Here is a 137,665-nt window from a genome sequence, read left to right on the forward strand (position 1 = left end):
TCAGAGAGAATAGGATACTAGTATTAGTGCATAGTACAAAGAGAGAAAGTGCAAGTCTTCCCATAACAGGTGCGACCAAGGGGGCATCTCAAAAGTGGTACCATGCATACAAAAACGACAACAGGGTTACTGTAAGATGGTGGAAAACTGTCAACAATCCTTTATATGGTCAAGCGTTAATGGTGATACAAAAAAATGGTGATGCAGGTTCTGTGTTGTTGGAGACTTAGCACCTGAACTTCTCTCAGCCTTTGTCATTTAAGGATAAAATATATAACTGTAGACATCAGAACGAGATGATGAACATCAGAACACAGATGAGCAGTTTGACTGATTGTAGTTGAAGGGCTTCAGGTGGGATATGTTGCCATATCCATATGGTTCATTACTTTGCTTTTTCTTCAAACTGACAAGGAAAGCCACAGCTGTTCAGCTTTATATAGATTTCTACATAGCTGAGTAAGTATGACTTGTCTGAGCCAGCTCACAGTCGGCGCCAAAGTTGTGAATGTGACCAAAATTTCATGGCAGGCAAGCTGAAGTCTCCATGAAAGAGTATATACACAAAGCTTGTGCAAGTGTCCCAGGAAGAAAAGACGGAAAGCTGTTGACATAGAAACTTTTTTTCTGTTCAAAATGATCAGACCATCCAGCTAATAACCTATTTTGAAACCACATTTTTTTTTGTCTGTAGTTGAGTCTCAGGTATGATAATATATATATTTCTTGATTAAAAGAGATATGATGATGTTGTTGCTGGGTTTGAAAGTGATGAGTAGAACTATCCAGCCTACACAGAGCCGTCCATACAAAATTTCACTGCCAAAAACAGAACACACAAGATACTTTCACATACTGTAACATGATAAAATAATATACACAGACATTCAATTCACATACATACAAGCATACATACATAAAATACACAAAAAACCCTTTAAAGTAACTTTATCAAAATAGGCGTGTAATATAAGGCACTAGAAATCTAAAATCAAAATACTTATTAGATGCTGTTGAAGTATGAGTTCGATCATTCGTTGGTTGCCGTGACACACAGAAGGATGACATCATCTACTGGAACTGTGACATGATAAAAGATCTACTTCCTAGAAGGTCAGAGGTCATTCCTCTGTTTGGACACATTAAACGGTGGTGGGAACCATATCTATTGTAACATCCTTGTGTCTGGAAAATGATGCACCACCATCAATATCATCATCATTATAATGGAATATAATTGCAGTTAGTGACTTGACACAAAAATATATCATACATCTACTTATTGCACACTGAATCAGACAGAGAGAAAAGTCAGAGGTGAGCATTCCAGTGAGAAAATTGTTCCTTCCTTTTGCTTCTTGCTTTTCTACATCCCTTTCTCGCTCCCTGCTTGAGAAATCTTTGTGAAGCTTATTTGGACACATAAATATTATTTTGCTTTTTGTGCATACTCTCTATAGTTGTGATCTATGTGGCTTTTGCTCAACTTGCACATGGAACAACTTGGTGGGATTATTCTTGGGACTATCCAGTAGCAGCTGGGTTAATACTGTACCTCTGTGGCCCCTGTAAATTCAAAAAATGGCTGTCCTCAGGTCTCCGACATCGCAGGCCAAATAGAAATGAGGTTGAATGTGCTGTGTGCATGCGGATGTGTTTGTGTTTTCAAGAAACTAGAGTGGGTACAGAATACAGGAGAGTGACACTCAGTGGTGGCGTTTTTCATAGAAATGTGAACATTTCCCACACTAGATTTGATTGTACACTTTAAAACAGTACCGTATCACTTAAAAAAAAATCGCTACAGTTCATTGGATTATTCAAAAAACAAAACAAAAAAACAAAACAAAAAACAAACAAGAACCAACCAACCAAACAAATAAAGAAACCACAACTTTTTGCCTGTGTATGGTCAGTGGAGACAAAGTCAGAAAAAAAAGAGTGAACGTGCCATAAGGAATACCCAGTTTTTAAAAAAAACCAAGATACATAGATACTTTTCTAAAAAACTAAATTAATGTTTACTTTGTGGTATGCATTTTGAGTTCTCTCAAATTTCCCTTATCCTAAATTGTGAAGCATAAGGTTGAACTGGTGGTTTTTATTACTGTATGGTAGAAATATCTTCTTTTTCATTCACAGGAAACGAGAGTCTGTTTCCAAAACAAGACAGAAAAACAACACTTCTTGGTGTCTTTCTTTTTTGAATATGTGTTCTTTGTCTTTAATACTGTGTGCTCTGTGTTCAGTCTCCTGTTGGCAAAATCTCTGGTGCTCAAAAAAGTCCCAGTTCTTTCAGTCCACGACGCTTCCATATGATGGATTTGTAGACTCCTTTCTAGACAGTTTAAAGATAGAAAAAATCAAAATGTCCTGTGACAGCTAAATACTGTAGCCGGGTCCTGTATTTAGGTTGGTGATGCTACACTGGTGGTGGACGAGGTGAGAGTTCCACACCCAAACAATGTAAAGCAATCTGGGTGCTCACAAAAGCACTTAAACAAATAAAATATATTTTTGATCAAGTATTCTGATTGGAACAGTGGTTGAAGTTGCTTCTTCAGACTGACCAATGGGTGTGTTTGGGCTGAGGGTGGAAGGAAACACCCTTGTCAAGCAGATGCTATGGCTCAGTTAGAGGTGCTGTTTCTGGGTACGGGATAAGCCGATGGTCCCCCTTCACTCTGCATGTATGGCGATATCTTCAGAGACACATCACAGCCTAGTGCATTTATTCAGGCTGCATGTGAACCTATGAAAAGTGCACTAGGTAGGATGTGGTGTGAGAGACGGCCACTGGGTTTATGTTGCATAGTGATCAAAGCTTCCCAGGTACTCCAGACTGGCCCGGTAGCAGAACTGGTACTGGTCCTGTTGGGAGGCAGATGAATAACAAAGTGAGAATGGAAAAAGACAAACGTAGACAGAAAATGCATGAGGGGAGTGTTTGTTAAGAGATAGAAAAAGCAAGACTGAAGAGTAACAGTGGGAAAGCTCACCTCTGTTTGAACGGTGGCAGGTCTCTGGGTGCGCAGCATCTTGACAGTCTGGAAGATGTCCACCACTCCCTCGTACCTCATCCTCTCCAGCACGATGCTCAGGGTTATGAACACACCAGTTCTCCCCACTCCAGCACTGGTGGTGGACAAGTGGAAACATATTAGTACTGTAGCACCTTTAGTTATATATCATAAACTGCACTCCTGTAAGGCTGCAACTAAAAAATATTTGTCCTGATCAACAGTCAATAATCCAAAAATATGTTGTATACTATGATAGAAGACTAAAGGAACCAGAAAATATTCACATTTGAAGTGAATTTGAATTGAATTGAAGTAAATGAGGAAGTTGCTGAAAGATCATACCTGCAATGCACAGTAATTGGCCCATCCTGGCCAAACTGTTCTTTAGTTTTGTGCACTTGACCAATGAAATCAATGAATCCTTCCCCTGACTTTGGCACTCCTTGCTCTGGCCAATCAGTGAACTGGAACTGGCGAACTGTCCGTGATTGGCCATCCTGGAGGAAGAGAGTGTGTTATATATTCTTGTAAAAACCCAGAAACAAAACCCAGAGACATCAAAAAGTATGCAAATGATGATGATCAGATTACGTACTCTGGCATCGGTGACTTTGAACTCTCGGAGGATGTATTGGGGCATGTTGTACTCGGCCATGGGATCCACCACAAAGTACTGGTACCTGGCTGAGCGCTCTGCAGGCCAGTACTGGTGACACTTCTCCTGCAGGAGGACAGTACAGGCCTCTGTTCAGAGCTCTACATCACATCGGATAGATTTAATGTGTAAGGAGAATCATTTCTGGCTACTTTGTCATGAAAATGTCTTCCTGACTTGTGAAATCCATTACTCACTCATCAATAGTCTTGTGCCAGATGACACTCATGAAATACAACTCATATCACTCAGTTTCTCTCACTGTCACTGTGTTCAGGTTGTTATCAATGCTCTATCCTTGTCTGAATGATGCTTGACATTGTATTCATTATATTTCCTTTTCAAATTCCCCCCCCCAAAAACATAAATATGCTCTGTTTTTTTGTAAAAGAGGATGCTGTTAATTAGAGTTCATGGTGCATGTTGCTCTCTGCTGTTGAGGACAGCTCAGAATTTGCTTCTATTAACAGAAAGGAGTCCTGGTAGGACTAAAACCAAAAATAACATGTACATTATACCCTATATGGTGTACTTATTTACACTGGTGTGTGTGTGTGTGTGTGTGTGTGTGTGTGTGTGTGCGCGCGCGTGCGTGCGTGTGTGTCCATACCCGTCCCATTTCTCTCAGTTTGGTTAGCATGACAACTATGGTGGAGTTGTGTTCCCATAACATCCTCCAGTAGTCCTCTGTGGTCTCGGCCAGTGGGCCTTGGGTTGCTATGTAGGCCTTCTGCTGCCTACAAACACAAATACATATTTTTTTTCAAATATATATGACATTCTTTCTGAAGACCTAGGGAGCATATTAAAGAGATGTTCATTTCAGTTTTTTCTGACCTGTATCCATCAATGAAGCTGGCGTTGATATAGTCGGATCCCTCCACTCCTCTGATTGGCTGCAGACACACACGAGTAGTCTCGTATGGCATGATATTCACCAGCCGATTCTTGAACTTGTTGCATGGCAGGTTGGCACTCACAAACCGTGATGTGTGGGCCTTGGCACTGGCGAGACGCTGGAATAAGAAAGAAATTCATATTTTACCATGTCGTACTTACTGACATGTTAGGAAACTAAGAGGTAGTGTTAGCGAGAGAAGCCAAAACACAATAAAAACAGACGAAAGAAGGAAGGGGATGGATGGAATAAAGGACAGAAGGAAAATGAAGTTCAGACAGACTCAAGAACCTCATTCAAATGTATTTAGCACAAGGCTTGGTTTTCCTCTGGCATTCTGGACAACTGAAATTAGAAAATCAGTTTGACATGGCAGGCCTGAGGAGATTTAGTCAGACATTTTCACTTGAATAAACAAAAGTAAGGCGATATAGGGGGACAAGGGCAGCGGTAGGGAATGGGAGAGGGAATATAATAAGATGAACGAGAGGAGGAAGAAGTAAATCAAGAGTCGGGGGCCAGGAAACCACAAGGCCCCACACTGTCTCAATACACATATGTGAACCACAGTTGATCCTGCACCGGTGAAAAAACCCCAACAAAAAACCCTGGAACACACACATTCATATGGATATGTGCAGACACAAGCACATGGTCTACAGTTGCTCTCTCACACTTGACCATTGGATGACATGGATTAAAAACAAAAGAGAGAACAACAGAGAATAGGCAGAGGGAAAACCGCAGACTACAGAGAGAAACAATGGGGTCTCATGAACTGAGCCTCGACTATCGGTGGCTACTGGAGTGCTGTGGGAGAAACAGCAGAACTTTATTTTCTTTCAGACAGACCAAGCTGGAAAATCCCACACGCACCACAAGTTCACCATTTCATTTTGGGTACTCAGAGCCTGGTTTCCAGTGTCAACAATGGTAATTCTTTATGTCATTTGGTCTGAATTTGACTCAGTCTTATCAATATAGTCTGGCACACACAGATGACTTTTTATTAGCTTGATACATGCCATTATTTTCACCATCTGTGCTTGGATAACATCACGCCCTGTTGGCAACCCCTTTGAACCCATCCAGTAAACGTACTGTGAAAGGAAACAAAAACAGTACGTCTTAATAGGGTGCTGGATTACCAAAAGCTGCCAGAACAGCTCCTTTTCTCACACACAGGCTTAAGCTTTCTGTGATTTTATTTCAGGGATGCAACGCTGCTCTGGCATGAGAAATTCCATCCTTTCAGTGTTTTGTAGATGAAGGTGGAAAATGCTGTTTCAGATGGCACTCAAAAATGTCCCGCAAGTGTTCAACTGAGACAAAATCTGGTGACTGGGACAACCCTGGCATATGTTTTACATCAATATAAGGCTGAGAAAACAGTTCAGTGAGCGCTTAGTTCATTGTCATTCTGTGGAGAGCGATGCCATTAGGACAGGAATGCCAGAGCACAGGATGAAGGAGATTGCTTAGAGTGGCTTTGTGTTTACTTTGCCCTATGAGCGTCTGAGCAGACATAAACCATTCGAGGAAAAATTTAAGCCACCTGCTTTCAATATATACCCGTATAGGCAAACTGATTCTCTTTTCACCCAGCCAGGCCAGACAGGTCTGCAGAGGACTTGTCTGGCAAGGGGTAAACATCAGAATAAACAAAATAAAAACAGCTAGAAGAAAATGAAAATAGCACTACTCAATAACAAATTCAATCCCTTATGTACTCACGCTTGCTTGTGTTTTTATGTCTATGTTTGGTACCTTTGTATTCTGATCAGATGCCTAAATGCTTGAAAACTTGAATATGAGCTTTTTACAAGAGTTTATAATATGAATAGTGGCCTACATTACTTGGTGTTTCTGCTTATGCCCATAGAACTTCCACATATATGATGCTAAACCCCACAGTAAAACTCTCTTACCTTGGATTCAAAAAGGTGCAATCCCATAATCCCCATCCTGACTATATGAAACTCTCAGCAGGGGGGTGAAACTGTAAGATACTCTAACAGCCCTGGGAAAGACACTCAGTGACTATCAAGGTTCCAGGTTCATATACTGTATATCCTTGTGGAGAAGGTTCTTCCCAAGTTTTGTGAAAGTGAAGCATCTTGCTATGGACCTGGAGGTCAAGAATAAACTCTGAATGTCAAACATTTAACTAAACATGGGTGATAAGTGCTAGAGGAACTGGAATGAGATGAGGTCCTTGACATCACATAGACATTTAGGATACAGAAATGTGACCTGACCCTGACTATGTCAACTAATTTAGAAATTGTTTTTGAGAGTATTTAATTTCTTTCTTTCTTGTCTTTCGCTGAAAAAAGCACTATGAGAGTGGTGAAAGTGAACTGAAACTGTAAAGCCATGGGTCAGACAGCTAAACAATGAGCTGAAACTCTTCATAAAGCTCAATAAAGCAGAGGGGAGTTGGGTGATTATTCTCTCGAGGTTCATCAATACAAGTGACACATCTAAAATTACATACTGACATTTGATATGTTGTATAAGAAAGTATTGATTAAAGCCACTTTAACAGAGTTAGCACTTCAAGACACACTGACAATGGTTTTACAGAATACAGCTCACCTCAATCTCCAGCCTTATGGCTATGATGCATTATACAAACACAAAACCGTACTCTGTACTTTCTATGGGGGCAGGGTGGCGCAGTGGGTTGGGAGTTCATTATACTGATTTATTCTGCTAAAGTGTCTGTGACCAGGCCCTGAATACCTACAGTTCCAACTTCAGGGATGCTATTTTGTAGCTGACCCTGATGTCTGACCTTCTGTGTGACGGAAGGCAAGAAAAATGTAACTCCTTAGAGACCAGCAAAGTGTCACATTACTATACCATCATTAATAGTTTTATGAACCATCATAAATCAGCTGGACCTAATTTTACAACCCGTAGGGACATGGCAAGCAGTCCTCACCTTGAACTCCAGCTCCATGCCGGTGACATTCTCTCCAGGTTCAATCTGCGTCAGCCTCTGGATGTAGGAGTACAGGTTCCTAGCGGGGACCTCTGTGGTCCCACAGGTCACCGCTTCCAGCAGCGCATCGTGAATGAAGATGTACTGGTCCTCCGTTTGGACCATGTAGTTCCTCTGGGAGCGCATCAGCGTGACATGGCCATAGATGTCAAGGGTCTTCTCATGCTTGATTCGCTCCGTCATGGCGTCAATCACAATGAAGCAGCCTGTGCGGCCCACTCCAGCACTAAGCCAAAGATAGGGTGAAAAATGGAAGCAGATGGTGAAGTGGTTTCCTCATTTAACCTGGCGTATGAATTTTTGGAAATGTAATTTTCCTGAGTGCCTGATGGGTCTTCGAACCTGGTCCAAATCTGGCACTGTTGCATATTTGCAAAAGCTCTAACATATTGTGCTTAATCAACTAAGTATCACAAAGATGCCAGCCAGCAATATTTCCAACAAAGGACATAAAAATTGACATCAGTGATGAATCAGCATCACCGTCTCACTGGCATTAGGAAGATATCCTCTCCTATCGACATACAATCCAGAAATATAATACATTTAGCTGCCTACCCAAACACTTCACATTTTTGCTGTGCTAGTACCTAAATGGTGAAACACCCTGACCAAGCAAGTTCCTGCCAGTGAATGAAAACCTCTTTATATGGTTAAATTATTATCAGTGTGTATGTGTGTGTATGAGACACTATTGTGTGTGTGTGTGCTGTTCAGCTGGAATGGGATTTGGTCCATTGTTTGATACAGGGGCTGGTTGATATGTTAAGGAACATTATGATGGAGTCTTGCCGGGATAATTAAATTTGACTGATAATCCTGTTAGATACTCCATCTGACTGCTACAGAAGATTACGAAGAGCTCCTTTCCTGCCAACCTTTTCGCCCCCTCCCACCCTCATCTCTCTGCTGCTTTATCTTCTCTCTAAGTACCCATCGAAACACTCTCACACCAGCCCCACCACTCACATCGGTGTTTTTTTTTTTTTTTTAAGACTCCATTTTCTCTCCACCTTTCCTTTTCTTTAATTCATCATTTCCATTTACTGTGTCCTGGATTTGACCTCACCTTCTCTCTCATTCTGCACATATCTTCTCCTCTAACTCCTAGTCCCTTGCTAACTCTTTCTCTCAATCATTGTCTCAATCCCCTTTTCTTCCCTTCCCTCTCTTCCTTGACATCTATACTTCTCTAATTCTTCACCCCAAGAGCTTCTTCTCCACGTTTCCCTCTGCTACCCTCTATCTTCTACCCTCCCACATTTCCTTCACTCCCTGGTAAGAGCAAATCACAGCTTTATTCCAGCTTTGGAGCTCAAGACTGCGCCAAGACTGTAATGACAAGTTTCCAGAATCATCCACCAACCATCCACCAACCATGAGCCTCCTGCTGCTCAGACAGCAGCTCATTTGAATATAAACTTCTGAACCCAGATCTAACACGAGCTTAAATGGTAAATAGTCAACAGTGAATGCTACTTATGGAAAATAGGGTCAGCATGGTGGCTGCTGTTGTTGTTAAATCTTAAAGGTGATGGAGGTTGTTAAGGGAGGAATGTGGCAGTCTAAGCCAGTGAGAATGGTTTGGGGTTTGCATAATAGCAGGTCAATCTAATTTCAGTTCAGGACCTATGAATGATTTTATACAAGTGCTCTTGGACTCTTGTTGATTTTCACAAACTCTCTGGCTTTTGAAAATGATGTTGCCAAGTAAAACCCAAAATAACACATAAGTGTTTCATGATTGTACACGCACACACGCATGCACACACACGCACACACAAACACACACACACACACTCACACACACACACACACACACACACACACACACACACACACACACACACACACACACACACACACACACACACACACACACACACACACACACATGATCAAGGACCAAACTTGTTTTCTTTTTGGTCAGAGACTCCTGGCTTGCCTTTCTTGGCAATTTTAAGAATAATTTTGGTACATTGGTCTAGGACCTAGACCAATGTACCAAAATAATTAATTCACCTAGACTCTAGGTTAAACCAGCAGAAGACACACACACACCTGCAATGGACAACCATGGGTCCTGCGTCTGGAGGGTTGCAGGCCTTGACCCTGCGTAGGAAGGCCAGGAAGGGTGTGGGGTGTTCTGGTACCCCATGGTCTGGCCAGGCTGTGAACTGGAAGTGACGAACCTCACGCTTCTCATTGGAGCCACTCTGGATGAGCAGACAGAAAGAATGTTAAAGGATGAATCTGGAGTTATTCTATATTTTTTTCTTACTGTCATGAAATTAGAAAATCCCACAAAAAGACCAAAACCAACAATGCGTTAGTTCATCACTCAATACCTTCTGACTTCCATACCCTGCCTGTGGCATTCAGCCCCAAGCCCATTTGTTCTTACTGAAGATGCAAGTCATTACAATAAGTCACATCATATAGTTCATTAAAAAAAAAAGGCAAATTGATTTCCTAAAATGGGTGGTCACTGTAATTTTTAGTGCTCTACAGAGTATTTACAGTAGCAGGATGACTCAAAATAAACGACAGTTCCCATGTTCATGGTAATGAAGGAATGCGTCAGCTAGATAAATGGTGTGTCTCATTGATGTGTTTTTAATAGATTTCTGTGACAGAGCAATAAGATATATCAGGCTTTAGATACACATATTATAAATATTGAATCAACAATCCACAGCTAACACATCCATGTAACTAAACACTATGAGTGTATAGTAGGTTTATTGAACCTAACAGGTGATATATTTTTGATAACTGACAATTCAAAGAAAAGAAAAGTGTATGTGATGTACCACATTAAATCTCACTGGAATCAATCAATCAGTCCATAATGTATGAAAAAGTGAAAAATCTGTGTTTGTGTGGCTTTTTGTTGCATTGTTCACAAGCATGCTGCACAAGCATGTCTCAACTATGAAATGGCAACAGAAACAAGTGCAAATACACAAATTTGTATGTATAAATATTTAAACCGATCAATATACACACACACATATAGTACTTAAGTGCAAGACCCCCTTAAACACTACTGCACACACTCATTTTACCTTGTAAAGAGCGAAGGTCCTGACAGAGTAGGTAGCCAGTTCCACTGTGTCAAGCAGAGTAACCTGGATGAGGCCGTAGGTCTCTGTGCCCCGCGTTGGCCAGTACTGATCACACTTCACCTAAAAGGGAAGAGGGCAGAAGATGTGAGAGATGCAGAGCAGTTTGTAAAGGTGTACACATTCTTGTGAGAGAAGGAGAAAAAAGCTGGCTTGGGTGCATGTGCATGTGTACAGAGCCAAAAATAAAGAAAAAAAGAAGAGGGGAAAGTTGTAGCAGATCAGTGAGAGAGTTTGCATAATTCAAATAGTAATGTACGGAAAAAATGTGCATATGGATACGATTCAGCATGTGAAAGAAGTTTTATTAAGTGTGTGAGGTGAAGAGTGACAGAGAAAGGCAATTTGGGGGCAGAGTGTTCTGCTTTCTGGGGTTTGTGATCCTGCATAAGTTACTTCAAATACCAGAAAACTGTGCAGCATGAAATTATCATAGGTTGGTGGCCTCTCACAACGATCCACCACAGAGGTAGAAAAGCTAAGTGATACCTAAAGTTCAGCTCTCACATATTTCACACTGTACATCGCCCTCCAATCCAACTTCACAAATCCCTACAAAACCACGCCACGCACACCACATCCCAGCCTGCCTAACCACCAAAACACCTTGAATTCCCCTACATCATGCGGTCATATTTGTAGTTCTTCAGCTCAGCATCAGGGAACACAGAGGAGAGGGAAAAATCCCAGAGGAGAGGAGAAAAAAAAGGGGGGAGGGGGCTTGGCAGAATCAGGCCAAACCAAACGTTATGTGCTGATCCCTCCAGTCCTCACATCAAAGACAGCAGGGAGCTCAGCTCAGCTGCTCTGCATTCCACTGCTCCAGACTGGGGATTATACATTTTGGCCTGGGACGTTCAGGCTGTAATTACAGCTTTTCAACTGTTGTTTTCCCACCAGACCTTGAGACACTGTGGGGACAGGAATGGCTGTCCACGTAGGGGGGCCAGATCACTGCCAAAGACTAAACAGGATCGCAGTACTGTACATGCCTTGTGTGAGGAACATATTATCCAATGATATATGGGCTAACAGCATAATTGTGCCTTGTGTGGTTTGATTGGTGCTAAAAGGAAGGATGCTGGCAAGATTCCCACAGTGGGACCATCTGCGATCATCTGTGTTGTTAGCGCGTAAACGCATAATGGCATAATGTTGAGAGGTGTTAAATTACATTAAATCATGTTCTCCAACAAGCCCACTACGCCCTCAAACAGTAATTTCGAAGGAAGTGGGCTGATAATAAAATACACTCAAATTGCATGTTTAAAATTATGTTGTCACTATATTACTGAATTGCGACAATTTAAATCTAAGCAGGTATTCAGAAAATACACATTAATCAACTTTATGAGACAGTTGCAGACTACTGCCTACAATACGATACTCTGCAGTCCTTTGCTCTTAAGTAAAACAGCAGAACTATAATAATAGTTTCTCATAATAGTCCTCGTGATAATGTAGCCAGCATGTAAAAAACGTTTTTCTTTAATGGCTACATCCTGTACCGTATAGCTACTGGAGAGGAAAAGAGAAAAACAGTTGTGGGTGTGATCATGCAAACAGTAGACATTAATGTGCTCTGTTTCTGAACTGCAGTGGTTACAATAAAAAACAATTCAGACCAAGTTAACTATGAGTGCCTTGTGGTGAGTTGAAAAACATTTCAGCATTCTCACTCAAAGCACTGGCACAGAAAAACAGGGGAAAAAAGCAGAAAAAAAAGGCACTGAATAGAGAAAAAAGGGTAAGGAGAAAACCATGTGAGGTGAGGTTGCATTTGAAAAGGGATTAGCAAAGGAGAGAAAGAGAGATCTTGCCTTAGAGAAGAAATAAGAGGGCATCTGAGGGTCAAACAGACACAACAGAGACAGTTGGAAAAAGTTGAAAAGGAAACAGAGCTTTTAACACAAGGCACAGGTTAATAGGAAAAGAAGCACAGATGAGAGGAAAGGATCATTTTCTGAACAGGGCTCCGGACATAATTGGTTAGCACTTAATCATGATTCATACCTCCAGCCATTCTTGTTCATTTTATTCTTACATGACATTCTCATTACATTGGATTTTTACTCAAGCGCAGATTCTGTTAACAACGGCAAAATGCCTTGGAGCAAAATGATTTTCTAATTCATTACCTAACCCAATTTAGGGGGTGCTCGTAACTCCCCCAGGTCCTACTCAGCATTGTACTCGATTTTATTCTACCGTATTCTATTCAGATCAACAACATGCCACTTTAAGCTGTTCTGCATCCTGGCTCTACATTCCCTTATTTGGATCCCCTCACTTAACTATCATCATACTGTCATCATAATGATGTTGGCTGCTTTTTGCTTTATTCTAGAAACTATTTTTGTACTACGTGATGTACTGTATCATGGCTCTTCTTCTTCTGTCCTCTTGTAATCCTTTCTGTCTTGTTGAATCATCTGAACTTTACTGTCTTCTAGTATCCTAAAAAAATAACGTCCTGTACTGCCCTTGAAAGTCCTATATGTTTTCACTGCTGTGAAAACATATAGGACTTTCACTACCCGATCATATACTACCCTTTTTTACTACTTGCCACCTTAGTCAACCTTAATCTCTCACGTCCAATTTACCTCTATCCTAACATTTTTTCACACATCACACTTTATCACACTTAACCTGATCCCTCTAAAGGCGTTTTCACATTATTTCCATAATTTCCAGAAATGTCCAATAACACGTTTGCAGATGCAGCAACCAGGTTTGTAAAAAACACAGTTTGAGTCTCTCAGACAAAGCAGTCTATTGCTAGCAGCAATACCATCGTAGCTAGTGGCCAAGTGGCGCTGTTTAATAACATTACAGCACCACTGGAGTATATAACCCATGTTTTTCTGTTGAAATGTGAATATGCCTTAACACTTCCACGTCCCGTTCTCCCACACCCCTTTTATCTTACCTTTCCCAACCTACATCCATGCTATTTCACCATCCACTTCTTCCCTTAACATACTGCATACAATCCTATGCTACCAACTCAACGCTGTTGTACTGTTTTATTTCCCTGTTCTATTTCCTGTCGGAGAACATCCAGTTGCACTTTACAAGATGTGTCATCGCGGTTCTTTTGAATGCCGCCAAGCTCCACAACATTTCCACAGAAAACACCTAAATTGCATTGAAGGCTGCTAAAACTTAACCAAAGAAATAAAGCAGCATGTTATAGGCTATAGCCTTTGCCAGTAACCCGCTGTCTAATGTACAGTAGCTCAACCCAATGTGTTTGTAGTTCTTAAATAATGTTTTTGGTGCACATTGCAAACACTTTTGCAACCTTTGCTAGTAAACCACGGAAAATGTTTTTACCCCGTATATACTTCTTGTGAATTACTTGACCCTAATTTATGATACCTTACTCTGTCCTACTCATATGTTACCTTACACCACTAATCTTCATGACAGTATGATACCCCCACCATGGATTCCAGTCTGTCCTGAAACCTCTCTAGTTGATCTTATTGCAGGATCTTATTTTGCCCATCTTGATGCTTGTACTTAATACTGACATCCTTATCAATACCTTATACTTGCTCATTCCCAAACTAACCTATTACATCCTTCTACTTCCTCTTTTGTCTGATTGCACTGTATTCCATCCTCCTCTTTTCCTTCTCTTCTTTTGGTCATCACTACTGTGTCAGCTAGGCACTGTGCTACCCTGTCTTTGCTATCCCAAACGTTTTTTCCTCCCCTCTTTCTTACCCGTGACTTCTCTTCCAGCTTGGTCATCATAATAATGTTGGCTGTATGCTGCTCCCAGACCATCCTCCAGAAGTCCCCGAAGGTCTCAGGGAGGGAGCCCTGAGTGGCGATGTAGGCATTCTGACGGCGGTAGCCATCAATATAGTTAGAGTTGATGTAGTCACTGCCGGGGACACCTACATAATAAGAACAGAGTAGAAATTACGGAGGGTGGAGGAGGAGAAGGAATTGTGATGAGCTGTGGTTGTAGGGACAAACAGATGGGAACAGATGGATGAACAGATTGATGCTACTGATGCTGAAATACACTGCATTCTTTCATGTTTGTCCATCATGTGTATGATGAATAGCATTAGAGCTGTATGTCTAAGCACTGATCACACAGGAGCATTTTTGATGAAATTTTCTTTGCAGATGAAGCTGATTCCTATTCTGATTCACTGTGAAATAATCTATATGGATTATTTAAAGTCTACTGCCATGAAAGCAGTTTTATGTCCCAGTAATAAAGGGTGTGGATCATCTGAGGTCATGGCAGGGAGATTAATGTTTTCACAGGGCCCAGCGTCCTTTGGTGTTGGATTGTTCAGCCGTCTTGTTTTATAATACATGCTAAGACGATCATGGGCCTAATCTGAGTATACTCTGGATGTGTCGCTTTGAATGGCAATATGACTGTAAGGCCGTCTCTGTGTAAGACTCGGCTGACACTGCTTGTCCTGGAAGGGATTGTGTGTGTGTGTGCGTGTGTGTGTGTGTGATGTGAGAGACCGTCTGTGTGTGTTTGATTTAGGATCAGTCCTGCTCATCTGAGGCCTAATACCATAATCCCAAAAATCACTGAGTCACAGCTCAAACATGCACACATACACCAAAACGCCAAAGTACACACACATAAACATGCACGCTTACATTCAGCCGTGACCCGATTCTGACGAAGTGGGACACAAAACTCCTTTTGAATCTTTTGATAGCGGTTTACGTTTACAGTAAAAAAGTCAATGAGCAAACAGGAGAATCCTGACAAAAAGAAACTCCTGCAGCTGATTCTCTTCTAGCAGCTTATTTTATGAGCACAGCTACGACTTGGTCCTGTACAGTCATAAAACCCCAAGCCACTATTGCACACACACACACACACCACAGACACACACACAAACACATTTAAATGACAGAGGAATATGGGGTGTTTATACAACGTATTTTAAATGGGATGGGGACAGACGGTAAGAAGAGCTTCTAACATATGTTTATCAACCTCAGTCTTTAAAAGACAGCTTGGCTAAATGCTTTGATGTGCTACAACTTTACTGCAAAGGACTACAGCAGAAGCATTGTGCAGATAAAACAAACACACACACTTCTAGTCACTTGGTGGCTACATTGGCTTGGCTGGGAGTGTGTATGTGTGGGAGCAGAAGTGCATATCTGTAACTGTGCACATCGACTGCTTGTGCTTTAAATCTATAGCAGAGTATATGTGTGTGTGCACTCTGTGTTGCTTGGAAATGCTAAAGTGTATATATGTTAACTAAGCTGAAAGACAGACAGACAGCCACGGCTCCAGGACAGGCGGGGGTGGAAGGGCTGCTCACACATGCACTTCCCAGATAAGGCTCATCTGTTTGGGCTTGGCCTCCCACTGCCTCCCTCTCTGCACATTGGAGCTGCCAGTTTCTCTGCCTCAGGTCTTTCCCGGCTGAGGTGGGTGAGTGTGTTTCAAAATGCACACTGAGAACAGGGCTAAGACTATTTTTTCTTCTATCAAATCAAATGGACGTTATGAAAATATATCAGCAAATGACAGTGAAATGGTCATGTGAGAGACCATATCAATTGCATGATGTGGTTCCAAAAATGTGGTGAAGCTCTATCTGATGCAAGCATCGTGCTTTGTATGTTTTGCTTGAGAACTGGCAATGAAATGCGTCTTCGGACCGTTAATAGGACCGTTAATATCCCATTCTTCCGCAGCTTATCACACACACAAACAAACACACACACACACACACACACACACACACACACACACACACACACACACACACACACACACACACACACACACACACACACACACACACACACACACACACACACACACACACACACCATGTTTCCATCACTTCAGGGGACATTACATTGACTTACATTCATTTACTGGACACTTATCCTAACCGTAACCATAACCACTACATGCCTAATCTTAACCCTTATCCTAAACTTAACATAACCCTAAACTTATATTAACTTTAAATCAAGTCTTCACCCTAAAATAAATCATTTACCTTAAGGGGACTTGCTTTTTGTCCCTTTATGACAGGTGAGTCCCCATAACATAACTGTGTGAACAGATTTAAGTCCCCACAACATTAGGAATACCTAGTACACACACACACACACACACACACACACACACACACACACACACACACACACACACACACACACACACACACACACACACACACACACACACACACACACACACACACACACACACACTGGCAGCTTCTCTTACCCTCAATACTGGAGAGTATAACCCTGGAGTGATCATAGGCAATGACGTTAGCGTAGCGGTTCTTTGGTTTGTTGACCTCCAAGTTAGAGTTCTCCCACGTGAACTGCTGACCGGGGTCGACAGACTAAAGGATAAAGGACACAAAAGTCAAAGGCAGAGTAAAGATCAAAAATCAACAAAAAAATGACTGAGGTACACAGACTTGCCATTATCCACTTTAATCAATTCAAGCTGTTTTGGACAGTGTTAGCATGGAGTTTTTATTTTTCAAAAAGATTTTATTTTAATGTTTTGGATTATCAGTTTTGAAATGGTCATTCATTCATATGGTGTGCCAGTAACATTATATTCTGACATATGGCCATGGCAGGTATGATTTGAAGTTATTAATTGATGGAGTTATTAATTGCATTAAGGGAAATATGTTTTTTATTTGAAATGGTGATATTAAACATGAAGCACAGTCCACGTACCTTAGAAACTGAAAACCAGTGACAGTAAGACATGACTTACTGCTACTGTATTTATAAGTACCATCTTATTTGAGAATGTCATACAGAAAATATAAGCCACTTAAAAATGAGTATTGGCATGGATATTGCTATGGCCCAGAATGTGCCTCAAAATGACATCTAGAGGGGCACAAATTGGACAATGCCATGATTTTGAGCTTACAAACATTGCCCAGCATCACTGAAGCAAAACCACTCCATTATAAACCAAGTACAAATTGAAAATTAACAAGGTATTATTGAACTTGGACAGGAATGGAGGCACATAATGTATTCCATTTCAAGAAACAATAATGATGAAGGGACTTTCCCGCTTTTGACTGAAAAACTAGCTACCAGAGAAAGATGATACAAGCGCAATAAATTCCTCAGGGAGAGAAAGGATGGTTGCTTTAGACCAACACATTAAGTTCCTGGAGGGTAATTACAGTGTAACCATTGCTGTTAGCTGGGAGAGACAGACATGAGGTCATTATGGGGCTGTCAATGGAGAGGGACGAAGAGGAGAAAGAGCCAGAGCAATTTAGCAATTCTGAATATTTTACGACACATAATTATGGTTTGGTTGGGGGGAAAAAATGGACAGGAGTGGTACTGGATGAGTGTATGTGTGCGTGTGAAACTGCTTTCTGTGCACTGCCCAACATCATATGTGTCTGATTATTACACCGCAATCATTTCTGGCCTCTCTCTCTCTCCCTCAATCCCTCCTCCATCCATCTCTCTCGTTCCCTCGTTAAGGGTTCAGTACCGAACAAAGCACACAGTCATGCAGAGAGAATGTGAGGCTCAACAGAGTGGTTCCAACTCACACCACAATTACATACGGCTTCTCCCTCACTGTCTCTTCCACCCTCCTTTATTCTCTCTCCCATTGCTTTTTTCCTTAAACATCCTTGCTCTGTTTTTCTACTTTTTGCATAATGTGTCTTCGTCTTCCTCTATATATGTATCTCTGTCACACACAATTTGTCTCTCTCTTATGGTAGCCAATTAGAGCCTTATGTCTCCTTCTTCACCCAGAGGCTGTTGGTCTAACAGAGGGGGGGCGAGAGAGAAAACATTTTTACCCCTTTAATAGCTCTCTGTGGAGCTCATTGTAATGCTAGTTCTATTTGCTACACAGCCAGCATGTTGGGAAATGTTTAGCTTGGGCAAAATGTTATCTCCAAGCAGTCGCCTTTTTTTTGTTACACATTAACTGTGCTGCAAGTTGAAGGAAACTAATCAAGAAGCGACTGGTTTTTTTTTGTGCAGTGAACACTTGCTTTCTGTATCTCTTGGTGAGTCTGCAGTCTCTTTATGTCTATCTGTTTCTCCACCAGAGCGTAGAAATTAGGGCTTGATAACCATCTGGCTGTAAGCAAACTCTCTTTGAGCTTGCAATTTCAATTTCCCTCTTATATTTGTATAGATGATAACATGACAGTAGAAAGAGGAAAATGTGCTTTATCTTGTATCGTTCTATGAAGACGAATCAAAATGTAACTTGACTGTAGACTATGTGAGGTGCAATCTACAGAACGTGCCATTGAAACTGAGCAAATAATGACGAGTCGACGATAAACATGCGTGCGACTGCATCAAAGCCAGATTAATTTCTCCAGTTGAAGATTTTCAAGCACAGATAATCAGTATTCCTACCTCATACTCTTGAGAGAACTTGAGATTGTCGTTTGCCTTGAGGCGCTCAATGTGATCTGCCAGCTCAGAGATGGGGACGGGTGGGTGACTTGCCATGCCTGTCGAGCACAGAAATAGAAAAAGAGACCATTACGATACGTGTACGACTAAACTCTTTTGGAGGAAAATGTTAAGAGTTAGGATTCTCAGAGGAGGTGTTGTTTAGTGTTCTGTCCATGGTCAGCGGAGGAAGCAAATGGAAGTGTTTTTGTTAAGTGACCATTTTCTCTCCAGGCAGACGGAAAGAACAATGTGCGTGTTCTGAAAGTTACTGAGGCACAATAACATGTCCTCAGAGTATATGCACACTGCTGGTGAAGATAAAAAAAGACTATGACACAGGCGGTTAAAAATTTAGCATGACATTTTTTGGGGGGATTTTTTAAGAAGTCCTCCAGAGGCATTTTGATGAAATGTTGTCAATTCAAGCAGCTTCATCCTATGTGGTATGGAAGGTTAGTGAGCGTGAAAATGGAAAATATAGAAGAGAATAAAAGAGAAAAAAAGGGAAGGAAAACAATGACAGCAGTAAGACAAGATCTATGGCAGACCAACTAACTTGACAAACGCTGATAACCGCGGTACACTGATACACGGTAGGCTGTAAAGGAAACAACAACGAGGTTAATCTTATCAATACAAATACAACTAATCCTTAGGAAATCACCTGCCCTATTACACATGGTGTTTGTGTGTGTTAAGTATGCCCAGTGTACCTGGAGTCTGGAAGTTGATTCTGCGTAGCTCCACAGGATCGGTGGGATGGTGTGACGACATGGCTTTGCTGCAGGGAAAACTGCCCTTCCTGCCCTCTGCCTCAGCCCTTTTCCTGGAACAACATACCAGCACACACCCTTTAGATGGACCTCAACCTGGCATATCTATTGCTGCATGAAAAAAAGCTAAATCCAGAGTAATGCTAGTGTTAAATTTCTGAGAAAATTCATTTATGGGCTTAATTTCTTCTTTCAAATTCTGCCAGAGCTTTGGTTGACTGCTGGTTTAATATTACAGATTTTCACATGTGTATGACTGGCTCATTGTCTGAGTGGTGGTGGGTGTCTGCTCACAATTCTTCAAAGTGACATATAATCTCGGATGTGTTTAGACTTCATTTTCATCCTTTTAAAGCTGTTTTAAAGTCATTGTTCTCTACTCTGAATATTTACATTTTTCTTTTGTCTTTATCCAGAAAATGGGATAACTTGAGCAACTTTCACTACATAATCGATCCACTACACTTTAAGTTACAGTGCAATCATCAGATAAACTTTAGAGTATCCTAAGTCTACTGGGATCTATTATCTAAAGCAATATTTGCAAAGGCTTTTCAAGTAAAATACCCCTGCAGGACAGAAGAAATGGTAATAGGTAGAGGTTGTTTACCTGTCAGGTTTGCTGGATCCAATCAGGGGGAAGAGCAGATAAAGGGACAGACAAGAATGAATAACATTAGTGTCCAATCAAAAAACATCAGGGACTCAAGCAACGCTGAATGCATTATTCTCTTCTTCCCATTGGAACTTATCAGTTTCTTATTACTATGATGGATATATATAATAAGGTCTCCTGTAGGCACAAAGATAAACAGTGACTGTAAATTAAAACCACAAAAACAAATCCTGTTTTCTCACAATCCTCTGTTTTCTGTGACATCTACTACATGTACTACAAAAAACATACTGGAAACATGCCGCAAAATGAAACTCAGACTACAAGTGGGACATGGCTGAAGATAACCACAGGTTACTCTTTTGGGCTTATGAACTTGATATGATTACCATCAATCATAATTTTGTGATGCAACATCAGTCACAGCAGTTATTCATGTGCATTAATAGAGCTCTAGCCAGAAGACCAGATGATTATCTTGATTAATGCTAATTTGTGATAATGTTATCTATCTCTCCATCCGTTGCGTTACAGAGATCACACATTTTAATTTCTATGAGAACTTTTGAGCTAAACTCAGCCATGATTAGTATAACAGACGAACAGATTGGGACGTTAATTATCTCCCCTAAAGCAGTGCAAAAGAGCAATACATATACCATAATGTAAGTTTCTTGTATGCTCCATAAATAATGGAAACACATAATGAACCAACTGGGCTGTTGCTGAGCCTCAGCTGTGCTCTGAGTAATAGACAAAAGGTTTTGGATTTAGTTAAGTGTAGGTCTAATTATACAATAGTCTAGATTAATAATAATAAGAATTATATATTGTGCTTACCTAATCTGAGAGATAAATGACTTTTCTAAAGCAGCACCAACTTATTTTTTACACTTTGCTCTGTCAAAGGTGGTTTGTAGTATAGCTGTTTTATGAGTCTGGGTTGACTTGAATACATGGGAAGACAACCGGCCAAATTAGAGTGAAAACAAATTAATTCCTCTGCAGTATCTTTTGCTTACCCATAAAGCACAAGCTGCCTTTAAATGATTTTTCCTTTATTCATATTCATAAAAACTGTCTTTCACCCCATGTCACCTCATTTGTGCCTATCTTTCTTAAAAATGGTCAAAATGCTATTCTTACCTCTTAAAGAGGAGAATGGCGATCACAATGCAGACGATGAAGATGACAGCTAGCACAGGACCCACCACCCACAGCAGCCCCTCCTCCTCGTCAATGATTGGCTGAGGATCCACATCCGATGAGGTTACGGGATCAGAATAAGGGCTGGTGGCGAACATGGTCTGGAGGAAGGCATTTTTTCATTAGGCATTCACACTCAAACACTAAAAACTTGCATTTGGATGGACAGAATTTGCGGTTTGTGTTTTTACTCACATTCTCAGAGAGGTCTAGCAGTGCAAGCACAAAGAAAACATATTCTTGTCCGTTCTGCAGTGGACGGTTGCGGAAGTCTCCGTAGTTTCGCCCGTCACCGAGGGTGAACTCCAAGGGGAGGAATTTAAAGTGAGCAGTGACATAAGCTTTGGGATCTGATTGGCCAGCTTGTCTGCGGATGCGGAGGGCACGACTGACACTGGTCCTGTTGATCTCTTTCAGGAGCTAAAATGGAAGAAAATGGTGGAAGGATGAACAAAGATAGATAAAATAAATTACAAACAAGGTATCACATAATTTGACAGAAAAGACAGAAAAGGATAAAAAAACATGAACAACAGACAACAATTATTTGTAATTTTGCCAAGTTTAAACATATAACATCAAAGGCCCAAAGTTTACCCATTATATGTTGCAGTGGAACAACTGAGCAACTGTAAAATTATTTTAAATATATATAATTTCCTAAATATTTTAGAGAATGGAATCTTGAGTTTTTGTTGAAGAAAAGAAAAGAAAAGAAGAAAGAAAGACAGTCTTAGCCAATGTAGTTTTGACAGATGAAATTGTCAAAAACACATTTATCCATTGAGACAGTGGAGTGAACACCATAAAAACTCTATTGAAACAAATCTCACACACATGACTGTGCTTTCAGAACTGTGTAATGAGGTGATGAAGTCTTTAGAAAAAGGCAGGAAGTGGAATTAGATGGGAAATGGCACGTGAAAATATTCTTTGGACAGAAGGGGCAAAAGATGGCCGGCTCATCCACCTTCACATAATAAGATATACTGAGCACTTATCTTTGTTTGTGTGACCTGACAATGTTTCCATAGTGTTATTATCATCACTAGGTGTATACCTCTTCATCACCATTACCCTAATGAGCATCACAATTTACTTAACCATCAGTATTATCTTAAAATAAGCTATTGATTAGCTATGATTAGCTAGCTGTCTGCTGTATTCTCACCTCATCCATGTTCATTTGGTCAGGCTCCTCCCAGGGATTCAGGAACTTTCCTCCTCGCTGCTTCTTCAGTGGCACAACCACCACATAGTAACCCCTGAAACACAGCATGCACTGGGTTTAGGCTTAAAGAAACACAAACTATTACTGTAATTTTTTTTCATAATTTCAGCCTCTGAAGAAAGAAACAATGCTGCTGCGACGTTGCACGATTAATACAGTGTATTGCTGCAGCAGCTGTGACACTGTGGCACTGTAAATCTAAAGTTTTGTGGTTTTTGGTGGAGAAGGTCGTGTCTGAAGTCACGTGTGAGAACAAAAACAAAAAAAGGGGGAGTTTTTCAGTAGCAGTTAGACCATAAGGATCCGCCAAGCGATGAGGACACAGAGACCAAAATCATCCATGTGTCCTCCAGTAGATGAGTCACTTCAGTGCTCCACACTTGCACTTAAGCATACACAGTGCTGAGGGATACAGTAGAAAGTTGCTCTAAAGCTGAAATAGCAAGCAAAATAAATCTGAGAAGAGAGAAAGAGATAAGTTTATCAAAGTAGAAATCTCCAAAGAGCAAATCAAGTTTTAAAATTGCTTATTGTGTGTTTTATTATTATCATCACTAAGTAAATTCAACATCCAGCCAGTCACAATTATGTTACTATCGCTGATCAAGCTGGGATAGATAGTGTTTGTAGACATTAAAAGAGCAAAACACTGTGTGGGACTCAAAAACCCAAAGTAACAGGAAGAAACAAAAGAAAAAGGATTCTCTGAGGATGTGAGTAGCGCTGGAATGATTCATACTGTGCTTTACGGATGAACACTAACGACTGCATCCACTCAGTATCTATATTTGTTCTTGGTTACAAAAAGCAGATGAGATTATGAGCTTTGTGCTTTCATTTGGCCTAGTGTGGGAGTTCTCAGATTTGCTTTACTGCCAATTCAGAGACAGTGGAATCCCTCCTGATAGACCAATATTGAAAAGCAGTAGCAAGAGGGAAAGAAGTGAAATTATCTCACAGGGTCTGTAGAACAATTCATTTGACAGGAACTGAATTAGAGAAAATTCTGCACAGGTTACCATTAAAACACTCCCATCTATTTATTAACATCAACAAACTCTTCAACATTACATTGCAAACACCCCTCAGTCTAAGTTCCTTCACTACCTGACTTTAGCTGTGGTCTGCACAGTCGGTAGCTGCACAGTCACCATGCCATCAGCATTGGTCTTTCCCACCACAGTGGGCTTAGTTTTCAGGATGTCTGGAGCAGTGGTGGCGGTGACACGGTGCTGCAGGCCCCCAGCACTGTTGGCCCGGTTGGTAAGCAGAAAGGAGTACTGGGTGTCGGGCTCCAAGCCAGTGATCAGCTTCTGAGTCTGCTTTCCATCCACTTCCACAGACAGGCCCTTTCCATACAGGATCTGGACATGGGGATGGGTCACAATGTTTGAGAGCTGAATTGCAGACATGGGCTGAAACCCAAAATACATACAGTACTGCCTTTATTTACTTCAACAGGGGAATCAGACATATTTGAGAAGGGCTATTATTAAAAAATCTGTCTTTATTTTTTATTTCAAAAGCCTCTCAGCAAAGGGGAATAAAACAGCCTTTATCAGCCCTTATACAGTAGTAAAGGAATACAGTGCTGTGCTTTTATTTGGTTATACAGACTGCGCTATGGGCTGCTATTTGAGATCTGGACATATTTTGAATATGGTAATTATCAAATCTACTTACAGTGAAAGGCTGGGCAGGGTTTTTGTCTCGGATCTCCCAGGACAGCAGGACAGAGTTCTTCATGGCAGCCTTTACTCTGAAGTTGGTGGCAAAAACTGAGGTGCAAAAAAAAAAGAAAGAAAGAAAAGAAAGAAATTTGATTCTACAGCCTAAATTGATCTCTCTACTGAACCAAACGTAATGGCCTTACCTGCGTATCATTCTCAAGTACCAGTCTCAAGCTAGTTATCTGCTCTAATCAAGACATAGTCAGTGTGACCGGACAGGGATACTAGACAAGACCCAAGACTCTTACCTTGCTTTGGGATAAGGACGTTGGGTCTAAGACTACAGTGACAAGACAACGAAAAATGACACTTAGGATGTTGTCACCAGATGTTGTGTGTCTGAGCGTGTGTGTGTGCATGTGGGAGTTAGTGTGCACGATATATGCACAAATGTGCTGTATGAAGGTGCATTTTGCATCCTGAGCAATGAAGATGGATTGTTAGAAAGTGAGTGTGAGTCCTACCTTGGTCTAGCCTCTGCGTCCTAAACTGGACACTGGGGCTGTACGGCCCAGGGCTAACAGCTGTGAACGCGCACACCCTGACATCATACACAGTATCGGCACTCAGACCCTCCAACAAAACACTTGACCCTGGAGTGGGTACCACAACTTCCGAGGCATTTCCCCGACTGTTTATATCCTTGTACAGCACTGAGTACTTCACAATTTTCCCATTTTGCTCAATTAGTGGGACTGATTTCCATGCCAGCCGGAGGGAGTTGGCAGAAGCCTCCTCTGAGATAATATTTTCTGGGTATCCAGTTGGGGCATCTTCTGGAGTAGTCACCTCCTTCACTGCCTCCTCTCCATAGCCCATTTTGTTACGGGAAGAGAGTCTGAATACGTAGTTGGCTCCCTTGTGGATGTCCTGGGCTGTGTACCGATTCTCCTTGGTGGGGAACTCCACCACTGTAAAGGGCAGGACGTCAACGCGGCCGAAGGTGAGGCGGTAACCCAGGAGTGGGGTGGGTGGGTTAGGAGGCGGGTACCACTGAAGCAGAGCTGTGCCTGAGTCCGTTGCACTCACCATCAGTTTGGGCTTCTCAGGCACTAGAAAGACAGAAATAGAGAGAGCAGGAGAGGAAGAGTGTGAAAGAAAATGATAATTAGACAATAATGGCAAAGCAGATTATTCATAACCTCTAGCAAAATAGCAAAATATGATAAATATGGCACCAAGTGACTGGCTTTTAACTGGCATAGCAAGGTGTGGTAGAGTGAGACATAAACCAATTCAGTGATTTAATAGCTTCTAATGATCATTACGCTAGTAGTCTCAAAGATCATTATTGGTTATGTGAGTATGTGTGTGCGCTTGTAGTTCTATGTTTTTTCTGTATGTTTTTATTAATGGATGTCTTTTTACTTACATGGCAGGGCAGTGCAGACAGTTACAGCTTTACTGCGAGCACCATCGCCCTTGGCAGTGTAAGCCCCTACTGATACAGAGTAGGAAGTGTCTGCCTTCAGATCTCCAAGAACCACCTCCTGCAGAAAAACACAAAGCATGGTCAACTGCAAAGCTCTGCTAAGGCAACTACACTTATGCCCCCTTAGGGCAATGAGTAAGGCTTCAGTTTAATGAAAAAGTCTGGGTCAAATAGGTCAAAACCGATCAAGGAAAAGCCCCAGTGACCAAAAGTTTAAGTGTCTTTTTATCTGATATTGTTTAAGTACTGATTATTATTCAGTTTTTTTGCTACACCTACAATCACTTTCTCAGACCAGAAAAATAGCGTTGAAGTTATTTTTCCTTCTTTCATCATTCACCTAGCTCGTGCTCTTGGGAAATGGAGAGTGGATACATTTTGTGATAATCTCTACAAAATTCAGAACCACTACAACAAATGATCTCATTATAGTTCAAAATGTGGTTCACTTGCAACACAAATACGATGCAGAAAACTCTTCAACTTTTAATTTCATCTAAACACAGCATACATTTCTTTCATTTCTTTGCCTGCAGATAGCATAAATAATCACAATATTTTTGGCAATACCTACAAATGACTCATATAATCAGTTATCTGTGTGTTTTTCCAGGGTCTTTTATTAAAAATCCTGGAGAACATGCAATTCAGAGATGAAAAAGGGACCTCTTGCTAGGTTTTAAGCCCTCACTGGTCCTAAGAGATTTTAAAGCTACAATCTCATAACTCATCTACTCTCCATGCTGTGTTATTATCATTATTAAATAAAAGGCTTAAAGACAGGTTTACTCACATATTCAGTTGAATCTCCATATTCCCACTGAACGATGGAACAGGGTAGAGAAAAAGAAGAGAGAAACACACAATTCTTAATATTTTGGATATGATTTAAAAAACTTTTCTACACTCAAGTAGCACGTTCAATCTAGTATGTGCCATCTTTTAATTAGAGGTACTGCTTTTGATTCATCAGAGATAGTAGGTTTACATAGATAGGGTCTTCATTTATATTGAAATTGAAAATAAATAAATAATTAAAATAAACTAAATTAAAACTATGAACTTTATGTGATTATTGACCATAAAGTTCACTGTAAAATGATGCTTGTGGTTGTTATTGCACATCATAAAACAGTTGATTATCAGGTATGGTAGTTTTACCTGTGAGTCCTCTATGAGGATGTCCTTGATGAAAGGCTGACCCTGAGGCTCGCCGTAGTTCATCCTCACATAGTGGACTTGGTAGCCTCGGATCTGACCGTGCTGCCGTTCAGGTGCCGGTGCTCGCCATTTCACCCTAATGGACGAGGCGTTCACAGTCTCTGCCTCCACCCCTCGCGGAGGACCACTTGGAACTAAAAATGCATTTTGGGATAGAGGTCAAGGGTCACAGATGATGGGCACTCAAACCTCTCAAGTAAAGGCCTTCACTTTAAGTGAAAGTTTAAGATTTTTTTTCATTCAAAAATTGATTAAGTTTCAGGGGCAGATAAAAAACTAATCAAAAGCTGAAAAATGTAAAAATACAACTCTCCAAAAAGTCTAAAACTTGTCTGATGTCTGGGAAAAAAGTCAAAATAGTAAAAAATGAGAGTGCTTGAGGAAAAACATGGAGGAAAAAAGCAGTGGAGGATAAGAAGCAAATGTAGAGAAAGATAAGAATGGCAGATAGAAAAGGATTTGTTGCCAGGGGCAGATAAACAGTGGCAGGCAGTCAAAAAGAAAATACTGTTATCAAGAAAAACCTCCCTTGTGCTGCCAAGAACTACACTTCTCCCAAAAAGAAAAGAAAAAAAAAAAACAACAAAAAACCTCCAGCCACCTCTTGCTATACGACTGACCCACACATAGGCACTCTGCTGTAGATCTCAGTGGGAGTATAGAATATAGAGCATTAATATATTACATATTACTGTAGACACAACAAATTACATTGATAAAAGTGGGCTAAAAGATATTCGAATAGTTGTCTAGGAGGTGGAGAGGAGGTGGGAGGGCAGACAGTCAGAAAGAAAGGCCAAGATGAGGAAAGGCCGAGGTGCAGCTACAGCCAGGGGGTTTGTCTTGTTATTGTTAGTGAGGAACATTGTTATTCTAAGACAGGGAAATCCCTTATCCCAAAAAAGAGGGGATTTTAGAAGAAGGGGGAAAATACGGAAAAAAAGAGGCTGGTAAAAAAGTGAATAAAAGGCTGCTGGAGAAAAAAGGGGTTGCTGTTGACAAGAGAAAGCAGCGGTGAGGGAATAGCAGGAGAAGATTTCTGGATCTGGTGGTTGTAAAGGAATAAAGGAGAGGTTTTCAAAACTGGAGGGTTTGACAGCAACTCTTAAATGCATCATCCGTTTAGCTTGCAGCTCAAAGACAGACAAAATGCCTTTACTGGCCAGTGGAAGAAACTCGCTGTAAGTTTAGGCTGCTTTGAGCTCATTAGTACTATGTTAGTGAGATAGAGGTAGCCATTGTTAGTGGGGCGGATCATCCTAAGACAGGCATGGGGTTTGATTGGGAACATACCATCTTCCTCGGTGCGGATAAGCAGCTGTAAACTTTCAGGTCCGTCCCCAGCTTCCGTCTGCGCTCGTACCGTTACGCCATATTCAGTCCATTTCTCTAGGTTTTCCAAGAGATACGGAGAACTTTCCAGATGAATTCCATCAATTCTTTTTGATGTTTTGTTGCCCTCGGTGGTGGAGTACTGGATGGAGTATCCTGTAATGATGCCATTCTGAAACTCCAGAGGAGGTGGTGCCCAACTTACCAGGATGCTGGTAGAACTGGGACTGGTGCACGTGATGTCCTGGGGAGGTGCTGAAGGAACTGATTGGCCAGTTTTGAGGAAGTACAGTAGGGATTGTTTGGGTAAATGTAATTTGGTCATGTGTGCGAGTTGTTATTGGTGGGTGGAGAGGTGAGGAAGTGAGGTTTGCCGTGGAGGAATGGGGATGAGATTGAGCAGACGAGAGACAGAGAACAAAAGACAAAGAAACATAAAATGAAAACAAAACACTGCAGAACAGAGGCTCTTAAAAAGAATGACCCTGTGACTAGAAAGCAAGATGACTGAACAAAGATATTGAATGATGGGTGCCAACGTCTGTTTGATAGAAATGTTTGATTAATGAAAACAAGTGAATGACTTAAAAGAGATGCAACACAAAAACACTGACTACAGCTTTAACACACAAACATACCTGCCCATAACTTACTTGTCCTTACAGCCTATCCAAGCCTGTGTGCTTGATCCATGAAAGAGTTCACACCTCTATCTATAAACCTCTGCTTCTTACCTTGTTTTTACTTAATCTCTTACTGACCTCAGATTGATAGCCAACAATTTAAGTATTTTTATTGTGCTGTCAATAATCAATGACCTGCTTGCTACTAGGCCTACATTTATTCTGGAAATCACAATTGAGTTATTTGGTGCTGTGTTTGTTGAAATATCTAAACTGAGGTCAGTTTAAGTCTGAATTAAGCATGGCGACTTTGTGACAATGCAAAAAAGACTGTGGAATATTATCAAATACCGTTTTTTTACTGTTTTTGTGTATTTTCTTATTTTTGCATTGTCAAAATTGAAACATGTTTCTCTCTCTCGCTCTCTCTCTCACAAATGCACACATACTCATACACACACATTCACATACAGCAGTACATGCGGTTGGACCTACGCGTCTGTGGCGTGTCGATGGACACTTCGTTGGTATATGCACCAATTCCATGTTTGCTTCTGGCAGCAAGCTGGAAGGTGTACGTGGAGAAAGGCTTCAGGTTCTTCAACAGGTAGGAAGTGGTTGGCTCAAAGCTCACTTTCTTCTGAGGGGACATGAAGACAACAAGACAGCTGAAGACATCATGTAGTGAGAAGGCATAAAAAAAGCTCATACTACAGTTTTACTTATGTTTTCTGCATTATATTATGAAAAAACACCTTTTATAGATAAACTTTGGGTACTGCTATTAATCTGTGTTCCTTAGATATCACCTATTCATCTGACCACTATTTGAGCAAATCTCAGCTCTGTCCCTCTCTTCGTCCTTACCTCCTCTGTGTCATCAGCTCGTCGGTAAACCAGCTCATATCCTGTGATCTGGTTGTCGGGGCCGCCCTGGGGTGGTGCTACCCAGGACAACAGGATACTGGTCTCAGACTTTGCCTCCCCCTTAAATTCTGAAGGTTGGGATGGAACTATAGAGATGAGAACGAACAGGATTAGTAAAAACAAGGTAAGAAATTTCCTTTCTTTGATTTTACACAAACCATTTGGTGCCAGAAGCTGACATCCTTTCTTCACTTCCTTTGTCTTACCTCCAGTCTTGGCTATGATCTGCAGGTCCTGGGACAGAGGTCCGTCCCCTACAGAGGTGAAGGCTAGCACCCTGATATAATAGGTCTTATTAGGGGTCAAACCCTGGATAGTGATGAAGTTGGCGCTGCGCACCATCTGCTTCTCCCACTGCATAATGATAATACACAACACAATGCATGAATGCAAGTAGACACACAGACACTCATTAGTCATCTCATTAGTTTTCAGTCACCTGTGATCAATAAAAAGCAAAGTAAGCAAAACCATGCGGCTGCACACCTGGTTGACTGGCAGTGTGTTGTCTGAGGTGTAGTAGACTCTGTAACCAACAACTTGTCCATTAGGTTCCTCTGGTTCATCCCAGTGGATGATTGCTGTTGTGGTGCTCAGCATACGACCTCTGACCTGTAGGGCAGACATGTAGCAACACTGTGCTGAGATAAGATCGAATGTAATTTCACTGGACATTGTTGAATTTGGGGTTGAAGAATGTAAGTTTACTTCATTGAGAACTAGAGATAAATTGGAGACTTCTTTTTGAAAATAACACAATTGTGAAAAACTCTGCTATGTCAGAGTAACAATAATCATACCATACAATGATCAAGGTATAGGTAGGGGTATTTTAAAATAACTATTATACTGAGTTAAAATGTCTTTCATAATAGATCAAAATCGCATCCTTGAATACATTTTTACTTCTAGGCCTACATAAAAGATATAAAATCACAATGAAGCGTCTTTAAACCATAGCTTAGTAAAAAGGAAAGATGAAAGTCCACACACTGTAGCTTCTTTTGCTGCTATTTAATGAGACATCCAACAGTAACTTAGGTTTGCCCTTTCGAGGCATTAACCTGACCTGTCGTGGAGGGGAGGAGGGGGCCTGCTCAGCTGTCCGAGCCTCAACCACCTCGCTGGAGGGGCCCTGGCCAATGGTGTTAACGCCTGCCACCCGGAAGTCATAGTGGGAGTAAGGGCTGAGGCCGCCCACACTGTAGCGCGTCGTGGCAATGCCATCAATCTCTTTATATGGGTCCTCGGAGCCTTTGGCACGGTGCTGGAGGTAGCAAGAGAGGAAGAATGTATAGATTTAAAGCTGTGTTAGTCAACTTTGTACTGAGGCAGCTCTATAGCTCTTTCTATACACATTAATACACAGCAAAACCATGAGACACACCAAGTTTCTAATGAAAATGTCCTTTATTCTGTGAATGAAGCATTCAGTCACTGCTGTTTAAGCAGTTTGTGTTTCATTCTTGCTTTATAATTCATTGCTCCTTGTGGGCAGAGAGAGCTCAGAAGACACCAGATTTCATTTAAGCAATTTAGCAATTTTATTGCTATCGAGAGAGATAGGAAGCTCTTTCCTTTTGCAGCCCTACTTACTGATTAAGGCTGTTCATAAGATTTTATGTTTATATAAAAATCCAGTACTTTAGCCATCTTACAGTCTATATCTCAGAAACAAGTGCGCACATGCTTGGGTTAGTACAAAATGTGTGCTTGTGTGTCTGTTGCTAACCTGTATGATATAGTAGGAGACAGGTTCAGGGTTGCCAGAATCCCAGGTGAGAGTAATGCTTGTTGCAGTTCTCTCCGTCACCACAGGGGTGCCAGGAGCCTTTGGAAGAGCTGAAGTAGAAATAATAAAAAATAAATAAATAAATAAATAAAACAAAACAATCCAATAGACTCAAATTCATACCATCACTCTGCACTCATAATTTAAATAATGAGACCAGCTTAATATCCTACACTGACACCATTAGCATAATCTCAAAAATTATAAACTAAATTCTTTCAGCCACTGGACAAAACAAATCCAGTCAGTTCAATAACATTAATATATCAGTCACATCAAAGATAGTTTCAACGAGCCCTACATTTAATCCAAATTAAAATCTATATATACAAACAAATTTGAACTGAATGGAAACTTACTTATAATCAATTACTTATTCAAACAGATTCACATTGGAAACTGTGGCTAAACACACACTAAATATCCTTTGCTAAGTATGAAAATGAGGAGAGCAAACCAATGTCTTAAGACTACCCAAAATATGAACAAAAGACTTTAATTTAAATTTTAAAAATCCAGTCTTCCCTTACAAGAGAAGTTATTTCTGATCATACTACATACATCATAGATCATACTACAGCTGGCTGTCATAAAACAAGATATGCTTTCGTGTAGGATATTTTCTTCTTTTTAAAATATATTTTAACAACCAAAATATTCTTTATTTCTTGCTCTTAATCTGATGATTTTATTTAAGTGCTATCTGTAATTATTTGATTCCAAATAGTGGACATCCTTGTCCTAAGTCATAAAATAACTTACAAGTATTACTCAATATTTTCTTTTTCTCTTTTGTCATGGACATTTTTAAGCGTGTCACACATTAAGTGCCCATTCACAAAGAAGAGCCACTTTGAATAAAGTCAAAAGTATTACTCGAGGAAAGGTCAAACCTCTGCTTCCACTCTTACACACATGCGCTCCTCTGCTCACCAATATGCCTCCTTATGTGCATGCATATGAACCAACCTTTCACAATGATCTGTGCCACTGCCTCAATCACACCAAGCGTTGACATGGCAACACAAGTGTAATTGTTGGACTGGCGCACATCAGTCAGTTCGAGGACATTGCGGCCAATGGGCATGTCATCCTCGGGCGTCAGGTCTTCCGCTCCCAGCATCCACTTCACATATGGCATGGGGGAGCCAACAGCCACACAGGTGATGTTGACGTTCCCCCCTGGCATGATCTCGCTGTCCGCTGGGGGTATGGAGAAGCGAGGGGGGACACGACGTACTGCACCAGATAGCAATAAAAGCAGGAAGGCAAGAGAAGAGAGACGATTAGAAATTCATGACTGTGTTGTTTCGTAAAGTGCAGTACTGTGGACAACAATCAGGGAATATACACTGTAGGATGATTTTTTTTTGTGTCCTGTGCTCTCATATGAAGTTTTATGGCATACAGAGAAGACTGCAAGCATTCAGACAGTCTGGTACATCACCACTAGGACGCATGTGATATCAAAATGTTTTATTCATGATGTTTATAGGTGTGCTATATTAAATATTTTATGAACTGAAACACAAAAGATACTCACACTCACACACACACACACACACACACACACACACACACACACACACACACACACACACACACACACACACACACACACACACACACACACACACACACAAACACAGCAAACACACATGCACTCACAGGGGAAAAAAAGATAAAAAGAACGCAGGGTACAGTATATCTCAAAGGAGTAAACTGTACAGGCAGGTTTAAACCTTCAGTACAGCACATAAAACAGCAGAGACACACAAACACAAATGGCAGTTTAATGGAAGAAATGAAATACTTGGTAGAGACTCAAAAGAGCCACACAGTTGTTACTGTACCAACCTTCTCGCAGCTCTGCAGAGGGAGGTGGGACAGAGCATGGCAGGAGGAGGAGGAGAAAAAAAGAGAGGAAAATGGAAAATATCAGAGAAGAGACAGGAGACAGGGAGAGAAAACAAGTTAGACAAAGGAGCTTGGCAAGGTGGCAACAAACAGAGGAGAAAGCTTAAGAGAAAAAGGAAGAAAGAGAAAGAAATGAGGAGAGAAAAAAACAGAAGCCATAGACGGCCAGCGTATTGGTGAAAGCCTTCCTGTTCAAGGCGAGCTCCACTGCTGGCTGTCTCTATAGACCGCCTGTCAAACACTCACTGAGCAGCACAGCAAGATTTTACTGGCCCTGCAAGCACTGTTAGATGCACATCACTGACTCTGTGCTGTTCGTGTGTTCATGTGTGTGTGTATGTGCACATGTGTTTATATATATATTTTTTAGTGTATGACATGGAAGTGTGTTTATATGTGGGCATCCACTTGTGTGTGTATGTGACTGTTACGTATCCCCTGGAGCCTTGTTGGAGTCAGAAAAGCATGCTATGCTGTTTAAATCCTTTTTTGGGGAGAAGAGAAGGTGGGGGGGGGGGAGTGGGCAGACAACAGAGCAAAAGGCTCCGGGAATAAAAATGTCTCCAAGATTTAAACATTTGGTGTGTATGTGTGTGTGTGTGTGCATGTGAGTGTTGAAGGAGTGGAGTGAGAGACAGTGCCTGAGGAGGTGAGATGCCTGTCAGATTTGGGGAGAAACACAAGTCTTAACCAGACAATGATTTGGTTTTTCTCTGGGGTCTAAAGGCTAAGAAGTGAGGGCAGAGAGATTAATAGCCTGAGTGAAACATTCAGCGCCGCCTTAACTGATGTGAAGAAGCTCTCATTTTTTAGAACCACCCTGTTTTACAGCTCTACGACAAAGAATAATATAACACGGCAGGTTTAATAGCATGGTATCACATCAATATGATAAACCATTCCCAACAGAAGATGTAAAAAACATATGAATATCTTCTTGGAATAGATGTCCCAATCTGCACAGCCATTATCAGTGGGATCCTTAAAGGTATACTATGCAGGATTTTACCTAAAAAGAATGTATAGACTCATACCAAAGTAATCCCTCTCAATCATTATTTATGACTTACTACAAGTGTGTGGCGGTGTATTTATTTTCAGGGACTCTGCTCTCTGCCTGTATTTTCTTATTATTTTGCTGTCTTCGGGAGGCTTCTGGGCTGCAACCTTTGGACAGATGGTTTGTAGCCCCCAGCCAATAACACCGTGCAGGGTGTCAGGTCGGGACACATAGCGTAGTGACCGGGCTACATTGCTGTGTTTTTATTTGATTCAGTGTTTCCCTGCTTCTCCGTCTCTCTCCTCTGCTGTGTGTTGCCACTCTGCTGTCAGTGTGACTGTTGGACTGACATACATACATCCCGAGCAGAGAGTGGGTGTGTTTATTTGTGCTTTAGAATGTAACTGCTGTGAAACAATCAGAAAAATTATGTTTTATTACTGTGGTTTATGGTTCTCTCCAGCGCTGCTTGCTCTCCTCATTTGCTCTCTAGTTCGCTCGACCACCAGCGCTCTCCCTCTCTCTCGCTTGTTGGGCCAGGGAGGAGGGCCCAACTTTGAATGCTTAGTGTTTACAAACACCAACCAACAATTCCTGTATAGTATACCTTTAAATCTAAGTGCTCTAATTGGATGCTGGCTCTCACAGGACAGGCTGTTTTTTATCCCCCACTTACCTCTGACATACAGGTTAGCTGGGGTGGAGTAGCGTGTCCCATCACTGTTGGTGGCAACACACTCATACTTCCCCTGGTCTGACTCTTCACTCATCTCTATCTGGAGTGCACCTGGATGGATGGAGGGATGGAGAGGAGGAGTAGAAAAAAGAGAGAGGAGGAGGAAAAGGAGGATAGAGAGAGAGAGTCACACAGAAAGATAGAAGAGAGAGTGATCAAACAAAAGAGGTCAGATAATTGGACATAGTGCATACTTTATTAACATAGAAATGGTAAGATCTGCATAAAAGGTAAATGAGTCTGAGGGCATTTTCAGCAAAAGCTAAACTCTGAAGTTCTAAAAACAAAGGAGCCAAATCTATCGGGAGACATTAACAAGTTTCTAACAGTGTCAGCAAAAATCTGCCCAAAACAAGGGCTGGCTTTCTGATTTAGAAATGGAAGGAAAAAAAAAACAAAAAACTGCACTGATACAACGCCTACAAAAACGAATAATGTTCTTCATGCAAAGGCAGAAACAAATAAATCAAGCAGCCAAAATGTTGAGAAATCCAGTCACAAATCCAGTATTTTGAAAACTCTTTGCTGTAAATTGAGATGCAGTTATATTAGGGAGCAAATCATGTTTCACTTTTCAACGATAAAGTGTGACAAAGCTGTTGCCACGGCAATAAGATATCCCCAACCTTTTCGGATCCACCATTGGGATCAGGAGTGTGATGTCATTAAAAAAACACACCCAATAAGGAGGTAAAGACATCAACTGACCTCCATCAAGGCCAACAGATAAAAAAAAAGAACGACATACGCAAAGCCTTGGGAAGGGACCGATGCTTTCTCGCTTCCTGAAAGCAGAAAAACTGTCAAAAAAGTCAACCAGAGGTTCTTTAAAGATGGTGTGGTAAGGCAAAAAAGCGCCCATAAAAACTTTATCAAAAAAGTGGTTGTTTGGGGCTTTTTATCAGTAATGAGAGAGAAAAGAGAAAGTAATGGTGAAAAAGTCATGAGGAAATGTGCGTGTGTGCATGTGCACGTTTGTGTGTGAGCACACTAATGTCTGCAAGTGTGTCTCAGTCTTCGCCATCTGGACTTTTCAGGCTGAGCGAATAACAGCTGGGAGGGAAAACAAAACTGGGACGTTTGATTGGGCAAATATAGACAAGGTAGAAGGAGAGGCAGGGTCAACCTCAGGTCAAGACCCAAAAAAAGACAGAAAAAAGAAAAAAAAGAAAGAAAATCAGGTCACAAAAAAATTAAAGAAGCAAACAAACAGAGGTAAAAGTGATATTATGCTTTGTCACCTCAAACTAAGCAAGAAAGAAACAAACCAAAGCTTTAAACACATCATGCTTTAGACTGAAAATAAAGTAGATGTAAAAAACCTAAATGATGTTAATCTGATGGATACAAAAGAGAGATCACAATATGGTGAGGAGCAAGGCAATGGATTTCTGTATTATAGACTGAACGTTGAGGCTGAGATGGAAAAATGAGTGGATGCAGAGAGGATGAAAGACGAGAAGAGGGAAGGTGATTAAAAGTCGTAGTATAATGAATTGCTTGCTCGATTCCAATCCCCCTCCTCTTGCACCTACTGCAGATATGAAACAGCTGATGAGTATTATCAATATGGCATGAGTCTCGAGTATTAGACTAAACCTATATTGATTAACCCATCCAGAGCTGTTTTTCAGATCTGCGAGGCAAGTAGGAACCAGGGGCTGGAATGGAAACAGGCCACTGTGTCATGTTGGTCCTCCCAGCAGTCTTACCTCGTATGGGCGTGCCACCTGAGTGGGCAATGAATGCACGAGATTAGAGAAGGAGAAGAAGAAGAAAATGTTAGTATACAACAGAAGGGGGAAGGGGATAAGGCAGGGAGGGATACTGAAAGAGGGGAACTGGGGGAGTAACTTGTAAAGTGGAAGAATCAAATTAGAGAGAAGGACTCAAAATATAAATCATTAGAGAGTGAGAGGAAAAGAGGCAAGAAAAGAAAAAGAGAGAATAAATAAAGCCTGAAAAGAGAAATACAGATACTAGATAGATAGAGTGACAGACAGTTAAAGAGCTATAAGGAGATGGGTAATTGATTTGACTTCATTGACTTGCAATAGGGGCAGATGTGGCTGTAGGAGGAGCCTAGTGTCTAAACTGCATTCATTAGGAATGCTCTGAGTCTTAACCTGCACTTGTCTCCCATGTGGATCAAAACCAGGTCTAATCCTGCGAGTAGTATAGTATGTAAATGGATTGCAAACATCTGTTCCTAAAGGAAAAATCAACCCTCCAATACTCCAATACTCCAATACTCTAATACAAAACTGGCATTATCCTTTTTGTCTGTTTTTTTGGTGTTGTACTTTTTTCTTAATCTGCCCAATCAGAGTCACGTCAAATGTCTCCAGCATGACTACAAACGAGCCTGACAGCATAAATACATTTTCAACAATCTCAAACATCTGTAGTAAATATCATGTTAGTGTCTCAGCTCCCAGAATCAAAGAAACAATCATACTGTTAAGACGTCCATCATAGAAGAGGAAGGAGACACCAAGCAATCTACTAATAGCAGCCTCCACAGACCACAACAGAGCCAAGAGAACTGTTGTGTTTTCTGTACGAGGTGTAGAATGATTTTCATTATTAATTAATCTCCAGATTATTTTCTTGATTAATCATCGGGCCTATAATATATGTAAGAAAATGGGCTGTCACAGTGGTATAGAGCTTAAGATGAGAGAAAAAAACAAACACACTGAAAAAATATTTAAGTAATTATTCAGTCATCAAAATAGGTGCTAATTAATTTGATATTGATCAAGGTATAAGTCTGAAAGAGAAGATGTTTTAGCTAGATCACACACAAGGTGTGCATATATATCTCCAAGGCATATTCTCAAGTAGTGGTTGAACAGCGATCTGGGAAATGAAGGAAATCTGACTAAAGTGAAGGTCAAATAGAAATGCCAATACTTCACTGAGAAGTTCCCAAAATTAAATATAACAGTGTAAGAGCGTTGAAGGGTGGATCTTTTCTTTTAATACTGAACTTTACTGATGTAAAAAACTACAAGTTACCACAATTTATCCACTTCTTCTATGCAGTAGTAACCAGGTTAGCGACACACTGTACATACTACACTTTACTGTACAGTCTGTGTCTAGATCCTGAAGCGTGGTAGCCATTGATTTCTTTACAGTGGCTCCACTAGAGGCCTAGCTAACAGCCATCTAGAGTTGACAGCTTATTGACCAGTAACTCTATACAGCAGTGCAAAGAAGAGAGTAAGTGGGTGAGTGAATGAGTGAGGGGAAGAGTAATTGAATAAGTGAAGGAGTGGAAAATTAAATAGGTGAGTGTGAGGAGAAAGTTATTATAATTCTTTGGGTGTGGAGAGGCTACAGGTGCACAGGTGAGGGTGAGGCCAGCTACATCTAGGGTGACAGAGATACGTGAGTGTTTGTATGTGTGTATGCGTGTCCGTGAGTGTACTGTACATTACTTTGTATATTACTTTAACCAAAGCAATGTATGGGTGCCTGCAGGCTTGTTGTCAAATGGCTTGTTTTTAACTCTGTGTGTGCGTCTTTGGTACACTTTATCTGTGTGTTACCAGTGTGGCTGTTAGTAAAATGCATGCCATGCATTTTAATAACACCTCAACATTGTAAAGGTGAGCAGCAGCAGCAGCAGCAACAGTAGCAACATTAGTGAATGCAGTATATAGAAGAGTGGACAGTGAGGGTGTGGGCCTCGGAACAGAAGCACTTACCAAAGGACTCTGTGGTTAAAAAGATACAAAGAGAAAAGAAACAGCATAGACATGGCATTATAATCGGACCATTGGTTACACAGAGGAGTTGTAGACACACCTTGAAAAGCACTGGAACTCCAAAAAAAAAAAGATTCAAGGATAATGAATATCTATTAAACAGAACTTTGTGCTTAAAAGTATCATAAAAGTCAACTACTTTTTATTCATCACATTGAAATAAAAGACTAACATACCAAATGTCTTACAGTTTAAGTATTTATAAATCCTTTTTAATATTTCTTTTTTGTGAAATAAAGATCAAAGACGAAATCTGAGCAGGATGCTGAGGGTTGAGCCAGATAATTAAACAAAACACAAAATAAGTGGGACTGATGCAAATAGATTGTTATCCATAAAGAAGCCAGAGAGTTGGGTGTCCAATCACAAGAAAGGGGTTTGGGTCCAGACTTGGTTCCCAGAAGAAGGAGGGGGACTGAGAGAAGGAGGGAAATAGCTACGACAAGTTACACTACTGTGGCTATCAAAAAAGAAAAAGAAAAAAAAAATTGAGATGGATTGAGTAGAGGAGAATTTATTCTCCTTGTTTCTCTAAGTAATTTGTCTTTGAATTAGACAAATTCTGTCAATGTATTCCCTCAAATAATGTGAATACAATATCCGTGAGTCAATTTCACGCAAAACACATTTTATATAAAATGAGGAAAAACAAAAGGTTATTTGATTATTTAGTCACAGCAGTGAGCTATCTTAGGGAGGCCATTCCCTCAGTGCACGCCACCATCACTTGGGTTTACCCTTCAAGTTATGCCAGCAGAAAAAAATTGTTCAGATATGAATAGACAGGTAGCGCACTGATGCGTGTTTTTACAAATATTTTATAATTATTTTTTTTGTGAGTGAAAAATTAAACCAATTCATAATGGTGATTTGCACGGGAGGACCTCAGAGAGTTTTGGAGAAAGGCGGAGAAAGTTGGGAGGCGCTGAGTTCACTTTTAAAGGCCTTGAAGAGTTTAGAAGGGTTGGCAACCATTCACAGTCAACTCATACCACAGCAGCAGCAGCAGAGAGGGGCATTTAAAACACAGCCAGTAACCACGGCAGGAGGGGTGTGGAACAGAAATAAGGAAGGGGTGAACGAGGGCAAGAATAACAGAAGCTTTGTAGGAAAAGAAATAAAAAATGGGTTGGAGGGGAAAGGACAGAGAGGGGATAACAGGGAGTGGATATTGAAAGAAGGATAAAAGCAAAGTAGGAGGCAAAATCTTAGGGTGGAAATAAAAGCCGGGGTTGAGGGTGAAAGGAAAGAATTGAAGGATAAACTTATTGGTTACCTGAGCGGAGCTGCTTGATTCGTCCATTGTTATTGGATGTGTTGACTGGCAGGAAATCCTTGAACCAGGTAATTTCCGGGTCAGGGTTGCCGCTAGCAGCACAAAGCATGGTGGCAGTCCGAGAACGCTCCACCACTTTCAGCTGGGGACCCATATCTATGGTGGGGAACCCAGAGGGCAGCTGGTCCTCTGTGAGGATTAAATACAAACAGAGGCAGATATTACTCACATCTTTAACTTGGTTGCACCGTGTTTCACTTCTTTGTATGTATTAGGATTAGAAAGAATTGCCTTCGATACAGGATAAAGCTAGATAACATCCTGATGGGAATATTACAATATTCAGCTTCATCCTCCCACACAAAGCCATGCGCACGGAAACATCCCATCAGCTTTCATATTAAAACATATAACACATCACCTTTTCCAGGCTACAATCAGATCTTATATTTACTTTTATAATTTTCACATTGCCAGGTTGTCAGTCACTCTTCATGTCGTTTCAAAGCCTGTTATTTCCACCATCAGTGATTCCCAACTTTGACATCACCTGATACCCACACCTACCAGCACACACACCAGCTCCCCCACATATATACCAGTCACTTTCCCTCGGTTTCACCACAAGGTAATTCATTATACCTCGCATTAATTCATTTAACTTTCCTGCTCCATGGTTTTCCCTGCTAGGTCTGATGATTTTGCTGCCTTTTTGGATTTTTTCCGCCTGGGATTTAATGCACTAGAGCCTGGCTGGCTATCACCACCTGTTTCCAGTTTTTATGCAGGAGACTCCTCTCATCTAGCTCTCATCAAGTGTGAGAAAGAAAGCAAATTACCCGAAATGTCAAACCAATTCATTTAATTTGACCTGTTTGCCTTTGAGTTGAGTTGTGTTTGAGGTGAAACCTAAAACGGACAGTGTGCGCTCAATAAAAGAGATAATTTCATTATGTGTATAAAGAGACAGGCAAAGCACTGAATAGACATCAAGCAGGTTTGGAATGACTCATTCGTCCATTGTGAAAAGGTTGTAAAGAAAAAAATTCAAGAGTCAAATTTAGATTCAATTTAGAGTCAAAACAGTGTTCACATAAACCTTGAGCCCTAAGGCAAGACTTTTGAAGAATCCAATAGTAAGGTCAAATAGAATAAGTAACATTTCATTCTAACTGACAAACTACTTTGCTGAAGCTTTAGGCAACCGTTTTCCAAATGAGAATCAACTGAAAAATCACACACTCTCTATTCTGCTGGGAAATGGTAGCGTAGCAGTTCAGCAACACTTTTTTTTTGTCAACCTCCGTCTATTGCACACATCCCTCTTTTGGAAACTCACCCATTGCATGAATCAAATAAGCGAGTCCAATAAAGACAGACCCACTGGGACTCGCACCCTTTTGGGATGGCAATTCAAATGTGAATTCATAGACATCTCAGGCAATTAAATCAAACATGAAGAGTCATTCCGCTGCGATAGAGGAAATCAAAGGCAGTGGGCCAATTTCATTCAACTGAAGTGGGAGATTTAAGAGAGGGGAGGGGACAATGCTTCGAGGAGGTAGCGGATCAAAGACGCCTGAACTCAGCCAAACTGAAAAGATACTGTATCCTCCGTCTGAATCAAAAAGGAACAGAGAAGAGCACTTTTTGAAACAAACTCTTAACTTTGTTCAAGGCTGCACTTTGAAAGCGTGAAGTAAACCGTTAGATTCAAGAGTCACACATGATGAAATGGATCAAGACAAGCATAAGTCTTCCTGCATTTGTTTGTGCTGTATTTGATCTAAAAGACATTCAATTTTCATTTTTGCCCCCCTCTACCCTCCTTTTCTAAAATTTTACCCAGAATCCCTTGTGACTTTATCCCTTTCAACCACACAGAGCCTCATTAACGGGAAATCCTAGCGCTGAACCTCGCCAAGGAGATGCTAATTCTGGTACCAGCCCATCGAACCGTAGCCAAGGGGTCATGAGACACTAGCTTTGAGAGGGCGTGTGTGGCCTTTTAACAGCTCCGGTTTCAATCAATCACAATGCCGACAAATGGAAACATGGACATAATAAACCAAGAGAACAAGATGAGAAGGTGTTTGCATGAAGGAGCATGTCTGTGTGGGTGGGTGGCGAAAGAGGGCAAAAGTACAAAAAAAAAGAGAGAGCTGAAGTGAATAAAATAAAATAGGAAAGAGTAGAGTGAGACAAAGTGACAGAAAGGAAAACAGAGAGAACAAGGGAGAGACTAAAAGAAAAACAGACAGAAAGGGAGAGAGAGCGCAAGGGACCCATACAGCATAACAATCCCGATTCTCTCCGCTTTCATTATGCAAACGCTTACTTCAAAGCCAGCCCCTCGTAGGCAGGAATAATGCATTCTATTTCATCTACCTGGGGTGGGACACTGCGCTGAACATTGAGGACGCACAGAAAGCTACTCTCTGAGATCATGCATCTCTTTCTGCCCTTCTTCTTCTACAACCACTCACATGTCTGCACATTAAAAGAGTTGCAGATGTGGATGTGTGGGTATGAAGGAACTTGAACACCCAGATATGCATACACAAACCCTTGTATGTGCAAAAAGAAACCCCAGCCTTTTTATTTTAAAGGTGTAAAGTCATATAAGTGAAACTGTTTGAGGGCTGATTGAATGGGCTGATGCACATACCCACAAATGTTAACAGATGCACATAACCAGTCCTCCGTCATCCATTATGGGGACAGGTGTAAGGAACACCGAAGTGTGTTTGAGACAAATCTGCTCCCAGTGTGTGTGTGTGTGTGTGTGTGTGTACGCGCATGTGTGTGAGCGCATGTGTGTGAGCGCATGTGTGTGAGACTGTGCTGCCGAACAGTTAAGAACCCCCTGAGGTCAGAGCAGATGCGTAACCCTACACTCCCTTGTTGACAGGACCTTCCACATATCCCACTGTTTCATTTGGATGGGCTCCCACTTCAGTGTTTCCACTGTGCGAGATCCAGATAATTTCACAGCTCATAGAAAGGCCGGTCTCACAATCATGGGAACTGCTGTGCGAACACTGTCCTCTTTATAGAGGATCCAAAATGAAATTCACACACAGCGCTCCCTGGATTTGTCATCTGTAAAACTGGAAGGCTGCAACTGGAAGACCTACAATCATGGAACTTATGGTTGATATATCCGAAACCCCAAGTGTAATATGTACACCTGCAAGTAAACCTGCTTCTGTCATTCATGACTGACTCAGGGAATAAACAATACAGTAGGTGGATACAATAAAATCAACACCTGTATAATATATTGTAATCCAATACAGCCCTGTGCGACTGCTTTACTATGTCATATAATTCTTTGAGGTTACATTTTTGTCAAGACTGTTCAAAGTTCAAAGTATCTTTACTGTCCCTTACAGGGAACTTGGTTTGCAGCCAGGATATACAAAAAAGTGTCATATGAAAACACACAAAACACTGAAAGACAACAACAAACAACAGTGGGGTGAGTGATTTAAAGGACCTCATTCAGCATCAAGTTCAAAGTGCTGAAGTCAAGTAGGCAGTCTGTGCAAATTACCAACCTCCAGACAACAGTAAAATACTATCTAGCAAGGAAACCTTATAAGTCCTCATAATGGGCACTCTTAACCAACGACCTGAGGGTAACAGTCCAAACTCTGTCTGAAAGGAGTGATTTTAGTACTCCAGAAGGGAAGAAGCCTTTTGGAACACCTGCCTGTTATAAAGGTTGGTAAGCCGGGCTGGGTGTCAAAGAGGTGTTAATTAAACTTTGAGTAACCTAATCTTGTGGTTGTAGACAGATTTGATATCTGTTTATGTTTTTGTGTACAATTTTAACATAGTAAGATATATGCAGTAGAAATATATACTGTAGGAACCCTATCATAAGGAATAATTTAAGGATGGTTTATTACAACGTAGGGCTTATTTTTGTGGTGTTGCTATCATTTCTCTTGCTTATATAAACCTTTTTCAATGTCTAGTTAGTTGCGATTGTGATCTAGGCATACACTATTAAAAAGACATTCTACAAAAAAAAAAAATCAGAGAAAGGTCTTAAACTGGTTAGGCTGCTTGCTATTTTACAAGCTCACTGCTACAATAAAGTCCAATGAAGCTAGAAACATAGGCAGTCGGCTAAGCCCCCAGTTACCATGTTCCCAAATGTTTGCAGGTCCTTTGGCAAGAACAATGTTATCATAACTAAAAGAAATGATGGCCAGAACTACATAAATAAAATGGAATTATCCACAAATTTAAGAATGAAAATATGTTTTACAACTTCATCTTTCCAATTTACAATTTATAATCTTTAAGGCCAAGAGTATTTTGTCTAAGACTCTTTCAGAGAGGCTCAAAAGGACACAAGCTCAACTTTTAGTGAACTATGAATTATACAGTTTCTGACTGTACATGGGATCCTAAAGAATATAATTGCTCTCAAGTTCATTATTATTTCAGCCCTTGCCAATCACAGCTATTTACTGGAAGCCAAGATTTCAATTAGCCTGGCTCTAATCCTCAGTAATTAAGCTGGCTGACCTTATCACCGGATTCCTCCTGTCAGACAGTCAGTCAGTCAGTCACTGGAGCTGTGTCTTTACAGAGCCAGGGGAGACAAGGAGACATGACTGACAAGACTGCGTGCGTGTGTTTGTGTGTGTGTGCCCGTGTGAATGTGTGTGCATTTTTGTGGGTGCACATGTGTGTGTGTACTTTGTAGCTGACATTTGGACTGACAGTCTATCAGGGGCTATTAGCTGCTCCCAGGTGGCCTCTTATTCATCCACAACACAATGACTCCTCAGAGGAGTAGAAAGGGGCTAATCACTACATAAAGACTGACTGTCTTAGATCAAGAATAAATATGTGTGTGTGTGTGTGTGTGTGTGTGTGTGTGTGTGTGTGTGTGTGTGTGTGTGTGTGTGTGTGTGTTTTTGTGCATGAGTGCTTATGTTCTCGATAAAGGCAAATATTGGAGACCGGATACAAGCTTCCATCAAGGGAGGCAGAAAAATCAAAAATACATGCAGAGACACATAAGCGAGAGCACATACAGATGTACACACGCAACTGAGCACACCCACATGCACACACGCACACACACATTCACTCACGGAGACAACCATGTGAGACAGGAAAAATTCTGGATGAATGGAGCGGAACAGCACAGAAGATGCAAAGAGTGGTCTGATGTGAATAATTTAGAGGTTGCTGTGTAGTGGACCTAAGAGCATGTGGAGAGAGAGACAGTGAATAAGAGACTGAGAGAAAACGAGGAAAGTGTATAAAAAAGACAGGGAGAGCATTAGAAATGCAAAAAGGGAATAAACTTGGGAAGACAAAAACTCAGACAGATGAGACAGAAAGAGAGGAGAGTAGACAGGAAGAACTTTAGATTATGTGTATTATCCCTCAGAGAGATGAGAGAGAGAGAGAGAGAGAGAGAGAGAGAGAGAGAGAGAGAGAGAGAGAGAGAGAGAGAGAGAGAGAGAGAGAGAGAGAGAGAGAGAGAGAGAGAGAGAGGGAGGGAGAGATGAGATGGTAGAACAATAGGCTGCACGTCCTTTCCCCACAAGCATGGACTGTAAAGGCAAGCGATGTGATTATCCACACTCGAGCAGCTTCACTCACTAAGACACTCTTGAGCTTCAAACTACCGGTACATAATGTTCTCCTAATGGACTCCACTAACACTAACATCACTATCTGCATTAATGGACTCTAACACAAACAAAACCATCTACAGCAGAGGAAGCAGGCTTACAACAGCAAATACTGTATATCAGCTTATGAAGAAACATTCACCAAGCTGCCAATTTCATCTGCATAAATACTTTTTAAGAAGAAAAACATTGCCAGAAAAATATAGCATATAACTCAACAAGATTTTGATTGTATTATACGTTTAATGGGTTTCAGCTAGTGTTAACATTCCAACCGACAATCTTAAATAAAGGAGAAGCTTCCTATATAAACTTTAAATTTTAAACTTAATCACAATTTCTAAGGAGCCCATAATTATTTGATGTTAAATTATTTCAGTTATGGATGCTTAATTACTGCAGTTATACCTTCATATACAGTATGTTATAGCACAGGGATGCAATAGCATATAGGAAATTTGTACCTTGCTATTTGTGTGTTTATTATTTATATTGAAATATTATGTTTTGTAGTTTTCTTCGTGAAAATTGTGCAAGACAGCTAGGTGGAAACAGAAAGCTTGTGTTTGTGTTCATACTGACCTCGTAGCACGCTTAGTCTGGTGGAAGCAGTAATCTCTCCCGCTGAATTGGAGGCGTGACATTCATAAATAGCCTCGTCTCTGGGGGTCCTCAGCGGCTGGATCCTCAGGACCGAGCCGGACCCATCGTCAAACTCTATTACCTGTTTGAGAGAAGAAAAAGTTAAAACAACCTTCTCTTAACTCAGCAAGACTTACATCACTGCACTGTGCTACAAATACAATAGCAGCAGACGCGTTCAAAGAACTTTTACCTTAACAGTTGTATGCAATTATTGTCAAGAAACAAAAATGTTTTTGATTTAATGAAGGAGGCTTGTGTGACAGGACTTCAGACAGGGAGCTTAGGAAATATGAGAGCAATAGTCAGGTTTAATCCTTAGCCACAAGGCATACCTGGATCCATAATCTAGGATCAATCACATTATCATTTCATGAAGCATAACTTTAGACTGAATTGAAAAAAAACAGAGAGAAGGGATAGTTATGAAGTCTCTCATATCCTTTTTATATTGAGGATATGTAATAGCTTTGTTTTTTTGTTTTGTTTTTTAGAACGACTTGATTAGACATTTGAAATGCTCTTGCATGAGTTTAATACATGTAACAATTCAGGATGCTAAATTCTAAGAAGGTTTCTGCTGACTGAAATCCAATAAAAAGAAATCCTGCACAACAACTCCTGACGGACAGGAAACCAATGAGAAATATACAGCAGGCGGTCTAAGCTTATATAGGGTGGATTAAAAATAAAATATCTCCCCAAGTGATTTAATCACAAACAGGAAGACACCTGAACTTAAACCTGGGAGGAAACTAGACTTATTAAAGTGGAAAAGCACCCTGAGCTCAGGGTGACACTGACTGGGTGTGAGAGAGGCTGGTTCAACATCTCCATCTAGGGATGACTTGTGAGGTGGAGAAATGGATCAAAGGTTAGAGCCTCGGGGAAACTAATAAGGCTGATCATATAAGAATCTCATATACTGTAGCCCAAGGCATCATCTGACATATGAAAGAGTCCGAGCAGATTTCATTCCACACAGTTGTATAACCTTTTGAGTACAAATGAGGAAAAGCATGTAAACTGATCAAATCTCTAATAGTACACTTTTGGCACTATATTCACACTGTTAATAGATGGCATTCATGTACTCCCAGAATAAAGTTCACTATTACGTGTTTGTATAATGATGAAAAGAAAACACAAGCTCATTATTGATTTCAATGCCAATTTTCATTGTATAAATACATGCTATAATACACTTTTCATAGTGAGCACTTTAGTGTGTCATCAAAGAAAAAACAAAAGTGTAACTTATAACACCAGTTAACCATTGAGTCATAATGCACAATAACAGGGTTTATAAAAATACAAAAAAATAGTAAAGATGTCAAATAAAAGTGAAACCAACAATTGCTTACATTATTAATTAATCTGCTGTTCATCACATTGGTTAACTGATCGATTGTTTAATCTCCATGCAATGTTAGAAAATGGATAAAATGTCTCTCACAGTTTCCATCTTCAGATATTTTGTCACACCAACACTCCAAAAGATTTACTTTTTACTACCAAGGAAGATAAAAAAAAAAAAAGCAGAAAAAAGTAACAACTGGAAAGCTTAAATGTCAATAGTTTGACATTTTGGGAAATTAACTTATTTGCTTTCTTGCCGAGAGTTAGATGAGAAGAACAATGTCTGATAAATATGAGGCTAAAGCCTGGAAACCATGGATGGATACAGATAACTGGATACAGGAATTACTATGTCAAACAGCAATTTTGACATAGCGGCAAAACGGTGTAATTACAATGTCATGTGATGCACACGTGCCCAAAAAGACTTTTTCCCATAGACTTACATTGTGAAAGAGACGTCTGTAAATCAGCGGGTACATTTCTTTGAGTCACAAACCCCGCAAAATGACCAGTTTCATTATTAGAAATTGATCCATGAGTTCCAATCATTTTAAAAGTCCAGAAAAGCAATTCCATTTTTTTTATGCCCATTCAAGTTAGCCGGAAGGCTAAACCAGAAGGGGAGTGTGTCTATGTTCCCACAGCTCTATGTTCTGACAGCCCTATGTTCCCACAGTACGGTACTGTACATGGGCTTTGAGCATTGGCATAACCAGGGACTTATGGAGCCGAATTTTTCACAAATTTAAAACATTTAAATGTTGATGGTCTATCCAATCTGCTGATGCCTGACTATCATGCTGGAGACTGGGGTTTGTTTCCCACTTGGGCCGAAAAGATTTTAGTTGTGACACTGAGTGCCGTAGACCCAGACAAGTGTGGAGACATTTTGGGGGGTGAGTGTAATGGATGCAGTTGTAAAATATAACCCTAACCCTAACCATAACCCTAACCCTAACCCTAACCCTAACTCTGTGGGAACATAGGGCCTAATTTTGAAAAAAAAGTTAGAAATGTGGGAACATCGTGCTGTGGGAACATAAGGGCCTAATTTTTTTTTGGGGGGGGGGGAGTCTAAGTAATGTGGGAACATACTGTAAAGCTGTGGGAACATAGGGCTGTGGGAACATAGAGCTAACCCCTAAACGGGAAGCTTAGCTATGACCAATGTGATAATGACAAAATCAAAAATGACAAGTTGTGGTTTTACTCAGGTTATGTCCTGGCTCACTGTTTCTTAATATTATTAACTGCAACATTTTAATGTACAACATATTCTGGGATGAGCAGCAGTATCATAAAAATTATGCAAACTTTTCAGTAATAAGTATCTGTGTCATCTTACCTCAAACCTCTGGTTGCTGACTTTTTTGCCTTTCTTGTTCCAGACAATCTTAGGCTGTGGATCCCCTGTGGCCTGGCACACAAAGGACGCCACTCCCCCCTGGACTCCTGTTTGGTCTTCTGGGGTTCGTGTGAATCTTGGGGGTGCTGTGAGGCGAGAGGCATTCAAAGGTTAAGACTGTTGCTGCAAGTGTGTGTGTGTGCGTGCGTGTATATGCACATGTCTAGTACAGGAGATACAGACGTTTTGATGGACAGTTATGCAATGCTCTTTATAGAAAACAAATCACATCAGCATTACAACTTTAGTAATGAACATTTACACATACATGTTCTCTAATGGATTATTGTGTGTTTTTTTTAAATGCACTTACGCATCATATATCTTCTCCTGATATGCTGCTATAATCTCTCATTTGCACATCTGTAACACTTATGTTTGAGACCTCGGTTATGCTAAATAAAGAGTGTGTGAAAGGGGAGTGCCAGTTCTGTTAGAGCAGTTTATGATAAAGAGAAAGGAGAATGATGCAGTCACGTCACTAGTACGTACACAAATTGTTGAAAAGTACATTGTTGAAAACTGTTTTGAGGTGTGTGTGTGTTGCAGTGTGAACCAATTCTTGGAGTGCGTGTGCCCCTTTATCTGTTTTTTTTTGTGTGTGGAAGGCTTTGTGTTGGTGTGTGTATCTTTTTTTCCGCACACGTGTGTGCACGTTCCACTGTATTTTTCCCTCTGTCCCTGTACCACCAAAGAAGCTTAATATTTCTGTGCCATAAAGGATTTATGAAGACTTACTCCTGACATGACCACTAAAGCCCCTGGTTCCGGGGACGCCAACAATATCATAACCACAGCCTCCACTGGATTGTGACATCACAACATCAAAAAGATTCGGCACGTCAGTCACGGCACGTCACCGCCAGCTCGCCTAATGACATTCCAGCCAAACCAGAAAATCCCTACTTAAGGGCTTACCGCCAACTGCCCTGACAAAGGGAGAGAAATTGCTTTTTGCTGTTTAAAAGGAAGGAGGGAGAGAGGGAGAAAAGCTAAGCTGTTCACAGAAGGAAAGAAAAAGAGAGAGAGTGCGTGTGTTGATAGTGCTGGGAGAGCAGAACGGAACAGGAGAGCAAGCGAGATGAAGGGAAAGACTGAGAGAGACAGATGGAGAGCAGAATGGGTAAGGAAGAGAAAGCATGAACACCAGAAGTGGAGAGAGAGAGGAAGATGAGCAGGAGGTGGACACGAGAAAGGAGAGAGCGAGAGACAGAGAATGAGCCAGATGTACTGGCAAACATGGCCAGAGAGCCCCAAGCTGCCCAATGGCCTCTACACCTCACTGGCCCACAGCCAATTCTACCTCAGTGACTGAATAGAGCTCTGTGTGTGTGTGTGTGTGTGTGTGTGTGTGTGTGTGTGTGTGTGTGTGTGTGTGTGTTTGTGCATACTGTATGTGTCAACTTTCATCCATGTGTATGTCACATGGATGAAAGAAACTGCAGAACAGAAACTGTTCACATATATCTCTCAATTGAAAATAAACCGGCAACAATTTTGATAATCTAATGATCATTTATGTCATTTATCAGCCACTTGTTTTGCATGTCATGTATTACATGTCTGTGTCGCATGTTTTATTAAACTCAGTAGTATACTGTACTGTATGACTTTTTTTTTCTCTGTTCTCTCTTTTATTATTGTTCTGTGTGCTTATAAATGATCTAATTAACTTTGTAATTTTAAATCTTATAATAGAGCGACTTTGTAACATCTGTCCAGGGAATACAGATGAAAAATAACCTCTTGGCTAACTCTTTTACGGTAATGTTTATTAATGTGCAATGTACCTGTTACCAATAAATAAATATATAAGGCAGAAATGACAAACATTCACTGAATCCAGCTTATCAAATGTGAGACTTTGCTGCCTTTCTCTGTTTTATATCATCATATCTAAATATTTTAGAATTTATGATTCTTGGTTGAACAATATAAGCAAGCTCAGTTGTTTGGAATATAAGTCATCCTATTGGCTATACTGCCACCTGTGTCTGCCCAAAATGTCCATGCAAAGCATGGATAAACAATTTTAGTGGAGTGCTGTCCTAGTTTTGAATTTTGATTCTTACCTTTGAGGATTCAGGTTGAGTGTGTTGATTCATTATTTGTAAAATACAAGCAATGTGAAAACATCATGTTGGGCTCACGACCATATTTTACATAATCAATCAATCCAAAAATTAAACAACAGATTGAATATTTAAAAAAAAGATCACCTGCAGCCCTAATATGCATATTGCAGCATGCACACTATTTGCACATGCATGCCATTATATGTGTCCATGATGCATCAGTGCAATGTTCGTGTACCCATCTGAGAGTGAGAGAGTGAGAGAAAGAGCGAGGGAAATGGAAAGAATGAGGAGCAGGAGAATCGCTCTCTTAATCCTCTTGCTAATCTCTCCTCCACAAAACAAATGAAAAGTGTAAAGCCAGCAGAGCCATACTAAAAGGCACGGTAGATCTTTCAAATGCTTTTTTAAATCTTTCCCCCCTACTCTTTATCTCTCTCGGCCCGATCCCTCACTTTATACATCTCATGTTTGATTGTCTGAGGTTCTCTCTTCTCATATGTTCCCCCTTTCTCTCTATACCCCCCTCTTTCTTTGCCACTGAATCACTTCTTTCCCCCCCTCCGCAGCTGCTCTCGTTGCTCCCTCTTTCATCCTCCTCCTTGTTACTCTTTCTCCATCTCCTCCTTCCATCTCTGGGGTGTTACATAAGTCTTCCTGTCACATTGACTGACTTAATGAGGGGGGGTGGGGGTGGGGGGTGCAACCGTATGCTCTACTCTTCTCCCAACTCGATCTCCCCATTCCTCTACACTCTTATTTCTCTCCTCCCCACTCTTTATCTGCTCTCTTCTTTATTCCGTTTTTCCTTGATTTCTCTTCTTCTCTTCCACATTTTCTTCACTGCCACTGTCTGAATCCATCCTCCTTGCTCTCCTCCTTCTTCTGTCCCTGTTTTTTCTCTTTTCTCCCACTTTGTGTCTTGACTGTTCTGTCTTTTGCCAAGACCATCAGGATCTTTTAGTCATGCTGCTTGGGAGGATTAAGGATTGACATTTGGGCCAAATGCTAAAGCTCAAAAGGGCACTCCAATATTTGTAGTTGTTATAGGTGAAGAAAGGGGTGCCTGCAGGTTTATTATGTCATAGATATAAAACAATAACACACAGGAAGTCATTTAAAGTAAGAGAGCAATTTGCAGAAGTCAAAGGCCCAGGTGCTCGTGCATGCCGCCAGCCTTCCCCTTTTTCCTCAGTATGACCCAAGATGGAAGTGAGGAGAAACTACTGAGTGGGACCAAAGAGAGAGATTTAGATGGAATTAGACAGTGCCAATCTTCCCCTCTCGGTGTGTGTGTATGTGTGTGTGTGGGATAGAGGGTGGCCTACATAAAGGTCGCCATACAGTGGGATCTGATTTACACAACAGATGGCAGGGATTACAAAATCAACTCCCCACTTCGGACCACTTTTGTGTCATGGCTGAAGATGTGTGATAAACTTTGATTTCAGGGGGAAAGATCTTCTTCATGTATTGTTGGTGTTCAGTGTGCTTTTAAAATCAAAGATGTAACATAAATGGATTTGGAAAGCACAGAAGGATGATATCCTCAACTAAATATTTTACCACATAAATAATTTTGACTTTTTCATATTGCAAACATGTCAGCTGTCATATAAAAGCTAAACTGATGTCAGGCTGCTGATTTTTTCACTGTTTTTGGATAAACTCTCCTTAAATGAACCTGCATACCGTAAAGGGGTGATGGAGGCTCTGTGGTGTAGCACTTTGAAAAGACAAATAGTACAACTAAATGGAGCTAATGGCGATATAGGAGACTACAGGGACATACTGTAGCTCGCAGATGCTTTCTTAACCTAGGGGGACACAGTGAGAGAGATCGAGTTTGTAAGAACAGATGCTAGCCCAAACCTTCAGGGAGCATGATTTACGAATATAGTCTATTAAGATTGGGAAAATGTATACATTTAAGAATGGAAAGAACATTTTTGGGAGGGAAAACAGATGGAACTGACCAAGAAAGATACATGTCTCAGGTTGTAAAAGGAGAGCGTTAAAAGTGTGATCAATGAGGCCCCCCCATAATATTTTATGACAGAGAATTTCATGGATATGTGTTGAGCAACACAGCATGTGTGAGGTATGTGTTTTATCCCCGGGATCCCACATTTGATGAGAATTTAAAATTTAGAAATGAATCTCATCAACTGATCTAAGAATGATTATGTTCTCTGACTAGATTAATCTGCACTGAATTAAATAATAATGAAACAAGACATCTTTGTAATTTATTTTAAGGAAGTAAGTGATCTAAATCTCTTCATTCCTACAGATCTTTCCAAAACTCTGTAAAATATTGCAATTTATGTGCCCTCAGGCTTCATCTTATGTGCCCTCAATTACTTAGCTGATCTGATGCGAAAAAGCATAAAGCAGACAGGCCTATCCGAAAAAATCAAATCAACAAAAAGCAATGGACTCAGCAGCATAAAACGGACCCACTCCTTCTGATACTGCAGGTATCAAAGTAAAATGGAAATAAGATCTACTTAGATGCTGGATTACCGCTGGTTTATAAAATCAAAGATGAGAACGTAGAGTGACTAAGCTGAGGTTTCATTAGAGAAAGACAAATAGTTAGAGGTGTGAGGAGCAAACAGAGAAGCCTGGACATCCTAATCCTGAGTGTATTTGTGAGTATGTGTGTGCGCTTTTGAGCTGAGTGCTTGGCTATTTCTGCTCACAGGTTGAATAGTGGATCATCCCTCAGAGGAGGAATGGGATACATGGTAATTGAACTTCCTGATTAGACTGATATGAGGTACACCCCCTTTGGACATGTTCACAGACAATCCTCTGTGTGTGGACATGTGTTTATGTGCATGAACAGATTTTGTGAGTATTCATGTCTGTGTTGAAAGTTTTGATCACATCTGAAAAGGCTGCTCTGGATGTCACTATAACTTGCCAAGCATCTGTGCCTGCGCCTCATATTTTCCTGTGTTTGTGTGCATGTGCTCTTGTTGATAGTTAGGCATGTAATGAGTAATTTACAGTCCTTGCCAGGGAAAGATCCAGCTGAATAGTGTTGTACACGGTGGTGGGCGGTTAGCTGATGACTCCCTAAATGAGAACTGAGTCAGGCTTGTCAGACAAGTTGAGGAACGAGGCCAATATTGGGGCCTGAGCCAGGGCCATGATAGTCAGCCTCAAGAGTGGGTGGGCAGCTGGCCAGAACCATAACTTAAAACACATTAACATCAAACCGACACATTAAGAGCAAATTATCAGCTGCTCTCTTTCGTCCTGGAAATGAAATTGGATTGCTGGGGCCAATAAACATAGAGAGACAGCTATCATCCTTTTGCAGCACGAATACATGTTAATTAGAAAACATTTGGCCAAATGGGCTATTTCAACACTGGAAATTGAATTATACACAATTAAATACCGTAACTTTTGATAAAACTTCACAAACAATGTTTCACAAAGTTTAGTTTAGTTTCCATCAATCAGATCTGTGCCTAAAGAAAATCTGGACTATTAGATAATTTTTGGATTCTCTGTATGCCTACAGTTTAGGTCTGCGTTTTTTTTGGACAACTTCCAGCTGACATTACTAAGCATCAACAGTGATGCAGTTACATAGGATAAAATGCCAATTTTATTACAGATAGTAATGCATGTCCAAGTAGCATGCCACTTACCCACCATAGCTTCCCCAGGATCTGGCTAGTATCCGAATTAATCAGGGTTAATTTGATAGAAACACAAGGGGAGGAATTAATCAAATGGGGTTTTTCTTTTATACACAGGTCATCAGAAACACATGGTCTACCCACTGGGTAAACAACTTTACTGGGTCAGAGCTGGCTTCCCATAAAGATGAACAGAGGGTTTTCTCAGTGTTGGTCGCAGACTATTACTCACAGACCAGCGCTCAGCTAAGTTAAAGTTAAACTAATGCTATACCAGGCCTCTTCACAGACGGGTGCACCTGCTAAACTAATGCTAAGCTAACGGAAGTCAGATCCCGTTATTCGCGGATGAGCGCACAGCTATGCTAGCTGCTAATAGTCTGCTTTATGGCAGTGCTGCAGCACACGGGGGGAGGGAGGATGCTTCAGCAGCAGAATGGCTTCATTTTTTCTCTCATCAGCATGGACTGTATGGACTGTCTTCTCTCAGTGTAATCCATGTCACTCATGGGTTGACTTTAATAGATAACGATGGAGAATTTATTGAGGGAGTCCAAAGGGTCACTATGTATTGAGTTTGAGATTACTGATTCAAAAGTATATTTTGTGCCCCAGCTCTACCCTGAATATGAAAAAGAGGCTGCTCCTAAAGCCATTACTGGCTGCTAGCAGTTAAAATCATAACATAACTGTGATTTGCATTTTAATTTTGTGTACATATGACTTCTGAAAATGTTTGTAATGTGACCCATTTCTGTCACCCTGTATGTGGAGATATTTGCAATGCAGTCGATGAAAATAGGTCGTCAAGCATTTAAATGAGGCTTTTTATTTTAAGGTTTAATGTCATATTCTGGATGAGCGCAAACTGGAACATCATTGTTTGAGATGAATTTTAATATAATACAATGAATTATTCCAGAAAATATACCATGAATTATTTAGATAGTGACTGAAATCAGTTAAGTTGATAAGTGGCATGTTAATTAAAAATAAGGGAATTAAAGGACAATTTCAGCATGATTAGAGATCTTGCGTTAATTACTTAACATCAATACAGTCTTTTTTCTGCAGTGTCACAGCAGATTTATTTTTCCTTGTTTTAAATAATCACTGTATGAATGAAAATGACCCTTGGGTGCACAGGGGAGAAACCCCCCTAAATTCAGCTTTTTCAGCAATAAATTTGCTTAGTTTTCACAACCTGATCATACCATAGTCATCTGCTCTTTAAAATATTTTTTTAATGAAAGCTGCATACTATGAAGTAAAAAAAAAAAAAAAGGATTTATACCAACTATAAATTGAATTAAAGGTCACTGGAAGTTTTTTCTAAGCTGCTGTATCTGGAGCCACATTTAAAAACATCTTTGTAATCGTGGTTGATACATGTAATAACTGTCAAGATTAACAATACATTGATGGGAAATTATTTTTAAGGAATTCACCTGTATTTTTTGTTATACTATAGGCCTCTTGGTCATTTGATCACATAGTGCCTCTGTCATGGTTGTAACTGAGCAGATGTTGACGTTTTGACATCTTGTATTGCTGTAATGGGTAATAACGTCAACCAGGGGCCTGCCTTTTCGTGGCACTTTGAGTGAGTCCAGCAATACCAATCAATCACAGAGACAAAGCACAATCCATCTAAGGAAATATCTCACTCAGATTCTCACTTGATTCTGTTTCACACCCTCAACTAATCCCTGGGGCAGAAACCTTTGATCTCTGTGACCCTGCCTCTTCATCTACTTCCAGTGACATCCTGACAGTAACTCATCCATCAGGAACGACGATGTTTGCACGGAACCAGATACTTATCGTGATCTAATCTCTTGTCTGCTCTAAGAGCTACACATGCTTGCATACATATACATATAAAACCGACAACTACAAACATGCTCACAAGGAAACATACACGTGCCTCTAAACACCAACACACAGATCTTTGATTCACATGTATTGCAGGTCCTCTTCCTTAATATGTGCTATAGTTTAACCAAATGGAACAAAATATTGTTTTTTTCTCTCAGAAAATCAAATGCATCAAATATTTTGCAGAATCTATGTTTTGCGTGCAGGTTTAGGGCTTCTCACATGGGTACACTTAATATTTAAATATGCCTGACATGCAATACCCTAAAACCTGAACTAAATATGGGTGATTTTTTGCAAATGACAATAAGCTGACAGAAAATGAAAATCTACATTTAACAACGTTTAAAAAAATAAAAAAACTAGGCTGATGGAATTTACAAAAAAAAGTCTGCAATGTGTTGTGGAAGAACACATTTCTTTTTATAGCAACTCAGACTCCTGAACTTACTGCCCGAGGCAAAGCTGAATGACACACTCAGATGTAACCCTAGAAGGCTCCTGTCTAAGCAGTTGGCGTTTGTTGCCTTGCTCAAGGGCTCCTAAGGTAAGGAAAGCAGTGCTGTCATTGTGGAAAATTGACCCAACCACCTCCTCAGATTCCAGTTAACCTCAAGGCCAGCGAGTGCTAGAAATATGGTTGCATGTTGACAGGTCAATCAGTCAGCACATGAGCAAGTTCTGTGTTTCCAATGTTGTACACAAGCCTCATATGTCAAGTATGAAAAGGTCATATATTCTGAGAAAAATTGTTGAATTTTTATTGGTGCCTCTGTGTTATTTTACATGAAGTTTTGTGGAGAAAAAAAGGGAAATTGGAAATGCACAGCACATAAACGATGTGATGACTAGGAGTAAAGAGTTTCACATTGCCAACAGCCTCCCTAAGCGGAATACTAAACTGCTCTTACTCGGTTTCAAAATGTACAGTCTGCTTACTAAAACATTGGGTTGCAACTCAGTAATGCTTTCCCTACTGTAGCCTCTGAAAAAGGCACAGATTTTGTTGTGTTCTGTCACTTGCACAAGGAGTTGTAATTCAGTTTATTGTTATTGCCAAGCTGCAAGGGGAAGTATGAGAGCTTGTTGGTTTTGGGGCAAACGGGGGTCAGCAGAAACAACCCGGTTGTTGCATTGTTTCCCGTTGCCCTGAATGACACACGGAGAGAAGCAGCTTCTCACACAGGGCATCTCTCTGCGTACATGGAGCAGTGGCCTAGTTTGCGACAGGATCAGGGCATTACTCTTAATCCACCAGATAGATGTCATATACACGCACGCGCACACAAACGCACAGAGAAACAAAAATGGTGGTGAGAGAGAGGCGGGGAGGAATAAGGAGTAAGAGAGAGATATGAATTAAAAAAAAAAAAAAATACAATGCACATTGACACGTAAAGCTCAGTGCGCTGCTTGTATTGTTACACCAGCCCCTGTGTGCAGAGTGCACATATGGTGCAGTGTCATGCAAGGTTTCCAACTATACACATGGGACACTGTTCCATCTGATTACATCTTAATACCCTCAGTCCACTAGTTTGTGTATGAGTGTAACTTGTATATCAAGCATGTGTGTTGATGGGGTTTCTAAACATGAAAAAATAATGATGGTACTGTCCAGACACAAGAAGAGTAAAGCTCAAATATAGCCTCTATTTTGTAAAATGTTATTATAGTGTAAAATCAATTTTTCAGAGTGCATTTAACATTTCAACACATGCGGACCAAAGACGTCAGCGTCCCAGCAGCAGCCTCTGTTTGAATTCCCAACATTCAAATCTCTGAGTCCCTACTGTTGATATTAAAAGAGGCATTGCACGTCATACACGATGAGATAAAAGAGAAAAGAACAGCCTTTCCCCCCCTCAAGCCCTCTGTCCCTCCTTTCTCACCAGATTACATGGATGTGCCGAGAAGAGACAGACAGCAAGCGAGAAAAGAGCAATGGAGAAAGTCACAACGAATGAGACGAGGGCAGTAGAAAGAGAAAAATATAGACAGAGGAAACGAAGTACAAATCCTTTCCACCCTTGTCGCATATGTGCTGCTTCTCTAACCCTCATAGAGGAAGTCTGGGAGCATCATCGTTTTGATGGATGACTGGGCCTTTACTGCCTGACCCTGGAACTTACACAGGGGACAAGAGGGCAGGAGGCTGAAAGGAAAACAAGAGTGGTTTGTGGATGTGTGTGCTTTTACTGTGCTCTGTGTGACTGTGTACTTTTAAATCATTGCAGGAATGGGAATGCTGCCTCAAGCTTATAGTTATGTGCTCACTTGCTAGTGTGTACGTTTGTGTGTTACAGAGCTGATGATAGAGTTGGCGATGATATATGTTCAGCATCGTACAACCACAAGCTCGGAGCTACATTGCATTTTCCTTTCAATAAAAAGTCCATATTGTGCATGCTGCATGTTTTTTCTGCTATACAATGTTCTTTTAAATATTTTCATCATAAAATATTTACACTTGCGGAGCAAGCATTTTTAAAACAAATACACAAAAGACAACTTCCAGATGTTAAACATTCTGCATGGTAAACTTGACTAATTCTCCATTCTCCATCTTTCTTCCCCATTATTCTGTTTCTTTCTATCCCATATATAAGTCCTCCCACACGCCTCTTCTGTCTTCATATATTTTATCCTTAGTCACATTCCAAATCAGGCTGTTTCATCACCACTGATATGAGTTGGCATTTACATGAAGGTAAATGTTATGTTATGAGCATAGCGTGCCTTTATTAGACAGATGAGTAGAGAGATTACAGAAAATGAGGGTGGAAAGACTTGCAATATAGACACCTCTCCTCATTGAGATGCAAGCCAATCTTTATATTAAGACTAAGTTGGCATACAAAGAATTTAGTCAGGTCACTGTCCATTGTCTGATATCTGCTTATGTGTGTCTTCATCTTTTATCAAGTGGTAGTTAGCTACAAAAACATAAAATATAATAACCAATTTAACGTGATCTACACGCTGAGGAGAAAGTCAGACACTAGTTAAATAGCGGATCATTTGATTATTGCTCGCCATGCTTGTCGCTCCCATCCGAGCCAAATCTAGTAGAGCGCGTAAAATGCGAGAGCATCCAGGCAGACAGAAACAAAAGTGAAGCAAGTCAGTCATAACCTTTGAATTATTAATCGCAGCAAGATAAGTAACTAGTTTACTTAATATTAACATCCCGATATTATCAAAACTAGGATACAACTCATAACCACAATACTAGTGAGTGTATTCATTGAAATACACGTGCAGGCATATTCACCACAGTTAGGGATGTCCCCCCCCCCCCTCCCAAAATTAAGGGAGTCTGAGATATTATAACGTCTGTGCGCACACACACACACACACACACACACACACACACACACACACACACACACACACACACACACACACACACACACACACACACACACACACACTGTATAAACACAATCACACAAGCAGTGAGGAAATTATCTGATTTGCCATATGTGGTCTGTCTATCTATGCCAAGTAATACTGGGATGGACAAAAACAGCTGGCCATGTATCAAACCTGCTACCCAACACACACTTATACTGTCACACACATAGATAAACACACTCACAGTATGGATGTGATATCAGGTGTGGAGCGGTTTGTTAAAGAAAATCAGGTCATTCAAACCTTGTGTGTGTCAGTGTGTATGTGTGTTTGTGTGTGTGTGTGTGTGTGTGTGTGTGTATTAAAAATAATACAAACATATACATTTGACAGTTTTTCTGTGTATAAGTGTTAAAAAGGACTCACAGTCAGCATCAGCGAGGAAGAGGAAGCTGAGGAGGAGCAGGCCTGGACTGGCAGAGTGCATCATGGGATATGGCGACACATGCATGCTGTATCCACCGTGAGCTCACTGCCTCACTGTACAACAGGACGATAGAAACAGGCCCTCACAACCTGGAGAGAGAGAGAAAAGAGAGCGAAAAGGAAAAAGCAGCCATTAGAATCATTCCAAAGTCAAAATTAAGGGAGTCTGAGATATTATAACGTCTGTGCGCACACACACACACACACACACACACACACACACACACACACACACACACACACACACACACACACACACACACACACACACACACACACACACACACACACACAGACTTGGAGTGTGTGAGTTCCCCCTAGGCCTTACACTCCAGTTATGCAGCTGCCTCTCCTCTTCTCGCTTCATTGGGACCATACACTCATTGCCGGAGGTGTGTTTTGGTGTGTGCATTTTCTGTGTGTGTGCATGTAAGGGAGTTCACAAAGTAGCTGATGAGTTTCAACTTATGTCAAACATTTAGCATTGAAACATCAGTCAGCTTCAAATTCACTTTATAAAAACCTCCCATTGAAGCCAAAGCCTCAATTTGTCTGCTGTAGTTTTTTAACGTTACACAATCTACAAAGCAGGCCGCACTTCAATACCGGATTTCTTCCCAATGTGCGTCAAAACTGCATGATTTCAGATTGATGAAAAGGAACGAATGGCTTTAAGATGGAGGGGTTGATGGATGGAGCGAGGGATTGATGGATGATGGGGAGATTAAAGAGGGAGGAGACTGACTGGTGTTATCTGCTGGCTATGTTGCACACAGTGTTGGATCAACATACAGCTCAGTGTCTCTATCCTTTCATCCTTAGCTCACTTCCTTCCTCAGACTTGCTTCGTCTCCCTCTCTTCTTTTGTTGTAGTCTATCTGTTTCTTTGAGTGTTCCTCTTTCCCTTCCTTCTTGTTCATCTTGTCTTTCACTATACCCTTTTGTTCAGTCAGATGTTTCGCCTCACTTTTACTCTCTCTCTCTCTCACTCTCACTCTCACTCTCTGTTCCTCTGTCTGTCTGCCTCTCTACCATCTGTAGTGCCCAGTGTTAGTGTCAGGCATTAGAAGAGACAGACGTCAGTCTGTGTGTCAGAAATCTCACAGCTCAAATCACATGACATAATGAGACATGGCAGATCACTGCTGCTGTCCAGACTTTGACACTGTTGAATGAGAGACAGTGAAAGTGAGCAGAGGCAGATGAGAGAGAGAAACAGAAGATTAGATTTAGATATGTAATGTGCATTTTTGCGTGAATGAACGTGTAGTCATGTACTGTATAGTCACGCATATAGGCTAGTTCATGTCAATGCCTCTGTATGTGAATGTATGCTTATGCTTGTATATTAAGACAGACTGCCTGTGCTTGCCCTGAATTGCTTGCACGAATGTGTGCGTACATGCATGTAACTGTGTGTCATAGCATGCATATATGTACATGTCTATTTTTTGCCTCTGCACACCCTGCATAGAGTGTAATTTCTACATGTTTGTGCGTACATTTGAGTGCAGACATGCATGTGTTTGTGGGCTCTCCAAAACTAGACAGAGTCATCATCAGCAGCAGCAGCAGCAGTCTTAATCCCCTCCACTCCTGAACAAACCATCTGATTAAAAAAAGACAAGGGAGGGTGGGGATGGGGGTAGAAGAACGCGGGAACCTAGAGCTCTTAGCATCCCTGCAGCCAAGGCAGTAAACAACTAAACCCACACTGGATTTTCCACTTGGATTGGTCTGAAACAATTGCTTTGGGATAACCTAGATCTCTCCCTGCACAAATGGAGTCCTCTGCACTGTGAATTACACTACTACAGTAGATATGGGAAAGTGCATAAGCTCGAGTATCTACTGTATCTCCCTCAAACACAGGGCAGATTCATTTTTAAAATTTTTGTTTTGGATATTAGAGCTCTATTCCAGGTAGATTTTCTTAAAATGACTGTTCCAGGTTTAATTAGTTCTGATGTTGTCCAGAATAATTTTACTTTGGTTAGTGGAAGTAGTAGTAGTAGTAGTAGTTTGGAGTTTTTTTCAGTTGTTTTAGCACTAATGATAGTTAACAATATTAACAGTTCTGCAACCTTTACGCACTGCCTTTATAAGGGATAATTGCTAACTCCATTTAAATTCATGCTGGTAATACACTCTACTCTCAGCAGAGTATTCATGTGGATATTTGTCTAATTAAGCCTACATTTTTGCTGCAAAATGAATATGGACATTAAAAGGTAGATCACTGATAAAGAAAGGCCTCAGTTTTGGTGTGTGAGTGTGTATGAGCGTGCCCGTATTGCGTGTGGCCACTAATCACTCCGACTGATTCAAAGTCACTGGAAAAGCTTGCATTATTTAGTATCTCACTTCACAGCGTGTCACGTTAATTAAAGAGCTAAGATAACAAGGAGACAGAGAAGGAGGGAGATGAAAAGAGAGGGACAGAGAAAGAGAGAGAGAGATGAGAAAAGGTGCATGGAAGGACAAGAAAATGAACAGCAAACAAAGCTATGAAATGAAGAAGAAAAAAGATGCCGGATGTAAAGAAGACAAAAAGGAGATAACCTGAGCCACATACACAAACACACGCAGCCAGGTAGTCACCAGATTGTAATCTGGGTGGCTGTTGTCGCTAGTATTACCGAGGGCCTAACAGAGAGCCTCCCTCGGTGCCAGAGCTTCTGCTGCTGCTGTGGATCACAGTCGGCTCTAAGCCATTCACTTACATTAGTTCCTATCACTCAATTATATACTGTCTGTCTGCCCGGGCCTGCAGCGATCAGTCACACTTATCTTTGGGATAGCTTCTGACAGAACAAAGACTGACTCAAAAGACTGATAGACAGGCTTGTGTTTTTTCACAGGACAGACAGCACGTATAGGGAGGGGGGAAGTGAGGTATAAGAAAGTGAGGAAGAAGAAGAGAGGACAGAGGAGGAAAAAGAGGAGGAAATGAAAGGGGGGTAAATTTGGAAATATAAGAGTAAGAGAAATGAAGTATGTAACTGCTGGAAAATGTGATAACTTGTCAAAATATATATGATGATGTCTCTCTGAATGTTTTAAGATGTAATAATTCTCACACTTAAATCATATGAATAGAAAATGGGTTTAAATATTTTGAGCAAGCTGTACCCATAATGCTTAAAAACAGCCAGTTACATCATCATCAGAAAGAAAAAGCCCTATTCATCATAAATTGCTATTACATTAGCTGGCTGTTTATTGGATTAACAGGGTTTATTTATTTTTGCCTCATTTAGTCATTTTATAACATTTTGTCACATTATATTGCAGTTTTTATATTAGTTGCTACATATCTAAAGAAAAAATAATTTATTAAGGGATGGGGTTGAAAAGTTCTGAGACGGGCAAAGCAAAAGTGAGGGGAAAAAATATAATTAAAAGACAGAATGAGATCTAAAAATGGAAAGAAAAGAAAAAGCAAGTGTGGGAGGATGATGAGAGAGAGACACGGGTAGACTACAAAGTGAAGGCATAGTACAGCTGGAAGGGACACTGAGAAAGAGAGAGACAAAGACAAAAGACAGATCCTGAAAAGCATAGCTTAAGGCAAACCATGTGCCATGGAAAAGAGCACTGATAATCCTAATTTGATTTGATATTCCCAAAGCTGAGCCACCAAATGCAATTAGACTTAAGTTATTCTATTTGGCTGGTTGAAATAGTGGCGGACTGACAGAAATGTCAATGTAGAGACAATTTGTGTTTGTTGCATCATCACGTTGTACGAAAAACGAGATTCAAGGCAAGAAGAAAAAACAAGCTACTCCTCCATTTCATTAAGAAAAGCAAAGAGGTCACACAAGTTTCTGAAAACATCTGTTGACTGTTTTAGACCATATTTTGATGGTCACTGGGTGCTTTCACACCTTTTCAACTCATTTGGTCTCATGTGAAAGCTTCCAGTCATACTCTGGTGCTGACTGAACTACTTCCAAGCAGCAAGGACTCTAGTGAGGTTTGTTTGGGGTGTGAAAGCAAAACGGACTAAAGGCACTATTTTGTGACAGGAGATATGTGACCTTTTCATGAACTAAAAAGCTAAACCTCTATTAAATCCATCGATTGATGGTGAATTGTGAAGGAACTGTCCTCTCACCATATTACTGTCTGTTGGTCACTATTCATAATAAATTAGGTCCAATTGCAGTCTAGAGTATAATTATTTCTTTGTGAGGTCTGTGTGATCTCTAGAGAAGATGAGAAGACATATAAGGCGCAATAAATTGCAGCATGCACTTGCTTACTAAAATTAGATTTTCCCTATTTTGATCCAGGCAGCACTGATGATGCACTATGATAGTCATGAACACTGTCCAATCAGTGATCAGTTACCTGTAGAATAAAACAATTTGAATAAGAAGCCAACCAGGCAAGAAAGTGACCTCAGTCTTGTTCCCATAGTAATTTACTCAGTCTCAAGATCTGAACAGTTTGGGATTTGATTTTAGACACATTGAAACCACAACTGTATTGCCATCATGTTCAAGTTGTGGGTTTGTTTGTGTTCTCTGTAACCACTGTGTAAAGCAGTGCTTGAATTTACAAACATCCTAACATGCAAACTGATTAAAACTGAGTTGCCTAAGGAACTGAAATTCTTCTGGTCTCTGTCTTTGCTCAGTCCCAATTGAGGTGATGTTGACTACAAACAGATGTTTTGTTTATCTAACAACTCCTTAAACTTATACTAGATGAGCTACCAAAAAAGAAGACGCCGACATGTCACTCACAGAAGAGTCAAGTGCTCATAGCAGATATATAACGAGCAGCATGTAAATAAGATGTGCAAAAATGCCAGTAAAATATAACAGTCTCTCTCATAGCACAACAAACAAAACATTGCTGGAAATGGCTTGAAGGGAGAGTGTCTGTTTGATGTATATGACTACAGAGCATGTGTGTACACATGCACTCACACACATGCTGATTACCAGTGATCTGTCATCTCCCCTGCCACACACAAACAGACTCAAGCAGACTCCAGAAGTAACCCCTGAGCATGTTTTCAAGTGAAACATTGATCTTTAAAGGCTCACAACTCAGTGTCTATTGGGACGGCAGTTGATGACATCACACTGTGACAGAGATTTTAATTGCCTCTGCATAGGGTGACTCACCTACTTTTGGAACCCCGGAGCAACCACTGTATGCACTGTACTCTTATGTGTGTGTTTTAGCATGAGATAGACACAAGGCAAGGGACAGAGAGAGCTAGTGCTACAGTCAACCACCCTTTTAACCTCTGCAAAGAAGCTGATATCGCATGAGTGGGAAGAGGCACATATAGAAGATTATGTACCTCAATTTCATATCCTCCGGATTCATATGCATGCATGTTAGTGTGCAACAATTTTGCACCTACCAATTACATTTTAGAGGAAACTTATCACCACCTGGATTAAGTTTTTTACAACCTACACTGCCAAAGTTTATCCATGAGCTAATCCTATTCAATTCACACATGCTAAATTGAGATACTGGTTGCGGGTAAGAAGCTAACACAGTCAAAAATGTGTTTTTCTTCCTGTTCCTTCAGTTGGATGTTTGAGATTCCTTGTGCAGAATGATGGATGTGCAGAATTTGACAGTAGAAGGCTGTTTTCACATTCATCTGCTGAAGGGGAAATCCTTTCTCTACGCTCACCTTGAATCTGAGTTTAAATTGTGTAAATATGAGCTCAATTTGTGACATCAGAACTAGCTTGGAGCCAACCGTGGTGTTGATTGATTGATTGATTGATTTTATTTATGGATTATCAGACACACAAAAATCAAAGGGATAACATGTTAAAGTGAAATCACCTATTTCCAACATGGTTCCAAGATGTTAAAATACAAAAAAAAACATCCACCATAAAAACCCAGCAATACAATCAGGAAATCCAAGAACATGTCATCAAAATTTAAGACAGTGGCTGTGGTTCAATATACAACTTACAATGTGATGTGGAAACTTGAAACCTTCAGTGCACTGAGAAAGGACATTTCAGTAGGAGTAGTATGAGACCTCTTGTGTCCATCAACATATTTATAGACTCTGGAAATTTCAATAGAGGTGAAGGAGTGGATGTAAGTTTAAGAAACTTTTACAAGGTAATGGAACTTTTTATGTTGAATCACCACATAGGACATACATTAATAGTATTCAAAATAAATAAATAAATAAATAGTATTCAAAGTAAAGTATTTTTTATACGTCTCAAAACATGTCTGCAAAGGATCTGCAAGGTTAGTAATGATCCCGCTAATGTATAAAGCTGTGGAGTTATAACTTGAACTTAAATGGACTTAATTTTGGGCTGAAGACTTGAAGACTCAACTTCTGTTGGTTTAACTTATTCATGACTTGACTCCCGAATGATTTTTACTTGACTTATAAGCAAAAACTGTCTAATTCTACTCTAGCAAAATCTTGAAACAATAAAATATAAATGAGACAGAGCTAGAGAATCCTTGCATCGCCAGCACACACCTTGAATATTTAATTATTATTCCGAAGCATTGAAAGAGTTTCTCTCAACTAGGTAAACATTATAAATTCAGCTTTGAAAGTACTTCAAATAATAGTAATTTGTATTCATATACCTACCACTTTTAAAAAGTGTATTCATACCTACTTACATACATATGCATGATACATGAATAAGTATGAGGGGCCGTACAAGCCATAATTCATTCTAGCCCTCTCTCACATACATACATTCTCCTTACACATACATATATTTTCACTCTCACACACATACATTCTCCTTTCACATACATATATTTTCACTCTCACACACACATTCTCCTTACTCTATTCTCCATTCTCCTTAATGTATACGTATGAGAGTGAAAATATATGTATGTGAGAGTGAAAATATATGTATGTGTAAGGAGAATGTATGTATGTGAGAGTGAAAACATATGTATGTGTAAGGAGAATGTATGTATGTGAGAGGGCCAGAATGAATTATGGCTTGTACGGCCGCTCATAGATAAGAATTAAAACACACATCCAAAATAAATAAAACTAAAAGCAATCAGAGAATATATAAGAAGGCTACCACAAACCACAGATTCAGCAGACCTGGTGAAATTAGGGAGGGCTGTTTCAAAGTTTAAGAACAGCAACTGCACACGTCACAGATAAAAGGCCTTCATCAGATGATGATGGCGTTATGGTAGTCTAAGCGAACAAAGATTAAAGTATGCACTAAGGGTTCCATGTTTTTGGCTGATAGTATGGGCTTGAAGAAACAAGACTGAATGAGCTTAGTAGCATAAGGTTCAAAGTTGGTCAAAAGGGATATAAAGATTCTTAGAGGTGGTCTTGATGTTACATTGGCCCCTCATGAGAGGGCCAATATAGTGACTGATCTACTTTTTTGAGACCTCTAATTCATAATACAAGTTATAATAAAATTGGTGGTATCTAAGGAAGTTTTTTTGAGGAGAGGGAAGACACTGCTATCTTGAAATAGTCAGGTATGCAGCAAGAGGAGAGATTGACCGACAGTAGAGAGAAGGCAGGGGCCAATGACTAGCAGGACCTCTTCAAGAAATGTAGTTGAATTATATCAGCAGGGCAGGACGATGGACGCATGAGAGAAGATATATCACAGAGATCCTGCATGAGAATAAAGTTGGACTCAGACAGCAGAACAGGGTAGGTAACTCGATCAGAGTGATAAACTCGAAGGATGAAATTTGATCTGTGACCACTGATCTTGTCAACAAACAATTTAGGAACTTATCTCAGTCATCATAAGAGGTGGCAGGAAAACCAGAATGAGCAGGATTCAGAAGTTGCTTTATAGTATTAAACAAAAATCTAGGGTTATTCTTGTTTTTGTGGATCATGCCAAATAAATATACCATCAAATATATGAGAGCAGTGCAAGATTGATCATGGTTTATAGCTCTTTCAAGTAGGTAGTGATTCGAGCAAAGTCTAAGTAAGACATAAGACATCTGAATTGTGAGAGGAAACAAAATTATTAAGAATTAAAGATTTGTTTGACAGTGATCGGGTGTTTAAAAGGACTAAGACAAATGGAGAAACGGACTTGGAAGACTGAGCCTTGCAAGAGACAGTAATCAAGTTCCTTTTTGTCTGTTCCTACTAACCACAGGGATTGAGAAAAAGGATGTAACATTAAAAGATATGACTGGAAAACAAGGCTTGGTAGGAATAAGACAGTGATTACTGAAATGAACAGATCTGTAGTAAGAAAGGGTTAACAAGAGAAAGAGAAACAGGACTTACAGGGCACAAGGTTGTATCATTTGGAGTGTAGAATCAGTTCAATGTTTGTGGACAAACGGTTGGATCCTGTGTGGTTTTAATGCAATCATGTTTAAAGAGTTTTGACTGGTTGAGAGAGGAGATAGCTAGTTGTCAAGATAAGTTGTCAACAGAAGGGATGCCACATCCCTGGCAGTAGCCCTTCTACCATAGATGGAGCTGACAAAACCGTTTACTACAATTTAGCACATTGTCAGTGAGGCTGACGAAATCTGCTCTGAGTTTCTCAGATTGCTGAAGTTTTATGTTGTTAATTCTGGCGTCAATAACAACAGTGGAAGGAGCTGTAGGGCAGCCTTGTTGATGTCCTGGATGCAGGCACCTGGTAGCAACCTTTCCATTGTGGGAATCATCACGTAATCATAGATGAGCTGATTACCAGAGCAAAAGGGGAGGCAGGATGGCCATCAGCAATGACAACCTGTCTGGACTGCCTTAAAGGCCAGGCGAGGGCAAGAGAGGAAAAGCGCTGGTCAGCGAAGTGAAATGCCGAGATATATAAAAAACTCACATCTTTGCAATTTGATTATGCAAACTTGTGACTTGGCCTTGCTCTACAGGACACAAGATCTGAGTTTGACTTGCACCAAAACACCAAACAACTGTGATCACTGTCAACCCACTGAATGTAACAACATAATATTTTGCTCATAAAATAACAGATACATGCTAAATACTTGCATATGAACAGAACTTATTAGAGATTGTGTTGCTGCACCATTTGCTTGATGAGACTAGTGATCCCTTGACTTCTCTTACACAGTTGTGAGAACAAATGACCAAACAGTAGTTTTCACTGGGAGATTAAACCCCCAAAACTCTGAAAAGTCATTTGAGTCGGCTTTCAGGACAGTGGCAGAAACAAGAAATCAATAAGACAAACTGAGAGGAGAGGAAGGGAAAATGTGATTGATTGAGATGAGGATTTAGGCTGTCTGGCTGAACTCAACTTATCACTTTCTCTACTTCCCCAAACACTCTGTCTGCCCTCCCTTCCTCCCTGCACCTTTTCTACCTTCTTTTATTCCTGATCGTCCTTTCTCCATCAACTTCCCTTTCTTCTTCCTCTGCTCTCCTCTCACCAACCCCACCCTCTTCCTCTCACTTTCTTTTTTTTGCTGTCTCTCTATCTCCAAAGGCCCACACAAACTATTATTTATCTTCAGTACTTTCTCATTCTTCAGTTGTCTGAGTCTTGCTCTCACAAATATCTCCCTTCTCCCTGAAAAAAGCGGGGCCCTGGAATGTCAAATAAGCTATTTCTGATTCCTTTGTATCCATAAAAAAAATGAAGATTTTGTGCACCACAGCCAAGGTCTTCTCATTTTAAATTCTTTCCATTTCCAATCTTAATACTTTTTTAAAATTTCTATTTCAAAGTTCATTATGCAGGCATTACTCTCTTTTTCTCTCTGTTCTACTCCCTTAATGTTTGAATTCACGCTTTCCCCCCAAAGAAACTTGGCCCTTTACAGCTACTCCTTGCATGGAAGTGGCCTGGTCCCAACACATGAGAGATGAAAATCCACATTGTTACGACACTGTTGAATAATGGCCAGACCTTGACAACGGCAGAATTTGTGAGCCTGCCTAGATGGATAATGTTGAATACACATTTATATATCACAGTAAACATTGTTATTGTTGATGTAACAGATGAGGACAACCCAAAGACAATGCATTTGCATCCGTTTATTTCAGCAGCAGTAAAGCTGATAAATATTCTGTTTCCTTTCTGGGCCCCAGCAGACACAAGCACAATGAAACATCCCACCAGCTTCACAGACTGCCTGTGGACTGTTGCCTTGAGGCAGGTAATTTGATCGCATCAATAGCCGTCAGAGCACAGCGCCACAGTGCCTATACTCTCTGATTGTCCATCACACAGAAAGTACAAATCCCTGCCACTACTACTTTCCACCTGTCACCGTTCATTTCACCTCTTTGTCTGACGTTTTTTGACACAGTATCTGAAGTGTTTAAAACACACCTGGACATGCTTAATATCTCTATCAGCAGGGCAGGATTACGTTAGCATTTAGGCAGTGGGTGGTTCCAGTTTTCCCATTATGATGATAAAGTGTCCCAAATAACACAGCTGAAGTGCAGGCTGAAAAAAAGTGAAAACTGTGCACTAAGCAAAGTGCTGAACGTGGCCAATCGAAGGGTTAAGCCAGCTGTGACTAACAGGCCCACGCTGGGCCTCTATTGGACCATCTCTGGCAGCCATCCATGATATTGAGAGAGCAAGAGGGAGAGAGAAAGAGAGAGAGAGGTAGACAGAAAGGAGTGGAGTGAAGTTGAGTGGATTAGCACGGGGTGGGAGGATGACAACATGTAATTACCTATTTACCCAGCCTTCAGTGGAAACCTCATCGAAGACTAATTGAGCGGTGCATTAGTGAGAGAGTCGTAAAGAGCTCAGCAGGACTACAGAAGGAGGGATGGAGGGAGGAGGCGAGAGAAAGATGAGCACCAGCTGAGGGGCAAGAAGGTTAAAAAGAGTGAGATGGAGGCTAGATGGTGAAGTAAGAAAGAATGGATAAGAGGAAGAAAAGTACTGTAATAATGTAATGTGGTCAAGTGCATAGCGATGTCACAGTGTGTATAGAGCTCTGATGTAAGCTATTTAAGTAAAAGTAACAAAACCACAGCGGAAAAGTACGCAGAAATGTTAAAAGTAAAAGTAAAGTCCCACAATCCTCAACTTTTACTGAAAAGTATATAAGCATCAGCAGCTAAAAGTACTTAATCGAAAGTACATTGAAGAGTAGAAATGCTTAGTTGGTTTAGAAATTAGTTGGACAGAATCTGCAGCAGTTTTGATCATTCAAAAATTAATTTTTCAAGAAAAGTATCAAAATTTTTTGATGATTCCAGTGCCTTCATTGTGAGAATTTGCTGCTTTTCCTTGTTCTATAGTTAAGCTGAATATCTTTCGGTTTTGGATTGTTGGCGAGACAAAAACTCTATTTGAAGATGTCACCTCTGGGGAATTGTGATGGACATCACTCTTTTGGGATATTTTACACACCACATGATTAATTTAATCAAGAAAATGATTGGCAGATTAATCGATAATGAAAATAATTGGATACATTTTCCCTTTCAGAGAATTCAATGTGCTAACATTAAAATGTTAACATTTGAGCAGCATTTGGTCCCAGCTTGTTAACATTTAAGCAGCATTTGGTCCCAACGACTACTGTAGGTCTGTCTGTAGGGCAGTTTAAACAATAGTGATACATTATATTTTACGAACTTATTTTATGCTTTGCTAGTAAAATCTTTATGCAAAGTACTATAACTTGCACCTACAGCAATGATATAAAGATAATAGAATAAAATACTATACATAAATATAGTACGTCTTTTTCTAATGTAGTGCAGTAACAATAGAAAGTCTCATAAAATGGAAATATTGGAGTACAAGCATCTAAAAATGCACTATGTATAACATGAGTAAATGTGGCTATTTTTCCTTGTGTGCCTGTGTACCCATGTGTAAGTGTGAATGTGTGTGTAAGTATGTGCATGTGTTTATGTGTCTTTCATTGTGGCCATGATATGCCCTGCCTTCAGTGGCATACAGTAGAGAGCCTTTAATGCTGGGGGGAAAGTGGCACATCGGAGGCAGTCATCTCTGTAATGTGTTTTAGTACATGGATGGATGGAGGGAAGGATAGATGGATGGGTGAGTCTGCAGTATGGTTACGGTGTGACTGCTGTGGCCCTGTGACATGCTACACCTACTGTACTGTAGGCTAAAGGGGCTGTACACACATCAGGAGCACGGCTGCCGACACACACATACACACAAATCTTCTGATCTAGCTGGCTGGGTGACCTCCACAAGCAGGTGGAATACAGCAGTAATAATTTACAGGCCTTGAGCAGCTCTCACGTCAAATAAAATATGGATTTCCTTCAGCCCAGAAGCAGGCTAACCCTTCAATAACTGGACCTTTTATCCACATGCTGCTCCAGTTATAACCCATCTCCCACATCCTCTTCCATTATATACTATCTAAACTGGGTGTTCAATAGATTGTGGTTCTTCAGTGTGAAATAGGTAGTCCTTTACCTTCCTCTCCTTGCCCTGTTGAGAGTGCACTTCTTCCACTCGCCGCATTCACCTAAGACCTGTGGTCTTATGCTTGAGGTGAGCAAGCAGCAATTCAAAGAATGTGCCCCCCACTAGTGTTGGGTAACGTCACTTTCAAAAATAACACATTACATTACAGCATTGCTGCCATTAAAAAATAACGTGTTACGTAACAACGTCACTGTACCTACTGAGAAAAGTAACATGTTAAGTACTTTTGCATTACCAAAAATGTAACCTCTTTGTGATTCCTTGCATGTTAGTTATATAAACTGTGGTGAGCAATACAGAAGTAGAGACCGGTAACAGTTCCCAGCAATATCAACCCTTAATGACGTGGTTGTGGTCAAGAAATGTAACAGCCAGCTCACTCATGGTTAAAACTACAAATATGACAAAAATGACATTCACCAACATAAACCACCATGTTCTGAACAGACACATTACAAACACTGACAAAATTAAAATTTACATTTTGGAAGATAAAACCGCAAACTTAATAAACTAGCCAGTCCAACACTAGGCATGAAGGGAAATGAGAGCCGTCACTACATTATGATCATGTGCACAAACAGGAAAGAAACAGTGCAAATGCATCAGGGCTTTTATTTTTTTGTGGCAACAAAAGAAAAAGGAGATACAGTAATTAGCAATGGACCCCAGATTTTCCATCATACCTGGTACTGGACTGAGTAGTTAGTTAGTAATTTTCTTATGTTCCAAACTGCAAATGTTACTTTTTGTTAGTGTTTGTAATGTGTTCAGAACATGATAGTTTATGTTGGTAATTGTTATTTTTGTGCATTTATATTTCTTGACCACGGCTGTATTTTGCTATTATGTTTTTGAGTTCCTATTCCCTGTGTATTATGTCAATTAAAATTTGACATTGCTGAGAGCTGCTTCCTGTCTCTCATTCCACGCAGCTCGCCGCAATAGATAAAAAACCAAAACGGATACTTATTTGAAAAAAGTGAAAGTGAAAAAAGTGACTGATGACTGATAACTTTGAATTGCATAAGTAACATATTGCGTTACTTGTTAGAACAAAAAAGTAATCTGAGAAACGCATTACTTTGTAACTTGTTAGCCCGAACACTGCCACGCACACATCCAACACATCGCAATGACTGTGTGAACCTTCTGTTTTATATAAAGGATGAGGAGGCGGCAGAGGAACCACGCAGCAGTTCACGAACCCTGCTTCATGCATTCATTGAATTCCAATGTGCACCACAAGTCAAGAGATGGCCTTCCTATTGTGAAAGAAAAACACTTTCCTCTTCACTGAGCATTAGAGTGACTGCTGACTTATGCCAGATAAAGAATAGCTGGATGTGAATGTAAGAAGTCACACTTCTATGCCTATAACTCAAGGTAATTTCTTGTTGCCTGGACAAATTAAAGCTATGCCTCAACTCTCCTTTTCATCTTTTCCAATAAAAGCTCATAGATCAACATCAATTGATATCTGGCAAAAGTGAGAAACATTTCTCACACCACAGAAATAGAGACAGAGGAAATTTGACAAGTCAACTAAAGCATAAATAACGTAAGTTAACCTATGTTACAATAACTCCTTTAGACCTTGAAGGTCAAAGGGGAGGCAATGGACAATTGAGTCCAAAAATACATTTCTTGATCTTTCTTCTCCAATGTCATGTTACCACGGCTGAGAGAGAAGGATGGGGTTACAAAACCTTTTTCCTCAGATTGATTATTGCTCCCAGTGGAGGAGTGGGAGTACATGAGTATGACTCAAAATAACATGCAGGGAAATGCAAAGATGTGGATGTTCATCAGGGATTTTTAAATGACTGTTATGTCTCTTGCTGTGCATGGCAACATACTGAAAACTTCTTGCCAACTCTATAATCAACCATAACTATTATAATTAGGGACACACCATGTGCCTGAAACTAGATTACATCTTGCATATGGGGCTGCCAATTTAAAGTAGGAAAGAAGTCTGCTAAGAAGTGCAGCTACATGCATTTTGAAATGCTTAATGAGATGTATATGAACTAGAAAGTAGATGCTAAATGCATGCAACGATCACGAAATCATTTGCCTTTAGCTGTGACACACCATTATTATACATGTCACATATGCCAATTCTTCTGCTTCCTGCTGAATATTTTGTGAACATACTGTGTCATTTTCCAGAGCACAAGCTGCTAAGAGTAGAGCATACCCAAAACCTCATATTTTCCACTGGTGGTTACTTTAAATGGATATGAAGTTGCATAGCTTAGAAGGATGGAGGTCTTACAAATGGATAGAAGGGAGAGAAAAAGGAGATAGAAGGAAAGAGAGGATCTCATCGCTTCAAGTTAAAAAGAGAGACGGGAGTGAGTGAGCTAGAAAGAGAGAGGGAGAGAGAGCAAAACCCACATCCCCTCTGGCTCAATAATTAAGACTGGGGACAATAAATATGTAATGGGGGCTTTTTCCACCAAGTGCGGCTGCCTCTCCTTCTTGGAGATGGGACCGCGGGGAGACAGGCCCAGGAAGAGCGACTAAGTACACTGACCATTAAAAATGGATGCAAGGAACACCGGCCCTGACTGGCCCTGTCAACCAACCACCTAGAATGTTGTGATGGGAGTTGCCGTGGTTACAGGGCTCCCAAATGGTCCTTGGTTGTCAGGGTGAATCAAATCAGACATCCAAGCGCCAGCGCCAGCACCAGCACCAGCACCAGCACCTCCGCCCTTCCTAGGCTTGCTGCCGCTGGGGGCACCACAACTAAATGATGTCATTGAGGAAGGAAGTTTGGACCTGCAGCGTGTATGTGGTTTGAAGATGTGTATGTGTGTGTGCGTGTGTGTGTGAAGAAAGAAAGAGAGAGACATGATTTCCTAAACAGCCCCCCCAAAAAGTTCTAGTTGCTACTATCAGTGCTCCATCTGTCTAAAGTGGATCCAGCACTTTATGTAACAGACGGGTTGCTTTTTTTTTTTAGGTCCATGACCACTGTAGTGTTAAAACAGATCCCACTGCTCTATGACTACAAAAACATAACTTGAGTCTTACACTAATTTATGAGTGGTGAATTTTACAACAAAGTTTTTGTTACTTTTCAGATTTTTTAAAGATAGAACAGTGGTTGGAGATAAAAGTATAAATACTGGACTACAATGACCAATTTAAGGCATTTAGAGCTGCAATGATTAATCAGTAAGTCCACCGACAGAGTAGCCAACAATTTTGATAATCATTTAATATCAATTTTTAAATAATTGCTGTTATATTGCTAATATAGATAATACTGTATATATTGTATTGTTTAACCTTTAACAGCGGTAAAACACTAGTATAAACTGATTGTTTTGTATGCAAAATCTTAATCTTCAGAGTAATGAGTAACTCTAGCTGAATGTAATGGAGTGGAAAGTACAATATTTCCCTCTGAAATGTAGTGGTGTTGAACTATATACTTGCATAACAAGAAAAGGACAAGTAAAAACTCCTGTTTTTACCTCAATACCTCAAAACTGTACAGTACAGTACTTTTTTTACTTTCCCCCACTGAGTGCAATACAAGAAAACTGTAAGATGAAGGCAACGAAACTCAAGCCAGAGAGACAGATGAGTGTATGATGTGTGATGCCGTGTGTTCATGAGTATGGACCATATGTGCATGTTTTCCCTCCTGTATGTGTGTTTGATCCATAGGCCTCAGAGGAGAGAAGCCCTGTATGATGCTGTATACGTTATAATGGCTAGTGACAGCAATGCAGAGCTTGTCTTACAGTAGAAGGGACTGGAGGCCATGAAGAGAATACTGAGGAGGAGAGGGGTACCATGGAGACTATTTCTCTCTCTCTCTCTCTCTCTCTCTCTCTCTCTCTCTCTCTCTCTCTCTCTCTCTCTCTCTCTCTCTCTCTCTCTCTCTCTCTCTCTCTCTCTCTCTCTCTCACACACACACACACACACACACACAAACACACACACAGAGATATGTGACATGCAGTGCCTGCTATTCTGCTAACACGCAGTAGAGACTTGTTCTTAGTTGGTCACAACAGGAATGGAAAACCTACTTCTGTGCTGATGAAGACTGACAGAAATGTTGCACTGTACCCCACAGCTTCATGTCTGATAAATGCATACACACACATGCAAGAGGAAGATAGATGAGCAGAGGCTGTTGTCTATCGAAGCGTGTCCTCGTTTCTATGTGTCACTGATGTCCCTAATAACGTCATCAATCATGACAACGCACCATTGGAAGGGATTTAGGAGTCAGGGGTCAGGGAAAAAGCCTGTAGGCTGAATGAGTCCAGCACTAAAATACTGCAGTTGTACTGTAAATACTCTATACTGTATAAACTATTTCCACAGAAGGTCAAACAACACCTTCATCGTTTTGACTACTGAAGCATTGCGTCATTTCTGGAATTGATTTCAGGGTTAGGTTAAGAAAAATACATTTTATGTGATGAAGTTGCATCCAATAATGTTGAAGTGCTCATTCTGAGGATATAATATGCATCGGGTGCACTTTTAGTCCCAATGCTTGTTTTTATAGTGTTAGACACAAGGAAAAACTACATACCATGCAGCCACTGCATGTCGATATTTTAAAATGCTGTACTTTGGATCAGAAGAGAGTCACTCATGGTCACATTTGTAGTTCAAAAATATAAAATTTCAGCTGTTTCTAAAACCACAGGAATAGGAGGAATAAAGGAGACTGAAATATACAATTCAAAGCCTCTTACAGCATGACCATTATATCAGTGTAATCTATTACATGCATGAGATTAGTAGACTTTCCACAAGAAGCAGATGGCAATGATGAACGATTTAGCTTAAGCAATGCAAGTCTATTGCATCCATTACATCAGTTTCTTTTCACAGGATTAGCAATACGCATGATCACAGTTCACCACAGGTTTCATCAAAACAATATTGCTCTGTGCCACTTGGTAAATATAATGCTGTGTGTCATGGGCAGTGGACAATGAAAGACTGAAGTAAATCACAGTGAAGTGCTGGCCTACTGGTAGACATAAAAGTGAGGAGGGGAAAATCACATATTCATAACTCTGACACAGAGATTTTACCACATCTGACCCTTTTCAAATATAGTTATAACCTAAGCCCACCAAATGATGCCAGTCAACATCATTCAACATGTCAACCACAAAAAAAGTCCAGGCAACAAAAGAGCTGTTAAGAAAACAGCAAATGGCAATGTAGCTTACATTTCTGGGGCCAAATGTATTGTTTCGAGTATCATTTTCCCTGTCTCTTGACAAATGTGGACAATGCAGCATCATCTTAGCTGTAAATGTGTCATTTGCATCCATTAACAACATCAAAGATATGTTCCGTTTCAGTGTCAGTACTTCTGAAACAGTTTTGCACCAATTTCTGATACAAAAAGTTTAAAGAAATCCACTTTACAGACACAAATACCAATTTTTCTACCGCCAGAAGTTGGTAAGGAAATTGTAAGTGAGTACAAAGAGTATACAATGTAAGAGCATACAAAGGCTTTCCTTTCAAAGAAATGCTATTTTATGTTTATAGTTTTTCGCCACTTCTTGTCCCTCCTCATAAAAAGATAGCCAACTCTTGTCCTCTCCTCCTTTTTGAAAAATACTTCATATACAACACAACACAAACTTGCAATGGATAAACACCAATATATATAAAATAACAAGACTCATATAATCATAACGGGACATAATGATCTAATCTGTCACTTCCTCAAAGTCTGATTGGCCAATACATCAGCACATGAAGAGTAATCTATCATTGAGCAGCGGCAGGTTATGGCAGTGTGCTGATGGATAGGAGCTGTGGATAGAGAGGATGGCTGAGTTGCCCTTGTCGGAGTTATGAAAAGGAGAGGGGAAAGGAGAGGAATGGGTGGAGGGAGGGCGCGCAAAGAGACCTAAATGTGTTCCGAACAGACTCGTTTGTCACGCTTTGTCATCGAGGGACATGTAAACAGCCTCTGTGTGTGTCTGTGCGTGTCTGTGCGTGTCTGTGCGTGTGTTTGCGTGTATGTGCATGCGTATAAAGTAGAAAGTGTGAGCATGAGAGAGTCTGTGTGCTTGCCTGTTTATGTGACAGTGTGTAATGTGTGTGCATGTGAACTTAATTATCACATCGACTGCTCAGTAGGGAATAAATGTTGCTTATAGGATTAAAAAACAAAAAACTAAACAATGTATAATGTGAATCAGTGTGAATGTGCATGTATGTGCACAATCTCCCATCCAGGCGTATGTGCTGTGGAATCCAAAGCATTTGACCCCAATCTGTGTCTCTGCATTATTTATAGTCTGATGCCAGCTTCCCTTTGTTTGTTTTTCAAAGCTTGTCTGAGGAGTCGAAGTGTGTGTGTGTGTGTGTGGGGGGGGGGGGGGGGGGGATAAAGGAACATGAAACAAGAAAATATGGAGGAGTATCCCCGAAAACAGCACTTTTCTGAACATGCTTTTCTGTCTTTCGATGGGTAAACACAGGAAACCACATCAAAAGCATTACGCCTAATTGATTGCTCTGGACCTTCCTATAGTTTTCCCAAAGGGATTTAAACAGTTTGCATTATATAGTTACTGCAGATGGGCTGCAGAGTGGGATTTAAACAAGAGAACTATCCTCACACATTGCACCACTGTACACTCCAATAAATGCACTTTACAGCCCCTTCTCTCTTTATATCTCACACGCACGCACACACACATATTCAGACACACAACAGTCCCCTTCCCTGAGCCTAGCTGGCAGGGCAACAGTGTGTATCCTCAGAGACCTGCTGGGCCAAATCAATGGCAGCCAGCAGCCTTCCACAATGAGCGCCACCATTTTACTGGCTGCCACCCAGCGCAGCAGAGGAGCAACTAAATAGTCTACGAGGAGAGCAGAGCAGCACCGTTAGGCTGCTTACAATGAGCACACGCCACAACAGTAGAAAAATATCACTGAGTTGCAGTGCGTGTGTGTGCTGGGCAGCCAATTTGTTGAGCAAGCTTAATGTATGCTGCTTGTGTGGTTGTGTGTGTGCATGAGTTGGGCAGTCCATTTGGGGTAAGCAAGCTTATCATAAACTGCCTCACTGTGAGTGTGTATATGTATATATGTGTGTATGTGTGTTTGTGTGTGTGCGAGAGTGATAAAGTGGAGGTTTGCTGAATTCCAATCATAGAGATGTAGTTTTGCAATTCTCATTCGGATGATTGTTCTCTTTCATGTGGTCTAGCAGGCAGCATACGTTAAGCTCGCCTGCAAATAAATCGCCCCCTCCCACACACAAACACATTATCTGTCATCATGTCTTTCTCTCCCTCACACACACGCTGCTGGCATGGCAGACTGGTTTCTAATCGGTGAATCAGCATATCAGCCAAGAAATGTCAGATTACGTTATAATCCTGTGTTTTAGTGCCTTTAACTCTGTACACATACCATATACAGTATTTTTGTGTCATTTTTAAATGTTTTTGATGCTACCTTATGTCTACCTTTCTGTGAAAAGAAAGACAACACAGATGCCCATAGTATGTGCACACACACACGGAAATAACACACTCTTGTGCATGCGGACATGCTCATACCCACTGGGGAGCACAGAGAGTTTGGGGTCATGAGGTGACAGAGCTGTGCAGAAGGAAGGAGATCAATCTGAGCTGTGACTGAATTCTGAACCTAACTGAAGTGTAACTGTGTGCGCCTCTAAAAAAAAAAAAGCCGCTACAACAACTGAAGGCCAATTAAATTTATATAATTAACTTATTTGATGACCAGAAGCTGCTTAATAAGCTCTCTCTGTGTCTCTGAAAATGTCCCACATAAAAGTGTGAATTTGTTATGATATATTAATTGAACGTTTAGTGTTTTGGGGTTTGAACAGCAACACAAAGAGTTGGAGCCGATGCAGAGGAATTTGTTGTGTGGCTTTACAAACCCAAATTATTATTTTAAATCTTGCAAGCACAATTCCTTAATTTATGCATTTCGTGTTTTGGTTCGCCGCTCGTACTTCCCTTCTTACATGCAATCTCTAATTCATGATTTGCATTCATGAATTACAGGGAAGAAACAAAAAAGTACAGCTAGGCACTGTCTTAAGTAGTAAAAGGCATACCTTGGTGAGAAGTTAAAAAAATGTCTTCATTGAAAAATCTTCCACGGTTTATTGACGTTCAAGCTGAGACAGCAGCAGAGACCCGTCAGTAACTCTAGAAGACAACCTCATTTTCAATAAACCTATTACAGGAGCTCCTTATGAAAGGCGTGGGGTAGGCCGGCAGTTGGTTAGGTGTCTCTTCTACTTTGGCCAGGAGATTCAGAGGATGCACAGGGAAAATGATGCCAATCTCTACACCAGGGGATGTATTAAATGACGGGTCTAATTTAATATTGAGATATTGAGAGAACTGCTAAGGCACTTCCTGTGTCTAAAGGCCATCCAAGAATGGAGTAGTTGGGAATTGCTGAGTAGGGGGTTTGGGATACATTAGAGAGGAGAGGAAATGATTTCATAATGCACGTTTACAGTGCAAGGTGAAGGATGGACACAGTCTAATTATGCAAAGGCTGTCTAATGGTATGTTTACTGCATAGGCACGTCTTACCTTAATAGTGTTCCTACAGTATCATGTGTATCGTAATGTGTTTACTGACTGTGACACCAGATCACATTACAACCAGGTTTTCTTTCAGGGATGAACAAAGTTTACAACAACACGTGTTCCAAGAGACAGAAAACATGTGCAGACCTGCAGTATGTTGACATGTGTACTTTATGTGCCCTTCCCCATACACACTACCATGTGTACATTGTCATATTCAAATAAATGAAGCACATACACTAAGTCCACAGATACAGCTGGACATTTCAGGCTAGGTTTGTAATATTTGCATCTAAGCCTGTGGCATTGTGTCTTCTGAGGACAGAGCATTTCTAGTAATTTCAAATGTTTGGGCCTTGTAAAGAGATTATTCATCCACACGCACACACGCACACACACACACACACAAATATCACTGTGCACAGCTCACACAGATAGTTATATCCTGTAAACCTATAAAACCTTATCTAAGGTCAGTCTTTACTATGATCGTTACACACAGAAAGCCCTTACACAATCAAGACTAATAGCAAAAGCTGAGAAAAACTGCTTGCGGGCACCACACACACACACACACACACACACACACACACACACACACACACACACACACACACATACACACACACACACACACACACACACACACATCACACATCATTTAATCCCAGGTGCCTCAGGGAGTCTGAGGGAAATGGGGAGGCAGAACATAATTCCTGAACATGAACAACTAGAAATGGGATTTGTGTCGGACTCTCAGCCCCCCAGAGAGAAGAAGAGGGGAAACGAACGACAACAGCATGAAGGATAAACGAAGAGACAAAGGAAAAGCTCAGCTCGACAGTCTTATCCTGATTCAATTGGAAAAAACAAACAAAAAAGGACAATCAAAGTCATTAATTACAAATCTAGAGACAAACAGTAGTGAGGGCTAATCCTGGACAGGCAGAAGAATTAGGAGCTAAAGGGGACTAATAGAATTAATGTGCGGTGGGTTATTGGTGGGAGCCATTTTGAGGCGTCCAGTTGCTGCTTGGCCCTGTCGCTTGTGAATGGAGAGGTTTGTCAGACCGGGCCAAGCATTAAGGCTGTGCCACGGCTGGGACAGCAGAGGTAAAGACTCCACAGAGGATACAGAGCAAACACTCTCTCCTCATATAATGGACTGGAAAATTCCTAGCTTTAGCCTGGAGTTTTCATCCATGAAATGTTCACATAAATGTATGTTTTACTACTCCTAGCTGATTGATATAACACAATAGTGATTCATACTGGGTTCACATGAAAAGCTTTTAGATTTATTGTTCTTAACACCTGGAGGTGGGGAGCTCTTTCCAAGGAAAAAAAATCCTCTGGCTCATGAAGTGATACAGCACATGTTTCTTCTCCTGGAGTAGCAAAAGTGTTTTGAAATGCACAAAAGAAGAATTACTATAAGCAGTGAAAGCCACTACAGCTGAACAAAGAAAAGAGTGCCACCTAAGGAAACGGCCAACACAGTGTGATTGACAAGCAGTCTTTGGGAAAAAAAACACAGCAGTGACCATGTCGTGCCAAAGATGTGGCCAAATTCCCCTAAATAATAATGACAAACAAAAACTTAGATGACCGCCAGTTTAAATGAATAAAGTTACATATTTTATTGCTTCAAAAACTGGAGCAAACACTGGCTGAGAGCCCTATCTTTGGATCTTTTGATACTGTAGAAAAAAAGCAACCCATGACAGCGATTTCACAGAAATCATCTGAGTTTTATGGCTGCGTCAATGGTACAATGATTAAAGATGTGAATAATGGGATGTAATGCAAACACAGGTCACATTGTGGAGATGGGGTGAGGAGAAGAGATGAGAGTGCAAAGCTAAAACTGAGACAAATTAAAATTAATAATTAATTAAATAAGCAAATAGCTTTTGAGGAGGACCTTGGACAGTGAGGGCCATGGGCGAACGGCTGCAAACAGCAGCAAATCCTCTGGCAGAGAGAAAGAAGTGATGTGGAAGTCCTGCAGCCGTGCCACTAAGCCCCCGCTGCAGATTAAACTGTATAGTAGTAAGAAGGGGCGGGAGAGGGGGGGAGACAGATAGAGGGAGAGAAAGAACTGCAGAGGGAAAATAAGGCTTTGTGGTCTGGCACCAGTTTTCTATGTCAAACCATCATGCGTGCCATGGGGATAGAGGACAAGGGAGAAAGGAGCACAGCATGGGTGAGAAAGAGACAGCAAGAAGGCAACAATTGAAGTACAGGAGAGGGAGAAGAAAACAGAGACAATAAACGTGAGGCAACTGAGGGGGGACAGGAGGGGAATGAACTGAGGAGCAGAACATGTTTGGCTCAGATTGTGTGTCTGTCTGTGTGTAAGTGTGGTTGGAAAATGGAATTGTTGTGGTTGTGCCTGGCTCCTTCAGAGTGTCTCCCTTTGATTGGAACATGAGGCGGGGTGGGGGGCTGTGAGGGGATCACCCCAACCACAAACTCTCAATATGTCTCTGCCATTGTCTCTTTTTTTCTCTCTATTTATCTATATCTACCTCTCAGAATCTCCCTTTCCTCTATTTTTGTCTGTTTCTCATTACACATACCCCCATATCTTATGCCTCCTCTCTGCAATATCCAACACAAACACACACCAGGCATACACAGCACATGTGATAAATATGGAAATCTGATGCCAGAGCGTCTCTGTTATGGAATATCAAGCAGAATACTGCTAAAAACGTCCGTGAGCAAAATATGTTTGCTTGCTCTGTACTGCCACAACAACACTTTGATAAAAAAAATTGGAATGAAAAGAGGAGGCAACAAAGAAATGTTTTATGGAGAAAAGACAAGACAGAGCGAGAGCAAAAGAGGGAGATAGAGGGAGTGAGAGCTACGAACAGAGAGAACAAACCTGCCTGAGTGGAGAACAGACGAAGCGAGGAAAGTCTGAAGTTAAATTTTTAATATCTCACCATATGCTCCTCTCCACAGGTGAAGACATCTTTCCTATTAATCACCAATTCACAGCCTGTATGTGGGTGTGATTACGTGATGGATGGATGAGAGGAAAAAGATGACAAAAGATGGATTAATGACAAAACAAAAGCTTTGGAAGTGACAAGGAAAAAGCAACAATGAGGTGAATGGACACATAGATCAAAAAGAGAACAATCAAATCAAACAAAAAGATGATAGAAATGCATACTATCGATTAGATGTTGCAGGAGTATGGGAAAGTGAGAACAGGGGTCAACAGAGAAAAAGACAGGAAGGCAGAGACACGGGTGAACCGACGGACAGATGATAGGGAGGCTGAGACAGATTGGAAGCTGTCCCCTCCGACTGCCAGGTAAATCAATAGCATGGCTGTGCCTCCGCCACTCCCCTCAGCTGCTCGTTCACCTCCTCCACTCCTCTCCACTCCACATCCTATCACTTTTGCAAGCAGTAACACAGCTGGATGCTGGAGCTGCCTGCTCGTTTTCACCAAGAGGCTGTCTCTCAAAATAGCCTCTGTCAAAGGCTTTATATACAGTTTGATTCTCGAAAAGCACCCCTAAAATTGCAGTTACCACAATGAATACAATAATATGCTATTTTTTTCACTTGTGTACATGATCAGGCAAGACATAATTTCTGGTTATAAGACAAAAAATGCTTTTAAAACAAAGCAAAACAAACTTTTTCTATTCTGTTATTTGTGATCTTGTGTTTCATCTTGGCTGCTTTTGTTTTTTTTGTTTTTGGAGCAAGTCATGTTGACCCAGGCAGCAATCTGGCTCTGCTGACCTGCTCATGTCTTCCTGGTTTTAGACTGTGTTGGCCGGGTCTGTGGGACCCAAAGGCGCAGTCACTATAATTACCAACCTGACTCATAACAACCCTGACCCTAACATCACCTCTCCTAACCTGACCCAACCCCGCAGGCCAATGACATGGACATTTACGATGTATATGCATACATGTGCAGGCACAGTGCTATGCATAGGTGCACAGAGAAATGCAGAAATGCGCCGACAGACATGTAAAACACAAACACACACACACACACACACACACACACACACACACACACACACACACACACACACACACACACACACACACACACACACACACACACACAGCTGGCTCTGGAGACACTGGCATCCATCACATCTTGTGAAACTTAATCTCTCTGAAAGGAGGAACAGCTGCAGTGGCATACATGCAAACACACACACACACACACACACACACACACACACACACACACACACACACACACAAACACACACACACAGACACACACACACACACACACACACACACACACACACACACACACACACACACACACACACACACACACACACACACACACACACAACACATAAACACAGTTGAAGATCAGCTGGGGTAAAGCACTAGCACAAACTGGCATGTGACAAGGCACCTCTGACCTGAGAGTAGCAGGCTCTGGCCGTAAAACAGGTTGTGGTTCACTTGCTCACTGTGCCCACACATATGATCTATAGAGTGCAGCAGAACCCGTTCTTATTGTGAAAAATGTAAAAAACATATTATCACTTCACTTCAGCATTTATTATTTCTAAAATATATACTTACTATACTATACACATTAGCTAAGAAAAAGCATCATCAATTGAAAATTGTGTTGGTCATGTCAGAAAACAACATAGAAAATATGGCTCTCAATACAGAGGTGAAGCAGTGAAGCTGTTTGCATAAACTTCATCAGGACACCTCACTCTTTCCCTCTATGTACTGTAAATATATCTCTTTTACTTGAGCCTAATTGCTTTAAAAGTACTTGCATAATTGATTTCAAAGGTAGTGAGGTCTGTAATGCTGCCATAGACAGTGTTTGAGCAAGACTGCTGAGCACTGTCAGACACACACACAGCCATCAGCACATTACAGCACATTACATTCATTGAATTATAGCAGTGACTTAAAGAAAAATATAAATGTCTTGCACAAGCTGTCAATAACAAACTGTATGCAATCATTACATCTCACAGGCAAACACAGGATTTGGACATGATGTGCCTAATGGAAGTCACCTAATCAAAATGTCTTACTTTAATAAAACTCTTAATGATATAATAAGATAAATTAAATAATAGTAAAACTCATATTCTGTCTAATTTGATTAGAAACAGGCTGCTGGAGTGAATTATGCACGGATACTCACCCATATAGGATAATCCACTGTAGCCTTTAACTCTAAAGTGTTCATGCAGTTTTGCATAAATTCTCAGTCAAGCCCACTCAAAACAGGTTGAACTGACTGACAGCCATTAACAAATCCTATTGCTTTTTGTCCGCGCACCATTAAATCTCCATCCAGTCTGCTCTGTGCCGGTGGCATCGGTTCAGTCGTGAGAAAATACCTCTGAGCATGTTTTGAGGGGGAGCACCATACCCCCGCGAAAAGCAAGCGGTTTACAGCCTCCTTAATCTCTCATCAGCATTAAAAACCTCATTTCAAGAGTCGCCCCGTAGCGAGAAGAACTGTGGTAATCTCACAGTGAATTTGACATGGATGCAATGTGATAATCACAACAAAACTGTATTATTGCTGTATATTAATGTTACGGTGACGCCATGGGGGACATGAGGAACAACAAGCTCACTGTCTGGTGATATTCATATTGTAATGTAAACCCACATCACATCACGAAGCCATTGCAGATAATAAATACAAGAATTGATTAGTCCAAATTAAGATCAATACTAACTCACAAATGACTGCCACAGACACGCTCTACATCCTTAATTGGTGGGGCTACTATAGAAATATCACAGGGATTTTCCACCAATTCAAAGGCAAGGCGACCACCTGAAACGCTAGAATCACAACTACCAGTTCATGCTGGGGAGGAACAGATGAGATGACAGTCTGATGTGTTTGACACCGGAGGACTGATGCATAAACATCTGAGCGGATAGATGCGTAATAGCCCACTGTACTGTATGCGCTTTGTACGGGAATACGTACATTATAATAAGAAGTTGATGCTCAGCTGTGCTTGACAACAATAACACAAACTACACATAAGATGAAGAGAGAGGCGCTCACCATATCAGCATCCTGCCCGGCGCTGTCGTTGGGAAAAACTCGCAGTCTGAATAGATTCGAGATCTCTGTCCGTCGTCTGCCTGTATTACATCCACCGTGGCTGCAGCCGATCTGCCCAAATAATCTAGCAGCGCGCGTCTCTCTCTCTCTCTCTCTCTCTCTCTCTCTCTCTCTCTCTCTCTCTCTCTCTCTCTCTCTCTCTCTCTCTCTCTCTCTCTCTCTCTCTCTCTCTCTCTCTCTCTCTCTCTCGCTCCAATAATTTCCTACCCGATGTGTCTATACGACTGTGGGTTAAGGTAGCTGCTGCCAAATCCCCGGTGTGGTGGTTGGAGTGAAGTTGGGACAGATTTGCCCGGCGCGTGATCCCCACGACGTTATTTTGGGGAGCCCGATGTGGAGCGATGTGGAGTCGCCAAAAATGCTCTGATTTCCTTTGTCATCACTCCCTCGCCCGGTAAGAGGTGAAATCGTCCCAGTAGACGACTGAGTGGAGAAATGGATGGATCAATGAGGGGGGCGATATCATGTCAATATTAAGACATTTGGTCGCATGCTACATATTAAGTGTTAATATTTTATGATATTCGGGGTTAAATCACCAATGCTTTGAACTCAAGTAGAGTTTACAGAATATCCTCGCAACAAGTGCAATAAGTAAGACAGGCCACTCCAATTTATTAAAAAAGTGAAACTTACTCTATCACACTCTGCTGGTTTCAGTCAACTATTATGTGAAAACTCAAACTTAATTCCAGATAAAATCTTTGTCGAGTTTTCTCAACAGAGTCTCCGGGATAATGTTGGGTTTTGGAGATAAAAGGGGCACAGTCACAGGGGCAACTTATCCATGCCTGACTGATATGCATGTCTAAGAGTCAATTTCTGTTAGGCACAGTATTTGATGATCCATCAGATTTTGTGACCTGCAGTGCTGTAAGAAGTACTCAGATCCTTAACTTCAAAGTATTGGTAACACATGTAAAAGTACTTAATTACAAGTAGAAATCCTGCAGTTAAAATCCTATTTAAGTAAAAGTATAGAAATATGACCAGTTAAATGTACTTAAAGTACTAAAGTAAAAGTACTCAGGCCTATTTAAAGTTACTCAGTAGTCCTTCTTTAAGTAGAATTTTAAATGCAGGATTTCTACTTGTAATTAAATATTTTTGACATTGTGGTGGAGCCAGACAGATCGGTCAGCCGACATTATCGACCATATTGGCCTATCACAGATATATCAGTATTGGTACATGTTGTCTGATATGTGTCAATGTTTTCTTTTCAAGTTACTGTATATAGGCAGCATTATCTGGGTTAATACAAATTACAAAGGGTTATTATAAAGTCACATCTTCATCATGGCTGTATTATCTTATCGTTCGTGTTTGCTGTGTTTTTGGTTTTATATAATTTATTATCAGAATTACCTTGAAAGTGACACATTGTTAAGATGTATAACAGACATCCGGGTTAGACAGGACATTAGTTGGACCATTTCAGAATATTAAAGTATATTAAAGGGAAACAGGTATTCTTCAGCCTGGACCCTTCTTTTGCATCTTTTTGTTTCTAAGTGATTACTGGGGACAACAGTTTTTGAAATTGGTCCAGTATTGAATAAGATCACATCAGTTGGCAGCTGTGAAACGGGCTGCAATGTAATTATATTGGTCAGTTGCACACTGTCAATACATAAGAGCCCCTGTTTTTACCACTGATATATTTATCTATATTTATATTTATATTTTAAGTGTCTGACAACATTATGGAAAGGAACATAAAGAGAAATACAACTTCTTTCTTTACGTTTCACTTGATCTGGTCTGTTTGTTATTGTGTCTCACCAAGTCTCACTCAAGGAGTCTTTCCTTGTATTCCTGATATATCACATTCACAAGAATGGGACGGAAATACAACCCGAAAACATGATGCCTCCAGTCATGGCTGTCGCCGATGCAGAGGCTTAAAAATCCTCCCAGATGGGACTACTCGAGGACTTAGGGCGCACAACGTGAGTATGCCAGTATGCATGTGAGCAAACTTAGCTTTGTGTATCTGTACGTTTATTGCAAAAGGAGTTTATTTTGACTTTTGTTCAAATTTAATGCATTATAGTCATCATGTTTCCCATGTTGGCATCATTATGTTGTAACAGAACATCCCAGTGAAGAAATCAAATGAATGATAACAGCATGCAGCTCAAGACACTGGGGATCACAAAGACTCACAGCACTTGTAACCTATTTAAGTTTTGCCATGAGCTGCTGCAGATATGATGTTTGCATTTTTGGATGTATAATGTCTGATGTGTAAAAGCTTTTCAGAGTGTTATATCAAGGCTATCTGCATAAGTCTGTGATAGTCTGAGACAGGAAGTCAGCAAAAGAGGGTAAATGGGCAACATAATTTAAAACCAATTTTGGGTGTGCATGCACACATACACACAGACAAAGATACGCACACACGCACAGACTTATCTGGCTGTGCTGACCTAGGACACCAAACACAATCAGTGGTGCAGCAGATTCCCATCAGCGCAATGTAAATGAGACGGAGGAGCGAAAACATGCTTTTTTTGCAGAAACTCCTCAGCTCAGTGGGTACAAGAAAACACAACCTCAGGCTGGACGGACACACACACACACACACACACACACACACACACACACACACACACACACACACACACACACACACACACACACACACACACACACACACACACACACACACACTCACACACACACACACACACACACACTCACTCACTCAGAACCGGATCAACGCACACAACATTCTAGGCACAGGCACTCTTTGCCACGAAGGGGCCCAGACAGAGGGGTAAAGAACAGTAACTGTATGTTTAACATATAATTGAAAATTAAAAGAATATTTAAAAAATTTAAATATCCAATCTAAAATTTTATTTCAATGCTTATATATTTATTTATAAACTGATTTAGTTTGCATAACGTTATGTTGGCACAAATGTGTGGGAAAAAGTATTTGCAGGTTCAGTGGATATCATGCTCATGTTAGGAGCAGTAACATAGAGGCTAGCAGCTTTCAAATGCAACACAGAGCAAAAAAAAGCCCACAAGCCAGTCTCAATTACTGGCTGCTGCAAGACCCTATGCACCTGAAGACTCAGCAGCAGAGGTAGGTGATTTAGCCGCAACGTTACATTAGCAGAGCAGCAGCGGGTCGCAGCTATGACAAATATCAAGGATGAATTCTCTACGACACGTGAACACCACCACAAGCAACAAGGATGAACGTATGAAGACAGTGCATCAACCTTAAGATAGAAGAGGTGAAGCAGATAAACTCTAATTACTGCATGTATTCGTGTGTGAAGACAACTCACAAATACACTTTTCTGAAAACAATTGAACAACAAAACAACCATAACTTCTAATAGCTTACGCATTGCAATAAATTGTCTCTCTGTGCTATTCCTTATACCATCACATCACACTCCAAATAGCTGCTTGCAACAGCTATTTTTGGGTTTGCCTTATTTGATGTATGTGTGCAATTATTTTTTAAGACATACTTTATAACAGTTTTGCATGCATACTGGCCATTTGTGATGGAAATAATGATATTCAGCATGACATGTTGTATTGTGATGTGTGCTGCATTCTGACCATCATTGTAAGGGCTATTATGGTATTTGTAGGCCCACGTCTATCTATGCTGTCAGGCTTTTTTGGTTCTGTCTTCCATTTTTCTGTAGTATGTGTGTTAAGCCTCTACTTCAGCAACAAGTTAATGTAAATTGATGGTCTTTATAACCATAGTATATTTGACTTTTTTGCATGTAAAGTGGGAGGAGGGGGCACTTCAAATGTGGTCACCCTAGGGTACCACTCTTTGTTAATTTGGTTAAAAGTTATTTTTGTTTACCAAACAAATGGGCGGTCTGCCTAATGTAATCTATCCTCTTAATCTGGTTCTGCACACACCCATAAAGATGCAAACCCTCACACACAGGAGACGGACAAGATATGGTGAGCAAACACACTGGGATGCTCATACTACTGTAAAATGTGCACAGTGTGTCTTCAATGCCCAACAATACACAATGGAGCTCACTCTGACTCTGTCTCTGTCTGTCTGTCTGTCTGTCTGTCTGTCTGTCTGTCTGTCTGTCTGTCTGTCTGTCTGTCTGTCTGTCTCTCTCTCTCTCTCTCTATCTCTCTCTCTCTCTTACACACACACACACACACACACACACACACACACACACACACACACACACACACACACACACACACACACACACACACTCACACACACACACACACACACAGACACTTAAAAGATAATAACTCAGCATATAAAAGATAAGGGGGTTTGCTATCAAGATAACTTCGGTGGCTAAAATAGAATCTAGAGCTGCATTTGATGGGCCTCATTGCATAGCTTCACACTGCACACATTTCCACAATGAGACAGCACTGAGGTTGTATATACCTACAATGTACACTGATTATGCTGCAAACTGTGTTGTATATGATGTTGTTGCTTTTGTTTTGTTGCTTCACACCCCTGCACCCTCACACTGTCAACATATATCTGCACTACTATCTAGCAGCTCTTGGTTAAACATTCAAGTGATACACTGATAAATATGCATGGCTGTACGGGTTCAATATTCAATGGAGGGGCACGCATGGATGCATTCTATATATGAACACACATGACTGTACAGACACACACTTGGGTTCACACACTCCCTGAAGGCATACTATGCAAGCTGTCAACCCACTAATTTATCAGTTTTCAATGTTTTTAAGTTATGCATGAACTCTCCCTTTCCACAGTACTCTTTATCTATAGTCACTAACCCAGTTCAGCACATCAGCATCCTCTAAGCGTGCATCAAGACACACATTTGGGCAAGTGAGTTTAAATTAGCTTTATTAGAGATACTCTCTGTGACAGGGTTAGCAAGTTGAAGCTGGCTTAATGAAATACTCCAGGCTGTTATGTTGAAGCATGGGAAATTTTCTCAATTCAGACTACATGCTTTTCATAGAAAATGTCCTGCTTACTTGGATTCAATCCTGTGATCCAGAAATCGTACATGTAAGTCCAATGCTCGACATATCACACACAGTAATATGTGGAGTTTGAATGCAATAATACTCCAAATATCGGATAATAGGACTGGTAAAAAAAATGTGTGAGAGGACCCTACCTACAACAGATATTCTGACTTATCATAAGAGGAACAACCCAAACATTAAACATAGATCCATTCCACTTTTGGCCTCTTGCAACATGTGAAAGGGCCCACACACACTCGAGGACATACTCTGGATTTGGTTATCTCTAAAGGTGTTGACATTTCTTTTGTTGATGTTAAGGACTTGGCTCTTTCTGATCATTTCTGTGTGTTCTTTGATTTACAGGTCATTCCAAATGTTCACTTAACCTCTGTGTCTGTTAAGAAAATGTACATTAATGAGAATACCAGCGCTCATTTTATGGAGGCCATAGCTATGTCACCAACTGTGAGTGCAGAGTCATTTGATGAACTCCTGGATAATTTTAACTGGACAATCTCAAATGTCATGGATGCTGTTGCACCTATTAAAACTAAGAAAATCTTGAGCAGACAGAAAACACCATGGAGGAACATTATGATGGTAAAAGCCCTGCAAACAGAATGCAGGAAAGCAGAAAAACTAAACTTAAAATTCACTATGACCTCTACAAACAAAGTCTTTGTAATTATAACTATGAGTTATTCAAGGCTAGACAGCAACACTTTTCTGAAATTATTAATAAGAACATCAACAATACTCGCACTCTGTTTTCTATGGTTGTAAAGCTTACAAACCCCACTAAACAGATACCTCCAGAACTCCTTTCCACAGAAAAATACAATGAATTTGCTTGCTTTTTTAGTGAAAAAAATCCAAGGTTAAACATTAACACAGATTAAACATGAACACAAATCAGCAAAACAATAAAATGATGCAATCTCTAAAACCACACAGGAATAACTCAACTGTTATGTCAGCGTTTAATACAGTTGACTAAAAAACTATAGAGGAAACAGTTCAGCATCTAAAACCATCAACATGCTGTCTCAGGATAATGCCATCCAACTTTTTTTTAAACTATTGTGAACTCTGTCCAAACTGATTTGCAGCAAATAATAAATATCTCACTTCAGTCAGGCACATTTCCAAAACCCCGTAAAAGTAACTGCCATTAAGCCACACAAAAAAGAGAACTCTGGATGCTTCCATGTTAACCAACTACAGACCTATCTCAAATCTTCCTTGTATAGTCAAGATTGTTGAGAGAGTGGTTTTTAAGCAACTCAGCAATTTTTTGAACTCCAGTGAACTTTTTTGACATATTTCAATCAGGGGTTCCGACCTTATAACAGTACAGAAACAGTTCTCATTAGAGCGCTAAATGATATAAGGTTGAACACTGACTCAGAAAAGGTGTCAATTCTAGTCTTATTGAATCTCAGTGCTGCATTTGACACTGTGGATCTCAGTATAACAGGTTGGAAACTTGGGCAGGACTCAATGTAACAGTCCTAGAATGGTTCAGGTCCTACTTAGAGGAGCTATTTTGTGACCATCGGAAGTAATGAATCCGATCGAGTGTCTATGACCCATGGAGTTCCTCAGGGGTCAGTTCTTGGACCCCTTCTGTCTATTCAGTCTATATATGCTGCCTTTGGTTAAAATTCTGCAGAACTCTAATGTTGACTATCATAGTTATGCAGATGACACACAGATATATCTATCACTGTCCCCAGATGACTGCAGTCCAATACAGTTATTGTGTCACTGTTTAGAGCAAGTAAATCATTGGATGAACCAAAATTTCCTTCAATTAAATCAGGAAACTGAGGTAATTGTTTTTGGCAATAAAGAGAAGAGGATTGCTGTTAGTAAATAGCTCGAATCACTGTTTCTAAAAAACAATGACCAATTCCGAAACCTTGGTGTGCTGATTGACTCAGATCTGACCTTCAGCAGTCATAAAATCAATCACCAAAACAGCCTTATATAAGCTTAAGAACATATCCAGAGTGAAAGGGTTTATGTCCCAAACAGACCAGGACAAGCTCATTCATTCTTTCATCTGCAGTAGACTCGACTACTGTAACGGTCTTCAGACTCAGCACAGATAGTTGAATCCAGAGTTAAAACTAAACATGGTGAAGCAGCATTTAGCTGTTATGCTGCACACAACTGGAACAAGCTACCAATAGAACTGAAATCAGCCCCAAATGTAAATATCTTTAAATCCAGGTTAAAAACGTTTCTCTTTTCATGTGCTCATGATTACTCTCTTTTAAAGCACTTTAAATTGTAATCTTTAATTTGCACTGTATGATCTTTTAATAATTTTAAAGTAAATAATAGTTCTATGCTGCACTCTCATGTTTTATGCTCCATTTTAGTCTACCTTTTTGTTTTCTTTCTCTCTTTCTATTTTTCTATACTTTGTTTTATTTTTATTATAATTAGGGTTTTTTAATTCTATGTTTTTTTTCAATTTTTACTGTTCAACTGTACTTTTTTCTTTTTATTATAATTGGGTTTTATTATGTTTTTATGCTTCCAATTCTTACTGTTAGATCATCTGATATTTTATTTTTATGTAAAGCACATTGCATTGCCCCTGTGTATGAAATGCGCTATATAAATAAATCTGCCTTGCCTTGCCTTGGGTCAATGAGTCAGCAGGCATAATACTGGAGCACTGGAGCTGGACCCCAGTGTAAATGGAAAAAAAACCATTATTAACTTTACTGAACTCAAGTGTAAGTAACTTTATTATTACTTACACTTGTGTTTGACAAGTCAATATATTCACCATGAGAAAGGTCTATTTCTGTACAAACTGGCCACTAGGCCGACAGAGACTGCCACTAAGTATAAAAGTCTAAACGCAAGAGCTGATAACATTAGTTGATAATCCATAAACCATTTAAGTCATTTTTTACATTCATGTCAGAGCTAATCATTCACTAGCTCTGACATCTTAAATGTGATCATTTATTGGTTTTCTTAGTCTTCTATGATAGTAAAGTGACTGTTGGTCAGATAAAATACACAATAAGAATGTGTCAATTTCTGTGAAAATATGATGAGAAGTTGTTTTGGTGCATTTTATAGAATAATGAATATATTAATCAAGAATTAACTGGGAGATTAACCAATAATGAAAATAAACATTAGTTGCAGCCCTAAAGAACATTACGGTGTCAACACATTGTTGGTACTTGGCCGTTCTACTGGATGAAAAGTAGATACGATACGATAAGCGGCAAAAAATGTTTAAAAGTACACATAGACTCAGCAAACTGGTCTTTGTTTCATCACCTTGAAAGATTAACTCATGACTTATAAGAGGGATGCAGAGCTGCAGCCCATTAAAGCCATGGCATTTCAATATTTCCTCTAATCTCAGCATCATAGAGAGAGTTGCAGTGCCACCCACTTGCACAGAAACACACCCACCTTAATCAGTGATGGTTAATGATTAATAACCCCACACATGCACTTCAAACCCCCACCCAAAACCCCACCCCCACCTGCTCTACCACAGACACTTGAACCCCACCCCCTGTACACATATATACACACAGAAACACATTCAAAGATTGATGACTTCATGATCATTACACACACACTTTTTTGCTTGGCGCTGTTGTGTAGGAGTACATGCATGTCTTTGGCTTCAGACACACACACACACACACACGTACACACACGTACAGACACACACACACACGTACAGACACACACACACACACACACACACACACACACACACACACACACACACACACACACACACACACACACACACACACTCACACGCACACACACACACACACACACACACACTCACACAAAGACACACCACATCATTATCTCTTCCTTCCTTTAGGCACTGACCTGGCAGTTGCCAGTTCTTCCGTCATTTGTTTTCTTCCTGGACATGTGAGGCTGCAGTGGGCTGGTAACCATTAGAGGCTTGGCTGTTATTAGAGATGGCACATACTGTAGTTGCACCTGGACAATTACAACCATAATTTCATAGAGGGAAACATTAATGTACGTAGTGCAAGCAGTCAGGCAGGGTGTCAGGGGAAAGGCTGGTAGTTGCTTTATTATACATATTTGAAAGCTACATCCTTATCTGTAATCCTACATCTGTATTTCACTACACGAATGAACATGAACAACATTTTTTATATCCCAATTTGCTCTGCACCTCACCTTCCTTTTATGACTTCTTCCCTATTCAGGTGTTAAAAGGCACTGATTGAGTCTCTTTGACTTCAGTTGTAAACATGTTTATTTGGCTCTGACAATAGCAATCCTTCTCTGGTTTAGCTGTGGGAAGAAAAGAAAGTAATTCTAAGCTCTTGGGGCAGTGAATTGATCAATTTACTGGAACTGAAATGTGTTTTTATCTATATATAACTGTAAAAATCTCCATTGCCAGAATTGATTTTCACAAACGCAACACAAATGAGCTCGACTGGAGCTGAATAATATGGTATAGGCTCAGAATGTTAAGCAGCATTACAGAGAAACACTCAGAAAACATGCTGTGATATGTACCTTAATCATGCACCAGAGACAGTTCCACTGTGCTCCACAAAAGGCAGGAAGAAATGATTCGCAGAGTGTGTGTGCATATGTGTGTGCACATGTGTGATTGTTTGCAGAGTCAGAATAGTGAAAATGAGGGAGTGACAGGAAGAAAAAAAAACACTAGAGCAAGCAGCCTTGCAGTCCTAAAGATGCTTTTATTAAACACTAAGAAGGGAGTATAGAATGATGAACATCCAGCCTGCTCTTTTCACATTGAGGAAATTGCATTTGGGAATATTGAGCTAGCTGGTGTGATGAAGTACACAACCCCTCCTCCAAGCACGCACACACGCACGCTCGCAAATGCGCACATTTTTGTGGTAGCACGTATTAGCAATACATAAAAGATCATATTTACAGAGTCAAAGCTGCATGCACGGATGGCACGCGCACACAGGATCTCATTTAGTCTGTGTGCATGGGTTGGATGAGCACTCTACTATTGAAGGAGCGGAAATGAGAATCGGTGCAAACAGGGTGAGAGAGAGAGAGAGAGATAGAAAGGGGAAAAAACAGCGAGAAAAGAGGAAGTGACAGAGAAAGAGAGACAGAAATACAGAAACAAGGATAAAATTGAATGAGAAAAATAAACACTGTGAAAAAGAAAAAGAAAGGAAAAGAACGGGAAAGCAAGAAGACATCAGCCATAAACACTGAGACTGTTATTTTAAAGGCTCTTGCTGATGTGGCTACAATTCATCCCAGCGTGAAAGAACACATCAGAATTATTCCAAAAAAAAAACATTATTATGACTAGTTTGGAGCAGTTGAAGTCAACAGGTTCCATTCAAATGGCAAGCAGACAGGCCATTAACCAGGGCTGCTGACTCCATCAAAATGAGTGAGGAGTGACAAGCTAAGCAGCTATCACATTAGTGGAGAACAGCAAGGCTGCATTGTGCTGCGCTGCGGATCCTCTGGGCATGTGCACAAACCCTGAGAATGTAAAGTGAGAAGCACTGAGCAGTAATAAGCACATAATAAGTGCATTTTATTGAGGTGATAACCTGTATACAGACCTCATATGGCAGTGCATCTGTCTTCAGATTGCATAGATTTTTAGAAGATTATACACATATTCAGGTTAAATATACTGACAGCAGAGGATATGCAGACTCTATGTGCCCACACCCACAAATGCATACAGCGTAATTGAATTGCTTATTTATGTTTAGATAAATGCAACAATGACAGGGATATCAACTACAAAGAGACCGGTCAGTTACACACTGTACGTGCTGGACCAGCAATTACATCTATAGACCGAGCAACAACGGGAGAGAGCAAAATAAAATACAATCAGCGCCTCACACACATTCAGATATGCACACGCGTGCACACACATTAATTCGAACACACAGATGGGTCATGGAGAAGTGGCTGTCACTGTGATTGGTTCCTGCTGCCGAGGGTGAACCCACAATAGCCAATTATCTGTCATTATACACCACAGCAGCTCTTGCGGTCTGGATGCCTCTGCATGTGTCTGCGTGTGCATGTGTGTATGTGTGTGTGTGCATGTGTGTTTCATAGTGGGAGTGATTGAGCAAATTGCTAGTTATATATTTCAGCACACTGAAAGAAGAGAGGAGAAATGTAGACAAGGAGGAGGAGGAGGAGACTGAGACGGGAGATTTTGAGGACGCCAGGAGGAAATATGCAGAGTCAATATAAAAGGAAATGAATGAGAGTTTGATGATTATATTTGACAGTCGTAGAGAAGATGGGATCATGTGAAGCCACAGATTTCCAGTGAGCTATGTGCTGATGACAGACGCCTGGTGACCAAGACAGGCCTGATGCAACCGGGCCGGAGAAAAGGTAGCCACAGATTGAGGCACTCAGTCAGTGGATGACTAGTACGCCATCATTTGTGTAAGCAGTATGTGACTGAGCTGTGACCAGCTTGTGGCCAGATTCTGAAACATCACATGACAGCCCAGGGCTCGTGTACGGCAGTATCCGTCCTGATTCATAGCAGAGCATTGCTTTCAACGACTGGGCAATTTGTTAAAATTAACAACGTGGGTGGTGGAGAGGTGAACTGTTCCCTCTCATTTTCTCATTTTAAGGGTGCACGTGTGTGTTCACCGCACTTGATTTTATGATTTTGGGTTATGGTTAGCTACAAAGACCTCTAGCCATTATGGATGCTAATATGACCACAGTGATAGCGGAAAGCTTCTGAGATAATTAGAGTTGGACATTTAACGATTTTTCAGTCTAATCTATAGGATTCATTTGTTTTTGCCCAGCAGAGTTTGAATAGTGTGTAATGAAGAACGAGCAGATAGATGTCAATTGAAATTACAAGGCAAACATGGCATTTTAAAGTTAGATCTAACTTTCATTTAAAAAAAGAAGCAAGTTTCCAAATATTTCAATGCATCATTTGAAAAAAAGAGTCAGTTCACCCTAATCGTTTGTTGAGGCGTAAAGATCTCTGTAGCCACCTAAAGCACAATGGGGGTGAATGGAAGTTTAATTGTGGTGTACAAAGCAGTGAAAATTACATGATAAATATTCACTAGCAGTAATTTGAGGGGGGGGGGGGATTATCAAGGATAACCCACTGACCTCACTGTGAACAGCTTTCTTTTGAATCCTTGAATAAAAAAAATGTCTCAATGAAATCCAGACAAACTGCAACACTAGTAAGACAAGTTTCTGTTGATTTTCTAATATGTAATTTTTTGTTTTGTTTAGCTTTGGAGAAATTGCCTTTATTTTATTGAAGTGATGATAGAAATTTCAAAGAAGAAAAGGTGTCATATATATCAGAACCTCAGTACATAAAATTGAAAATGTGTAGTTATCTGTTTACAAAGTAGATAACATTGCCCCATCTAGACTTTACATACTTCATTACTACAGTAATTAATCCTCTTTGTCCCTTGTGGCATATAAGGCCACAATGAACTTCCTCTATTGTTCCCTACTTGGCAACATGAACCCCAATCTAGGTTAATCTTGATGAGCATTTCTGGTCTTTTTGGGTTTTTCTCTCCCCTAGAGGAGTTCATCTCAGTGCAGCCTCTGGGATGCGATCCACCTCCATTCAAAGCACACAGTCCAGCCATCCTAGTCGTCTTATTTGAATGATGATGCCTTGCTTTTGCTCAGGAATCCATTGTGGAACACCATAATCCTTTTCACATCAGCTTTGGTTTCCCGCCATCATTCAGAATCATAAAACAAAGATGGATCTGGCAAAGATGAAGTTACTATTATACAGATAGACCTTTATTCTTTTTGCTGTATTGCTTGGATAACTAGATGATTTGGAAAACTGCAACCCAGGCTTTTTCCATGCTTGCTGTCATTGTTGATAAGGCCGTTTAAATAGGAGAAATCTGTCACAAACTCACGCCTTTCACCATTTAATAAAACTGCTTTTGGAGGTGTTGTATTAATGTACATCACCTAAGGTTTGGAGGTGATGATGTAAATACCTGTTTATTTAATGATTGTGTCAAGATTGTCTTTTCTTGTATGTTATGGTTGAAAATTGCAAGCTACAATTGATAGTAGTTATTTGTGTAACTCAACAGGACATTAAAAAAATACTTTATAAACCAGGCATGAAATCACTGTAGCTTTCTTTTCCTGCCTTTCTGGTTTAATAATTGATTGCCAAAGCTGTTTTGATGCCCTATTGAACTGTCTTCATCTTTAAGCTTGAACAGAGCATGAACTTACTGTAAGTCATCATACTATGCAACTCAGAATAAATCCATCTTACTGTACATTCTTAATACACATTCAACTTGTGTGTATGTGTTTATGAAGTATGACACTGATCTGTCTCTGCCTGTTTTCCAGCTATGCTTCCATAATCCCCATCCTAATCCACTGCCTGTGTGCATCTGTGTGTGTGTCTACGTGTGTGTGTTTGTGTGAGTTGTCTCTTTATGTCTATGTGTGTGAGACATGGTATTTAAGCGTTTGGCTTTTAGAGGGCCTCTCTTTCCCACGCCTTCCCCACTATATGTAATACCACAGATAGCCCTCCAGTCATTCACTTCTCTCCATCGAACCACTCAACACAATGGCCTGGCCAGTATCACTCTGCACTCTGCTGTCAATATCTCCATGGTCATTTCAGTCAACAGAATAAACACAGAAAATTGAATGGTTACCAAAGAGTAAAGCAGAGCAGAACAACAAAGTTAGTTCTCATAGAATTGTCCTTGTCTTTTCTTTGCCATGCCCATATTATAATGCAGGTATATTTATTTATCCCTTCAAGGATGGATGATTCACCCTAAGTCCTAAATAACTACAATAAAATACATTATATGTCAATCACACACGTGCATAACCCCTTTTCTTCTTTGAGTACCTTAAAGAGCCATGGTTTCCAACCTGGGGTCTGGACCCTCACAAGGGATCGCAAGATAAACATGAGGGGTCCCAAGATGATAAAAATAATAGCAGAAAAAACATTAAAAAAGTTATATAAAGTCAAGAGGTTGTGAGGTAGTGAAGATCTAGAAACTTTAAAAACTACCCAGGGCATTCACAGTGGTGTCTGGGATCCCTTTCTTGAGACTGAAAGTGGGATTGCTGTCTTCAGTCTTTGGAGCTTTCAGTATCCACTGCCTTTGTGGTGAAGGCAAATGACACACAGTGCGATGGTGTGGTGTTTTTTAATAGTTTTTGGACAATAATGGAGGTCTAGGGCATAAATAATACAATATGTCAGGCTTTGGATACACACACAATACTTGTAAATAGGATGAGTACATTGTTGGTTGTGCTCTGCACATGATATTTGTTTACAATAAGAAAAAGGGGTTTTCTAAGGGGTCACAAGCCAAAGCCAAATATTTTTATATTCCTGTCCCTTTACTGGAGAGTTCAAGTAGAGACAGATTGGAAATAGGGTGAAAGAGACAACAACAGGTGCACACAAAGTTCCCGACACGGACTCAAACCAGGGATGATGTAATTACATGGTTAGCACTTCTAACCCCGAGGCCACAAGGGCTCCCCATTGAGTCTGCTGTAACAACCCCAAAGTTAATATGAAAGCATATTTACCATAACACTGACAAAAGGCACCTGGAAATGTATGTGAAGGAAGGAAGAAAGAAAGAAAGAAAGACAGAAAGAAAGAAAGAAAGAAAGAAAGAAAGAAAGAAAGAAAGAAAGAAAGAAAGAAAGAAAGAAAGAAAGAAAGAAAGAAAGAAAGAAAGAAAGAAAAAAAGAGATCATGTAAGAATGACCAGTTCTCCTCAGTGTTTAAAAATGGTGCTTGATGATGAATAGAGAGAGGAGTAAGAGGTTGATGAGTGGGACCCTCAGCAATGATAATCCCATTAGTGCTGCACTGCATGTTAAACTCCCCACTAATGACTGATGTGTGTGTGCGTATGTGGGCATGTGTGTCACATGTGTAAGCGTGCACAGTGTGTGGTTGAGTCCCTCTCGGACCATCCTAATTATCAGATGTGACTCACGTGAGGGTAATTACAGCATCTGAGACAGTGGGAACAAGGCTACGAATGACCCAGAAATCCACAGACTAATGAAGCGATAAGGCACACACACACACTCTCTCTTTCTCTGTCTCTGTCTCTGTCTCACACTCACCTCACACAGAGGGACATGAGCATGAAGAAGTGGGAGACAGTCAAAAGGCAGAGAGGGGAACAATGAAGCCTACCCAGAGACAGGGGTTGTAAATTTGCCTGGGCTAGTAATCATATATGCACCACATCTGTATCATGCTATTGTTATGCTACCTGTTAAACAAACAAACAATGTTTCCCTCAGACTGCACCAGAGAGAGTGGGGGGATTTGGGAGGAGTTGTCAAGAGACACTCTGTCAGGCGGCTTCAAGCTCAACCCTCTTCGTAGTATGAAATAATCTGGCTGCTCTCTGTTCTCTGTCATACCTGGCCACAGCTCCAATGCACTCTGGTCTGCTTCCACAGGTATGGATTAAGCTCGGCTACCCAAGACTAAATTCTCTATTGAAGAATCATCTAGGTGTAATCCCTCTGTGAAGCCAGCCCTATATGGTAAAGAACATTATATCTCTCACAATGACTATTATACACAGCAGGGTGCACATTCTTGAGATACAGGAGACAACCGTGTGAATGGTTTGCTGCGTATTGGCAGCAACAGAGCCTCATGGTTGTTTTAAATTGTCACATGAAAAGAGCTGAGGTTCACTTCAGGTTTCCCCACGGGAACACTTCAGCTCATTCAGACTTCTGACGGTGCTTTTCAACTCAGTGATTAAGATATTCAAATTTTAATACACCCCTGTCATATATTGTATTCATATCTTTACTCCTGTCTCCTGCTTTTCCGATTTGCATTAACATTTTATAATGTTTATGTATGTTTATTTAACAATTTAATTTCCTATTTGATCTTTTTCTATTGAATTATCAGTAAGAAAGAAAAACCATCACAGATTAAATCCATACATTATTAACACACAAACAGAAGAAATAAGGACAAATGGATAAATATGTCTCTCAAACCAAAACCGCACAATACATGGATGTTAGAAATAGACACTGCACTGCAAATTAACCAAAAATGCCATTTTTAAAATACACAGGTAACCCTAAATACTTAAATTGGGTTTTTCTCAAGTTTCATATGACTCGAGTTTGCCGTAGGCTAAGTAATTTAAATGGGGGAAATACAGATAAGTTGACATGTACGCTATGTCTGCGTGAAAGATAGGATAACATAATGATTGTTGTCTTCTCTTCATTATGAAAATGCAGTGTTCATTTTTTATTACAAATTGCAACAAGTAAATAAATAAAAAATGAATGAAACAATGGCATTAACATTTTCTTTTCCCCTGCAAGTCATCTAATGTTTGTAGTTGGCTAGTTTGTTAGGTAGATTACTAGCTTGTTTGATTGCTAACAGTATTTTATATGTTCCTAAATAATTAACTAGATTAACTTGGATAATCCCCTCTGCTTTCTTTGTTTCAGAGCTGAAATATGGGCATTAGTCTTTTTTGATGATTTGTTTGGAACATTTATGAACTGCTTTGTGGGTGTGAACTTTTTGCTGTGTCATCACCATTCATACCTATACAACCAGTAGTTGAATGACTAGAGCACACTTTATTTTAAATAGATATAACCTCTTAATTTTGCTCTCAGAGAGCACCAGAATGATGCATTTGACTTAAAAATGTCAGTCTGACCCTCAGTCTGTAGTCTCAAAATTCTGTGGGAAACACTGTTTTCATATTAGGAAGAGCAACAGAAAAATGCTTTTTCTTTGTCTTTTCTTGTGTTTTTTCCCACTGTAAAATATGCAAGTATTGCAAGACTGCTTTAATGAAGAAAACACTCTTATGTCAGCCATCACTATCTTATATGAATACATCTATTAACCTGACACCAGAAAGAAGCTTTCACATAACATGAAATATGTAAGTTTTATGAAGTAACACTGTCAAGCAGCTTCACACACAGTCAGTACTGATGTGTTGGTTGTGAATGAGTTGGCTCCCATCTAAGACCCTAACCCTAACCCTTTTTATAAATGAATACAAGACACAATAATTGGCCACACACATGCGCTGACTGAACATTGAGCTGATGTGTATGTGCATGCAACCAATCAGGTGTGATGACAGACAGAAACATGATCAGGTTAAAAGCGGGCAGGGCAAGGTTTAATTTGACTTTATTTGCTCCAAGTGCACATATAAGCATATTCAGCTATATTCAAATGCATGTAACACTGCCCCTCATTTTACACACTCCTTGTTAAGCTGATTCACTGTCAAAGGGATGATAGACTTTTTGTACATGTTCATGTTTCTTTTTCTGTATGTAATTGGAACCCTATAGTGTCTTAGCATACCTACAAATATTGCTAAATTTGGAAGAATTATAAAAGCCAGAAGTGGTACTAAATGAAGAGCCATTTGGGAGCTAGTTCTTATTGCTGAGCTGAGCCAAATGATCTGGCTCACTAAAAACAGCCGCAATTCCCATCAGTAATAGTGAGCTTGAAATGAGTACAAGGTTAGGAGGAGGTGGCGTTCCCGACGTGGTTATGGTGACACCTGAACTTAATCTTCCAACTGATTTTCCAGCCAGAACTAATTTTTCTAGACATGTGAAATGCAGCAGTCCCCACTATGGCATCAGGAACCATCTGCTGTCATTAGCTGAGGTGTTACTGCATGTAAAACATTTTAAATACAGAAGTAATAATATATTTTTTAACTTCTTCTGTTTTAAACTTTGATTTCCGATTTTATGCATTACAACAATGCTAAAGGTTTCTCAGCAGCTTTATACAGTAGAATAACTAAGCTGTGGAATTCCGTAGTTTTCTCATGTTCCATTTACCAGTTTCTACCACAGTTACTGCATTGGATAAGTTGTAGCAGAACAGTAAATGGCTTTGACCTGACTGCGTTGCACAGAGTTTCCGTTTACACAGGGTCACTTCAATGTAAGATGAAGCTAATATGTCTACTTGCTTTGCCACAGGTTACATAGATCAATTGTTTGTTAGCAGTTGAACAAAAGAAAGTTTTCCTCTAAATTGATCTTACAGTCCGTTCGTTTATTCAGACCCTCAGGTTGAGAACAACAGCCTTAGGACACAGATGAACATTTATCAACAAAACTAAATTCAATTCAAAGCCTTGATCTTGAGGCTACACAGTGCTTCAAATCATGCAGCCAAATTGTCCCTAAACTCACAAAGGCAGGGGGGCTTTTCTCTAGCTTGTACCAATTTCCACGACAGCTCTATTGATGTGACAATTTAAGTGATGTGACACCAAGTACGACCCACTCATGGTGATAGTTTGTGAGGCACAGCAAGTCACCCTCAACCCACACTCCTGCCATTACAGGATCGCTGTCTCTGGCACCCCTGCGCAGATCCACCATATGTGTCTGTGTGTGTGTGTGTGTGTTTATACATGATTGACTGCCTGTTGGAGTGAGTTATCTTGATCAAATTCTCAATTACACAGATGAGTGTCTCTTCAATGCTGGGCTCTTTGTAGAAATATACAAAACAAACAGACATCAGCGTCACACAAACACACCCACTCACTCACACGCACGCACACACACACACACACACACACACACACACACACACACACACACACACACACACACACACACACACACACACACACACACACACACACACACACACACACACACAAAACAAAACACAATCACACACACACGCAGGCCGGAGGCACCAGGCACTTCATTTCCTATTCCACCCCCTCTTCTCATCCTCGGCACCCTCATATCCACTCTGGCCTCCCCCAACACTCAACCCACAGTCACTATAGCAACCTCACACAGAGCTACTGGCAGCCAGAGGGCTAATTATGTCGTTACAACATCTGTCAGAATAAGGAGACACACACCCTCAAACACGGATACAACTGCATATACTGATGCACCCCTCCCGGCAGGACTTGGACCCAGATGCATCCTCACAAACAGATAGGAATGCTTGCATGTTTACATGTGCTCACAAACATATGTTCACACACACAGAGAGAGAGAGAGAGAGAGAGAGAGAGAGAGAGAGAGAGAGAGAGAGAGAGAGAGAGAGAGAGAGAGAGAGAGAGAGAGAGAGAGAGAGGGAGAGAGAGAGAGAGAGAGAGAGAGAGAGAGAGAGAGAGAGAGAGAGAGAGAGAGAGAGAGAGAGAGAGAGAGAGAGAGAGAGAGAGAGAGAGAGATAATGAATAAGTTAAAGACAAGTTTCTTACCTTTGCTCATGGTTCATCCTGGAGCATGAAGTTTAAAAGTGGGAGAGCTGAAATAGAACAGGACAATATTAAACTTGATCTATCAACAAAAAACACAGTGGTTGGTTGTTCCACTTTTCTTTTTTTGGCCAGTTAAAACTATTTGTTTGAAAACCTGTCTTGGCTGAAACACAGAGATAAATGAAGGGAGGCCTGCTGTGAGACTGGTAAAATGGGCCAATCAAGTGTGCTACAGAAACAAGCCTACTGGGTATGCTACTCTGCTGCCACCTGTAGACCAGGCCTGGTACTCCATCTACACAAAGTCTTGGGACACTGACCTCAGAACATCCACCCAAACAGAAACTTGTTAAACTGTAAAAACGAACAGGTTGAGTAACAAAAACTATTGCTGTACTGACTAGACCAGCAATGTTCCAGATGCTGTTCAAAATCAATCCTCTTGATAACATCTTCCTTCCTTCAGTATACAGTACATGCAACTCCCAGTGAAGCACTCTGCTTGCTTCAGTACACTATGTGCATCATCTAACAATACTTTCAAAGAGTTTGATGAAATCTATTTTTGTATTATTTTGTTGTTTTTTTTTTCTAATTTTGCAGAGGCTTCTTACCAAAATGAGTCACACACACAAACTCCAGCCAGCCTCAAAAAGGAAAGTGCTACTCAGAGCAACACGCACAGCCTACGTGCAGCCTCTGCATCTTTTAACAAACCGAAGAGGGGTGAGCGAATGCTTTATATTTAGAATGGTGACGCTATGCGAACTTGAGCACTAACATGAGAGGAAAGCTCAGCGATGCGTTGGAGAGCTGCATATTCAATAATGTATCAGACACAGCGTTTTAAAAACAGCTGGGGATCGTCGCTCTGTCTTGTCTTGTCTGTCTCTTTGCATGTCTCTCTCTCAGTCTGTCCATTGCGACTGCAGCAGATTTGCCAGTCCTGAGGGGAGCTGATGTTTGCTTAAACTTTCATCCTCTGTATTCTTTACTAGCTCTTTCTGTCCCTGAGGACGAGTCTCTCTCTCTCTCTGCGCTTCCATCACTCTCTTTCCCAAAATGTAGATCCCACTCATCTTTTTTGTGCTCCCTCACTGTCTTTCTCAGTGGACAAGGCACAGGCTTTTAGCAACACAAATCATAAACAAATCTGGCCCAGAAAAAAATCTACTTTTGACAGTGAGGGTGTGTGCGCGTGTGTGTTTGCATGTGTCTGAATTTCATCATGATAATCAGTTCCTACCTGCTTTAGTAAACAGGTCCACTGTGCTGCTTCATCTTTGAGGAATGAAAGAGTAAGAAATCTCCCCAGAATTCTCCTGCAAGAGAGAGGGAGAGATACAGAAAGCAAAAGGGGGTGGTGTGGGGAAGGGAAGGGAAGAAGAAAAGTAGAAAAGGGATTAGGTACAGAGCCTTAGCCTTTCAGAACTCGGTGCTCTTAAACCCAACTCTGGCTTTCAACTAAGTTCCCTGTGTTTGTGTCTGCTTGCACTTGCCTTGCATTGCTATGTGTGTGTGTGTGTGTGTGTGTGTGTTTGTGTGTGGTTGTGTGTGTGTGTGTGTGTGTGTGTGTGTGTGTGTGTGTGTGTGTGTGTGTGTGTGTGTGTGTGTGTATGCGTGTTTCATATGGCATTCAGAGCGAAGCATCCAACGTGCACCCCAAGTTGAACTACTGTGGCTGAGTTGTTCCAAAGGCAGGTTGGGTCAAATGGACAGCCTCGGCTCAACTCTTATACTGGGGGCTTTTAAGGCTTTTAAGGCTTCCATGCCAGCTACTTACAAGCTGCACGGGCCATGAGGGGATGAGGGGCTGAAAAGTCAGAGTGGGAAAAGCCTACAGCACCTCAGTATGATAAGTACACACTCTGACAGATCAAAGGGGTTGCATTAGGACACGTGTGAAAACTAGCAGAGAGGTGTGTGAAACGTAAGCAAAGACAGACTGTGTACATACAGTACACACGTGCATGCACACCCAGATGTAACTCTTCCATGTTTTGGAACCGCATGATCCCTGTACTGTTATTCTGAATTCTTCTGCCATCTATGGAGTAGTAGCAATGTAGTGGCAATATAGACATCACTTTGCTTGTGGAGCACATTCAGGATGTGTCTCAGAGGCTTGTGGGCAGTCAAACAGTTGTTTTTCTTATACAATCCATTTTTAGGCCAGGTAGCAAAAAAGTGCACTACATCAGTTTTTGTCTATAACTCACTTTGCAGAAGGCAGTGGTAAAATACATTTATGATATTAAACCGCAAGAAAAACAAGAATGAAATAACTGTAGATGCACACTTGGCAATGTAAAGAATGATTCTGCATTGGAACCTGGAACAACATGCCATAACAAATATTCACCACTAGTCCGTGCTGTTACACCACTCCTGCGTCTGTGCTGCTGACCGACTTACTAAACAAGGGCAGACACGATGATGGCAGCATACATTAACAGCGGGATACAATGATGTAAAGATTATGAGAGATTAATCACAAATTAAAACGGGGACATATGTCATTACTGTTGCCCTCTTGACCTTTACACACCAGTTGTTTTCAGGTCAAAGTAGCATCATCTCACATTATACAATCAAAAGCCATTTGGAGAATCTGTGCCTTTGCCTGGCTCTGATGTTTTGTGTAACACATGAGAGAGATTCAGTTCTGCCCCAGCTTGCATACATGCGCACTGTGAGAAATGTATGTACGCTGTGTGTGAAAACTGGTTCACACTTTATTTTCAGTTGATGACACATTCCTCTATGGATTCCTTTCCACTTGCACCATGTTTCTTCTGCAACAATCTGACAATACCTGGTGCACTCAATTTGGCGGGGGATTATTATAATCATTGGTTACCCTCTACTGCGGGCACCAGTTTTCCTCCATCATGTTGTTTTTCTATTGGGTGTCTCTGCTCTCCTGGCTGGAAACCACCTTGTTAGTGAGAATGTGTTTCACCTGTGCTGGCCCAGTAGAAGTAATTAAAGCGTCTGCAGCCTCGTGAAGGGAAGAGAGGAAGAGTTTGGAAACTAGATCATTTAGGAAGCTCATGTTGGCGCAAGCAATTTCAGTTTACAGCATTTGCACAATAAGATGTTTATCATGTCTTGAGGAGCACAGCATTACTGGAGTATCCTCCCTGATTTTTATGTGATGAAGTGGCACCCATGGTGAAAGTCTTTCTGAAAACCCTTTTAGTTGCTTTGAATCTCTGTGGGGACTCCCATGGGAGCCCTTCAGAGCAGCCTTTGAATCCCTTTTATGTTGATGGCAGAAGTTACTATTGAGTGAGAGTCACAATACTGGTGGTAAATTGAAGGGAATTCAATTCAAGGTAGGTGTTCTATATGGACATCACCTTTAAGGTTTCTGTCAAAGCGACATATTATTTAGGACACTGAAGTGCTTTCATATACTCTTTTCACACCGAGAGCTAACTACTTCTGCACAGCAATGGCCCAGATCATTTTTTGAAGTCTAACCCTAACCAGCTAGCTTCACTCAGCATATGTGAAATACTATTCTTAGGTTTCTGTCAGCTGGACTCAACACCAAGGCAAGTGGGTAAGCAGGGCAGGTGAATGGGCATCAGATGGCTGTCCCTGCAGCCCCACTTTAAATGTAGTGTCACAGTCAGGCCATGCATAACACTGACATGATTATTTACAAATGTACAAAAATAATAATTTAGCAACAAATTTAACTTTGTGAACATATTTACTCTTTTGAGGTGTATATCCAGCATTGACTAGTTTGCCCAGAATATTAAGGATGGTTATTGCAGGTCAAGTTGGCGACAGAGACCCTCAGAGCAGCATGGTGCAGTTTTGAGTAAACAACTTGAACTTGTTTACATCTTATGTTATGTGTATGGTAGTTTACACAAAGGGATAGGCATCTCATTTGCTCATTGAGGACGATTACACATTTTAAGAGGAAACATCCAAAGTCTTCCAAAGGACTGACCCATCGTTGTTAAACCTCTTGAGACATTGAAACGGCTTACAGCAGTATGAGATTTATTGATAACTACAGTACATTTATGGTCCATGTTTGCCTCCAGTCATCAAACCTGTATACAAGATTGCAAGATAACAGGGAGAGAGTGAAAAGTCACATGCACAAATTCAAGTCACACTTTAATCCTAAACTACATAAAAAATTAGCTCCTCTTAAAACCTAAAGTAGGATAAGTACGGCTACATCTGGCATTTTGAGTCAAGTCAGATAACAATGCTCCAGTGCCTTCGTTTCTTGATTTAACATACCAAATGCAACTGAATTTTTTTTAGAATTGAAACCAAAGAGCTGTTTCTTAAATCTCATGCCTCTATTGGTATTCTCAAGTGGACATTTATACCATAAGACACAGAGATCTGAATAAGAAAAATGGGAGAAATATGCAAGGACGTTTAATCAGTTAGATCAGGGTTAAGGGGTTAGAGCTCCTTGTTAGTGCATATACAGCTTTTAAACTATGAATTTTGTGATACTGCACATTTCAGAATGCACTATTTTTAAGCCACACTAATTAATATTTTTTATGATAATGCAAACTAGAAATACTGCCTCGTGGTTGTATGCGTCATCCAGTCAACTTGCAGTTTACATCCATGTCTGTCCAGAATCATAATATTTGCAGTGAAGACTTTGAAGGATTTAATTCAACAAGATTACAGTAAGTGGGTGTCTTGAGTTGTGTCCATAAATGTGTTTTGTGAAGTAACAGATACAAAACATACTTTGACTGAAATACATTAGTTTGAATGTCATAGTGAGTGTCAACAAAATAATTTAGGTCCATGTACACTCTAGATTAAATTTCCTGACTATTTAAGAATCACTGGTTTGGGGCGAAGTTAGTTCTCTCTCTCTTTCTGGAACTGAAAAACCAGAGTTTCCCTCGGGAATAAGTCCCAGTTCTACAAATCATTTATTGTCTTTCAGCTCATTGTTTTGGTTCACTCACACTGCTCTCATCAGTTTTAGTTCCAGCAGCAGCAGCAGCAGCAGCAGCAGCAGCAGCAGCAGCAGCAGCAGCAGCAGCAGCAGCAGAAGGCAATTGTTTTCAGTAAAAAGCTCTGATAAACCCACCAGCACTAAAAACAAGGTTAGTGACTAGTTGGTGAACATATTGGAGCATTTCACTTCTAAACAAACAGTTGCATATTTCCCTCAGGAGTTAGTAGAAGGTCCAAACAGAGCTAAAAGAGGAATGAATATTAGACTTGGATTGACCAGAAACACAACTCTAAATTAAAGTGAATGTTGCTCCTTGACTGTGTTAGTTTGCTAAAACGTTTGGCACATCCACTTTGAAAGAACTTCGATCAGAACTTTGATCATTTTGTCAATTTTGTGTTTATATCTTGCTGCCCAAATGGCCAAAAATCAGTTAATGCAAGTTTAAATAGTCCAGACAGTAAGTATTTGGACATGTGCATATATATACAGTGGATGAAATAATCATTTGATCCCTTGCTGATAAGTTTACCCCCTTACAAAGATATGAACAGTCCATAACTTTTATGGTAGGTTTATTTTAACAGAGAGAGGCAGAATATCAACAAAAAATCCAGAAAAAAAAATTAAATAAAGCTTATAAATTAATTTGTATTTGATTGAGTGAAATAAGTATTTGATCCCCGAGGAAAACGTGACTAGTACTTGGTGGAGAGACGTTTCTTGACGATTTTCTCAATCTTAACAAACAAGCTCCAAAAACATGACAGCATTAGAAGTATTTTTCAGGCTACGACTGAAGACCAGTAAACTGATCTCCATGTGTAAAATTGTTGGAATGCCTCATTTAAGTTTCAGGGTTTGTCACCCCTTAGCAGTTCAGTTCATTTTATTAAGTATGCTTGAGTGTAAGTATAAGTATAGCAAGTATACTACGGACCATGTACTTGCAGTGTACTAGAAAGCATACTAATTTAATACCTCTTCTGACTAAATTGGAACATTTTTAAGTTTATAAAAGTATACTTTAAGTATACTTTATAAGGTCTTTAAGTTTACAAATGTACACTTTCAAGTATACAACAGGTACACTCATCTATACTACTAGTGTACTAGGTATATACTTCTAGTCCACATTTTAGTTTATTGAAGTATACTTAAAGTATACCACAAGTACACTCTTCTATATACTGCCATTGTACTAGTTATATACTATATGATCTTGAACATATAAGTTTATAACACAGGTACTGTAATACCTCAAAGCAAATGTGTGCAGTGAAAAACATTTTTATTCTGCTAAATTAAATGTAAGCATGAGTCAATGACTTGACCTTATTCTGTACTTGGATCAAGATATACTAAGTATTAGTACTTTGTGGCAGAAAGAAGAAGTATAAGCTTTAGTATTAAAGTATAAGTGTAAGTCTTAATGTACTTAGTCTTAGACTTGTCTTTATACTTTTCAGTATAAGCCAAGTATACTTCACTATACTATTCTTAAGTATATAAAATATAGTATATAAAAAGTACATTTCAAGTATACTGCCTCAGTTTTAGTATAAAATAAGTATACTCGTAGTACACTTGAATAAACTACTTTTTGCTAAGGGACATAAATGATGATGTGCTGCATCCTGTCTCCTGAGAGATCAAACCACTTGATTCTGCTGTTACTATTCAAATTTAAGGGAGGTCTCTTCATGGATACTGGCGGGAAGAAACATGATAGCAGAAGATGACTTTAAGCACTCTACAATACAGCAAACTCTATGTAATGGCAGTATATTAACATAGCTTACACAAAGGGCACAAACACCCCTGCTGTTAAACGGTGTTGTGCCTTTGTGTAATAATCATGGGCCTATTTAAAAATGATATTTAACATTACAATGTGGAGAAAATCACAATGACTGTTCTCCAGAGCAGCAGACGCTTTTGTGTGCTTGGGGTAGCCCTGTAGTCACGGATCTATGGTGACAATTCTGAATTATCATTTGGTAGGTGCAACAAATTACTCAGTGGTGTCCTACTTTTAAAGACATATTAGACGCTACTGTGCTCGGAGCAAAAAGAATGAATGACTGAGAGAGCAAAAGAAGTGAAAGAGAAGTGTCTACAACATAGAGGGGAAGCAAGAAAAATGAACACGTGTTACGGGGTGAAAGCGAGAGAGAGGCAGATGAAGAGAATTATAGTAAATGAGGAATGAGAGAGGGAGGAAGAGCTTCTAAAGTGGAGAAACTCTGACAGAGCTTTGCCCTGTTCCATCTGCTCAGCTATCATCTTTGAAAGAAAAAATTACACAGTACATCTAATTCCCTTGCATGGTCAACATTAAATTGTCTCAGCGCTAAAGTCTTAATTCTCTCACTGGCAAAGACAGTGATCGCAGCTCTTCTCATTACGAACCTGTGAAGTTTCTGGATAAGAAACACCTGACATTTTTCTCTCCAAAGGCAAGTGAGACAGAGTATTAATTTAATCAGAATAAATAAAGGAAGTTGGCAGAATGTCACGAAGGTGGCGGCAGGTGAGACCAGCATGACCTGACACCTGCTTTTTTCCTGCTTTTGACGAGGTCACAAATGTTAGGCTGATATTGGAATCCCACGAGTGCAGCACAGGAATGCCAGAGCAGAATCAAGAGTGGCCACAGAATGACTGCAACGGGTTTTCTAATGAAGCTTCTCAGTCCCTCTGCCAAAGTGACCCATTTTCTCTTTCTCTCTCTCTATTTCTTCTTTCCCTCTCGCTGATACAGCTGCCCCACATTCTTCACAGGGAAGAATATGCATAAATTTAATTAAAATAGCAAAAATTATTGGGATAGATCCTTAGTATATCCAGTTTCCCCAAGCCATTAGTCCCTGGGTTTGCGTGGACTCCAGTGGGTGAGGAGTCTTGACGGGGTCAGGCTTCATTCTCGAGAGAAAATGTCACCATGGGAAATGGTAAATTACAATAACACAAATGAACTTTCACTTTAAAGGACAAGATAGGATTGAAAAGATGTTTTTAACTCTCGCTCTCTATGTGTGTGTGTGTGTGCGTGTGTTAATGTCTGTGGTATCATTTTTTGTAGTACAATATCCTTCAAATTTTTAACAAATGATTTCCTGATGGTATTTCTGCACAACTGTAAGGCAATTACAACTGCCTTTTTAAATGCTCACAAGACTTCTTTGATTTGATTGGAAAATAGAAAAATGATGGAATGGAAAAAAGGATTTGAGAAAGTTTATGAAAGGGAAGTGGTCCAAATTGCAAACCTTTGTAGGATTGCAGGGGATTTTGTTAAAGATCGTGCAATTTAAAAAATTCCTGAGGGCAACTGATTATACAGTGCTCAGACACCCACTATACGTGCATAAGGTTGCTAACTGAGCAGAAGATGATCTACTTCCAAGCGGGCCGAGGTTTTCAAGAGGTGCTCATAATGGACTGGCTGAGTGAGCTAAGTGAGCTCATGACTGGCTTCACATTTAGTTCAGAAAGTTGTCACATTCAATGTTGGTCAAGTCACTTTAAATGTTTTCATCTATTTACTGATTGTACGTTACTCCTCATTGTAATAGTAATTACGTTACACATTGCACAGCACCAAAGGTAACACTTTCATTACAACCCTAACCCTAACCACTTTAATTACAGCCCTGATTTCTATCAAAGTTGCTTTATACCTTAACAACTCAAAATCCTACACAACATTAGTGCGACAACTTTGGAATTACTGCCGAGTCGCATTTCTCTTCCTCTTGAGCAGCTGAATGCAGAGACCACACTGATATCAACCATCTATTAATCCCAATAAAACAGCGAGCACGCCGACCCGAAAGGGTATAAATAACGGAGCATTACTGGCAGCAGTGACTGTAATGTAATTACTGAATTTCAAATTGTAATCCCTTGTACTATTTGTTACTGAGAAAAGTAAATCAGCTTTGTTACTGCCACTGCAGTATTTTTTTCTTACAATACATTTTCCAAAGTTTCCTCACCATTGTTTGACAGTAGCACGTTATAATAATGTGATTACTCGATTGTAATAAGTAATTGATTACATTTTCAAGTAACTTGCCCAGCACTATTCTTCACTTTAAATCTCATAAAGTTAAGTTTGTTTCTAGGATAATTCAATATAATAATTCAACAATCTGACACTTTTGCTGTAAGCTGTTGGTTTTTCTGCACTGATGGCATTCTCTCTTCACAGGAAGGAGGAGCAGATTTTCTCCTGTCACCACTCCTGTGCCTGTATGAACGTGCATGCGTGTGTTTGTGTGTGTGTGCGTATGTGTGTTTGTTTCTTCCCGAGCGTATGCTGACATCCTGTTGGTGAAAAACGAGGTGCATATAAGTCATCCAGTGAGAGGTAGTCACTAATAGGAGAGAGGCTGCTCCCTTTCCGCTACCCAAGCACACACAGACACACAACTTGTGCATACACAGACTGCCTGAGACACTTACACACACATACACACACACCTCCACAGGCATGAGCTATGGCCTTATTACCCAGCTCAGCTCCGTGCAGCCGGTGTCCTCCCGTAAAAGCACAACAACACTGTTCCTATCCTCTACCCTACACATATTCCATCCATCCATCCATCCATCCATGAATCCATGAATCCATCCACCCTTGTGCTCCCACCTCCTTCTCGTTTAGCCCCCACCTTTATTGGGACTTTTTTCTCCCTTTCCTGCCTGCTTTTTCACTACCCCACCCTCCTTTTCTCCACATTTCTTTTCTCTTTACGTCATTCATGCTATTTTGCTCCACACCTGCCGCCTCCTCTTCTTCCCTTCTTCGCCGCTTCCATCTCTCCCCACATCGAGCACCGAATTTCTACCCTGCATTAAAATAGCCTCTTCCGCACCTCTCCCCTCCTCATAGCACCTACCTGATTTACTTAGATCTCCTCCCTTCCCCATATCGCACCACTCCTTCCTCTCTGCTCCAATCCTACATTAACCTGACCCCACATCCTTCTCTTCTCCTTAAATTTTCTTTCCTTTTCTCTCCATGCTCCTCTAAACTTTCATCATACGCCCCTCCGCTTGATCTATTAATCTCTCTCTGTTCTCACTCCGTCCTCCTTATCCCCTTGGCTCCTTTCCTCCCTTGCTCCCTCCCTCCATCTCACCCTATTTTCTCCATCTCTCCCATTCATAGCACCTGCTGCTGAAGTTGTCTAGACTGGCAATGAAATGAGGATGGAGAGAGGTAGGAGGAGGATGGGAGGCAAAACAAGTAAGGGGTGGATGTACGCAGAAATAGGTGGATAAGAGGAGAAAGAGACACTTAGAGCAGAAGGGGTCAAAGAAGGAGATGGGAATGTTTGAGGAGAAGGATAAAGTGGATAGAAGAGTAGAGTGGATGGCATAAAAAAGTGCAGAGATATTGTAAAAGGGTTCATGATCTAAAGTGAAGCTGTTCATTTTTAGTAGAAATAGAAATTCCACTACTTCTTTGAGGTTCCTTTGAATTGTCAGTTTCATTTTTTTGCTCTAAATTGTTTGGCTTCTTCAAGAGAACATAACAGCAATCATTTTCTGTGGCTCACTGCTTCACACCCGCTGAACACCTCTGTCCACTCATCTGTCATTTCATTTTTTTGAAAATTGCACCCTGTTTTTTATTTTCAAGAGATGTGATAAACCTGACCAATTCACACATTGTATCAAAGTGAAGAAACGTGATCCAAGGATAGTTTGTCTATTTCTTCTTGATGAACGACTTCATGAATGAATTTCATGGCATTTGTCCCATCATATTGTGAACATGGGTGGTAGGAGAGAAGGAGGAAGTGAGTAGAGGGAAAAGAAATGAAGGCCTGAGTCGACTGATGAGGGAAATGAGGACAAACAGATGCCAGATTACATCTTTATATGACAGGAACACACACGTAAAAACACACACACTGACACAGTTCTGTTGGATGGACTGTGTGTTTGTGTGGTTCAGAGTGTGCGTGTGCTTGACAGGGGGAGGTGTCCTTGCTGTCTGTAACAGGATGTGATAATTAACCTTTCTCCTGCTGAGCAGAGCTATTAAAGCTAGGCTGTACAGTAATTAAAAAAAAAAATCACAAATACATCCCATTACACAACTGAAGTTGATGGGAGCTGTTGTATACATACACTGACATTGTGCTCAGACCAGTTCATGCAGGGGTCATCCTGCCTATCCATGTCTATATTTGTCTATGTAGCTGACTACCTGCCTGTTGATTGGCTTTGTATGACTTTCTGCTACACATTCTTATTCTTATTATTATTCAAATAGCTCCAAAAATATCATCAAATGACAACCAAATTAATATAACTGATGAGACAATGTTTTACCTTTTCATGTCTTCCTATTACTATACCTGCCACATCTGGAGTATTGTAGGTTACCTGACAAGAATGACTGACAGCTACAGAATTTCACAACATACACATGCGTCCATGTTTGATGTATTCACAAACAGTGGTGGAAGAAGAAAAGTAAGTAAAAGTGGTGATAAAAATGACTATCTATTGTAATTAAATATCCTGCCCTCAAAATTACATTTTCAATTAAATTTTTTAAATTAATTTTACTTAAGTTTTATATAGTATTATTGTTATTATTGTTGTTACTGTATGGTCCTGTTTTTGTGATGTATTAACATGAAAGCAGTACTCTAATGTTATAGTTGCTGGTGGATCTAATTGTAAGCTTTATATACTATTAGGTCATTTAATCTATGGTTTATGAATAAATATTAATCTGCAAACAGATGAGTAATAGCTTCCAAATACTGTATATAAAGTACAGTAAAAAGTACAATATTTCCCCAAAGAAATGTAGTGTAGTAGAAGTAAAAGGTAGCATTCAATAAAAACACTCAAGTTAAGTGTAAGTACTTCATACTTGTAACTGTAGTTAAATGAATGCACTTTTCTACTTTTCACCACTGCCTACAAAGATGCATGTGAGCATAAAAAGAAACAAAACTCAAGAGGCTCAAGTGAGGGCCAATGTGGCAGATGGGCCAGCAGTAGAGTAACATATGACTTTGTGCCCCCGAGTGAGTCTCCAGTAGCAGCGAGCCAGCCAAACCTTAGCCACTAATGAGGCTCTACACACAGTCCCAGCAGAGACCACTCCAAACACTGGGAACCAGACACACACAAGGAAGGAGACAGAGACTATGTAGTAGAAACATACTCTCACATACACACACAGTATACTCATACACAACCTTGGGCACCAAAGCAAACAAACACTAAAGGGCACATTGACATGGCACCAGTGTTTGGTAAAAACCTTGTAGCTACAATTGCTGCATTTTTTATGTCTTTTGGACGATTGGCAGCCTGTCCTCAGTTCTAATGTGGGTGATTTGGATAAAATACAGAAAAAATGATCAGGGCATTATGTCAATATCAGTATGTGGCACTATGTAGTAATCAAAATCACAGGCTAAAAAGTTGATCAATCAAAAATCTTATTTTATTGCTTTTCTATAGTAAACACCTTTGACTGTTATTTGGACTCAATGTAGAATTATTTGATTATAGCATTCAGCTTTTGGATGATTCTGATTAATGAGTTTTTATATATCTAGAAAAATAAGACAATTGCCATGATAATTGGCAGTGGTCTATGTGTTGATTTTACCCATTCAGTTTCTGTGTGTCTGAGCCTGCAAGTAATCAAATTTAGAGGTGTTCAGATTGTACCAATATGGCAGGTGCTTAATGCTTTCATACTGTGACAAATGAAAGGTTTTGCACACCTTCAGACGTTTTCACATATTCTGTCTAATTAGGTCTCTTCTCAGACTGAAGTTGAGCTGAGCTGTGCTAGGAATGACAGTATGTGAGGTAGTCAAGCTAACATTAAATTAGTTGGTAAGAGAAATAAGGACGGGCTTGTTTATTCTTTTCCTTCACCACTAAATTAAATTAAAACTTGATTGGTGATGGATGATAAAGGAAAATCAAACACTAACATAATTATTTGTTCGTGAACACAATTATATTTTTGATTTGTCTTATAGCCTTTTAAAAAAAATGTTTTTGTATAAATTTTGTCAACATTGAGGCTAAATACAGTATATCATGGATCTGTAGGGTCTTAACAATTCAAATTTACTTAAATTGTTTTGGTTTGGTTTATTTTAAACTAGAAAAAACTTTGAACAACAATAATTTACTTTAACAGCTCTGTAAAACAAATACACATTTTGATACAAATGCACACCAATACAAAACAATGTGTCAAAGGATACAAACTGATTAAAAGAAGAAACAAACAAAACAAAACACTACATGCACATCATATGGTTCATATGTCCTCAACCACAAGGTCAGGCCCAGTCGTGGCATTGTAGCAAATATAATTTTTTTTCAAATTATTGTGAGTGTGCTGATATTATTACAGCACATCTCAGCCTGAAAGTAATACGTTTGAGATATACTAAAGCTGAAACCTGTAATCCATAAATAAACAATAACACTGTCCTTTCCTTTTAAAAGACTGTGAATCAATATTTTTGTGCACGCACGCACACACACACACACACACACACACACACACACACACACACACACACACACACACACACACACACACACACGCACACACACAGACACACACACGCACACAAACACACACAGTTATGACTAAGAGCTTGTGACAGGCAGAGTCAGTTGCAGGAAGAGGACTTACTCTGTGTTATTACTCTTTGTGTGCATTGTGCAGAATTACTTCACAGTTCTTATGATACATCTTATTGATTACATTTATATGTTTACAAATGGAGGGATGCCAATATGTTTTGCACGCTGTATAATCACAGTAGAAAATGCTGATTCAGTTCTGAATAGGGCTGCAACTTATGATATTTTCATTACAGAAAAATCTGCTGATTATTTTCTTGATTAATTGATAAATTGTTTAGTCTATAAAACATCAAGAAATTGTTCCTATCATGTACTATCATGTATAATAAACACATGCAGCAAATCCTCATATTTGAGAAGCTGCAACCAGCAAATATTGATCATTTTTGCATGAAAATTTACAGAAACGATTACTGAGCGATAACCCTGCTTAATTTGCACAATACTGAATCACAATTTCAATTCAGCCAGACTTGATCGTTGCTTGTGATTTGTCTGTCTTGTTTTTACATGTGATTATGTTTTTTGATATTTGTCTATTTTTTAACCTGTCTGCAAGCCAAGTTTCCCTTAGGGGACAATAAAAGCAACTGAACTGAACTGATTCATTCTCTGATGATCGACTAATCATGGCAGCTCCAGATCTGTGCATTTGTGATATGTGGTTTTAACCAGGGGAGTGCAGTGGGAGTGTTACCCAGAGTGTCTCTTTGTTATTTTCACACAATGTTATTGTTTTACAGTGAGCAGGATCCTGAGCCAAATAAATTTCGAGGACGCAGATTGTTTCGTGATACATACCAAGTGCCAAGTGCTGATGGCATGATTGGTTTTATGGGATGAAAATCAGAGGAAGAAGGTACAAGAGAAGGGAAACGCAAAATGAGACTCTCTCTTACCTTAAGAAGCACTTCAACACGTCAAACTGCAAAGACAAGGAACGAAAAGGGGGAGAAACAAGGGAAAGAGGGAGGAACAAGAGAGAAAGAGAAGAAAAAAAAGATTTAATACAGATAACCATAGGGTGCAGTTGCAGAACAACTTTCCAAGACAGTTAACAAGAAAACCTGTGAGGTAGACCTCTGAAAGGAGCTAGAGCGGATTTAATTTCACAAGCAGGCCTGTTGTGCATTTGTCTGTAATGTTTTCTTCATTCTTTCATGTTGCTTTTATTTCACAGTCTTCCACAGATACAGACCTCCACAGGATAAACTCAATCATCTCTGATGGAAAGATGGGAAATCACAGTATTGTCACACAATGACTGCAAATAACTTGAGCTCAGTTTAGATAATAACTTGATTTAACTAAATTACAAACAATTATACTTCAGCATGCCTAGCAGATATCTTGAGTTCAGAGCAGGTGGATTTTGACAGCTTTTGACTGAGAATGAAGAAGCAAAGCGAAACCATTTCTGCTGCTCTGAATATCATTTGACAGTTGCATCATTAAAAAAAAACATAAAAGAGGCTGTTTGTAAATCTTTTTTAACGGGGACTGTTTAAGATAGAACTTGCAGAGTTTTAAAAAACAAACAAAAATGAGAAAAAAAAGAAGGAAAACAAAGGAAAAGGTCTTGAAATAGCCTTCATGGATTTGCTGAATATCCGTAACCAGTACAATATTTATTTCTCCCTTTCCTTCCCTCTGCAGATCCAGACTTCAAACCACATTGGAGTGAACTTGGAAGTGGGGAGATACTGCTGGTTTTGTCGGGCATTATTCTAGTCTTCCCTTGCCAACTACTGGCCTGCTGTACTTCATACTGCTACACTCTCCTGGCTATGACACATGTGGCCTTTGGGAGACAGGATGCAAACACATAAACACATAAACACACTCATGACACACAGTAAGATTAATGCTCCGTAAAGTGACCAGGAAAATGTTAGTTTCTAATAGGACGAAAATTGCTAGCAGATGTTACCTTCAAAATATGTCAGAAATATTATAAAAGGTTGAACTCACTTTAAAGACCATGTATTCTTGCAACAGTAATTAGCTGTACTGTAGATCCTCACTTGCTTTCTGATAAGTTCACAAAAATAAAAACAAGGGACTGTTTCACTGTGAACAGACCTTTAATGCACAATTGATGTATTTCAGACTCTTAAAACTGTAAGTGCAATAAGGAGAACATAGTGGTACAGTAGAGCTTTGTAGGTTTGCTGCAAGGCTTCAGACTTTAATCAATGGAATAATGAAGGTTGACCTCAGTCTGGTTCTAGACACCCACATCTATGATCTGTTCACTTATTCATAAGTCTGGTGTTGCGCTCATTAAGGCCTGTTTCCACCAGGAAGAGTAACTGTAGCCTCTCTACATAAAAACAACAATGGAATAATGGTGACAAGTGAGGATGAGATCAAATCAGGATGAGATGCACAGAAATAACTTGTAAATCAACATATTTCTTTGATCAATGTACAAGGCTGCAGTTTATGCTTCAATTGAAAATTATGGCAGCAGGACAGATATGTCCATTGTAGACCTCTGAAGAAGTGAGGGCCAACTGAAGTTACTTTGCATAGTATAAATATCCTCTCTGGAGGTCTAACACTTTACACGTGTCTATATACAAAGAGAGTACATACATAGTGGGACAGTAATGGATAAAAGTATTCATATTTTGTTGAAAATACAAATCATCATGGTATACTGTTTTTTGGTATGTTTAAAAAAAAATTATCACATAAATGTCATGACCAACAACATACACATTTTGGAGCTGTGGACATGTTAAGAAACAGCATTTTCACCTATCAAAGACAATTTTGTCTGAAGGATACAGATATTTAAGTGAAACTATTTTGAAAGAAGTGCTGTCAGTAATCAACGTGCTAGAATTAGAAAGTGCAGCTTTTTTGTGTTACTGCCATCATACACAGTACTGCTAAGTTTGTCAGTCATGAAATAATGTTTTAATATTGGGTGAATATGTATGTCTTAGTGTTATGGCCTTGTTCACATACACACAAGTCATCAAATTTGGTATAGCTCACACTGAACATTAGATACAATCACACACACACACACACACACACACACACACACACACACACACACACACACACACACACACACACACACGCATGTGCAAAGCGATCAGAGCGTTTCATTAGTGAGGAGCAGATAGATTATCCTCCCGAAGGAGACATTGACCAAGAGGCCATTGATCTACTGAGCTAAGCCAATCTGTGTGTGCGTTTGTGAGTTTGTGAGAGTGTGTGCGTATGGAAAGTAGCCTACTGATGGAGTCTTTACGTTGTTAGAGTAAGCACAGTAAATCTAATCCAGTTGTGTTTAATGGAGAGAGAAAGAACGCGGCTGTTGACATATTCATTAGGTCCAATTACTTTGTCCAATCACTGCCATCTCACTCACTCAGAGAGAGAGAGACAGAGAGAGGGAGCATCAGCAATATTTATGTCTTGGCAAACCACCACGAAAAAAGATTGATAGCACTTAAATGATGAATAAAAAACATATTTATCCCACTTACTGAATGACAACATAGTGCATTTGGAGGCATCTAATATCATTTGATCTCATTCAAGCCTGGCAGAGTACTGAAGTGTAAATCAATCTGGCTAAAACTGGAATCACTAAATTATACAGTCTTATTGATGATTCAATAAAGATTGTTGGCTCAGGGGTTGTAATCATGACTAATGGTAATAGTTGTAGACACTAACAATCACAGACAAAGACTGGAAAATGCTATTTCTGGTGACATATTATCTGCCTGTGTATGTGTGTGCGAGCTTGAATGTTTCTCATCTACATTGTAATTAGCTTTCTAGCTTGTTCTCTTACATTGGATGTGAAGGTAATTGGGGCTTTAGGACACTCACTCTCAATCTCTGTCACAGGAGCGTGTGTGTGTGCGCGCACGTGCAAGTGTGTGTGTGTTGTGTCTATATTCTGGAGGATGGCCAAACCATTACTGCGTGCTCAGCCTGCTCTAAAGCAGCTTGTGATTCATTAGTAATGAGTACATTTGCAAACTAAATGAGTGTTTGAGTGGCCGAACGGCAACATGTGTGATGATTGTGTCCACTTGCTCTACTTGCCGGTAGTCTAATATTTAGTAGTAAGGCATGTAAAACACACCCACTCGCTCCCACTCGTACACACACTTGAATACCTACAAAATCGTGCTGTAATGTTCTGCAAATGTAAAGTATGTTTGCACCCGCGTGCTAGTTCATCCAGAACGAGAAGCTCATGTGGAGATAATGAAGTAAGTCAGTTGTGTCATTAATTACTGTTTTACACCTGCTTGTCTCAGTTAATTATACATGCTGACACACACACACACACACACACACACACACACACACACACACACACACACACACACACACACACACACACACACACAGTGAGTACACTCACGCAGTCTCACAAAATGTGCACACAAACACACTCATGCTTTCTACAATTACACTTGTTTGCAAGCGCACATGCGAGCACATATGCTGTCACACTTGTGCACAAACTTTTCAAAGTTTTTTTACACAGAGGAGTCAAAAATACATTTTCATTTTCACTTTGAGGAAGGTGAGATGGCACTGTTAAACACAGCATGGATTGGGGATCTCTCTCCTTCTCTCCTTCTTTCAGTCTCACATATAAACCCATCTCTCCATACACCTCCTTCCTCCTTTCTCACTCACTCATTCTCCTGTCCTCACACTCCTTCCTCCCTGCATTAAGTTTCCACTGTCTCTCCGTACAGTCTACAGACTATTCTCTGCCTCACCCACACCAAACACACACACACACACACACACACACACACACACACACACACACACACACACACACACTATCTCTCAGTCTTTAAACTCTCTCTCTCTCTGTGGGAGACAGTGTGTGTTTGTATGTGTCTGTCCTCCCAGCTCATTTCTTAACAAAGGCCACAGCTGCTGCTGGTTTGCTGAATAAAAGATGACAGAGCCATAATATCAGGAGATTACCAGCTAACGTAACAAAGATTTTGTCCAATTTAAATAGCGATATCAGTTGAATCACAAGCACTTCACATGTCAACTCTGATATGATAATGTTTGCAACCAAATGAAAACAGTTTTCATCTGCACAGAGAGACTCCCTGACTCTGCCTCTCTCCTCCTTTTGTTCTCCCACTCCTGATCCTTCTCTCTCTCTCCACACACATTTGCTCTGCCCCCCCCCCCCCCCCCCCCCCCCCCCCCCCCCATACACACACATACACACATTCACACGCACAGACACACACACAGAGCACGTAGAGCATATGGCCATTTCTCTCCTCTTTGAAGGGTTGCTTTGAAGCTATGGCACCCGTATCGATTGGCGCTCAGATGAGCTCGCTTTGCCAGAGCCCTGCGATTATCTGTCGCTTTATTTCAAACAGAGCGCAAGAGAGGGGGGCTTACACACCCATCACTCACTCATACTCTCACAGTCAGTTATACACTCACACATACATGAAGAGCATGCGCATACACACACACACACACACACAAACGGGGATAATGAGATGAGCTTACACTCTGAATCCCGATACTTAAGGCAAGCTGCGCTTCAGAACTGACAAGTGAGTGTTGAATGTTAAGAGAGTGAGGACATAGCGATAGAAAGAGACTATAAAGTCTGGCAAAGTGATGAAACTTAAGAAAAGAATTTCCCCCAACGGCACCACTCTGATTTAAAAAAAAAAATCTGTTCCTCTATAGGCGTTATAAAAATCATTGTGTCAAAATGAACATGGAAACTACAATACCAATTTCATTTTACACCAGATTGAGCTGAGGGTCAAAGTTGGCAGCTGTTTGTCAACTTCTTAAATGAAATAACACACACAAAAAAGTCTCAGATCTCATCTAACAAAAGCATGGCCACTATGGTCTGCTTTTGCAGGCTGCAGAAGTGATTATTCAAACAGGGACTTTCTGCTTCATGCCCATAGGAGTAAGACAGAGAGTAAGCCAGGGTGACATGAAATGTTAATGGTCTGCCCAGAGCAGGAGAACTTCATAAAAGACTTGATTTAGAAACTACAGTGGCTTTCAGGAACAATGAACACTGTCAAATCACACAGAGAGCTGGAAACACACACTTTTGATTAAAACCAGGGGCTACAATGCTCAGTAGTTATTGAGAATAAACATTTATGTGTGTGTAATTCATTCAGGAGTATCACTCCTTTAACCAGTAAAACAACAGGAAACACAGCAACGGTCTCACACACGCACACACACACACACACACACACACACACACACACACACACACACACACACACACACACACACACACACACACACACACAGAAAGATGGTTCACAGCTGAATAACCATAAAGGCATATTGTAATGCCAGCAACACTTTACAATCACAAACACTCACATGCTGCTCCAATCCTTACCGTTACTCCAAGTGTCAATCACACAGATAACGCTAATAACTTAATGAACCAAGAGTGGTTATATTCATTGGCTCACGGTTCAAGAATGTATGTGTTTGTGACACTCAGGAGAAGAAAACCCCCTTAGACAGACTCAGTGAGGCCACACACACACACACACACACACACACACACACACACACACGTAATCATACGCATGCACAAACACAGAGGTGAATGTCTAATTGTAGTGTTAAATGCTGGGAATGATTCGGTGTGAATGTTTGTTTATTCATGATGCTGAGTAAGGGTGATCACGAAGCTGACATTTAGGCTGTGTTTGAGAGGACAGACAGGCAGAAAGTTAAACACGGCAACATACACAGAAACAGGCTTTGCAGAACACACAAGAACGTACACATACTGCTATGGTTTATCATAAATAAAAGAAAAACAAGATGATCCAAGAAAGACCTCTATGTGGATGTGTTAATAGGGGTTTCAAAAAAAGCTTTACATAAACCATAAAAGGAAAGTGATGCAATGTAATAAAAGTTACTGAGGTCTTGGTTTTCAAATGCGGGAGCAGTGATCGGCCAAAAGTCAGAAATGGCTAATCTTTATCTAGAAAGGGACGTTGATGATGGATGAAAACCATCGATGACTGTCTCTGCAAATTCCATGGCTATCTATGCCATGGTTGCTGAGATATAATTCCAGTCTGGAGCAAAGAAATTGACTGACATTGCCATCCTTACAGCCATTCAGCTAAGAATAGTTAAAATTGAAGCATGTGCTGATTTTTAGTCCCCAGAATAAGACAAGCTCCATAAACTCTGAATCCTACATTTCCCATAATGCAACCAATAGCATTTTCCCTTAGACCTTTCAGTTCATAATACAGGATGACATCATCATTCAGGGTTATTTTCTTTGACATGTGAAAGCTCCTTAAGAGACACAGAAGACATTATACAATATTTATAGAAACCCAACTGTCCTATCACCATGGTGAAGCAGTCCAGCGCTTAAGTGGCAACATCTTAAACCACTGCAGCCATCCCTTAAATCACCACTTTTAGCTACTGCCGTCAGGGCAAAAGGTACAGAGTCCCCTGTGCATAGAAAAACATGTATAGAAAATCGTTTGTCCCTGTTGCCATAAAATATCTTAATCAGTAAGGACAGCCACTACTTTAAAGCCAGTCTGCTACCTCAGCACACAGCACTTTATATCTCTTTATTTAACCCTGATTCTGTCCTCACCATCAAGTATCTGGTGCTCCTTTTAATGTAGCTTCTTTTTCTTTTTTTTAAGTACATGTGTTTTAATGTGTCCTGCCTGGATGTGATATGATATGTTTTAATAATGTACCCTTTTACTAGACAAATTTCCGCCATCTGCATGGAAGAAGTATTTTCTATTCTCTTGGAAAATATTTGCAATTATTTTGTGGTATTCATTTTAACATTTTGTCATTTGGCCTACGCTTTTATCCAAAGCCATATATACATTTTAACCACACTGTCAAACCATAAGTCAAGGCAGTGCTGGGAGGTAAAAAATATTATGACTCTAACCTATTCTTTTTAATCCATTCACATATTTATTGTCTTTGCCATGTATTTTGAATCTACTGTATCTCTCAGATGAAAGGGTTTTTTTTTAATGGGAGAAATGATTCACTGATTACCTGCTCAAGGTTAACTATCACTCAGGGATATTTGCCAGCTGGCTTAATGGAGTAGATTTTTCTCACAGCTGTTTCAAACCAAACACAATTTTCTGTGTAGTAAATGTGTATATATTAGTATGTGTTGGTGTGTATGTACAGTCCATACTCTATGTTAGGTGTATGCCACACGTATTGTTAAGGAGCTCCTAATGTGTGCGTGTGCTTTAGTGCATGTGTGTGTGTGTGTAAGAGGGAGGGAGGTCTAGGGAGGTTGAGAGAGGGATGTCTGGGTGAGTAAGTTTATTAGCTGAGGTGGGAGGTTTATGCACATAAGTGCACCTATGAGAGCCTGAAAGATATGAAAATGTGTGTGTATGTGTGTGTGCATGCATGTGGTGTATGTGTGTGTGTCTGTACACTCGTTAGGTCGGTATCCAACCACGGCAATCAGCGGTAATCCTGACTCAGCATCAATAATGACCCCATTAGTCACAAACCCCTACTGGTGCACACACCAACTCTCTCTCTCTCTCTCTCTCTCTCTCTCTCTCTCTCTCTCTCTCTCTCTCTCTCTCTCTCTCTCTCTCTCTCTCTCTCTCTCGCTCTCTAACACACACACACACACACACACACACACACACACACACACACACACACACACACACACACACACACACACACACACACACACACAAATTGCCAGATGGACACCTTCTCTCATTAGAGTGTATCTGTCTGTGCATAATATATTTTAAACATAAAAACTACACACATTAAAACCACATGTAACACAAGAACAGTCAACACATCACATTTCCCTCCATGAACGAAAGCAGCTTGGACATATCAGTCGTCTCCAACACCGCCACTAATACAGTGCATTCATTAAAAAATAAAAACGTGTCATTTCAAATCTGGCAATATAGCTGAGTTTGTTGGTATTTTCTTGGAAGATCAGTGTTTGTAGTAAAACTTATCCAAGATCAGGTTTTAAGAGAAAATAATAAATCTTATTCAAATTGTTTTTTATAATCATAAATATAAATGCTTTAAAAAAAAGCATAGCAGCACATTGTGTAAAAACATTCTATCACTCATCAAATATGCAGTAATGGTTGAGTTTGGTTGTGTCTTTCATTTCAAGAACTTAAAAAACATTACTTGACTTTCACATCAGTAAGAACAATACAAAAAAAGAAGGAAAGAAAAATATAAAATGTGTCACCTTCACTGTATCCACAAGAACAGGGATATTTTTATAAATACTTTTAAATACATTTTTGAGCTTGTGTTCCTCATATAGTCTTCTGTTGAGATCTACAGAAAATGAATGTCCTCCAAAAATATGAATAAATTACAAATATGCCAAAACAAATATGCCAAGTCACAACAACAATAACAATAAAAAGTAGACCAACTTAGACTTACACTGTTGTCCATAAAGTTGGAATAATTTTGTTGTCAATGCAATTTTGAGAATATATACACCTTATCTATCAAGAATAAATCACATTGTCACAATCATTTCATGAGAAGAAGTAAAAAAAATATTTTATTTCAACTTCATGAGAAACAGTTTATTTAGAGTTATGATGTCTTCAACCTGCAAATGAATGACTGAGCTATCACCATGACAACTGACCAGTCTTAATTCGCTGAAGAACATGGAGATGCATTTAAAAATTCAATAAAAATCTGGAAAACACATTTTACTATTTTTGTTTTACATATATATGAAACAAGACAAGGTCAAAACCTGTTATATGGCTACACTGGCTATGAAACACTAGAGGGCTGACAATTTGAAACAATGGATAAGTGATGATAAAGGCCCCAGGAAGTACGGCGAGTATCCTCAACACAATTACCTGACTGTACTGGGACAAAATAATCTCAACACAAACCTCCACTAACACAAAAAATAACCTCATTGAAAGAGAAATGCAGACTGTTATGTAGCTTAATTTTTTATAGACTGATCTGTTCACGTTAACACAGTTCATCAAATTATGTTCCCCGGGATGACAACAGACGTTGACTCGCTGATCATCTCAAGAGTCAGGCTAATAGCTGCTGAAATGACCGGCTGGTCTCATTTGGTCAGCAGCTCCTCATATCACTGAAAATTTCTGAGCCAATTTCAAAATAACCGTTATTTGGATAAACTGATCATATATTGGGAATCTAAATGGTTACTTTCTACTCTGAAAACATATTACTTAATAAAGTGACATATTAACTATCCTACAGCAAAGCAGGTTTTAGCCTGGCTCCAAATCTGCAAAATACATACTTGGCTGTTTCAAGCAATGGTGTACCTTCAACACTCAGTCAGTGACTCAGTGACAGACATTTGCATTTATTGGGCTGGTTCCTGCGATCCAGCCAAAAATATTGTCTACATACACACAAAAGATACATAACATAACATTTCCCCATGTATTAAATGAATATGATAACTGTGTCATCATTCTCTTAGATACACACACACAGGAACACACGTGCAGCATTTCAGCCTTGAGTGTGACTGACTGTGAAAGGGACAGGTCAGGACATGATGGACACATCCAATAAAAGACACTGCTGTGTGTGTGCGTGTATGTGCAGTTCTATGCCTGTTTGTACAGTCATCGCTTTAGGAGACTGAGTATGTGTTTGTGTGGAAAGAGAGAGAGAAAGAGGAAAGCGCAAGAGTCACAATGATAAATTACACAATGGTTGTAGCATGAGCAGAAATATGAAAACATAAATATACAGTACAGATATATGCATGTGTACACACTCATACACACACACAAAGGCTGAAATAAAAGATAGGTTGAGTGAAAAGCTGTATTGCTTACAGCGTAAAGGTCATAGGTCAAATGTCAAAGGTTAAGGTCCAGTCAGCAAGAGTAGACACCACAGGAGACCTCTTTTCCGCTAGACATGTGCATGTGTGTGTGAAACACTTATGCACATATATATTTTTTTATCATGTAAGGATGTGTGTGTGTGTGTGTGTGTGTGTGTGTGTGTGTGTGTGTGTGTGTGTGTGTGTGTGTGTGTGAGTGCGTGCGTGCGTGCGTGTGTGCGTGTCTATTGAAAAGCTTGGAGCACTGTAAGTATATCATCCTCTCTTTATGTGTTTTTGTGTGTGTGTTTCATGTGCGTGTGTGTGACCTTGTGCCCTATATCCTGACAGGAAGAGCCAATGGGCTAAGAGAGGAATGTTGGACCCCGAGGTGCCAATCACAGATTCAGACTGACAGACAAGTTAGCTTGCGCTGCTCTCACATTCACCCACACACTCTCCCTCTCAGGACGCCACTCTGTCACTCTCTCAGACTGGCTGTCTTTCAATCCCTCTTCCCGTCTCTGTCTCCTCTCTGTTTCCTCTCTATCTCTGCGCTGCATCGCTAACCCTCTGACTCTCTTTTTTTTGTTTGTCTCACAGTCAGTTTCAGTATATCCACATGTTGTTTGCAGTTTGTCAAATACTCCCCTCTCTCTTTCTGTCTCTTTCTGTCTCTCAGCCTGTCTCTCCTCCTTTTCTCTGACAGATGGGTGCCTCAAACCAGTTCTCTTTCTTCTCTCTCTTTCTCTCAACACATCTCCCTTCTTCTTTGGGTTTCTAGGTTTCTAAACAGCACATAATGACATAATGTGGTCATTCATGAATGCACACGTTAACTGTGTGTGTGTGTGTGTGTGTGTGTGTGTGTGTGTGTGTGTGTGTGTGTGTGTGTGTATGTGTGTGTGTGTGTGTGTGTGTGTGTGTGTGTGTGTGTGTATGTGTGTGTGTTTGTGTAAATGTGAGTGTGTCAGTGGTTATGTTTGGCTGTCTTTAGGAGAACAAAATTTGAGATTCTGATTTACTTGTAAAATGCATATACACTTTTTTTGTAGAGAACACTGTATAATGAAATACAATGATAACATAGAAGTTAAATAAACATAATATATCAAGATGCAAATAAAGAACGCATGCCAATAAAGGTAGAAAATGTATTCCTTTCTGAAGATTTGTGCTGGAATTAACCTTATGTGGATGATATTGTGTTTTTAAAGTGTCATTATTATTATGAAATTGTAATGTGCAAACATTTGGTGAAACAATCAGTACAAAATCGTGTTTGCTTTGAGGTCAATTTTAAATTGATATAAAGCTTTTAAATCTGTGTTGAACATGATCATATGCCAAAATTTGAGGTGAACTTATGTAAAAATGCTGCCTGAATGCTCTAAATCCTTTAATTGCAATGTTATTTCTACTCCCTCTTCATGATGTAGTAGATTGTTTACATATGCCAATACATGGCTGTCCATTCCATAGCCTTTGCTTCTAAGGTTGTTCCACAAGTTGTTTGTGTTGTCTGCTTGCATATTTTGAAATGGATTGGGTGGAACATGTAGGGATTTATTTTAGAGGTTTATATTTCTAAAAAATAATCAGAAAACAAAGTATAATCCGACTACTACTGTTTGTTTATGTAGCTTTCCAAACAGCTGGAAGCTGAACAAGATATCTACAAGTTGTCTGGAAGTCTGGAACCAATCAGAAAAGAGAGGAGCTAAAATTGCCTATTTCAGACAGAGGCTAAACTGAGGGTCTGCATGAAGGTATAAGACAAATAAGGAGTTTTTTAAAACTGTAAATCATGCAAATATAGCCCCAGAATAAAAATACTGGGGTTCCAGTAGAGCCCCAGCATGAAAGTATTTACCTGAAAATGTATACGATACATTCCCTTTAAAGACAGAAAACAACAACCAATCAAAGAAGAGTGTAACTTATGAAAGATGAATATTAGACTCAAGATACAGCTCAAGGCCAGAGTGGCTGTCACGCAAGATACATTTGTTTGAGTCAGAACTGTCATACTTGGCTTTATTTGGAGGAAACTATTTCACGCTCACAACTATATTAGATTCAAGTCCTCTGATAAAGCTGAGTTCTGAATACTAATAATGACTAACTCTTCAGTGCCCATGGTTAACTAAAATCTAAATACGGCCCCAAATGCACAAGTTGTTATTTACCATTCTCATACAATATACTGTTCATTGTAAGAAGGAGCATTCAGAAGATGAGCTGTGTTTTAATGACATGAGGAGTCCAGATTGTGCCGACATTGCTGCCAACATCGCTGTCACTGACAGATTAACATAGTGTGAACCTGACCACCAGACACAGTGCACAAGCCGGAGAATAAATTTATAGCCTATGCATGTGTCATGTAGCACTTTGTTAATTCTACTGTTTACTTCATGAGTCTAGATGAAGAGGGACATTTTTGCTGACATAACTTTACAGAGTTGTAAAATCCTGCCTCAAAGGAGTAGAAACTGCCTTGGCAAATGATATGGCTTCAATCTGGACTTCAGGGTTTGTATCTCATCTTGAGCCACACGCCCACACCAATCCAACCCCTTGTGTTGTTTTCATGTAGGGCTATTTTGAGCCTTGCAGGATAAGGTGCAGTTGCCCTTTATGAGCAATGTTTTGATAACACAACTAATAGATATTAGTACATTTATATCTGTACATACTGTATGCTATAACTGTAGGAATAATTACGGGTTCGACAAAATTGGGTCTTCAAATGTTATTGATTCAATATATGTGATGTAACTGCAGTTTATATGTGGAGCTGTATTTTAGGTGAGCAACCACGTAACCAAATGTTATATGGTGGATGAAGACAATAGCACATCTCCCACTGCTAACTATATTTACTTCTTATGAAAAACAAAAATGGTCCTGCTATTCTTACAGGAAAAATACAAGTGGTATACTTTGGTCCAGAAAGTGACGTGGGTGATTGATTTCATTTGGTTCCATTATGGTAAACTGAAGAATAAAGTGATGAATAGGACCAAATCCTTCTTCTTCAGCGCATCCTGTTGTGGTTAGTTATATTACAGAGAGGAATAATGTTAGGACTACAGAAAGATAGTTAAGTATAGTAAGAGTAATGTGTGTTTTTTGTGCATATACATATATATATATATGCTACAAATAACTCTGCATCCTCTCTGCACTCTTGGCCTACATCGTCCTTCAGCTCTCCGCTCGCCAGCTTCATACTGCCAACTGTCTCCGAAATAACTACATCTACCTGCCAGTTAGACCCCCTACCTACCCACCTGGTAAAAATCTGCCTACCTGCCCTGTCCGCGTTAATAACTGACATCATACATTCCTCACTGACTTCTGGTGTTGTTCCATCATCACTAAAGACTGCTGCAATAACACCAACACTCAAGAAACCTGGCGCCGATCCGAATGATTTGAACAACTTCCGTCCCATCTCAAACCTGCCATTTCTTTCCAAAATACTAGAAAGAACTGTTGCAGCCCAGGTCCACACCCATCTGTCTGACAACAATCTCTATGAACAATTTCAGTCTGGCTTCCGTCCTCTCCACAGCACCGAGACAGCCCTAGTCAAAATCACCAATGACCTCCTGATGGCATCTGACTCTGGACTTCTCTCCATTCTGGTTCTCCTCGACCTGAGCGCAGATTTAGACACCGTTTCCCATGACATCCTCCTGGACAGGTTATCCTCCATTGGAATCACTGACATCCCTCTGGCTTGTTTCAGATCATATCTCTCTGGCCGCACACAGTTTGTTCAATTCAAGAACCTGAGATCCGGCTTGGCCCACTCCTGTTCATTATTTATCTTCTGCCTCTTGGTCACATTCTCAGGAAATTTGACATTCCACTGTTACGCTGATGATACCCAACTCTATCTTTCCACTAAGCCTTCTTCCCCTCTGCCACCCATCGCCCTATCGGACTGCTTACTGGAAATTAAATCATGGCTCTCACTGAACTTTCTTAAACTCAACGGCGAAAAAAACGGAGGTCCTCCTCATTGGTACCAGATCAACCTTAGCAACACTCAACACTTTTTCCATGTCCATCGACAATTCCACTGTTCCTACATCCCCTAAGGTAAAGAGCCTGGGTGTCATTCTGGACAGCACATTATCTTTCGAAGCCCACATTAATAACGTTACTCGGACTGCATACTTCCATCTACGTAACATCAATCGTCTCCGTCCCTCAATTTCACCAACCTGCATTGATATCCTGGTAAACACCCTGATCACATCCCATCTGGACTACTGTAACTCTCTACTCTTTGGTCTTCTGCGGAAATCTCTTCACAAACTCCAGCTGGTACAGAACGCAGCCGCTCGTATCATAACCAGAACTCCCTCTATTGAACACATCACTCCTGCCCTGCAGCAACTTCATTGGCTCCCTATCAAATCCCGCATTGACTTTAAGATTCTACTCCTCACTTACAAGATCCTTCACAACCTGGCACCATCATATCTCTCGGAACTGATTCACATCTACACACCTTCCCGAACTCTCCGATCCTCCTCTGCCAACCAGCTCTTTGCCACATCTGCCAACTTAACTACCATGGGGTCAAGAGCCTTCAGCCGATCTGCCCCCCGCCTTTGGAACTCTCTCCCACTAGACATTTGCACTTCTGACTCTGTCTCCACCTTTAAATCCCGCCTGAAAACGCACCTTTTCAGAGTGGCATACTCTGTCTCACACTAACTATGCAATCACGTTCTTGTTTATTTATTGTACTAATGCACTTTGTAGTCACATTCATATTTATTCTTTATCTTTGCACTAAATGTTACCTGATTTATATTGTTTGATGTGTTTTATGTGCCTTGTAAGGTGTCCTTGAGTGCTTTGAAGGGCACCTTTAAATAAAATGCATTATTATTATTATTATTATTATTATTATTATTATTATTATTATTATATACACACACATATATATAGAGGCTGGTCTTTGAATATGTATGGTTGTTTTCTCTTGGGGGCCATTAAAGTGTGTGAGTGGTCTATTACTGGTTTAAAACACACTCACAGTGACCCTTTAGCTGCAACCCATGCACAAGGCCCACAGCGCTTAACCCATTGAGAGAGTTGGTTTTAAACAAGAATATGATATCAGCAAATCTTTGCATTTTAGCAGGTAATCACAAATTGTTTCTGGTCAGTACGAGAGCAAGTCTCACCTGAAACTGACAACATGAATTCATTTGTTTGTGTAACTGTGTGAGCTGTGTGCCTGTATATTTGTGTTGAGGTGGGAAATTGAGAAAAAGGTGGCTCACGTATATCTAAGCACAGAGTCGTTCTGTCAAAGTATTCAGAGAATGTTTTAAAAAACAGTG

The 137,665-nt window shown here is 40.2% G+C and overlaps 1 protein-coding gene across 1 annotated transcript; it reads right to left on the reverse strand.

The window, feature by feature from the left end:
* Window positions 1-2,802: 2,802 nt before the first annotated feature.
* Window positions 2,803-61,305, reverse strand: ptprdb (protein tyrosine phosphatase receptor type Db). The gene is made up of 36 exons (XM_062441361.1): window positions 61,221-61,305; window positions 49,766-49,911; window positions 46,999-47,140; window positions 40,751-40,939; window positions 35,639-35,749; window positions 33,015-33,284; window positions 31,986-32,095; window positions 31,323-31,520; window positions 30,740-30,865; window positions 30,460-30,607; window positions 30,194-30,339; window positions 29,822-29,966; window positions 28,665-28,967; window positions 27,312-27,505; window positions 26,944-26,970; window positions 26,091-26,208; window positions 25,183-25,770; window positions 24,672-24,766; window positions 24,096-24,352; window positions 22,929-23,022; window positions 21,953-22,177; window positions 21,698-21,858; window positions 20,546-20,557; window positions 19,876-19,988; window positions 19,121-19,218; window positions 16,965-17,088; window positions 14,444-14,619; window positions 10,652-10,771; window positions 9,645-9,799; window positions 7,524-7,809; window positions 4,516-4,694; window positions 4,289-4,415; window positions 3,619-3,744; window positions 3,366-3,520; window positions 3,000-3,135; window positions 2,803-2,871 (listed from the first exon to the last, which is right to left on the reverse strand). Exons 1-36 carry the CDS (start codon window positions 61,303-61,305, stop codon window positions 2,803-2,805), a joined length of 5,754 nt encoding a protein of 1,917 aa, XP_062297345.1.
* Between the last annotated feature and the right edge of the window lie 76,360 nt (window positions 61,306-137,665).

The sequence above is a fragment of the Scomber scombrus genome, chromosome 2 (assembly GCF_963691925.1).
Source record: "Scomber scombrus chromosome 2, fScoSco1.1, whole genome shotgun sequence".
Taxonomy (NCBI): Eukaryota; Metazoa; Chordata; class Actinopteri; order Scombriformes; family Scombridae; genus Scomber; species Scomber scombrus.

Excerpts from the sequence above, each read along its gene's own strand:
- ptprdb (XM_062441361.1), bottom strand. The coding sequence starts at position 61,305 with ATGCATGTGTCGCCATATCCCATGATGCACTCTGCCAGTCCAGGCCTG. Across the intron at positions 9,800-10,651 it reads GGACCTTCGCTCTTTACAAG|AGTGGCTCCAATGAGAAGCG; the intron begins GTAAAATGAGTG and ends CTGCTCATCCAG. Across the intron at positions 7,810-9,644 it reads CCCATGGTTGTCCATTGCAG|TGCTGGAGTGGGCCGCACAG; the intron begins GTGTGTGTGTGT and ends TCTTTGGCTTAG.